General features: G+C 34.9%; 1 pseudogene; it reads right to left on the reverse strand.

The window, feature by feature from the left end:
* Positions 1 to 48,116: 48,116 nt before the first annotated feature.
* On the reverse strand, positions 48,117 to 119,550 carry LOC131036941 (ricin B-like lectin EULS3; annotated as a pseudogene).
* Between the last annotated feature and the right edge of the window lie 24,629 nt (positions 119,551 to 144,179).

Below are 144,179 nucleotides of genomic sequence, written 5' to 3' on the forward strand. Positions count from 1 at the left end.
ATAGTAAGTGTACATAAATGGGGTCTACTCATGCAAAAATGCCAAGCGCCTAGAGCTCACTACTCAAACATAAATGGGAGTCACACTGACTACAATTGGATGGTTAACTCCAATAAGAATGTACTACTCAAAGTAGCATCTTCATATGCTGGATTCAGTACCGGTGTATTTCTGATATGCTTTCACAAAAACCTAGCTTCACCTTCAAATGATGTCTGCATGTATACCTCTTCTTAATCTTGCATATACCTTCACACAATTCCTTCATTCCACATTCGATCTTACAATTAAGACCTTACATTTATACCATAACCTAAGACCAATTTTAGTAGGTCGGCTCTACAAGATATTACAATAAAATAATTTTACAAACAATACAATTTCCAATGCAATAACCAATTGAACATGTCAGCTTAATGCATTTACAATAATAATTAATCATCTCCATAGCGTGTCGTGCTGATCTAGAAAAGATAAACCTGTCGGTGTAACCCTGAACCTATTTGCTGGTAACAACAAATATGAAAATATGAATATGCTAATAAACAATTCTCCAAGATAAGTTGTCCAAACAATGTCTTCGACATTACCAAGTGTTTTCCATGCTATTCCAAGTGTCAGTGATCATTATATCTTGTCGGTGTACCATATACCCGTGACTGTGTAAAAGTCACTTGCTTACCGGTGAATGTTGCTGGATCTCCAAAGTGCTAGAGTTTTAGTAGGTGTTGATATCAATGAAAAAACCATACCAAAATACCAACAATCTCCCCCTTTGGAATTTATGGCAACACAAGATGGAAAAACTATCAATGTGCCAAACTAGAAATGCCAAAACAGAAACCAACAATCTCCCTAAAGTAACAATCTCTCCCCCTGAGAGTAACATGAGTTCCCTTATGTTTTTCTGTACAAATCTCTCCCTGAAAGATAATGTGTTTTTCCATAGATATAACTCCCCCTTTGACATTAAATTCCAAAGTTGCAACAAAACTGAGTTCATATAAAAAATACCAATCAATACCAATATACCAACTACTCCCCCTGTGAAGTAGCTAACTCATCAAAGCCAGAGTAAGAATATTTCTCTGTTTATTCTGTTGGTTGATCGAAGACATCAACTTTCTAAGTATCTACCGGTGGGGGTATGACCCCAAGCTATTCTCTAAGATATTCAAAAGTCTCCTTAGGCAAAGGTTTAGTGAAAATATCTACAAGTTGTTCTTTAGTATTCACATAAACCAGTTTTATTTCTTTTTCCTTCAACATTCTCCCTTAGAAAATTCAATTTGATTGAAAAATGTTTTGTTTTAGAATGTAATATCGGATTCTTAGATATATCAATTGCTACTGTGTTGTCACAATAGATAGTTATAGGTTCCTTGCATTTTACCTTTAAATCTTTCAACATTTGTTTAAGCCATAGTACCTATGTACAGTTAGTTGCTACTGCAACATATTCTGATTCTGTTGTTGATAAAGATGTACAACTCTATTTCCAAGAAAAAATGCTCCACCGGTGGTGCTTTTTCTATCATCAATATATCCTGCCCAATTTGCATCTGTGTATGCACATAGGTCAAAGTTTTCATCTCTAGGATACCATAATCCAAGATTTGTAGTGCCTTGTAAGTATCAGAAAATCCTTTTTACTGCTGATTCATGATTTTCTCTAGGATTACTCTAAAATCTTGAAACAATACATACAACATTCATAATATCAGGTCTTGTTTGTGTCAAATATTGTAAACCTCCTATCATAGATTTGTACCTTGTTAGATTAATAGGTGTAGATTCATCCCTTAAAGATAGTTTGTCATTTGTAGTCATAGGTGTGCTTACCGGTTTAGAGTTCTCCATGCCAAATTTCTTAAGTAAGTCTTTTAAGTATTTTGATTGACTCAAGAATATACCTTTGTCAATCTGTGAAATCTGCAATCCTAAAAAGAATCTTATTCTACCAATCATAGACATTTCAAATTCTTGCTTCATTTTAATAGAAAAGTCTTTACACAATCTATCTTCTCTTCCAAATACTATATCATCAACAAAAAATTCTATAGCCAAGATGTCATCATTAGTCACTTTATAGTATAAGTTGTTGTCAGCATTACCTTTAGAAAAACCAATCTTCAAAAGATGCTTATCTAATCTTCCATACCAAGCTCTTGGAGCTTTCTTCAATCCATACAAAGCTTTTCTTAACCTGCAAACCATATCTTTGGTATCTATCAAGGAAAATCCATCAGGTTGTTCAATGTAAACTTCCTCTTCAAGATCTCCATTTAGAAATGCACATTTAATATCCATCTGATATACATTGTAATTCTTATGTGTTGCAAAAGCCAAAAACAATCTAACTGCCTCAATTCTAACTACCGATGCAAAGGTTTCATTATAGTCAACTCTTTTTTGAGAATATCCCTTACACACTAGTCTTTATTTATTTTTGATAACCTTACCATCTTCATGAAGTTTATTTCAGAATACCCATTTTGTTCCAACTATATTTTTATCTCTAGGTCGGGGAACTAATGTTCAAGTGTTATGTTTCTCAATTTGTTCTAATTCTTCTTCCATAGCTTTAGTCCAATATTTATCTTCGCATGCCTCATTAACTGATGATGGTTCAATTTGAGAAATAAGACATACCTCTTCATTTGCTAATCTTCCTCTTGTCATAACTCCTTTATGCTTGTTTCCAATTATCTGATCTTCAGAATGATTCAATCTTACATACTGGGGTGTCTTTCTTTGTTGTTGTTCCTCAGTCAGAGTGGAATTTTCAGATGGTATCGGTGTAAATGGATCTTCACTCTATATCGGTGGATTTGATGTAGGTTCATTTGTTAGAATTTCTATTGCTGGTTCAGAATCTATATACCTTGAAGTTCCTCTGAATTGTTCATCAATCTTTACATTCATACTCTCAACAATTTTCTACAATCTCTTGTTAAAACATCTATATGCTTTACTCTTAGATGAATAACCAAGAAATATTCCTTCATCACTTCTAGGATCAAATTTCCCAATGTACTCATCTCTTCTAATGTAACATTTTCTTCCAAATATTCTGAAATATTTAAGAGTAGGAGTAATACCAACCCATAATTCATGAGGGGTTTTACCAGTTTCACCTTTGATGTGAACTTTGTTGAATGTATAGACCATTGTACTTACTGCCTCTCTCCAATATACATGTGGTAGATTTGCTTCTTATAACATACTTCTAGCTACATCCAAGATGGTTCTATTTTTTCTTTCAACAACTCCATTCTACTGTGGTGTCCGAGGTGCTAATAGCTATCTTCTAATTCCATTCACTTCATAGAATGCATTAAATTCCTTAGATTTAAATTCACCTCCTTGATCTGATCTTAAACATTTGTTTTTCTTACTGGTTTCATTTTCAACCATTGCTTTGAACAATTTAAACTTTCCAAGTGCTTCTAATTTCTCTTTGAGAAAAGTAACTCAACACATTCTAGAATGGTCATCAATGATTAGCATGAAATATCTATCACCTTATAAGCTTTTAGTTCTAGCTGGACCACATAAATCAGTATGAATTAAATCAAGAGCATTATTGTATTTTTCTGGAATACTTTTGAAACTAGCTCTAACGTCTTTTCCAAATTGACATTCCTTACATACTGTATTGTGAGGTTTGATAATTTTAGGTAAATCTCTAACTGCCTTAGTGGTACTGATTTTTACAATGCAATCAAAGTTTACATGATAGAGTCTCTTATGCCATAACCAACTTTCATCAATGTGTGCAATCAAGCATGCATTTTCACTATTATTCAAATGAAAGATATTACCTCTAGTCTGATTACCAGTTGCAATTTATAAACCAATTCTGTTCATGATTTTGCATTTTCCATTTTTGAAACTAAAATCCTTTCTCAACTAATTGACCAACACTCAAAAGATTATGTTTTAAACCTTCAACATAGTAAGCATTGTCAGTGTTATTCTTACCATCAAGAGATATTGAACCCTTACCTTTGATTTGACAAGCTTTGTCATCTCCAAATCTCACTAAGCCAGCATTATATTCTTGAAAGTTCCAGAATTTACCTTTATCTCCTGTTATATGATGTGAGCATCCAGAATAAATGATCCATTCATCCTTTACTTCAATTTTACCTGCCAAGGGCTGCTCTACCACTTGGACTATTGGTGCCAGTTGATCTTCTGTTATAGCAACAAAAACCCATCCATTGTCTATCGGATCTTCATCAAAATCATCAATCACTCCTTCATCAGCAACATAACAAGATTTGTCTTTATTCTTCTTAAATCTATATCTCTGATATTTAGGATTAGGCTTGTATGTTCTTATAGCTTCTTCTCTTAGTCTGGCATGTCTATCAGGGCATCTTGAAGTCATATGACCAATCTTATTGCAGTTAAAACATTTAAAGGGTGCTTTACCTTCATACTTACTTCCAACTGGACCTTTAGGCATTTTTCTTGCAAATAGTGCTTCAAGCTCTTCAAGTTCTTCATTTTCTTTCCTGCTTTCCTCAAGTTATCTTGCATAAAAGGCTTTCCAATCAGATTTTTCAAATGATGATGCAGATGATGTTGATGCTTTGAAGGCCAAATCTGTCTTTATAGTAGCAATGGGACCAAATTCCTCAATTTCAAAGGTTGAAAGTTTTCCAATCAATGTATCCCTAGTTACTGATATATTAGGCATTGTTCTTAACTCATTTATAACAGTAACCTTCATTTTATATGCCAGTGGCAATATTCTTAAAAATTTTGAAATAATTTCATCTTCACTTAAGATTCCTCCACAACATTTGATACCCAAAACAATTTCATTTACTCTTTCCATAAAAGCATAAATCCTTTCATCTTCTTCCATTTTCAGATTTTCATACCTGACCTGAAAGCTTTCAAGTTTTGCAATTTCGACTATGGAATCTCCTTCATTCAGTGTTTCCAAATAATCCCAAATAGCTTTAGCAGTTGATCTGTCTGATAATCCCATGATTTGTTGATCTATTAATGTGCTCAAAAGTGCTTCTTTTGCTTTGCAATCATTTTCTTCATCTTTTCTCAAGTTAGGTGGATTAGGCTGACTAGAAGTAGCAGCAGTTTAACCATTCTTTCAAACATCCTAGATGTCCTTTCTAATGCAATTCAGATGTGTCTCCATTCTAATCTTCTATATGCCATAGTTGGTTCCATAAAGTTTAGGACTGTCCTTCCGGAAATAGTTAGTAGACATTGGATCTCCTCAAGTTGTTAATCTTCTACAAAAGAGGACTAGGCTCTGATACCAATTGTTAGGTCCCAGAGGCAACTAAGAGGGAGGGGTGAATCAGTTGCCTAATATAAATTTAAACCAAAACAACTTAACCAAATTATTACTTAATACCGGTGAACCAGTTTGTTATACTGGTGGACAATTTTAACAGATAAATGTAATACCGACGAAGAATAATGCATGAAACAAAAAGACCAAGTCATCCACAACACAACACCAATATTTGTACATGGAAATCCTATAAGGGGAAAAACCATGGTGGGAAACCTTACCCACAATCAGATGATACTACTGTAGATAGTAAGTTTACATAAATGGGGTCTACACATGCAGAAAGGCCAAGCGCCTAGAGCTCACTTCTCAAACATAAATGGGAGTCACACTGACTACAATTGGGTGGTTAAATCTAATAAGAATGTACTGCTAAAAGTAGCATCTTCATATGCTGGATTCAGTACCGGTGTAGTTCTGATATGCTTTCACAAAAACCTAGCTTCACCTTCAAATGATGTCTGCATGTATAGCTCTACTTAACCTCAGATATACCTTCACACAAATCCTTTTTTTTGCATTCCACATTCAATCTTACAATTAAGACCTTACATTTATACCGTAACCTAAGACCAATTTTAGTAGGTCGGGGCGACAAGATATTACAATAAAATCATTTTACAAACAATACAATATCTGATGCAATAATCGATTGAACATGTCGGCTTAATGCATTTACAATAGCAATTAATCATCTCGATAGCGTGTCGTGCTAATCTGGAAAAGATTAACCTGCCGATGTAACCCTGGACCTATTTGCCGGTAACAACAAATATGCAAATATGAATATGCTAATAAACAATTCTCCAAGATAAGATGTCCAAATAATATCTTCAACATTACCAAGTATTTTCCATGCTATTCCAACTGCCAATGATCATTATATCCTGCCGGTGTACCATATACCTGTGACTGTGTAAAAGTCACTTGCTTGCCGGTGAATGTTGCTGGATCTCCAAAGTGCTAGAGTTTTATTAGGTGTTGACATCAATGAAAAAACCATACCAAAATACCAACACATGGATGATGTCATATTTTCTCTTTTATGTGATTATTGGTGTTTATGTAATGGCATTAATTTTTGTGTCTCAATTTTTGGGTATCGAGGTCTCTTCGGCTCATTGATTTGTGGTCTTATGTTTTGGTTTTTTTCATGTGTCTTTTGTACTTTTTCTTGTTTTGTTTGTCTCGTTCTTTTTGTTTTGTGTGCTCTTACATATGTTTGAGTGAGTTAAGATCCTAATATTGGGGGCTTTTTCTCCTCAAGATTAGTGATGTCTTATAATCCTTATGGTATTGTTCTGCATCTCTCATCTTCATCTCTCTCTTTCTACTACTTTATCGGTAGTATTCGCATAATCCATAATCCCGCTAAAGTGGGGGATAAATATAGCATCATAAATTGCAACCCTTACAATTTTGACTAAATTTTAGGCTCTCACCTTTGTGACTGCATTCCTCTACTTAATTGGGATGCCTCTCTGCATGAACATTTCAAATATTCTCTTGTTTTGGCCCCTATATCACCTTGAGACCCTGTATAGGCCCCAAAAGAGGGCAAGATAGGGGCATGGTTCCCCTATCTAGTATAGGACAACCCCTATCCTCCCTCTTAGGGTGGCCTTAAGATGGGTCCATCCGACCCTTGAACCTAGTTTGCTTCTCAAGGACTTAAATCCTCCTATGTCAGCCTTCAGTAAGATAAAAATTAATTCTCCTAGGCTAGTATAAGAGGGGATCTATCTCTCTCATTTGTATAAGTGAAAATATACAAGAGTAAGGAGAAGAAGCTAAATTCAAGAGGAAGGTGTCCATTATCATCATCAAGAATTCAAGTGTTCAACTCTTCAAAGATATCCTTCTTCATGTGTGTCTTCATTCATCCATTGTAGAAACATTACAACATTCACTTGCAAGCATGTGTGTGTGTTAGGATTTTTCCATGTCACATGCCATTTCATGCAACACTTGTGATTCTATTCAACAAGCAAAGCAACCATCATCAACAAATTGCAGATCTACAAAGTATACATTTCCATTATTTAATTTAAGCATTTGCAATTACTTCCTTTTAAGATAGATTCCTCAATCAGGCATTGACTAAGGCAAACCCCCATCCACAACCCTTCTTCCCTTCTTTTATGTGTAGGTTGGAGGTGGGCAGCTATAATTGCAAATTTAGGCTTCATTTGCAAAGACAGAAAAACACTTTTCGATTCACGGATTTTTGCGAGGACCAATTACACTTTCAATCTAGTCGAGACAATGTTTCTCCAAAAATTAAGGGCAGATCCGTATCACTCTAAATATCTCAGATGCCAAGTTACAACATGGTCCTGAATCAGTAGCTCCTTATTTCATCCATTGTGTCTCCCTTTTCTACATAGTCAACAAGTCAACTCTTCTATTTACAAAGGAGGGTAAATTACATTCCAACTCTTGCAATTTACTTGGCATTCACATCGTTATTTCCCTTGGATTTGGATCTAGTTGATTCAGCCCCTATTTTGAATGTAAAGTATCTCCCAATTGAAAATCATCCTAGTGATTTCCTTTCTCTCCCCTAGGTGGAGAATCACTAGGGTTCAATTTTCCAATTTACAATATATCTATATATATATATATATACACACAGTGAATACAAAAATTAAGTAAGAAAAACTAAAGAAAAAGGATATTCATTTGAAACGGCTATCTATTTTAAAGTGCAAAAAATAGATATCCATTCCAAACAAATAACTTTTTTTTTCTAATAAATGTTGGTACAAAAGGATTTTCCTTGAGATTGCTTTGGGATTTGTCTTGGGGCTATCAAACCTAAAATTCAATTGTTGTGAAATATGGATCGAAGAACAATGACAGCGATTCTAGAAGACTGATTGCCATAAGTTATTGATCGTCTCCATCATTGAATCCAGTTTTTAAATACAAGAGGAAAGGTTGCCTACATAGGGACATGTCCATACGTGGTAGTTGCCACGTATGGACATGCCCCTATGGACGCAACCGTTCATAACAATTAGTTTGTTTATGTTTAATTTTTGAACTGCATGCTCCATTAATATAATGCAATCGAGAATCACATGGGCATGATATATATAAAATAACTGATTTACCATCAGTTAGATTCACGAGGGCTATATCCTAACACTCCCTCTTAGCAAGAGTGGATCTAAGTAATTTTCTTGGGAGCATATTCTGTCATGACTTCTGACACAATTCGGGACAGCATTTAATATAGTCTTGTCATAAACTCATGATATACGGCTCAGTCCGGGACAATCACTTAAGAAGTCAATCATGAGATGATCACATACTTTAGGATCAAGATATCCAACACAGTCCGGGACAACAACTTAATGTAGTCAATCTTGACACTTGGTCAACTATTGTCAAGATCATCACCTTGAAATAGTAACCTTAAACATAAGAAGATCGTCATCTTCTTGAACATAGTTAGAATATTGCAATATAAATTTTATTTATTTATTCATGAAAAAATTACACATGGTAGGAATTTCATCCTAATAATCTCAATTATAATCTAGTCATACCAAGTTTACTTCTGAAGTATTCTATCTTCAATCTTGCAAGTGGCTTGGTGAAGATATCAGCATTTTGTTCTTCAGTACTGATGTACACTAGTTTAATGACATTTTGATCTACCATATCTCTTATGTAGTGATAAGGGATCTCAATATGTTTGGATCGATTGTGAAAAAATGGATTTACTGAGAGCTTGATACAACTCTGATTATCACAGTGAATTATGGTTGAATTCAGAGTTTTTCCAAATAATCCAAATAATAACTTTCTTAGCCAGACCACTTCACGAGCTCCCATGGAGGCTGCCATTTATTCTACTTCGGTGGAGCTTTGTACAACTACTGACTATTTTCTACTGAACCAAGATATCATAGTAGAACCAAGACTAAAGCAACACCCTATAGTACTTTTACGATCAATGGTACTTCTAGCCCAATCAGAATCAGAATATCCTTCAAGTTGAATCTCAACATTTTCATACTTTAAGCCAAGTCTGATTGTCCCTCGTAAATATCTTAGAATGTGTTTAGCAGCCATTAGATGTATCTTCTTAGGTTCACACATGAAGTGACTTAATACATTTGTAGCATAGCAGATATCAGGATGAGTATTTACCAAATACATGAGTGAACTGACGATTTGTCTATAGAGTGTGGGATCTATAGGTTCTGAATCTTCTGCCTCAAATTTTAGCTTGTGTAAATTAGTTTCCATTGGTGTAGCTAATGGCTTACACTCCATCATCCCAAATCTAGTTAGAATATATGTGGTGTACTTTCTTTGATTTAGGAAGATGTAGTTTTTCTTCTACCATACTTCTAATCCCAGAAAATAATGTAGAAGCCCTAGATCCTCCATATCGAATTCTGCTACCAGATCTTGCTTACATTTCATAATGAGATTACCCTCTCCTATTATCAAAAGATCATCCACATAAAGGACCAATATAATCATATTTCCATTTGAAGCCTTGAAGTAGATGTTGGGATCTACTAGGTTCTTGGAGTACCCTAGTTTGGAGATATAGCTGTCTATCCTTGCATACGAGGCCCTAGGTGCTTGGTTTAGCCCATAGAGAGCTTTCTTTAGTTTACAAAAATAGCAATTTTTATCACATATGGTGAATCCTTTTGGTTGTTCTATATATACTTTTTCTTCAATTAAACCATTTCGGAAGGCAGTCTTTACATCCATTTGGTGAATTTTCCATCCTTTGGATGCTGCAATTGCAATGATTGTTCTTACTAATGAATACTGGGAAACTGGGGCAAATGTCTCTTCATAATCAATTTTTTCTTTCTGAGAGAATCCCCTAGCCAAAAAGCGAGCTTTAAGTTTTTCAATGCTGCCATCAAATGCATATTTGATCTTGAATAACCACTTGGATGAGACAACTGATTTGTCTTTTGGTCTAGGCACTATATCCCAAACATCATTCTTTGGTATCGATTGATATTCTTCAACCATATCATCTTTCAAAGCCTATTTTGATAAAGCTTCTCTGACATTTGTTGGTTCAGAATTTGTAAGTTCAGTTAGAAGTGCACCATAACATTTTAGAGTTCTTGTTCTCTTATTTTCTTTGGAAATTTCATTTGGTTCTACATTATTCTCTTCAATCATTTTCCTTTCCCATAGAGGTCTTTTCTTGTTATTGAGTGTTTTAATATTTTCATCAACAAGAGGTTCAGAAGCTCTTATGAAGTCCTCTCTCTCAGTGTCTGAAGGTTTGAAATTTTCTATGATATTCTCCCTCTCAATATCAGTTATGTGATCTTCTTCTTCTTTAGTAATGTTATCATCCTTAGGTTCTTTGAGTGTAGTGTTTTCTTCAAACTTTACATCTCTACTTATCTCAACAGATTTTTTCCCTGGAATGTAAATGCGACATCCTTTAGTATTTTCACTATAGCCAATGAAGATACCTCTTTTTCTGGATGGTTCTAGTTTTGTCCTCTTTTCTTTAGGAACATGTATATATACAAGACATCCAAATATCATTAAATGACTTAAGTCTGGTTTGTTCCCTATAAAAGCTTCTTCAAGAGTTATGTTTTCTAGAACTGAGTGTGGACATCTGTTTTGAATGTAGACTGTTGTATTTGAAGCTTCTGCCCAGAATGAAGTGTGTAAGTTTTGGTCATGCATCATGGCTTTTGCTACTTCAATTATGGTTCTATTCTTTCTTTTTGCTACTCCATTCTATTGTGGGTTATATGGTACAGTATACTCCCTCTTAATCCCAACAGAATTAAAAAAGTCTTTGAAGTTGTCAGATGTATATTGTCGGATCTTAACACCTTAATTTTCTTCCTTGACTAGTTTTCTACTAGTGCCTTGAATTCTTTGAACTTAGATAGTTCTTCATTTGAGTCTTTGCACTTTAGAAAATATATCCATGTTTTTCGAGAGTTGTCATCAACAAAGATTATGTAGTATAAGGATCTAGTTAGGGATGGTGTTGACATGGGACCGCATAGGTCTGAGTGAATTAGTTCTAAAATAACTTTTGATTTGTGCTCACTTGAGGGAAAAGAAACTTTCACATTGTTTCCCAAGGCACATCCTTTGCAAATGCCTGTGTGTTCAGATTTTAGTTGGGGCAGTCTTGAAGTAATCTTCTTTATGTTGGATAGAGCACTATATCTTAGGTATCATAATCTTTTGTGCCATAATTTATTATTATTTGAAACTTCAAGATTTAGTGTTTCCTTTTGATCAATGCATAGTTTGTATAGGCTACCATCTCTTGAACCTACTGTTATGGCATTTTTGATATTTGTATTTTTAGGCCAGAGTAGAACTTTATCTTCATTGAAGGTAACCCGATATCCTTGATCAGCTAGGCCTAAGATTGAGACTAGATTTCTTTTTATTCCAGGTACAAACAAAACATCCTTTAATTGTAGAGATACTCCATTTCTTAGTTTGATAGTACAGGTCCCAATTTCTTTCACAAGATATGTGGAGTTATCTCCAATAGTAACCTCTTCACTTGAGTGCCCGTCAAGTGTTTCAAACTGATTTATGAATCCAGTTATATGCCTTGATGCTCCAGTGTCTACGATCCAAGTGTTTTTAATTGTATTTATTTCACTTGATAGGGCTAAGAAGAAAAGTGAGTTTTCTCCTTTGACTTCGGCTAGAGTAGCTTGTGTTTTCTTCCTTTCTGGACAATTCCTATGAGTGTGCCCATATTTGTCGCATTTGTAACACTAAATTTTAGACATATCTCTTTTTTGATGGTTTTTATTTCCTCTCTTCCATTTGGAGAACTTTTTCTTTTTGTTGAAGGTATTTGTATTAAGTGCTTGGATTTCTCCTTCTTTATTTGGCCCTAATCCTCTTGAGATTAGTCGAGATTCCTCTTGAATGCACTCATTCTTAAGTTGTTCGAATTTGGGTAAGGGGGGTGTTCTGCTAATACATTGAATGTAGGATTCCCATGAAATTGGTAATCCTCTTAGGGCTATGAGAGAGATTTCTTGATCATCTACCTCATTTCCAATAGTTTATAATTGGTCTTTTACTTCATATATCCTTGAAAAGTATGTAGATATTGTATCATCTTTATTCATCTTTATGTTTAAAAGTTGTTGTTTCAAGGTTAACATTCTACTCACATTGTTAACTTCATATGTATTTTTAATGGTTTTAAATACTTCATATGCTTTAGGCAGTCTGGCTATAGATGGAAGAATATGATCTTTGACTGAGTCAATAATTATTTTCTTTTCTTTATTATTACGCCTTTTCTAGGTAGATTTCTCTGGTTCATCATTTGGCATGTCTAGATTTTCTTCTATGTAAGACTCTAATTCTAGTTCTTCAAGAATGGCAATGATTCATATCTTCCATGAAATGAAGTTGGAGGCTCGTTTGACTCTATCTTCCACTCTCATATTACTTGACATTTTGAATATTTTCTTAGTCGGATATATCCTCTACGTATATAGCCTTTGCATCGATTTGTTATTTACTTCTGATAAATACTTATTAGTAATATGGCTATCTAATTTATTCTCTTAATATGCTGGCTCTGATACCATGTTGTGAAATATGGATCAAAGAATAATGACGGTGATTATGGAAGATTGATTGTCGTAAGTTATTGATCATCTCCATCATTGAATCTGGTTTTTAAATACAAGAGGAAAGGTTGCCTACATAGGGACATGTCCATACGTGGCAGTTGCCACATATGGACATGCCCCTACGGAGGCAACTATTCATAACAATTAGTTTGTTTATGTTTAATTTCTTAACTGCATGCTCTGTTAATATAATGCGATCGAGAATCACATGGGCATGATATATATAAAATAACCGATTTACCATCAGTTAGATTCATGAGGGCTATATCTTAACATTAATTGCCCAAATGTGTTTACAAGTTTTCCTTATTTTTCAGACTTCATCCTTTGTGTTGATGAATGTTTTTAAGCTAAATTTTATGAAATGAATAGTGTTTATTCATGAAATTGTCAACATTCTATGTATATAAGATATACTTTGTTTTGAATTTAATAATTATTACTGATTTTTATACATGAATTATGTCTAAATTCTTAATCAATAAATGGATTGAAAAATATTTATAACTTTCAAATGGTCTCACATTTTTCAAATCTAAAAGATGTTCCATACTCTATGCTTCATATACTAAAGGTTAAAAAAATTGATTTTGTTAAAAATTTTATTGAGTTAGGGTGGTCGAACAAACAATTTTCAATATTTTTAAAATTTCCTAATAAAAAATTCATAACTAATTATTTATTTTTTGGTTGAGACAAATGGGTTTTACAGGGACCCGAAACCCAAATCCAATAGAAAAAAAAAAATAGTAGCAAACCAGACTCTAACCAACAAACAAATGGCTACAAATATAGGGGAAACACCCCACAACACCTAACAAAAAGCAACAAAGCTAGAACAAAACATAAACAGAGAGAACCAAAAAGCTATCTAAGAGCTTTCATGAGCTCATTTTTTTTTTGAATTATATTCCTGTTAATATATTCAAGCTCCTCCATGATAAATCTCGAGTTGCTCCTCTCCTAGTTCTTACTTTTGGTCCTAGTAGAGGGTCCAATAGAAATCTACATCTTGGTCTCTTGTGTGTTTATATTCAAATTCTTCTTGCTGGACTTGGCAATTGAAGATGAAACACTCCTGAGAGGTTGGGCTTTTTGTATGGCAATTTTCTCATTGCTTATTCCTACCAGTCCCATATGGTTGCCTTATAAATCCTTGATAATCCTTTCCACGAGAGAAATTCTTGACTCAGGCTCAGTTTTCATAACCCTAATGTCTTTTATTAATTTTTGAGTCATCTTTAGGAGCTTGTCCATTTTGTCTGGCATGGGGTTTTCAATGAAGGTATTAATTATATCCTTAATACGTTGTTTAAGGAGGGCAATTTCACTATTCACCCAATGAAAAAAAAATTCCTTGTTAATGGTAGAATTAGCAAGGAGCATATCAAAATTTGAATCTTCCTTTGTATAATCTCTTAGGTCCACATTAAGTGGGATATCTAGTTTAATTTCATCATCCCCTTTACTCTTTTGGTCCACTCCTTTCCCAATTTTCTAGTTTTTCAAGCTTTTAGGGCCCAGGTCTTAGGGTTTAGAAAGGGGGATTTTCAACTTTTTGGCTGCAAATCTAGGAGGATTTTTTCTTTTCCTGCTACTATTAGTACCATCAGTTAGTTTCGGAGGGGGGGCCTAATCCTCCAAATGATAATACTCTGAGTCATCAGATAGCTAGAGATCATTCCAACTGATAGCCACTTTAGCCACCTCCTTCTCATCAAACTTGGTATCAGAAACCACATGCACATCTTGACTCACCAAGGACTTAGGGTTTTTAATAACAGGGGAGGGCTTAATCTCATGCACTTTGGCATATTCCATAATGAGAATAATTAACCCCTCATGCAAGATAAGATTCTCATTATTTTTAGTATGTTTTAACAGACTATGCTCACATGAAGACATTAAAGAAAAAGGCAGAGATATTTTCCTATCATGCCTAAAATGGTTTGAAATTGTGAAATTATAGAAAAAGATACTAGCATAGCGGCCATCCAGAGTAATTTACCTCATTATTATTTCCACCATATACACCCAAATCTTCAAAATATATTTCCTATTGTAACCCCCATCAAGCATCTGCCTTACTCTATTTCTTTCACTCAGTTTGTTCTAGAAGAGTGACAAAGCTTCCTCTAAGTTCTTTCTTTCTCTATAATTTTTTTTCCTTCCATAATCAAGCTTGTAATATCTTCTATGAAAGGCTCATCAATCCTAAATTTGGCACCATACACACTGAGAATTCCTTTATGCCAAACCTTCAAAAAATATTTCATTATTTTGTGGTTCTGACCATGTAAAATTGTGAGGTAGGGCTCCAGACTGTCGTCTATAATTTCCATCCAAATCTCCTTGTTTTGTTCTCACTTCTTGCATGAAGACGACTCAATTATATTCTTGTCTCCCCCATAAAAGGAATACCTCTGTAACTTTTAATATTCACAAAAATAATACCAGACCCGAACCAATGGATACAAATCCAGACCACCAGGAACAATCTAGAAAGTTTACTGCACTAATTTCTAGAAATGACTTTACATGTGAGAATCGATGACATAATTAATATCTTGCCATTGAGCAAGATATTTGGCATTCTTTCAAGATAATTCATACAAGTTAATTGGGAAGACATCCCTCTTCATCCACCATTTGATTTCATCATTTAGTACACTGATATTTTCCGTGTAATGCATTGGCTTATTGCCTTTCTTGAAGATATGGGTTATTTGAATTGCACCCAAATCGGTAATCATACCAAGTAACTCCTGGATTAAATGCTTGATTGTATAATTGGAAAGTGTATTTTTTAATTAGGCAGTTAATGATATTTATAGAGTCACTTTCTAACTAGACTTTTTTATACCCTCCACGAATAGCAAGTTGAAGCCCAATATAGGTTATATTTTCCTCAACAAAGTGTTTTTTCTAAGTACCCAATGGGAGTGCCATTGCTGATACAAGCCTACCATTATGGTTAGGAGAAACTCCCCCACAACCTATTGGCCCAAGATTCCCCTTAGCTACCCCATCAACATTAATTTTGATCCACTGTCTGGGAGGTGCAACCCAAACAATGTTGGATTTGGCATGCTTTATCTTTACAATAAGTCTAGAAATATCCCAATCAATGTGCCATCTATTAATAATGTTCCAATCCTGATGAAAATTAGGAATAACATGATCAATCTTATAAGAGGGATAGAAAGATAGAAATTTTTCCTTGGTATTGTTCTGGATATGAGGGGCCGCTATAATGGCAGATAATTTCTTGTCCCTAAACATATAGTTATTCCTTTCCTTTTAGATTCCCCAAGAAATATGAGGGAGCACGAAACTCCATAAAAAATTTGAGAGAAGGATTATCAGAAGGGCATACCAATTGTGATCAACATTGCATCAAACTAAGGGGGGAGCACCATCTAATCCCGCAAAGATCAAGAAAGTGTGCCCAAATATCCTAAGAAAAAGAACAATGAATCAACAAATGGGAAACATATTCAACAGAATCCTTACATAGAAAGCATCGATTAGGCATTGACATACCTCTCCTACAAAGATTCTCAATATAAAGCATCTTGTTTTGCATAAAGAGCCAAAAGAAAATATTAATTTTAGGAATCAAGACCAAAAGAATTGGTGAGCTAAGAAAAAGTTTGAGAAATGGAAAAACCTCTAGATGACAAGCCCCTCCAAACCAGAGAATCCTTTGTTGGCCATTTGATGGAATTTATTATGTGCTGCATTTATGTTTTGTCATTGATGCCAACACTAGCTGTTAGGATGCTTTACCGACGACACCCTTCTGGTCCCAGTAGGTTGAGTGGTTTCTAGTTAACTTGGATGCGACATGATACAGTATAGTTTGGTGATGGAATTGGCTTGTTGATGATACTCATACTCATATTTGGTTAGTTGGTTTTGGTATGGTGATCAGATGCTATCCTACTTGCCTAGAAGCTTGGTTTCACAAGCAGAGCTTTTGGTGGAGATCTTTGATGAATGGAATAAGTGGTTTTGGTGCAACTTTTTGTGGAGTTTTCAGATGTTGTTGGTGATCATGTTCAATAATTGGTGGATGGAGATCATTGTTATAGCGTGTGGACCTATACTGGGTCTCAGTTGATCTAGATTATGGAATGGCTATAATGTAACATGTGGATAGGACCTATTGATGTGTTTCAAGGATGTCTTATGTGTTGAATATTATTTGTTTGGTCTAAGGCGAACATGGTTTGTAATTATGTAATTGGTTTATTTCCTGGTGGTCGACCTGATTGTTTGTGGTTGAGGGTTTGTATAAATAGATGTGAGATCTCATTGTAGATTATCATGGTTGTTGTTAGAGATCATGTTCAAGGAATGCAATATGCAAATACTATAATATCATTTAGGCAAAGGAGTGGGTCGATAATTGGAGATAGAATTGTGTTTATGTAAGAGGATTTAGTCTTCTGGTATTGAGCTTAACCGAAACTGTACTCAAGCATAGGAGATGCTATCTTTTGCAGTTCAACACTTCTCCAGATTGTATTCTGGATTTATATGTAGTTAGTGAGACTCCTTTTGTGATGAGTAGTGTGCTCTAGGCTATTGGCCTTCTTGCAAGTCCATGCCCCTTCATTGTAAATTCATATACTTACTGTAGAAGTATTATCTAACTATGGGTAGGCTTCCCACCATAGTTTTTCTCTTTACCGGGTTTTCCACATACAAATCTTGGTGTTGTGTGGATGGTATTTATTTTGCGATTATTGTTTATGCTTAATTGGTTTATTTGTTATTTCGGTATTAAAGTTTTGGGTTTTGGTATTAAAGTTTAAATTGCTAATAGTTCTGATAATCTATGACAACTAATTCACACCCCCCCCTCTCAGTTGTCTTCTGGATATTTGAACTGTTTAACATCCTCAACAGGGAGGGAAGGAATATGAATACCCAAGATCCAATTTTGAAATGGTTTCAACATAGGATCAATTCTAATAAAGATCAATCCATTGAACATCCCAAATGTAGTTAGCTACCCAGTGCCCAATCTGCTCCACACACATTTCTTTGAACTGAACAACCTAGTGATTTTCAATCAAAGGACAATCACCCGCCCACCAGTCTTCCCAAAAATGAATTTTCTGGCCATTACCAACACTCCATCTTGAACCTTTTAAAATTGAAGAGCTTTTTTTTTACAATGTTCAACCAAAGACTAGAAGCGGCTTGAGGGAATAACTTATTATTTAGATACAAAAAACTTAAAAAGAAAATATGCATCACATTTGAGCATGTTTCCTCCACTAATATTAGAAGTTTCAAAAAGTAATATTATATTTTTCTTGTACTTAGGTTGACTGTAGAAACACATACTTTTTTATTTTCTTCAAAAAATTTAGAAGTACGGAATTGAAATTTCAAATTGTCATAAAATAGATTTACATTTTCCAAAAATTAAAAGCTATTAGCTTAGAGACTACATTCAACTTTCTACAAAAAAATTTCTTATATATTTTTCAAAATATGTTGTTAACCTATCCAAAAAAATTTTGAAATTGTCTAACTCTATTTTTCATTATTTTTATTGCCACCTCAAGGCCTATTTTGGGCCCCCACAATCCTTCATTGACTAGCTGGTGGGGTTGATAATAGTGAAAAAAGAAGAGCTTGAAACATAAAATTCCAAATCCAAGCCAAAATCCAAAATCCACATGGAAAAATGAGCGCTTGTGGGAGAATTTTTGGGAGATAACATGGATGAAGAAAATAGAGTTTTGAGTTTTTCTTGGGACCTTGGCTTTGTTACCTAGAAAAAATGTAAGAATAATTTAGAAGGGGATGTGGGGTATAGAAAGAGACATGAAATTGAAACTTTAGGTTCCAAGTCCTGATTATGTCCTTAAGCTCAAATACATGTGAGGAATGGAGGATAAAGAAAAATGAAGAACAAGATGTGGATGATAGAAAAAGAACCACCGATGGAGCTTTTTTTCTTGCAAGCAGATTAGTTTGTTGGTTGTGTAAGAAACAGAGTTGTACATCTTTATCAACAACATAATGGAGTCGTTGAAAGGAAAAATAGAACCATCTTGGATGGGTTTTTGTTTCTATAATAGAAGATCAACCGACACTTGCAGTCCAACTGCTAGAGCAGTCCTTGGCAGCTAAAATTGAAGTAAAGGATGAATGGATCATTGATTCTAGATGCTCACATCATATGATAGGAGACTTTTGAATATCTTAGAGAATAGCTTGGGGTCATACTCCCACTAGTAGATACTTAGAGAGTTGATGTTTTTCATTAACCGACAGAATTAATAGAGAAATATTTTTACTCTGGCTTTGATGAGGAAACTACTTCTCAGGGGGAGTAGTTGGTATTTTGAAATTTATTGGTATTTTGCATATGAACTTGGTTTTGTTGCAACTTTGGCATTTGATGTCAAAGGGGGAGTGATATCTATGGAAAAACACATTAGCTTTTGGGGAGAGATTGGTATAGAAAACATAAGGAAACTCATATTACTCTCAGGGGGAGAGATTGTTACTTTAGGAAGATTGTTGGTTTTTGTATTTGGCATTTCTGTTTTGACACTTTGATGGTTTTTCCATCTTGTGTTGTCATAAATGCCAAAGGGGGAGATTTTTGGTATTTTGGTATGGTTTTTTCATTGATGTCAACACCTACTAAAACTCTAGCACTTTGGAGATCCAACAACATTCACCGGCAGCAAGTGACTTTTGCACAGTCACCGGTATATGGTACACTGGTAGGATATAATGGTAACCGACACTTGGAATGGCATGGAAAACACTTGGTAATGTTAAAGACATTGTTTGGACATCTTATCTTGGAGAATTGTTTATTGGCATATTCGTATTTGCATATTTGTTGTTACTGGCAAATAGATCCAGGCTATGCACCGAGAGGTTTATCTTTTCCAGATCAACATGGCATGCAAAGGAGATGATTAATTATTGTTGTAAATGCATTAAGCCAACATGTTGAATTGGTTATATTGCATCAGATATTATATTGTTTGTAAAATGATTTTTGTAGAGCCGACCTAGTATAATTGGTCTTAGGTTATGGTATAAATGTAAGGTCTTAATTGTAAGATCGAATGTGGAATGTGAAAAGGATTTGTGTGAAGGTATATGCGAGATTAAGCAGAGCTATACACGCAGACATCATTTGAAGATAAAGCTAGGTTTTTGTGAAAGCATATCAGAAATACACTGGTACTGAATCCAGCATATGAAGATGCTATTTTGAGCAGTACATTCTTATTGGATTTAACCATCCAATTGTAGTTAGTGTGACTCCCATTTGTGTTTGAGCAGTGAGCTCTAGGTGCTTGGCCTTTCTACATGTGCAGACCCCATTTATGTACACTTACTATCTATAGTAGTATCATCTTGTAGTGTCCTAAAATTGTGACACTTGCAATTTCGACTACATTTGGGTCTTCACGATGGCAGCGCAATGTTGAACTTGAATGGAGACCCCGAAACCTATTTGCGACATCAAAAACTGCATATTTCTGCACCTTGGCCTGATCCTTCCTTGCACCCTGCTGTCCCGGGAGGTGGGACCATGGTGCCTAGCGCCCTGGTCCTTCAGGACCATGGCGCTTAGCGCCCTGGTTCCTTAGGACCATGGTGCCCAACGCCCTCGTCCCTGGCCCTATTTTGGGCCCTATCTCTTGTTGGGCATCTGGTCTTTAAGTTTGCAATTCAAAAAATAATTCTCCTAGGTCGGCCTAAGGTCAGAAAAATCAGTCTCCTAACCCTAATTAACAAGTATATAAACTACATTTCCCCTCCCAGAAAAGGGTACGAAAAAAAATATGTGTGCAAGAGGCAGAAGCGATATTCAAACATTCAAACATTCAAGCATTCAAACATTCCTTCAAGCAATTGAGCATTCGAAGTCTCCATTCAAGGCTAAGTGTTGCATTCAAGACAAGGATTCAACCATTGAAGAGGAGATCACCTACAACATACAACATATAACATCATTACACCTTTGCATGTAAGAATACAAACATTCTTACAACAAGGTATCGGTACTTGTTTACATTACAAACATTTACATTTACAGCATTCTCATTTCTTGGTTAATTCCAAAACTGGGGTTTGACCTAAAGGAAAGCCCCTAATCCCTAACCCCCCAATCATCCTCTCTTTTCTATGTGTAGGTTGTAGGTACGCGGCTGTAATTGAAGATCTGGAATCCTTGTGCAGAGACGAACAGATCCCCCTTCGTTTCGTGGATTTTTCGGAGGACTGTGTGCACTCCGGGCGCCATCGTCCCATCAACTTTCGCTCAAATTTGCAGGACAGCATTGTCTCGACATTTTACTGCTAATTTCAGGTCCGTAGCTTCATCCTGTGTCCCTATCTCTGTTTATAAGGGAATCTTTCCTACTTCACATGTACTCCTAGTTCAATCCTTCTATCTACATTCTTTACAAAAGAGGGTATCCTTGATGTCTCAACCCTTGAAACTCATCTAGAATTCAATCTTACATTGTGTGGGATTGGATCTTGTGAGTTTCAACCCCTCTTTTGAATGTAAAGTCTCTCCTAAGTGAAAATTGTCAACCCTAGTGACCTCCTTTCTCTCTCCTTAGAGTGGGGGAACACCTAGGGTTCGATTTTCCGCTTTACATTTTGGTGAACCCGACGTGAACATCCTAATTCTGATTATTCATGGTTAGATCTGAAAAATTTTGCTTCCTTAATTACATTTCCATGTTTGATCTTTTGCAAATTTTAGAGGTTAATGGCATAAAAACCCTAAATTTTCTTTTTAGTAATTGAGCTTGTGAAATGTTTAATTGTTAATGCTTGTTTTAGATCTACCCTTCTATTGCAAATTGTCAATTCATATTTGTGCTTTAATTTTGAAAATTAAGTGGTTAAGTGTTAAAACCCTAATTTTTAAAGCCTTCTTGATTCAACCTTTGACCGATGATTTCACTGATCAAAACACCTCCAAATCGGCTGTAACTTTGGATTCCGCAACAAAATCATAATATCTTTCATCCCTGAAAATTTTGCAAAAAGTTGCGACGACCGTGTGCATCTCGAGCGCCATTGTCCCCGACATTTTTTTCAAAATTTCGGGAGCTAGATCTTAATGTATTTTTTTGCTAAAATCCAAAATCTTGGTTGATTTCATCAATTCTAACACTTTCAGAATTAAAGTCAAAGTTGGTCTAGTGATCGCTTGGATTGAGGCTTCTAATCATTCAAAAATTGTCAAAATTGAAATTTTTGTGTTAAAATTGTGTTTCTTATAGTCCTAAATCTGAAAAGTGTGTTGGCATTCATTCGAAATTTCAGTGCTTTATTCAAATTTTTGCAGTTTGTGACTTTTGAAATTAAATGTTTAATTGCAACAACCTTGATTTCCACTTTTAGAATTGAATTTTGCATGAAATTGAGTCAACTGTTAAATTTCAGAGCCTGCATTGATTTTAGTATTCCCTCTAAAATCATAAAATTCAAAATTTCAGTTTCCCTCTCTTTTTCAAAATTCAAATTTTGCATTTTTCAACAATCTTGGTAGGGTTCAATTTTGAGATTGCAACTTTAATTTGGCCTATCTACAGATTGTAAAATCACTCAATTTTTTTAGATTAGCTTTAAAATCATCATAACTTTCATCCCTGAAAATTTCGAAAAAAGTTGCGAGGACCATGTGCACTCTGTTCGCCACGGTCCCTGACATTTTTTCTGAAATTTCAGGAGATTGTCCTGATTGTATTTAACAGCTTAAATCTAGGAGATTGACTGATCTTATTGAAATTTTCTGCCTCTAAAATTCAAAATCTTCTCTCTCTCTTTAGTGCATGAGTTTTACAACAATAAGCCCTACTTACACTATCCCCGTTAGACGAAGCCTTAGAATTAAGTCTTTCCAAGGTGTAATTACTGAGGAGATGGAACCTAATTTGAATGGCCTTTTTAACGAGGACATAGGTAATTCCTCTAATCCTCTTAATAATGAAGAAGCTCTCCATGAGGTTTCTGTAGAACAACTTTCGAAATTGGATAACCAATTTGATAATTTTCAGCAATGGATGTCTCAAGAATACCCCGGTAGTCAAGCTCTTTCCTTAATTGAGGTTCTAAAACATATGGTTCAAAGTGATAAGAATGGAATTGATATTTTGCATGGTATTGCACACATTGTGGATTTAATTGTGATGCCTATGAAGAGTTGTGCTGAAACTTTAGGTTATACACAACCTCCTACTCAAGTCAATCATTCTATTCCTTTAACAACTTCTATTGCTAGTATACCTACTTTTACATCAAACATAATGACTACTTCAATACAAGACATTCCGCCTATGATCACCAATCATGGGAGCAATCCTTCTTCTTCATTCATTCCTTCAATAAGTGTTCCTACTACATCTCCACAAATGAACATGGCGCAAGGGGGCAATTCATTTAATCATTCCATTCCTCCTTGCAGTGTTCCTTCTTTCCAATCATCTCCTATGACTAACTATCATAGTGTCCCACCACCTTATTCTCAATCAATACCTTCTTTCAATAACATAATACCTCCATCACAATCTAACATGTCTAATATGAACTCTTCGACTGAAGCAACCATTAACAATCTTGCACAAACTGTCTCTTCTTTACAGCAACAAATTGCCTCTATGAATCAATCTAAGTTTAGTGTGCCCACATTTGATGTTGCGAGCCCACTTTCTCTTGACATTGTTTGAGCTATCCCCCCTAAGCATGTTGAAATCCCACAGTTGGGGCTTTATAATGGTAAAGGTGATCCTCTAACACATGTTAAGACCTTTCAAACAATATGTACCGATTTTGCTCATGACCAAAGGTTGCTTGCAAAACTGTTTACTAGAACATTAAGAGATAAGGCTCTACAATGGTATTGCTCGTTGCCTTCCTATTCTATTACTTCTTTCCAACAACTTGCAAATGCTTTTATTCAACAATTTCAAAATAATATAAGTCCTAAAGTTACTTTGATTGATTTAATGCATTGTAAACAAGGTGTTAAAGAAAAAGTGACTGATTTCATTGGTAGATATAAGCATTTGTATGCTCAAATTCCTTTTCCAGTACCTGACAATGATATTCAAAGAATCTATATTTTTAATTTACAAAAAGATATTAGAGAAAAACTTCTATTTTCTGAGTTTACTTCTTTCCAATAGTTGTGCGCAACTCTTCACAATTATCAACTGACTGTGAGTCAAATGGAACAAGCAAATCCTATGGCTCTAAGTGATAAGGGTGATAGTAGTCAACAACCATTTGGGAAGTTTAAACCGAACAGGGAGGGCATTAAATTCAATGAAAACATCATCAAGAACAATGTGAATGCAGCATCAGGTGTGCCTCCTATTTCTAAGTTTTTCAAGAAAGAAAGAAAGTTTACTCCTTTGAATGAATCATTGCATAGTATTATGAATAAGTTATTGGAACAAAATGTGCTTACTCTTCCTCCTATAAAGAAAATTGATCCTGCAAAGATTAATTCACCCTATTTTGCTAACAAATCTTTTTGCCAATTTCATTGTCAACTTGGGCATGATACTGAAAAATGTTTTGCTTTAAAGGGTAAAATTCAGGATTTGATTGATAATAATACTATCTCTATTTCAGGTTTGAATGATAAAGGCAACACATCTGTAGCTCCTCCTAACCAAAATCTTAAGATTTTTACTGATCCATTACCTTCTCATACCTCTAATGTAATTGAGACTAATGATTCCTCTTTCTCACCTGATAGTCTTGTGTCTATGACTCCGAATGTGATTAACTTTATAGAGCAGCAGAAAATCCCTAGAGAACCTTTCATCACATTTCATTCTAGTGAAACTATCAGGGCACCTGATGGCCCTCTATATATAGTTGCAAAAGTCAAGAATACACCTTGTTGTGGAGTGCTTATTGATCCTTCTTGTATGGTTAATATCATTACTGAAGAATTTCTTTTTACTTTGCAATTGAATCAAGTGATCTATGACAAAACAAATGTGGTTGTGAAATTATTTGACGCATTTTCTTCTCCTGCAATTGGTTCTATTACATTACCTATTGAGGTCCATAACAAATCCCTTGATGTGAGCTTTGCTATTATTTCATCGTGCGAACAATTTCGTGTGAAGCTAGGCTATCCTTGGTTATCTTCCATGAAAGCTATTGCTTCTCCTATTCACAAGTGTTTGAAATTTCCCCATAATGGTGAAGTTGTTACTGTCAATCATAGTCTCTTTAAACTAGCTAAAAGAACTTCTAGCGTTCCTATTGATTATTTCTGGCCTAAACAATTCCAATCTCTTCCACCGCGAAGTGATCATCTTTTCAAATCTTATCAAAAGTGGAAAAAAGATATGATCCTATCTCTAAGTGAACCTAGAACACCCAAACTTGATATTCCTATCATTCTTGAGAAGGAAGTTCTTCCTTCAAAAGATAAAACTAATGTCTTTCCTCAAGAAGATTCCCAACCCATCCCTATGGATGTGACTATGTCTATGCCTAATATACTTTCTAAAGGTAGACCTATACCTCCTCGTCATGATGGACTTGGTCTCCTTCCTAAACCAAATATTCCTCCTTTATATGGAGCAGTTCCTCCTCCTTCCTCTTATAGAGACAAGAGACCTTCTTCTTCTCCTACTATCCAACCTAAGAGACCACAACCCAAACACCCAAGTGATAAGGATGAGAACATTCCTCCTCCTCAATCTTCTCAACTTCCTACTAAGACTAGATGAAATCGTTCTGCACGTGAATGCCGACGAAAGCATCATCTTAGAGCTCAGGCAGCTGCTTCTCAAACTTTGCAATCCCCAAAAACACCTTCAGCTAGTATTATTCCATTTTCTCCTCAGCCGAAAATTGAGCCAAAATCTCCTAAAAATAAGATGCATGATGGTCTTGATCCTGTGTGAGTTAAAGATCCTATTTTTATAAATCTTGATGATGATATAGATGGCAATGATGAAAATGTTACTCTTCTTGCTTCTGATAGTGAATATGAATATGTTGGTGTTGATAACCATTTATCTAACGAATTTTCTAATGCACTTATCCTAGCTCCTAGACAAGAACAATGTGGCTTGGAACATGAACACAACCCTTGTTTGGATCTTGTGATAGCTCCATCTGCTGTGTTGGATGCTCCTCCTCTAGCGTGTTTCCTACCTTCCCAAAATATTGATCAGCAAGATCGGGGGGTAGATGACGTGCTAGACTAGTTCATTAGCATAGCAGACTCTCTCCTCCTTTCTTGATCTCTTTTGTTACTTCTTCTATGTGTTATTCTCATTCTTCTATTTGTTGTCCTTAGTATTGTCTACTTGAGGATGATGTAAAGCATTGAGATCTCTCTTGGTCTCTCTCATGTTGACTCAAAAGACACATGTGTTCCCTTCTTCTAGGTGACCTTCCTTGATTGGGGAATGAAGAACAATTATGCATACATACATATGATATACATGAATTATCATACAGCATACTGACCCCAAGGAAAGCGAAGTCACCTCGTGCTTTGTGTTTTGTGTCTATTATCCTTGGGTTTATCTCACACTTGCGGGCTAAATCCTTGTGATAACGTGCTCCTTTCCCTTCTCATTTCCTATATGTATCACTACCTTAAAGCAATCACCCCCGATGAGGCATGTGCGATCGCTTTAATGTAGGGGGGCATATACCCCGTTCATATCTCTTCAAGATACTTGAAAATTTCTTGGCAAATTTAGCTTTGCCTTGAAAATTTTTGATATTTTTCTTGCATGACTCATAGTGAGGGAACCTTACTACTAACAGTCATGGTTCTCCCTCGTGATCTTCCCTTTTACTTTGTCAATCAAAGTTGTAAGATCCTTAGTCCACTGGGGGCTTGGCGTATCTTGCCTCCTTGACGTGGTGAAAGTCTTTCAATGTTGTTCCCTTGTACTTTACCGGAAGTATGGGCATATGCTTATACTCCTGCTAAAGTGGGGGCTAAATGTAGTGTCCTAAAATTGTGACACTTGCAATTTCGACTGCATTTGGGTCTTCACGATGGCGGTGCAACGTTGAACCTGAATGGAGACCCCGAAACCTGTTTGCGACATCAAAAACTGAATATTTCTGCACCTTGGCCTAATCCTTCCTTGCACCCTGCTGTCCCGGGAGGTGGGACCATGGCGCCCAGTGCCCTGGTCCTTCAAGACCATGGCGCCTAGTTCCTTGGTCCCTCAGGAGCATGGTGCCCAACACCCTGGTCCCTGGCCCTATTTTGGGCCCGGTTTCTTGTTGGGCATCGGGTCTTTAAGTTTGTAGTTCAGAAAATAATTCTCCTAGGTCGGCCTAAGGTTGGAAAAATTATCTCCTAACTCTAATTGACAAGTATATAAACTAAATTTCCTCTGCCAGAAAAGGGTAGGAAAAAATATATGTGTGTAAGAGGCAGAAGCGATATTCAAACATTCAAACATTCCTTCAAGCAATTGAGCATTCTAAGTCTCCATTCAAGGCTAAGTGTTGCATTCAAGACAAGGATTCAACCATTGAAGAGGAGATCACCTACAACATACAACATATAACATCATTACACCTTCGCATGTAAGAATACAAACATTCTTACAACAAGGTATCAATACTTGTTTACATTACAAACATTTACATTTACAGCATTCTCATTTCTTGGTTAATTCCAAAACCGGGGTTTGACCTAAAGGCAAACCCCTAATCCCTAACCCCCCAATCATCCTCTCTTTTCTATGTGTAGGTTGCAGGTACGCTGCTGTAATTGAAGATCTGGAATCCTTGTGCAGAGACGAACAGATCCCCCTTCATTTCGTGGATTTTTCGGAGGACCGTGTGCACTCCGGGTGCCATCATCCTGTCAACTGTCGCTCAAATTTGCAGGACAGCATCGTCTTGACATTTTACTACTAATTTCAGGTTCGTAGCTTCATCCTGTGTCCCAATCTCCGTTTATAAGCGAATCTTTCCTACTTCATATGTACTCCTAGTTCAATCCTTCTATCTACATTCTTTACAAAAGAGGGCATCCTTGATGTCTCAACCCTTGAAACTCATCTAGAATTCAATCTTGCATTGTGTGGGATTGGATGTTGTGAGTTTCAACCCCTCTTTTGAATGTAAAGTCTCTCCTAAGTGAAAACCGTCAACGCTAGTGACCTCCTTTCTCTCTCCTTGGAGTGGGGGAACCTAGGGTTCAATTTTCCGCTTTACACATCTGAATGTGGGTGAGGTTTCCTACCATACTTTTTCCCCTTATAGTGTTTCCACATACAAATATTGGTGTTATGTGTTGTGGATGACTTTGTCTTCTTGTTTCATGCATTAATCTTTATCGGTATAGCAATTATATGTTAAATCTATCCACTGGTATAACAGATTGGTTCACCGGTATTAAGCAATAAATTGGTTAAGTTTTTTTTGGTTTAAATTTATTAGACAACTGATTCACCCCCGCCCCCCCCTCTCAGTTGTCTCTGAGACCTAACAGATCCATGAAACACTCAAAAACTTGAAAAACCTCAAAATATCCAAGCAAGAAGCCTAGTAATTGGATCATGAAAACAAGTCACTTTATTATCATATTTTACTAAGGGATTCAAGATAATACCATTGTTTAATAAACACCCTCAAATAAGATTTTCACATAGGTGATCTAAATGGATGCCTCTCAAATAAATTATCAATGGTGGGTGAGATAGCATTAAAATATAACTTTTGGAGTAGACAAAGCACATTAAATTGGAATGCCAATAATAGATCTAGTTTGGGATGTGTGTCTCTTTTAAATGTAGAAATAATATAGATCTCCAAGAGTAGATTAAAAATGTGAAAAAAAAGAGAGACCAAGAAAAATATACTTCATTGTTATCAAATTGGGAGTATGATTGCACAAATATTATAATAGTTATAAATAAAGAAATAATATATACAAGGAAAGTAATAACCTACAACAAATTATATGGGTACATATAAACATTTAAGATATGGTGACACATATAACTTACCATGAAGACCCATGAATACATAGCCATGTTATTTTGTAAGTTGAACCCTACATCAATACCCATGACACGTAGGCATGAACAAGTTGTTACATCTGTAGACGCATAAAAATGACCAAATTCCTAAATGAATATTTAATGTCCATTTTATTCTCATTCCTCTATTTAGTTAAATATAATTTAATTAAATCACTCACATTCCTCTATTTGATTAGATAAATTATTCAATTTATTTAATTAAATTCACCTAAGCCTTTATGTCATTTAATTGAATAAATATTTTTATTTAATTAAATCCATTTGCTCTACTTTTAATTAAATTTACATTTAATTAAATTGTTCACTCCAAATAAATAAATATAATTTATTTAAATCCTCGACTTGCAACCACAATTAAAATAAAGTAATTTATTTTAATTAAATTCTTATTTCCCCACCCACTTGCAAAATCCTACATCTCCCACTTGCCTCCTAAACCCTTTACCAAATTCTTCTAGAACCCATCTAATCCTAATCAATTAGCCTAAACCTTTCAATTATCCCTTTCCCCGAAATTTTACGATGTGACTTCTCACATTTGGAGTAAAGTCTTCCAAAGGCATTAAAGCCTTTATGCCTTCAACAAGCTAACTTGTTGAATACCCCCAAATTTGGAAGGACTCTTACAAATTTTTCCCCAAAGTCTTCCAAACCATTAATGGTTAACTAACCCTTTGTGGCATGGTTAGAAACATTTTTCCTAACTCAACCTTCATCTAACCCAAGGGTCTCATCAAGCATTCATTGCTTTGACCATGGTTATTCCTTTAACTATTGCACAAGAGTTTATCCTTTGGGTAAAAGCTTTATCTAATGGGTAATCATAACCTAACCTTAACCCTTATCTCCTAAGGTAAACATGAGGTCTTCTCAAGCATTTAATGCTTCTCACATCTCCTCTCAAGTAGTCTTATGCTGACAATTATCACCATTTCATTGGTGAGAATTGGAAACATGGATTGATAACTTTCAATCTCAACCCTTGATAAGATCATCCAATCTGGACCATCCATTGCCCTTTTTTTCCTATAAATAGAGCCCTCATTCCCTCATTCCGATCATCCAAGTTTTTAGCATCAGACTTATAATCATTTTTAGCAAGCATTTAATCTCTCTTTGAAATAGAAATAATCTAATAAACATTTTAGAAGCATTTCTATCATCTTAGTTAATCATATAAACTAGTATATCATGTTAGGATAGTCTTGTACTAATCTTTTCATCTTATCATCACTATTTTAGTGCATATTTGTTAAAATCATGCATAGATAGGGTTGCATTCATACTAAGATTGATAAAAAAGAATCCCTCATTCTCATGATTGTCATCCCTAAGTCACTTTTCTCAGTGATCTGAGAGAAAAGGTATTGGCTTGAGGGGTCTTGTGAGATGGAGAACAATGGAACACCCCTTGGGAAGTTGAGCCATTCCATATAGCTCCATAACTTGCACCAAGAGTCCCATTGGTGTGTGGGCAAGTCATTGAATTTTGTAATTTTTGTTTCATTGCACAGCTTTTCCCACATACATCTCTGGCGCCCATCGTGGGGCATAACCCCATTTATTAAATCATTTCTTGTGTAGGACTAACTTTGCAGGTACATGGGAAACTAGAATTGGCGTGTAGCAAGCATGATCTAGCGCATGTGGTCGATACTTCAGCACATCTGATTGACTGTTTAGTGCGTCAAAACCACCTCTAAGTGCGTAGAAACCAAACTTTAGTGCATAACCATTTTACTGTTTCCTGTAGGTTAAATGCCTTAATTAAACAATCTAGCACATCCAGATAACAGTTTAGCACGTTAAGAATTTTTGGTAGCACATCAGTGCCTTTCTGTAGCTCATCAAGTCCATTTTGTAGCACATCATAGGCACAGGCAAAAAACAAATTTGTAACAAAAGCTTAAAATAGACTTGTAGAAGTCCACAAAACAAAAAAATTTGCTAACTTGATTTACTGCAGGTGATTAATGATTTATTTGTAGGGTGGAGAGTTTGTTTCACCAAAAGTTAGGATTGAAGTAATTTAGTTTTATTAACTTAAGTTAGTTAAGTTCAATTTTCTTCATTTTCTTGTTGGATAAAATTGAAATCACATTTCACTTTGGGGTACCTAAAAAGAGAAAAAACTATAAACCATTTATTGATTTCTTAGGAGAAAAACACTTCAGTTTGGAAGCTTTAAAAAGAACAAGCAAACTTTACTTTTGAAAATATTTTTAAAAAGAAAAAGAACCTCACCATCCTTTGGTGTCTATAAGGATCCACTTTACTTTTGCAAGATAAAGAACCTCATTTGTCCAAAGTTTTGGGAAGCCAACCAAAAGTGGGAAGTTCTTCCCCTTTATCGATTTCTTTTTGTTGACCAGGATTTTTTATACTAGCTTAGAAAATCATTGATTTGCGAACTAAAATAAACACCATTCTTTTTGGGGGCAACATCTCCAAGTAGACTTTAGAAAATCATTGCATTGAAAGGATAAAAGGAACCTTTCCTGCCTTGTCTCGAAAGTGGGAGGTATAAGCTCTCCCCTTAATTGGGTGATAAAAAAGCCAAACCACTCTTACGCTTTCAGTATTTGAAGCAATAAAACATTTAGCAGGCCTGCCCTCCCGAGGAGCTAAAAACTCTTAAAACCATTTTTTGGCTGGTGTGAGAGGAATGACCTAAGTGGGGAATGACTTTGATGCCAAGTGTTCCAACCCACTATAATAAAAAATGGAAGGTGATGAAAGTCCCTTTCAACAGTTTCGTGCAGCGATTAGCCTTCCCCTAGTATATTTACAATACATAAAGCCTTTGTTCTAAAGGTTGGGAAGCCTCCTAAGGGATTTTATCACTAACGGTTGAATAGGAAGTCTAATTATGAACCTTAGTAATAGAAACTTTGAGTTGCGCCAGTATCCAAACATTGGCAATATCATAGTGCAAGGGTAGGGAAGAATTCACCCCCAAGATTACACACCATATATCTCCCAAGATAGCTACTCAATTGTAAAGCAATTCACTTTGGGTTAATTTCTTGCAAAAGGCAAAAAACCAGGTGTCCCCTAGTGGGTGACAAGGTTGTTTGAGCTAATGGAGTATCGAGAGTAGTGGGCTATGATGTTGTTGATGACCCTTGAATAAAGAGTCTTATTGAATTGCATTATCTATATCCAAACCTGTTAAAACATTGGGGATTTGAACACATCCTCATAGAATATACACTCTTTGTTTAGAATAGGTGAAAATGGTTATCTTTTTCATGTTGTGTTTGCATTTCATACTTCAGAAAATCATCCATGACAGTTAAGAAAAAGTTAAAAATCACAGAAAAACCAACAAGTCAAAATAAATAGGGAAGTTTAGTGCGTGAAAGCAACATTTTTAGCACATCTGGAGAAAAACTTAGAGCTTCAAAAGCATCTTTTAGTGCGTCCACACTTCAACATAGTGCAACTATTCTGAGAACTAGTGCATAAGCAACTTACACATTTGGCAGATAAAGCTTAGCACTTTGGAGCAACAACTTAGTGCTTTAGAAGCAAACATCAGTGCTTTAAGTTCAAAAGTTAGCATGTAGGAAGGATATATTAGCGCATAACTTTCCAGACCAATTCAAAGCCAAACAATTCAAGTTAGCACGTAAAAAGGGCAGCTTAGCGCATTGAGATCTTTCTATAACGCATTGATAGCATTTGTTAGTGCATTGGGTCTCTCGCTTAGCGCATAGTCGAATCTGAGAAAACAGAGAACAAACATTATTTTTTTTTTTAAATTTAAAAAATAGTTTGGGAAGCGATTCCAATCCTCACTCAACTTCGTTAGGTAGAAATTCAAATCAATGTGTTAGAACTATTCTAAAATAATCAAAACAAGATATTCTTAGAACAAAAGTTGTTAAAGTCCAAAAGTAGCTAAAGGATAAACACATTTTTCTATCAAAATCAGGTAACATCATCACACACATCAAAAGGTCATCTAATCAAATGGATTTCATCCTCAAAACATACTTGTTTCAAACTAAATTTGTCAAATCGATTGTCCCTATTAGGAAAGCTCTTATTCCATAACATTTGATGCACTTTGTCGTGAGGGGGCATCTAAACCTTCATTTGATAAAAGTAGACTTAAATTTCCAAACAGGGTATCTTAATCCAAAAAAATCAAAAGAAACCATTGATCACTTGTGTATGACTAATCCTCATATTCTGAGAAGAAAAAGTTTCATCATAACACTAAGTTAAAGAAACAACAACCTAGTTCCCAGAAACTTGCTAAAAGGAATAGATTTCTATACATCAATCGCCAACTCTTCAAATCTCGTTGCACATTCCTCTGTCACATATGCTTGTATATTCAAAACAAATCAAACAAATTTGACAAGGAACCATTGAGCAGTAGAGCATTCTACCAAAAAGCAGCATTCGGCCAATGCTTAAATCATGGAGGAAAGATCAATCCAACTTTCTTCCTAGAAGTTTGCATCACTTACAACATACCTCGATTTGAACCACCAACCCCCGAGCAAAACATCGAAGAGCAATTCATCCCCTTTGTCACATAAAGTTCCTACTAGATTCCCCGTGTCACTCGCTCTGAATGAAACAAACAAAGTGAACCACAACCCTAGTCCAGTATGGATCGAAGATTATCAAATCCATTTGAGTATCCAAATCTAGAAGACATAGAGATCACTGAAGAGCTCCTCTAAGAATGTCAAGAAAGTGCTTCATTTCAAATACTTATGGAACGCCTCATAGGGGCTGCAAAGAAAAATACTTATTCATGCTTACAAGCAAAGGAGTTAGGATTCCTGAAGACTTTGATACTAACACCTTTAGAACAAGGTCTCAGCATTATACTTATCAGGAACAACAAAGAGAAGAGGGCGCAAGTGACCCTAAGCAAAACATACTTGAGTAAAACATACCTGAGTCACACATACCATAACATGCACCTACCCAAACTAAAAACAATGAGAGGGAAGAACTCTTCCCTCGGTAAGCAAATGCACCCTTGGTTGCTCTCACACAACAAATGCAAATGCTACAAAAGAAAATGCAGGACATGCAACAAGGATCAATAGTACGGTATTCATTAAATGAAATTTCTCCTTACCCTTTTGACAGAAGGTTAAACATGGAACCTTTTCCCCCAAATTTAGACATTCCCAAATTTGACAAATATGATAGGAAAAGTGATCCTCGTGATCATGTTCAGGAATTTTGTATCATCAGCCTAGAATTTTCCCATAATGACACCTATTTGATGAGGTTATTCCCAAGAAGCTTGGGAGGACAAACAATGGAATGGTTATCCAAAATCACACCCCCTGTTAGACCCTTTGATGAATTAGTCAACAAATTTATCACTCAAATACTCCTACAATATTTAACATGCCATCACCATGCTAGATGTCTACAATACCAAACAGAATAACAATGAAATATTCATGGTATTTCTTCAATGTTAATGACGGATGGTTTCATAATATCCTCGAGATGTGCCCAAAAAGGAAAAGATGGAAATTTTCATCAACAATTTGAATAGAAAGATGAGTTACATACTCAAGCTCCAATGCATACCATCTTTTGCCAAATTGATTGAAAATGGCATCCAAGTAGAAGAGGCATGTGTTAAGAAAGGAACCTTGAAATTCTTCAAAGAAGAAACTAATTCACCCAACTCTCATTACAATAACCAAAACAACAACAACAACAACAACTTAGACTAATCTGAGTTCTGGACCAGAAACAAAAATGTGGGAAATGAAGGAGGAAACGAAGCTAATGATATGAAGTCCAAACAACCAATATTGGCCTTATCAGGAAATCCTCAGACTACCAAGAATAAAAAAAGTGCTAACCAAGGCACTAACACTTATACACCAAATACCAATCCAAAACATCCTGAAACAAATAACACCAACAATACCCAAAACAATATTACAAATTGAGGACCAAATACAAATTCATGGGGTAACACCGACAACTTTCCTAAATGCATTTACACACCATCAGGGAAATCATTAGAGTCAACATTCATAGAGCTCCTGACAAACAAAATTATCTCCTTACTAGCAATCAACAACTTTGAACCACAAATCAAACCACATTGGTGGAATGACTCACACTTTTGTGATTTTCATCAAAACAAACGACATCAAACAAATGATTGCATGAGGCTGAAAAACATTGTTCAAGACATGATTGATAGAGGTGATTTAACAGTCGATGGTCTCAAAACAAATGGTGACCATGGGGCCTTTCAGAATTCTCTTCCAAATTATAACAAGGATGGAGCTTCAACATCAAACGATACACACAGAGCTTGTATCAATCACATATACAATAACACCATCAATCATATATCAACAAATGACAATCAAGTAAGTGTCATTACAATCAAGGACAAACGCGAACATGAATCAATCAATGTAACCACTAGAGATCAAAAATATGTCTTGAAAGGGCACACATTAGTAGCAAACACCATACCCAAAATTCAATATGATCCGGTCAGTCAACTGTGCAAAACTCCTGCTCAAATATCTATACTTGAGTTGCTGAAACTTTCACCAAAACACAAGGACATCTTGGAATAGGCACTATTGGAAACAAATGTACCTCAAGACATGGATATTGACAAGTTTCAAGTCATGGTAGCTCACATGACAGGACCTCATAATCTCACCTTTTCTATGCATTATAATATTTCATTGATCCATCCACACAATACTCTACTTCACATTGAAGTCTTGGTCTATAAACATCGACTTAAAAGAGTATTAATCAATGGAGGAGCTGGACTCAATATATGTACCTTAAAACTTATCTTGCAATAGTATTCTCTGGGCAGTATTGATCCATGCAAAAATATCACTATCAAAGCATATAATGATGAAGAAAGATCATCCAAGGGAACTGTGATGTTGCCAATTCAAGTGGAAGCGATAGAAAAAGATACTATGTGCCAAGTCTTAGACATAGACCTCACATATAATATTTTATTGGGTCGACCTTGGATACATGAAATGCAAGCAGTACCCTCAACTTACCACCAGTGTGTTAAGTTCCCATAAAATGGGCAGGAGATTTCTATATCAGATCATAAACCTTTTCAACATTGTAATGCTATGGGGGCGGCTCAAGACACTTTGGTTCCACATAACAGAGAAAAACAAAATTCTTTAGCACCAAATCTTCAGCAAGAAAAGCTTAAATATTTGTCCATGGATTTTTAAAAAAAGATGAAAATCAAAGAACAAGGCATGGGAGAGTACTCTTTGGAACCCTTGTGTCTAATCAACTTACCAACATTACCTAAATCTCATGGGATACCTTCAGCATCAATACATCAAACAACACAACCAATCACCAAGTTTGATGGCAAATTTATTCAACTAGGCACATTAACTCATGAATCAGAAGAAAAGGACATCCTTAGTTGGTTATACAAAGTTGAAGAAGAAGTCAGAGTAGCTATTATGGAAGTAGCTATACCAACACAACTGTATGGAAAAGGCTACTTGATCTTGCAACAAATGGGATACACTGGAAAAGGACCTATCGACAAGCATCAGGAAGGCATCATAGAACCATTGGATCCTCCTTTACAGTTTTCTAAAGACAAAACAGGATTGGGCTATGATCACACTCTACCCCTAAAGAAGACACCAAATAAATATCAAAAACCTCAGTGGAAGGCAAAGAATAAATACAAGGAGGACTCATAGCAAGAGGCACTATTTGAATTAGCAGAAACAATACGAAAGGAACGTGAATACCAGGAAAAAGAGACACAACACAAGGAGTTGGCCATTCAAAGAGAAGAAGCATCTTATATAGAAGTACATCATGTTCAGGAACCTATTTCAAACAAAGAGGAATCACCCCCTGACAACATCATTACTCACCGAGGAGAGGCAGTATATGAGAAAATGCAAAGAGTAGAAGCAGGATCTGATACAGAATCAGAGAAAACTATCAGACTAGTATCAATCATCAGGGACCTATTTTCACCATACAACATACCTGTCCACAACACTGAAAGAATCTAGGATAATACTTTTGATACTGATTCGAATGATTATGAATGGGGCAGTTGTTCAAATATTATTAAAGATATTACTGAAAATGCTAGTCATACACCCCTTTCTCAAGAAGAACAAACTACTTGAATTTGGTCCACAAAATATCTATGATGCCAAGGAAAATGAGCAAAAACATTACAAGCAAGTCTACACGAAAGATGATACCATCGAAGACCTTGACAAAATTATTAACTTATTTAATATCCTAGCTAACCTTGATGATACCTCCATCCTAACACTTACAGTAGCTAAACTTGACCCACCCAATGACTCTTTACCACTTGTCTTTCCTGATCTCATAAACTGGGATGAACCTGAAAATCATGACATACCAATTTTCCCCAGTGATGATTCCATTATCCATTACGTATGTATTATCAACCCTGAAACAGACTCTACCAGTGAACAAAGTAATGACATCTGAAATCAAGGGAGTGCCAAGTCTCTCAGTCGCAAAAATGAAACAAATAAAGGATCTACTACTGAAAACTAGTCAATGGCAGCACTAGATCACAAAAAAGTCAAAATAAAGGACACATCTAAGGGGGAAAGGCTTTTTGAGGCACCTAAGGATGGGAGACTTGACACTCTTCCTAAACACTATCAAGAGCGATCACCCATATTGATTGAGCCCACTCAATCAATCAACATTGGTACAGAAGAAGCAACTAAAAATATACACCTAGAAGAATCTCTAACAGAAGAAGAAAAAATAGAGTTTATCTAATTCTTCAAAGAAAAACAAATCAACTTTGCTTGGTCCTATGCAGATATGCTCTTGATTGATCCAAACTTAATCATGCATCATTTATCTATTGCTCCAGGAGCTAAGCTAGTCAAGCAAAAATTAAGAAAGATGAATCTGCATGTAGCATTAATAGTCAAAGTTGAACTAAAGAAGTTATTAGTCATTTGATTTATTCAAACTATAGACTATTGAATGGATTTCAAACATTGTGCTAGTTTCAAAACCAGATGGCAGCATCAGGATATGCACTGATTTTAGGGATCTCAACAAAGCTTGTCCAAAGGATGACTTTCCTTTGCCCAGTATCAACATAATTGTAGACCTCATAGTAGGCCATGCAATGTTATCATTAATGGACAATTTTTCTAGCTATAATCAAATCAAGATAGCTCCAGAGGATCAAGATAAAATAGTGTTTACTTGTCCTTCGAGAACGTATTGTTGGAATGTCATGCCTTTTGGCTTAAAGAATGTTGGGGCAACTTATCAATGAGCAATGATGATAATCATTCATGGAATGATGCATACCTTCATGGAAGACTAGTGGATGATTTACTAGCTAAGTCATTTACCCAAGAATAACATCTAGGCATATTGGAGAAAATTTTAGAAAGGTTGGAGAAATTTCAAGTCAGGCTCAACCCTAAGAAGTGTGTCTTCAGAGTAACATCAAGCAAGTTATTAGGCTACATCGTGTCAGCAAAAGGCATTGAAGTAGATCCAGCAAAGGTACAAGCCATAATGGAAATACCACCACCTAAAAACATCAGCTAACTTAGATCCTTGCAAGGATGGCTCTAGTCAATCAGGCGGTTCACCGCCCAACTAGAAGATAAAAGTCTACCATTCAATCATTTGCTACACAAGAATGTACCATTTAGATGGGAAGCCAAATGTGCAGAATCATTCTACCAAATCAAGTAATATTTAATGAACCCACCAGTTCTGGTACCCCCAATAGTAGGCAAGCCACTTATTCTCTACATATCAACAACAGACATATCATTGGGGGCACTATTAGCACAAGAAAATCAAGAAGGCAAGGAACAAGAAATCTATTACATCAGTAGAACTTTGAATGGCTATGAGCTCAATTACACATTCATTAAGAAAGCTTGTTGACAGTGGTATTTTTTTCTCAAAAGTTCCGACACTACATGCTAGCTCACACAATCAAGCTAATAACAAAAATTGACCCTCTAAAGTACTTACTCAGCAAAGTAGCTCTTACAGGAAGATTGGATAAATGGGTAATGATTCTCAGTGAATTTGATATCCATTACATAGAGTGTCAAGCTATCAAAGGAGAGGTAATTGCAGATCAATTAGTTGATGCACCACTACCAAATAAACAACCAATGGAGATCGAATTTCCAGATAGGGATGTTCTTACTATCATCACCAAGCAATGGACCCTATACTTTGATAGTTCCTATACTTAACATGGTTCAGGTGCTAACATCTTGTTCATCACTCCTGAAGGACACACCATACCAAGATCATATAGGCTCATGTTCCCATGCACAAATAACATTGCTGAGTATGACACGCTGTTTACAGGGAACAAAATGGTTGTGGAATGGAGAATCACAAAATTGAAAGTCTACAGAGATTCACAACTTGTCATAAATCAGATCAATAATGACTATCAGACAAAAGATGACAAGTTGCTACCATACAAACGAATGGTGGACGATTTCAGACAATATTTTGCACACATTACCTTTGAACAAATACCAAGGTTGGACAATGGCTACTATTTCTTCACTACTAAAAATTCCAGAACAACAAAGTCATTATGATTTTCTAGTAGAGCAACTATTTTCCCCAGCCTATGACAATTCCACATCCCATGTTATCTATGCCTTAACCAGTTCAGACTCTCTGTTATATGGCACAATATATGAATATATCAAAACCAATACCCTACCCATTGACCTATCTCAAAGTAAAAAATGCAACATTATCTGACAACTCACCCATTATACTCTAACTGCTGATACTCTTTACCGTCAAGGTCTAGATGGTACTCTTCTTTGTTTCCTTGATCATAATGAATCTGACTTTTCTTTACAAGAGTTTCACAAAGGTATATGTGGCACACATTTAAGTGGTCCTACTCTTGCTAAAAAACTTCTCAGAATGGGATATTATTGGCTGACAATGGAAAAGGATTCTTATCATTTTGCAAAGAAATGTCCTAAATACTAGATTTGTGGCAATCTTATACATGCACTAGCACAGGAATTGCAACCATTTACAACATCCTGGCCCTTTTGCCAGTGGGGACTGGACTTAGTAGGTAAAATACATCATTCATCTTCAAATGGACACAAGTTCATTATGACTGCAACAAAACATTTTACCAAATGGATTGAAGCGGTCCCCATGACCACAGTAACTGAAAAACAAATTGCCTCTTTTAATCTTAATTATTTGATCTGTGGATATGACATTCCTAGTTCCATCATCACAGACAATGGACAAACTTTCAAAAACTAGGATGTATGAGAACTATGTGAACGATTCAAAATCCAATATCGTTTCTCTACAGCTTACTACCCATAGGGGAATGGTCAAGCAGAAGCATCAAATAAAACAATATTGAAATCCTCAATAAAATAGTAAATGATGTAGGAAAAGATTGGCACGTGCAACTCAATCCATCACTTTGGGCATACAGAACTAGCATCCACACACCTACAGTAGCTACACCATATTCATTGGTGTATGAATCAGAAGCAATTTTGATCAATCTTAGTATGAATGCAATCATATCTATGCATGATTTTAACAAATATGAACTCAACTAGTGATGATAAGATGAAAAGATTAGTACAAGACTATCCTAGCATGATATACTAGTTTATATGATTAACTAAGATGATAAAAATGCTTCTAAAATATTTATTAGATTATTTGTATTTCAAAGAGAGATTAAATGCTTGCTAAAAATGAGTATAAGTGTGATGCTAAAAACTTGGATCATGAGAATGAGGGAATGAGGGCTCTATTTATAGAAAAAATAGGACAATGGATAGTCCAGATTGGATGATCTTATCAAGGGTCAGGATTGAAAGTTATCAATCCATATTTACAATTATCACCAATGAAATGGTGACAATTGTCAGGATAAGACTGCTTGAGAGGAGATGTAAGAAGCATTAAATGCTTGAGAAGATCCCATGGTTACCTTAGGAGGTAAGGGTTAAGGTTAGGTTAAGATTACCCATTGGATAAAGTTTTTACCCAAAGGATAAAATCTTGTGAAAGGGTTAAAGGAATAATCATGGTCAAGGCAATGAATGCTTGATGAGACCCTTTAATGCCTTTGGAAGACTTTACTCCAAATTTGAGAAGTGACATCCTAAAATTTAGTGGAAAGGGATAATTGAAAGGTTTAGGCTAATTGATTAGGATTAGATGGGCTCCATAAGAATTTGGAAAAGGGTTTAGGAGGCAAGTGGGAGATGTAGGATTTTGCAAGTGAGTGGGAAAAATATAATTTAATTAAAATAAATTATTTTATTTTAATTGTGGTTGCAAGTGGAGGATTTAAATAAATTAGATTTATTTATTTGGAGTGAATAATTTAATTAAAAAGAGAGATAAGGGATTTAATTAAATAAAATGATTTATTCAATAAATGACATGAAAGGATTAGGTGAATTTAAATAAATAAATTGAATAATTTATTTAATCAAATAGAGGAATGTGAGTGATTTAATTAAATTAGATTTAACTAAATAGACAAATGAGAATAAAATGAACATTAAATATTCATTTAGGAATGTGGTCATTTTTATGCTTGTACAACATCCACTTTCCTTTGTCAAAGGAAATGATATTCCTAAATTTGAAGCCCTTTTCTTTACACAACTACAAGAAATGGGTCATTTTTCTCTCTTATATTAACTCATGATTAATTATGAAAGGGTAAATACTAACTTCATTATCAACATTTTTATTGTGTGGCAAACAAAAAGATGTGTGTCGTAAAATCACTACATAGTACATCATTTTAATCCAAAGTAGCATGTGACAAAACTTAAAAAAATAGATTAGCCCCAAAAGAAATTATGATATTTTTATACCTACTAACCTCCTTGATTTAATTGATGAAAAAGGAAAGTACCTCCATTTCATATTGGAAAAAAAAAGTATGCATCAACATTGAGTTTATTTCCACAAGGAAGCACATCGTCTAACAACTCAAATAGAAAGTTTTGAAGATATGGCATATAAAATCTCAATTAGTTGGTTGATCATCAACCCAATATATTTTTTCCTATATCCATTTCCAAATATACATTGGGATAAAATAAATACTCAACCTTGTTCATGCCATCATCGCCAAAATTATTTTCATTTTAGGTACAACATAAAATTGGCATACATCACTATTACATATACTATTTCACATTTTACTAGCACAAATATTAGAATCATGAAATACTATAGGTGAAGAACTAAATTATCCTAAATGTCATTTACTTGTAATTTCTTGTTGATAACTCATTATATTATTAATGCACCCAAATCAAATTAGTTGCACACTTCAACTTCCACATGAGAATTACATAAATAATTCTTTTGATAATCCTTTTGGATTTCACTCCTTATGAGAAAGAAAATATGTATTAAATCACATAAATAGGATCCCATATGAACTTACATGATCACCATATTCATATTCTTTAAGGATGATGTTTTCAAATGAAAAATCATGAACTACACTTATATTTACCTCAACAATTTTATTATTAAGTATAGTCACATCTATGTTATCCTCGTGCAAAAAAATATCATTAGTCTTAATATAAAAATAAAGGAAAAATGAGAGAAATATATTAAACAAGAAACTTATTTCTTATTCACCACTTTCAGCAAAAACTTATGTATGCTTTTTATAATCAACCGCATGAGTTGATTCATCCATATTTTCACTTTCATACATATTTATCTCATTTGTCTTTCATCCATATTGACATAATAAACATCAATTTCAATTTTCATTTTAATTGAATTAATATTTTTTATTTATTGCTTCATTGCTATCACCTATGGATAACTAATCTAGGTGAAGGTAGTTGCAAACATTTTCATACTTGTCTATACTAAATCATATAATATACCTACACATTCATCTACATGTATAAAAACACAATCATCACTTGATAGTATTCTTATGTTTGATGCAATATATATGCTCCTTTTTTTACTACCATCAACCTCTACACTTGAGGATAATGATTTTACAACCATATCATTTTTCACTTTCTTAATGGAATCAAATAATAAGTATTCTTGCTAAATATTTACCAAATTAAATTATATTGAACTTAGAATAGCTTTGTATGCCTCAAGTAGCATATCAATATAGGCAAGTATGTTAGGTCTATAAATTTATGGTATGATGAAAATGGCACCCATGAGCCTATGATTAAAGTCCTTGCTAGACTCTCCTTCTTCTCATTTGATTTTTTCAACTTATTTTAGAAGAATAATTGGGTATAAATAAAATAAGAATTCTTCTTTAAATATAGTTACAAGTAAATTCCAAAGAGAAAAGGAATTATTTGGAAAACCTCCTTACCATCTCAGTACCTTTTTATGCAAGGACTTAAATAAACCTCATCAAAATGTCATCATAACTTAAAAATAAGATTATTTTGTCAACTATAAATACTCCAAAATATATACATACATCTCTTCCACTTGTCAACTCATTTTTCTTCCTAATTCATTCTCACACAAGTATTAGAACACCTTGCTCTATTCTCCATGAAAAGTATGTCTCTCACATGCCTCCAACTTGTGATGCTTGTCACAAGGCTAAGCCTTTAACCCATGTCACTCAATCTCATGCAATCGTAGCCCTCTATGCCATTTTAAATCTTTACCCTCCATTCCTCCTCAATAATTCTATAAATTGGAGCCTTTCTTCACCAATCCATCACTTAAATTCATGAAATTGCAATGGACAAATTTCCATCATAATCTTTGTTGTTATGTTGAAATAGAGAAAAATCCATATTCCAACCAAAAAAATAAGAAAATTAAGTGATTTTGGGTCACTTAGGATCAAGTAAAAGGAGAAGGTAGAATGTATTTTATGCTATAATTCTTGGTGTTTTATGTGTTTCTCCATTACATTTTGTCATCTTCACCTATTTTGCTCTCTTTTTAACTCTTGCCTATTTAAGAAAGGATTTTGTACATTGTTTACCATCTCAACTCAATATCATTTCCTAGTGAATATCATTATTCTATTTTTCTATGGAAATTTTTGCGTTCATTGATCCTGGCTTGGGCAAATTGCTCAAACATGGTATCAAAGCATATTGATTGACAACTCTTCCTAGTTGAGATCCTCACTAGCCCCTATTGAGATCCCATCTCTTAATAGTTGTGTAATTATTTTTGTAGAGAAATTTCTCTATTGTTATTATTGATGGTTTTATATTTAAATCTGGAGTCTAATATTTTATTATTAGATGATATTTCTTCTAGCTGGTAGACTTTCTCACCTTGTTGATCAATATTTGTACAACAATTTTATTGGTGACGTATTTATTTACATCATCTATTTGTTGGAGATGATTTTTGTCCCACGAGGTTTTAGATCCCTTTCTCTATTTTTAAGAGATTAGTTGCATAATTAGCTATATATGGGTACCTAGTATGGGCTAGTTTCTAGGACCCATCCTCATATCATTTTGTATTTGTTCTCCCTAACTTGAACTTAAGGAGGGGTGTTTGAGTAAATATTATTTATTCCATCTTAGGTTTCACTTAGGTGGATATTAGTTGTCATTATTGGTCATTTCCTAAGTATGTGTTTAGTAAATTGTGTCAGGTAGTTGTACCTACTCTCATTGGCACTCTCTTTCTAACTCTTGCCTATTTAAGAAAGGATTTTGTACATAGTTTATCATCTAATCTCAGTATCATTTCCTAGTGAATATTATTATTCTCTCTACTATGGAAGTTTATGCAATCATTGATCTTGTCTTCGGAATATTTCTCCAATTTAGATAGAGATATTTATCTAAGAAAGCATGAAAGATATGCCTATACTAAACTAATACAATAAACATGAAAAAACTTGGATATATTATAATTAATTACTATAAAAGTATAAATATAATACCTTATATAGTAACCCTAAGTGAGGATTAAATTAGAGCATGAGACGTATCCTTATCTTATGAATTGAGAAAATGACCTATAATTAGTTTGATCTAAATATAGAAAAGAAATCGTAAGTTTAGTTTAAGCGTAATAAATTAATAAAGAAACTAATTCAATTTGATTAATTAGGTGATTATCCTAATTACTCCAATAGGGAGATCATAATATAATTAATCTTTCAAAATTGGTCATCTTTGAAAATTAATGTATTTCTAGAGTTATATTTTCTTTGTGGGTTTCTAGAGCCTCAAAGGTCTCATTGAACTAAGAACTTGGTCCTAAAGTCCTCATTCCCTCCAATCTCCTTAACCCAATTTCCTTATTTTTCTTCCTAGAATCTAGAACCTTGGAAAGAATTGGATAGTTGTAAATAGGTCCAAATACAAAAATACTTTTAAAAACATGAAAATCAATCAATATCAAAGACCCCTTGTCCCTCCTAACTCCTAAATATCTATCAATTTTCAAGATCCCAAGTCACACGAAACACCCAAAGGCCCATTAGGTTTCAAGATCACACATCCCCCAAAACTCCTAAAACCTTATCAATGTAGAAGATCCCAAGTCCCCCAAACTCTAAAAAATCACATCAATTCCCAAGATCCAAATTCATCCTAAAATATCAAAATCCCAAGGTCCCAAGTCCATCCAACCTCCTAAAACTTCATCAGATTCCAAAGTCATAGTTTAACCTCAAAACTCAACAAAACTTTGTGCAATTAGTTCTACCTACACCCTTGCCATTGTTAGATGCCAATTATTAGTCTTTAAATGATCATGTCTCAAATTGAGATAGATCAACATCTATATATAGGTAGAAATAGATGTGTTAAATGGTAAGTTTTAGGTATCATATCAAAGAAAAATATGACATGATCAGATGCACATCCCTTTCAACTCCCCAAAACGCATAAAATTTTAGGATTTGATTCATGCTTGCATGCCTCCTTTCAATTTTATAAGCAATAAGTATTCCAAACCTCAAAATTTTACCATAATATATGATGAAAAATTAAAGAAGAGAATTATTAGAGAAAGAAAATTAAATAATTTAAAAGAAACCTTAAGATTCCATCTTCTAGATTTGGGTTTAGAAATTTTGCAATCTAATTATCTAGGTTTATCCAAAATTTTGTTATTTTTTTATTATATGTTTAGAATCTAGTTTCCTTATACATTTTGAAGGATTTAGTCTTTTGTGATATCTTTATCAGGGTATATTTTTCCTTCATTATATTTTTTTTAATATAAATTCTATGAATCTGTTGGCTAATTTGATAAAGGCGCCACTTTACCACAAGCTCCACCTTCCCTTCATCCCAAAGCACCCATAAAAATTTTATTTAACCATATTTTTAATTTAACATGATTTAGTGTATTCCCTTGCCATGACTAAATGTGTAAAACAACATTAAGGGCCATTATGAATTAATTATTAGATAATTAGTATGGTAAGATATCTTTGTTGTTAACGTGCTTGATCTTGAATAGTGAAAACTAGCATATAGGTACAAAGATGACAACCAAAGTAGGGGTACACTATGCATTGGGAATGGCTTGTATTAAGGTAAATATTTATTTCTATAATTGTATCTATTGTAGCACCTTACAAAAGCCTCCCTTGGTTAAGTAGATATTTGATTCGATCAATAGTTGCCCAACCTGATCATAGGTATTTGATTCTCTTCCCATGTTTGCCATTCCTGAAACTTGGGAGATAATTTGAGCTTGATGTGAGACACATGACTATTCTCAACCACTTATTCATTAGAGAAAATATAAAAAATAATATTAAAATCTTCCTAAGAGACATCTAAATAATTTTTTAAAAGGCGAAAATTCCATGGATTATTAACTATAGTAAATTGATGAAGTTCATGCTATATATCAACGTTGTTGATGATTGAAGAGTATTTTAAAACACTCTTAAAGGTGGTTGGATAATTAGATTTAAAATGGGACTTAAAATGTAAGATTTTAATATTGGTTGGTCGTTCAATTTATATTTTAGCAAACTTGTTTTAAGAATATATATGCCACAACTTTTTTTTACATATATTGTAAAACTATTTATAATTCATACTAAAGAAGACTATGTTACTATATTTTCTATAATTTTCTAAATTCCATTATTATAGGTTTTAGTATCTTTGCTTGCTTTTATACAATCACTTGTTAAATTTGACATGAAGGTTTCTTTGTTGTACAGCTATTGAACATTATATATTTAAATGAACTAAATTTAATGTCATACACACACATATCAACTATCTTTCAGTAATAATTATGTTTTAGTGTTTGTCAAATTCATGCATTGATTACAAGCAATATCTAGAGAAATATTAGTGGATGTGTAAATGGACTTTGATTACTAGAAAATAGTCATTAAAAGGGGAAATAGAAAATTTCTTTTATTTATTCCTTTAAGCCTAATCTTTGTATTTTTTAAAAAGAAAAATCAATAAAGATCCTTCAAGGTATATGTGAAAGGATGCATGATATGAAAATAAAAAATGAAAAGTTTAAAATATGAATATACAAAAGATGGAATACAATGAATTAATTTGAGTTTGTAAATATAATTGTATAAATTCCTTGTTCAAAGTAAACAAATAATTAATTACTTGAACAATTCAAAATACTATCCTTCACCAGATTAAGATATTTTTTTTAAAAATTATATAACTTTACAATAAAGAATTTACTAGTTATAAATTCACTTTACTAATATGTCAAAATATCTAATATACATTTTTATTTTTTTTCAAGCCTCCAATATAAAATTCCAAGAACTTCTCTTTTTAGATAATTAATTTTTTATAAATATGTTATAAACTTTGCTGTAAGCTTTTCAAAATATTCCTTTTGATCACTTCTAAAAGCAAATCACTCAAATTTGAAGTCTACTTAGATAAGTAAGCATTCTTTTCTATGCAAGCTTTTAACTGATCAGAGAAAATCAAAACATGAATCAAAATCTAACATACCATGCCAGTCAGAAATTAGAACATACAAATAGAAATCGTGTACTATAAACTCTAGAACTTCTTTATTTATATGATCAGGTAGACCCATGCAAACCGCATATACTCCTGATCTCCACGCTTAAAAAGTTACAGACTAAGAATATACATAACATACTTATAGCAAATAGATGTCTCTATACTGTATATATCATGATGATCATTCTAATAGCAGGGGCAAATCTGCCAGAGCTGGTTGTCCTGTTTGTTCCACTTCCACAGCACAACTCTAGTGCCCTCTTCGATGCCCCATGCTTCCTATCACCCTGGAATGCATCCAAGTTAAGGCCAATGTCATTTGCCATCCTTATGGTCGTGTAATCATATCCCATGTCCTCACTCTCACTCCACAGAACACTCTCATCATAGGAACCAGGCTCATACTTGGTCAGCAACACCTGCCATGAAACAACTCAATACTTTATCATCGAAAGCCATATCTACAGTCACTAGGTCAAATTCAACAACATCCTGAAATAAAGAACCTTTACAGTGAAACAATTATAGTCTACTATAAAAGAATAACTCAAAAACAAAATATATGTATATATACCTCCTGAAATACAGCAGGGGCATGACGAAGGGCCTGCCCAGTGGCCTTGTTCACAAACCCAAAGGCTGGATGACCCACTGTGTCCCTCACACGGTTGCTCCATGACTCATCTTTCACCCATTGCTGCATACAATAGACACAATACATATATATGAAAAGTTACCTAAGAAAACAGCTATCACTAAAACAATCAGAGTCAACGCAAAACTTTAGCAAAAAGCATGCTGATGTGGCATCATATTTGATGATGTAGCCCTAAAACTTTAGTTATAAGCAGGGGACTTGCCAAGTAAGCTGCTGTAAAAAAATCGAAATGATTTGAAATTTCCAAGTAAGATTTTAAGAAGCACAAATTTAGGGTGCACAACTACTGGGTCCTTTCCCCTAGTAATTGATTTTGCATTCTTATTTGCTTTAGTGGAATCATCTGTTACCATAAATAAATTGTTGAAATCCATCTCTCTCCTCTATTATGTGTATTGTCTGTAGTCTGTACTTGTTTAATTTTTTGTATGAAATTTAGTCTTCCTAATCTAAGATTCCTTTTTATTGTAACAGTTACCTTTGAAGACTTCATATGCCATCACATTTCTAATGAAAACTTGAACCTCTTACTTTTGATGATATAGTGATTGCATTTGCATTCTTGGTTGTATGTTTATGGGTGATTTCTTTCTGCCAGAAATAAATACGTGAAATTTATTATTAACCTATTATTAACCTTGATCAACAGTATTGTTATTTTTTTTTTAAATTATAGTTTACGATTTCTAGATTCGATTCTGTGAGAGTTTTTGCATCAACATTTATAGTGTTTACCAAACAACTGTGGTTGTTTCATGTAGTTTGCTATTTTTCGTTGGTATTTTTTGCTTGATATTTTAAGCCATGGCAAAAACTGCATCTTCCACTATTCTGTTTTTTTTGCCTGTGACTATGAATTTGATGGTAAGAACTACCAATTTAGGAATGACCAAATGAAGAATGAATTGACGACTTAGATGCTTGCTTTTAAGTTTTATCTGAACTAGCAGATGCTATCTAAGGCAAACACTTTTTAATTGGTTTCGGATGAATCGGGTTCCTTTGTGTGCATGATAGGGTTTTCATCCTTCATATAGGCACCACTGTTGTCATTGATGTGATGATTTAACTGCTGCCATGGTATATTTTACAGCCTTATATTATTTCACGAATTTATTTATGTTAAACATTATAAAAACTTGTCTTGCCATTGGGTAGTCTCGATGTCCCTGAGATGATTGAGGGATGTCTCAGATGTCGCCATCCATCTCAGGGATAGCCAAATGTCCCCATGGCATTCCCAATTACTGAAACACATTTTGGATACGTTTCAAAGATTTGAAAACTTTCGGGGACAGCCAGGGGACATTCCCTATAATCCTGTCATACCCAAAACAATTTTGGGGATAGGGATAGCAGCTTAAGGGCCAAGGGAATGTCCATTCCGAACACAAGTATTTATCTTTAATTGTCTTGTTGAAGACATCTAAGGAATACCCTCCTAGGTTTTGAAGTAGCTAAAGTGTAAGGGAGCTACTGACTTCTGTTAATTGGCCTCTTCTCTACCATGATCCGATAATGAGTTATGCTTCTTAGTCTAGGTTATCATGCATCTCCTGGCCTAGATATTGAGTGTAAGCTCTATGAAAGTGGAGCTACGGCTTTGAGAACCAATAAGTCACAGAGAATAGCTCCTTGATGGGGGTGCCCGGTAGTGGGATGAACTCACCAGGTGGTAAGATGTGTTCTACCACCAAACTACATACATGATAAAAGAAACATGCTAACCATTAAAAACTTGATAGTACATAATGGGAATGTTGATGGATATATTAAGAATATTTATATATAGTATATCAGATACTATAATTTCGCCGAGAGGCGATCTACAATGGCATCGATGTTGTCCGTCAACAAAATTTCACTTCAAGAAAATTTTGACGTTTGCATGCAGGTCTTCCAATCATGAAACGTTTGCATGTTTGGCAGAACGTTGCGATAAATAAAGAATTGCAGAACCATTTACTCTCACACAACCGTTATGACATGTTGCCCTAAATAGAATCTAATGCCAAGAAGGGTAGGGGAAGAGTGGCGACCTGCCAACAATAAATGAGATCAGACATCTAATGGAGGAAACAATAACCTTATATATGGGCATGACATCTCAATTTCAAGAGCTACAATTTGATATTCTCTAGAAAAATCTCCATTTCTTCAGGATAGCAATAGCATGCAAATAATTACCCATTGTCTTCTGGAGCAACAATCTCTTCAATAGCTTGCAACCTGGATGAAAGCAAAGCCAAATACAAGTTCCATGTACAATGGGCATTTGGGTTTACAACCATTCTTCTTCACAACAAACCTATTAAAATGAACAATGCAAAAGGTGAATAAATTAATACATTCTAAATGTAAAAGGAATAATTTAATACATTCTAAATTAATCCTCTTCTTAATTGTTTTAGTGTTTTGATTAAATCTATATAGAAATCTTATTGACAAAAAACTTGCTAAAATAAAGACAATAAAACAGATTTGATTGTTTCCATTAAATCTATATATAATTCTAATTTTAGGATATCAATAGAAAACTTGCTAAAATAAAGACAATAAAACAAATTTGATTGTTTCCATTAAATCTATATATAATTCTAATTTTAGGATATCAATAGAAAACCTGCTAAAATAAACACAATAAAATATACATTGAAATTAGTACATTCTAAAATTAATTCTTTTTTTTTTTTCATTGTTTTGATTAAACCTATATAGAATTCTTATCAACAACAAACTTACTAAAATGAATAATATGTAAAACATAAAAAAAATTAATAGATTCTAGAATTAATCCTCATTTAATTATTTTAATGTTTTCATTAAACCAATATAGAATTCTTATCCACAATAAACTTCTAAATGAACACAATGTAAAATGTGAGGAAATTAATACATTCTAAAATTAATATGGATGTGTTCAACAAAGGAAAATATCAATTTTGAAGGTAATTGAACATTAATGAATTTAGTAACAAACCATAGAAGAAAGGTAAATGAACAACATTCGATGAAGTTAGAATTATGGGTAGGGTTATATTATGCTTAGAGATAAAATTAAAATTAGGCTTAGGGTTAGAATTAAAATTAGATTTAGGATTAGAATTAAAATTAGAGATAGGGTTAAGGATTAAATAATGGTTAAAGTGAGGGTTATAGTTCAATTAGTGTTCAATTTGTTTAGAGTTAATTTGGGGTGCAATTATGATTAGGGTTAAAAATTCATCTGAAATTTGCTTTGGAAAGGTTTGATTAAATCTATCATAACAATACATAATGAAAATGAACATAATGTAAAACATAAAAAAATTAGTACATTCCAAAATTAATTGTGATTTTAATTATTTTAATGTTTCCATTAAACCTATATAAAATTCTTATCCATGATAAACCTTCTAAATGAATACAATGTTAAATGTGAAGAAAGTAATACATTCTAAAATTAATATGGATGTGTTAAACAAAGGGAAATGTCAATTTTGGACGTAATTGAATATTAATAAATATAATTTTAAATCATATAAGAAAGGCAAATGAGAAACATTCAATTAGGATTAGGATTAGGGTTATGGTTAGGGTTATGATTATAGGTAGAATTAGAATTAGTGATAGGGTTTAGGATTAAATTATAGTTGAGATTAGGGTTACAGTTCAATTAGGGTTAAAGTTGAGGTTACTTTGGGTTGAAGTTATGGTTACTAATCTGGGTTAGGGTTAAAGTAGAGTTATAGGAGAAATCTTAGAGTTAGGGTTAAATTATAATTACAATCACATATGGTTAGGGTTAAGGTTAGGATTCAATTAGAGTTATATGATCAATTAGGGTTAAGGTTAAGTTACAATTAAATTAGGGGAAAGTATTGAGCTAGGGTTAAGGTTGGGTTAAGGTTAGTTTGTAATTTGGGTTAGGGTTTAGTAAAGGCTTTAATACTGAGGTTTAATTAAATTTAAGATTAGGGTTCAATTTATGTTAGAATATGAATATTCCATTTAGAGGGTTAGGATTAAATTATGGTTAGAATTCAAATAAGGTAAGGTTCAAGATTAGGTTAGGGTTAGGGTTAAATAAGGGTTAAGGTTATGATTAGGGTTGGAGTTAAAGTAGAGTCAACATTCAATTAGAATTATGATTAGGGTTTAATTATGGTTAGGTCTAAGGTTAATATTATCTATTGAGTTATGATTATGGTTAAAGTTAGAATTGGATTTGGGGCTAGGGTTAGAATAAGAATTAGAGATATGATTAGGATTAGCATTGAATTATGGTTAAGGTTTGGGATAGGGTTTAATTAAATTTAAATTCGAGGTTAAGAGTTGTAGGAGGAATCTTTGGGTTAGGATTAAATTATGATTATAGTTCCATTATCATTAAGGTTAGGGTTTAGTTAGGATTAGGATTTAAGTTCAATTAGGGTTATGATTAAGGTAGGGTTAGAGATCAATTAGGGAAAATTATTAAGTTAGGTTTAGGGTTTAATAAGGTAAGTTTAAGGTTAGTTTTCAATTTGGGTTGGGGTTTACTAAGAGTTAAAATATTAGATTTTAATTATATTTAAGATTATAAATTTAATTACGATTAGGGTCAAGGTCAATGTTAGTTTAAAATATGATTAGAGTGAAATCAAGGTTAGGCTTAGATTTTAACTAGAGATTAATTATAGTTAATCTTAAGGTGATAAATTCTTCTCAATAAGATATATTTCGGCGTATTTTACCTAAATTTTTTAAATAGAGGTATACTAGTTAATATTATGTTTAGCATAGTCATTTGGCATTGATAGGATAAGTGAGTTATTGAGTTTACAGACAGTGTACTCTTTACTGCTTTGAACTGTCCACATTTTGAAGTAGGTACGCATCTATCATCTAGCCATTTTTCCTTCTTGTTTATTTCACTGTTTGCATTTTCAGTAGGATGTACTTTATGCTCCATTGCCTCTTGTGTTATATTTTTCATGAAGGAATACTTAGGAACCCACCTGAAGTGATCATGAAAGTATATTGTTATTGGCCACTCTATTGTGTTTACTAGATCCTTATAAATCTGGGAGAATTTTGTATTTGCAACACATTAAATTGGACATTGAAATACATATTAGGATACACAAATTTCAGTGTGACAAAAACAGAGCGTAAAAGAAATCCCATGGCATCATTTCAAAAAATATAATTCTTATTCTTAATTTTATTTTATTTTTAAAAGAATCAGAGTTCAAACCCCAACCTCTTTATTCCAACTATTCTTTTCCAGAAATTGTGTTTACTTCTTCATTGAAAACTGAATACCCCCTTTTAGACTTCCCTTTTAGACTTCTAAATTTCCAATCAACCGTCGTAAGTTTTGCTAGAAATATCATCACAATCCTCTTGAGATTCAGCATGAAAGAAATCCCATGGCAGCATTTCAAAAAATATAATTCTTATTCTCAATTTTATTTTATTTTTAAAAGAATCAGAGTTCAAACCCCAGCCTCTTTATTCCTACTATTCGTTTCTAGAAATTGTGTTTCCTGCTTCATTGAAAAATTTTACCCCCTTTCAGACTTCTGAATTTCCAATCAACTATGGCAAGTTTTTTCTAGAAATTTCATCACAATCCTCTTGAGATTCACCACCATTTTCATTCCCTTTAGACTCATCATCTCCCTCGCTACTCAAAAACCCAAACAAACCACCCACTTGACCTCCTCCTTTCCATTTCCAAAAAAAATAATGTTTATCCTTTGTTATCGTTTATTTTATCTAATTATGATATTTCTTCTTATTTTGTCACCTGTCATTTTTCTAGGGACAACCAATAAATCATAGGGAGGGACTTATTTATGTCACCAAAAATAGAGACTATGCTCGGTTAACTGGTGAAAGGAAAATATTTCTTAGTATTTTATAAGTATACAGAACATTTACAAATTTAGAGGGGGCAAGAAAAATTAATCATTTTGTTTTCATAACCACCTTCCAGTCTAATATTTTTATTTCCTTTGTTCATTTACAAATCAAAGAAAGTGAAGCTCTTCATTTATTCAAGATAAAAGAAAGTGAAGCTTATTCAGCCACATTTATACATGGATTTTGTAAAATGTATAACATTCCGCTTGATACATAGATGATACAACCCTAAATTGTTACATCATTATCTTTAATAGATGGATAGATCGATTGGGAGGTTGTAAATGAGATGATTTTATGGAAATATGTAATGGGGATAATATTCTTGACTTTTGCTATCTGCGAGCATATCCTTCCCATTGTCCCTTCTGAATGACCGAAATTCGCATTTTTGAATGATTAAATTCATTTAATATTATAAAATTGTAATGTGAATGGTAATTCAGGCATGGTGTTCTTCAGTGTTGTAGTTGCTCAGAAATTTACCTAGTGATGAATCTTAAATTTATCATTGTCTCTGCAAATCTGAAATTATTCAACCACATCATATTCATAAGAAAGACAACCTTGCAATTTTTTCCATGGACTTTAGGCAAACTGTTGGACAAATTTCCAGTAGCAAAAAAGGTGCAAAATATTTGATTCAAGACAAGGTTAGATATTACAATTTGTGGAATCAATCTTACAAATATAGATTTGACATATGTTTGATGGATTTGATCTAGAATCATGGATCCAACTTTTTAAAAAAATTAGTTTGTCTCAATCTCCTTACTTCGTCATTGCATAAAAAATAACGTTTGAAATTTGTTAATTGAAAAAAAAAAAAATGTACATGACATATCTATAATATCAACTATGTACCTTTTAAAGTTTAATTATAATTGTGAATCAAAATACGAATTCTATGCTTTCACTGTTGCTTATTAGTAGTTGCTTTGTGTATGGAATTGAACAAATAGAGTGGGCTATGGCATATTTGAAGGGTTAAAGTTCTCTTTTGAAGTTTAAATATTAAATGCCTAGGGTTTGTTTGGGGTATGTTTTGTTTTACTATTACATTATGTAGTTGTCAAAATGTGAAAGATGAGATTATGCTTGGCTTTTGTACAATAGTAATTTTTTTTTTAAATTTCTCTATAAAATCACAATTTTTCATTTCATTTTGAAAAAGGACTTGAAATGAATAAACATATCATTGGCTTAAAGAATTATGGTTTGGATTGAATTTTTCTAACTAAATTTATCTTAGTCAATTTTAATATAGATTGTTTTAGATATAAGGAATACTATTTTATTATTTATTAATTTTAATGCATATATCTTTGGTGAAACTTATTTGTTAAAAAAATTCTAGTTGATATGTTTCGTAAATGAATCAACTCAAATATGATCCCAGGGACTATAATTAATGGAACATATACATAAAATTAAATCTATGCAAAACATAAAATAATACATAACAAATTGGAATAGTTTTAAAATGCATTGAAAGAAATACAATCACACAAAATACAATTATTATTTAACATAAGAAAAATAGATTTGTTTAGAAAACCTTGGAAGCTTTAAGCTACTCATCTCAAGTAAACGCATAGTCTCATGGAAGAAAGATTTTAAAAATTTGAAGCAAATGTAATTGACAAGTTTAATTTTAATCTCTATATACTTTTATGAATTGCATGGACCATTTTGTGTATATACTACAATCATTATGTTTTGGGGTTACATTTTGCTGATATGTGTATATAGTGGAGTTTGGAAGATTAAACTATTGTAAAACCATAAAAATCCAACCACAACAAACCCGAGTTACACAATTAAGAATCTTCCATACACCAATGAAGAACCTAAAATATAAAAATAACAACAAAATGAAATGATAATACCATTCACATGCTTGGTAGGGTTCGATCTCCATTGTTTCCTATCTCCATTGATCTTGTTTGATATATTTGCTCTCAGATTTTGTATTATACACTAGAGCTCAACAAAGAATGGATTGTATTTGTGAAGTCACGTGATTGATCCTCTTATAGAAAAGACACCTTATAAAATGGAGTGATAGGATTAAAAGGTGAAAAGATAAATGGTCGGCTAAGATTAAAGTGTAGGTATAAAATATGAAAGGGATAATTGGAGGAAAATTAAGAAATAAATGGCAAGTATCATAGAGGGAAAAACATAATGAATTAATTAAATAAATAAAGATCTATTTATTTCATAGAGGAAGTGGGACCAATTAAATAAATAAAATATTTATTTAATTTAGGGAAAGGATAATTAAATAAACAAAATATTTATTTAAATAGGGAAAGGCTAATAAAGGATAAGTGAATTAATTAAATAAATAAAAATATATTTAATTAATAGAAGGCTTAGGATAAAATAATTAAGTAAATTAAAATATTTGTTTAATTATGACAAGAAAATTTTAGGTGTCTACAACATATTTTACGAAAGAAAAAAAGAATTTGTGTTCTATATGTTTTTTGTTGGAGTAAATAATATACATATATATATATGTATTATTCACTTAATTTCATTAATTCACTAAATAATATGTGCCTTAATTAGCAATTAATTATTGGCATTTATTATTTAGTTAATTAATTAATTACGAATAATTAATTGATATTTATCTCCATACATAATGCAAACTAGGAAAAGAAAACTATGTTTAGATTTTGATAGTTTCATGCATTTAATTAGCCTATTATACTTTTTGTGCATACATGATTGATTCATGCATTCTATTTTCACCTTCAATCTATCTTGGAAACTCCACCATTTAGGGTTTATATCTTTAGAGTTAGATTTTTTTATATGGATGCCATATCCTTCATTGTGACTCAAGCAATTCCAAATCAATTCAATCAATTTTTATTGTTATTATCTTCAATTATTTTGGTGTTCAATTATCTCTAACACCATGTTAGAATATAGGACCAAGATAAGCAATGTTGACTTCGCAAGGAAGAGACAGTCATTTGGTAAGCAATCTGCAAAAATGGACCTGTCATACCTCTCCCTTGTCAATATCATGGGGGTTTGTTTGTACATATGTTCTTGAGAGAGTCTCTCAAGACATTGGTTTTGTAATTTATTTTTTGTTTCTCTTTTGGAGAGGAGTTTTGTTCCCACTGGGTTTTCTCCCTTGCTCTATGTCTGTGAAACTTCCATGTTTGTTCATGGGTACCTCATCAGGTTTTATGGCGGGACCCATCTTGCATTCACCTTTGCATGCTTATTACTACATCCTTGTTGCCTCTCTCCCCAGTTGTGCATTTAGGAGGGGTGTTGGACTAAATAATTTATATATTAATTATTCACTTAATTGCATTAATTCACTAAATAATATATTCCTTAACTAGTAATTAATTATTGGTATTTATTATTTATTTAATTAATAAAAAATAATTAATGAATATTTATCTCCATGCATAAAGCAAACTAGGAAAAGAAAACTATGTTTAGATTTTGAGAGTTTCATGCATTTAATTAGTCTATTATACTTTTTGTGCATACATGATTGATTCATGCATTCTATTTCCACTCTTAGTCTATCTTGGAAAATCCACCATTTAGGGTTTCTATCTTTAGAGTTAGATTTCTTTATAAGGATGTCATATCCTTCATTGTAACTCAAGCAATTTCATTGTTATTGTCTTCAATTATTTTGTTGGTCAGTTCTCTCTTTATGTGTGACAAGTATTCTTGGAGAAGATAACTAGGCTTGTGGTATTCGCATTTCACAAATTCTAACACTTTTACATTTCTTAAACATGCCCACCAAGGCACTTGTGACCACCATATTCAACGAAAATAGTTTTGATTATTGTATCATGGATGTTCCTGCCCTATTCCAAATATCAAAGTTTTCCATGCCTTAGGAGGATGTTAAAAAAGGATATGGAGATTGACTTGATGCATAAAAACCTCCTCAAAGACATGAATTTGTGTTAATGTTGTAATTATATACCATGGGAAATAGTTTAAAAAACTAGTCTCATGGCAAAAATGGTAATTGAGTAAATGTTGTAGTTGTTGTATTCCATGTGGATATTTCTACTACCAAGAATCTCTAATATAATGACAATCCACCCATAAATAAAATTTTATTAGAAATCTACACAAAACCTTTGCAAAAGGTCAATTTTTTTTCTATTTTCTAGACAACTATTACTAAACCAACTAAAGACTATAGTAACATTGAGATTGTTGAACACAAAATAGCACTGAGAGGGGGGTGAATCAGTGGTTCCTAACCTTTGTCTTTTCAGATCTAACTTCAGACTATCAATTATTCACTTAACCACTAAACAATCATACCGGTAATACAAGAAAGAAAGTCACAGAGATCATTCACACAAAAGTAACTCACAACACCAGATTTATGAGGAAAACCCAATATGGGAAAAACCTCGGTGAGAAAATTTGTTCGAGACTACTTCTTCGATCGAGCCTCATAGGTAAAACACCAACTTACAAAGATTCTGGGAACCAATCCAAGGAGCACCGACTCCTACACTTTGAGGACCCCAACCCTTGCACCAAGATTCAACTTGTTGATGTATATTGAAATACTATTTGAATAAAATCAAGGCTTCTTGTTGCAAATGAATTTTGCAACTCTTTAATCAAACAACTTTTTGTCGGTTGATAGTCTTTTCTCCTTAACTAAATCTCATATTGTCGGTTGTGAGATTACTCTCTCTGATTCTCAACCTTTGTTATCTTTCTCTCCCTCTCAAATACAGTCTCTCAACATATTGTGTCACACTTGGATGCTACCTGATCTACCACACATTAACGGTTATGCTCAACTGCAAGATTATAGTTCTGCCAGTAGAATCCTCTCACCGATACTCTTGCTCACGCACACCGCAAATTTCTTAGAACTCTCTATGGATCACAATCCTTCTTCTTGCTTACTCCACCTCTTCTCTTCTCTTTATTCACAGCATCAAATCATTTTGTCATTGAGCTCTTATTTATTATACCAGAATTTCCTACCAGAACGCAATCCAAAAACCTGAGTGGTAAGGGTTTCCTCTTTTCAACACAATCTTCATGAGATCCAATCCCACCAATATTGGATTGATCACCTGTCCTTCAAGGATGCACCTGTACACGGTTTCCATTGTCCAACACACATTTTCAGGAAATAGCAAACTCAAATCAGATCTTTTGTCATGAAATCAGTCGACACAAAGTGTTTTTGTAATTTACTTTTCGAGGACTTCTCGAATCAGATTTCCTTTGCACTGATTCAGGTGCCAACTACTCCCTGATCTTCCTCTTTCATTCCTTGTTCCTCGAGCCGCAATCAGTTAGATACAATCCCATGATTTGTGCCTCCTTCAATAATGGCGATTATCTGTTACATCAACCATGTCGTTGAGGCTTTACCAACCACAACATGTTTGTCACCTCTGCTCCACATGAAATCATAATGATCAAGACATGGCCCACCAATACATAGTCGGTCTAACAAACACATATCGGTACATCCCTTTGCCAGTAGAGGTTTCTTCTTTTGTTTAGCTGGTAGAGCACACTATACTGGTAGCACAACTTCCCCTGAGTGATTTATGAGAGCTTTCATATTCTGCCTCTTCATCATAAACAAACAACCATCCTTCAAACCAGTTTGTACTTTACCAGTAGACCTTCAATCTTTATGCTCACCCTTTTGTGAATATCCATCATGTCAATTGATATCAATGACAACTTAGTGCCAAAATGCCAACAATCTCCCCCTTTGGCATTGATGTCAACTTCTCCAAATTCACTCAATACCGGTACATTTCTCTCCCTTTGTCATAATGATAAAGGGTATTGTGCACTCCCCCTTTGATCCATACCAAGCTCCCCCTGAGCGACATAAATCCTACCTAAACATATGACACAACTCCCAAATTTTGTCGGAGATACTCAAAAGTGCTTACCGATAATGGTTTGGTGAAGATGTCTACTACTTGTTCGCCAGTAGGAACATAAACCATCCTTACCTCCTGTCCTTCAACCTTTTCTCCAAGAAATTGATACTTGATAGCAATGTGCTTTGTTCTAGAATGCATGACTAGATTCTTTGCTATGTTGATTTTACTCAAATTGTTACACTGGATGAGAATAGGGTGACTGATGTCCACCTGTATGTCTTTGAGAGTCTGCTTCATCCAAAGCACCTAAGAGTAGCATGTAGTAGCAGCAATGTACTCAACTTCAACAATAGATAAAGAGACTGAGTCCTGCTTCTTGTTATGACAAGAGACCAATTGGTCACCTAGAAAGAATGCACCACCACTTGTGCTCTTTCTATCATCAATGCATCTTGCCCAATCAGCGTCAGTATATGCTTCTCCCTGTTTAGGATACCACAAGCCATAGCTGAGCGTTCCTTGTAGATATCTAAAAAATTTGCTAACAACATTCATATTTGACTGCTTTGGTGCAGCTTGAAATATGGCCACCATGCACACTGCTTGAACTATATCCAGTCTCAAACCAGTTATATACATTATACTACCAATCATGGATATGTACAAAATCTGATCCACCACCGTTGATTCACCATTCTTGCTCAATTTTTTGCCAGTCACCATGGGGGTACTTACCGGTTTGCAATCTTCCATTTGGAATTTCTTCAGCATCTCCTTTGCATACTTGACTTGTAAGATAAAGATTCCTTTATCTTGTTGTAATATTTGCAGACCAAGGAAGTATGTCAATTCACCAAGCATTGACATCTCAAATTCTGACTTCATTTGATCAGCAAATTCTTTGCAAAGAGTTTCTTTGTTGTCTCCAAAGATAATATTATCTACATACACAACCACAATGATCATGTGGTTCCCATCTTTCTTTATGTACAAATTGCTATCTACACTCCCCTTTTTGAATCTCTGCTCCTTTAGGTATTGATATAATCTTGAATACCATGCTCTAGGAGATTGCTTTAGACTGTACAAGGCATTCTTCAACCTGCACACAAATGTCTCACCATCATGGAGTAGAAACCCTTCCGATTGCTCAATGTACACTTCTTCCAAATTTCCATTTATAAAGGAAGATTTTACATCCATTTGGTATACTTTATAACCTTTGTAGGCAGAGAAGGCTAGAAATATTCTAATTGCTTCTAATCTAGCTATCGGTGCAAATGTTTCTTCAAAGTCAATTCCCTCTACCTATGAGTATTCCTTGCACACTAGTCCAGTTTTATGCCAAAAAATCTTACCTTATTCATTAATCTTATTCCGATGTACCCATTTTGTGCCAATGATGTTGTTGTCTTCCGGTCTAGTGACTAATTCCCATGTCTTGTTCTTCTCAATCTGGTGCAGTTCTTCTTCCATGCAATCCATCCATTCTTGTCTTTTATTGGCTTCATTGAATGTTTTGGGTTCAACTTCTATTATGAGGCATAGGTTGACTTTTTCATCATTTCGAGCAAGTCTCCTTCTAGTCTGTACACCATCACTCATATTTTCCAAAATTTGCTCTTCTGGGTGATTCAGCTGTACATACCGGTTGGGGACTTTCTTGGATGCTACCTCTGGTTTAGTATCTGACTGAGCTTCATCATGTTCATCACCAGAGTCATCATACTGGTTAACCTATTGTTGACATCCTTTGTGCATATCTTCATCAACTTTTACATGCACTCTCAGCTACTCTTCTTAATCTTTTATTGTACCATTTGTAGGCTTTTCTATTAGATGAGTAACCAAGGAAGATTCCTTCATCACTCCTAGATTCAAAACTTCCTAGACCATCCATATCTTTCTTGATAAAGAACTTTCTTCCAAAGACTTTGAAGTATTTGACTGATGGCTTCTGGTCATACCACAACTCATAAGGTATCATTTTGTTGCTTGTTCTTAATTGAACCCGATTAAAAGTGTATACAATAGTATGAACAACTTCATTCTAATATGTGTCTGCTAGACTGGCCTCATTTAACATGGTTCTAGCTATCTCTTTGACTGTCATGTTCTTTCTTTCCACCACACCATTTTGTTGTTGTGTCCTAGGAGTAGAGTATTGCCTTCTAATTCCATGTTTTTCACAATAATCTTCAAATTCATTTGATGTGAACTCTCCACCCCTGTCTGATCTAAGGCATTTTAATCTGTACCCACTTTCCTTTTCCACCATCTTTTAAAAGATCTTGATTCTTTCAAATGCTTGTGATTTATCTTCCAGAAAGGTGACCCATATCATTCTTGAGTAGTCATCAATGAAGAGCATAAAGTATCTTTCACCTGCAAGTGCTCTTGTCTGAGTTGGACCACACAGATCTGTATGCACAATTTTAAGTGGTGTTGAGGTGTTGTGCTCCTTTGTCCTAAAACTCACTTTAGTTTGCTTACCTTTTACACATTCATCACAAAATGCCTATATCGGCTTGATGATAAGTAGAATATTCCTCACACACTCCTTTCTCATTGCAACTAAGCTATCAAAATTTATGTGGCCTAATCTTATGTTCCACAGGAAACTTTCATCTACTTGTCCTAACATACATTGGGATTCATAGCATTTCTTCAGATTATAAATGTTTTCATCTGTTCTCTTTCCTTCTGCCACAACTTCACCGACCTATCTTTCTTTATCTAGCAACTGGTTGACTCAAAGGTGAATTTATAACCTTTATCACACATCTGACTCACACTCAATAGATTATGCTTTAGGCCTTCCACATAATATAAATCATGTACCTTCAGTTTTCCATAAATGCTTAGAGTTCCTTTTCCCTTTATTTTGATGGAGGAATTGTCTCCAAATCTTAGTGATCCACCATTCCAATCTTCAACTTTAATGAATTTCTTTTTGTCACCAGTCATATGGTTTGAACAACCACTATCTACCACCCATATATTTTTCCTTTCAGCATGCAAGGCAGTCTGTACTATGAGACTTGATTTTTCCTTTTCCTTTTCTTTCTCAACCCAAACTGGTTTGATATCCTTCTTCTTGTCAGCTGCCATATTGAGCTCAGGTTCAGTTATCAACTCTTGATTTGGATTTGCCTTCATTTGCTTGATCTTCCTATTTTTGCATAACTTTTCTATGTTTCCAAAATCTTGACAGTTATAGCATTTTACCTTTTTATTTAAGGGGACGTCCTTAAAATTATTGTAAGGTACTGGTTTATTCTTCCTATAATAAAAAATCTTATGACCATATCCATTGCACTAATAGAAGACAAGATTCATATCACAGAGTGCATTAAAAGGATTTCTACTTTCATAACTCATAGAGGGCTTATTGATTAATCTACAGTTAGCTATTTTGTGCCCAAATTTGTTACACTGGTAATAGTAACCATGAAAGTTTGAAACATATTGGTTAGGTTGTCTTGGTCCTAAATGGAATTTCGTTATTGGGGGTCTTCCCTTCATGTTGTTGAGTCTGGTGAATCCTTCATAGTCAAATCTTGCATTTCTCCTTGGGTCTATATTTTTGTACAAGAAGTGTGGCCTCGGGTTCATTACTCTATACCAATTTGAGTGGCAATTTCCAATAGCATCTCATATGTCTTTTTCCCAGTATCCTTGCCTACAGTGAATGCCTTCTTTTGTTCACCTTTAATTGAAGAGGTGAACATTATTTCTTTGCCGGATTTATCTTTGTGGGTTGAAATTTGACCTTCTTCAAAGCCTAAGCCATCTGTGTCTTTAAATTTCTTTTGTTTGCTCAACATCTTATCTAAGGCCTCAATGTTGCCTTCGTACTTGCTCCTTATTTTTATTTCTTCCTTTCTCTTCAAGCTCCTTTCTGAGGTTTACTATTTATTCTTCCATCTTTTGATGCTCTTTATCTTTCTTTGTCAAATCAGAGGCTGTAGCTTCACAAATCCTCTTAGTTTCTTCCAACTGCAGTTTCAAGTCAGATATAAATTGACTGAACTCAGCCAAAGAGTGCTTCAAGAGATCATGTTCATCTACTACAACAAGCTTAACCCTCTTGAGTTCTCTTCTTGTTTTACTCAATTCTTCTAGTACACTAATAAGTTCGCTCTCCAAATCCACTTCAACTTCAATATCCTCTTCTTCCTCATCTTCATCAACTGGTCTATCAAGTGCCATGAAGAGATTGACTTTTTTGTCATTCTCATGTAATCATCTTCTGATGTATTTTTGTCATCTGTTGTGTCATCCTCAATGGTATATAGGTTGTTCTGGTTCTAGTAGCCTCTCCTTCCCTATCGGTAGTCATTCCTTTCTTTGTATTTTCTAGCAAATCTTCTAAACTCTCTTGACTCACCTCCACCAGTTTCTTTGTGACGACAAGTTGCAATGAAGTATCCTACCTTCCCATAGTTGAAGCATTTAAGTGGTAGCTTTCCTTTTTACCAGTCGGATCCTCTTTCAAGCTTCTTGACAAAGTTTGCTACTTCTATATCAGAGTCTTCACTAGATTCTTTATGAGTAGCAGCTTGTTTCCCCTTTTCTGTGATGTTGAATGCTGCTTCTTTCCTTGAGGAAGTATCACCAGTTGTTCTCATCTCATAGGCTGTTAGAGAGCAAAATAACTCATCCATTGTAAAATTCTTCAAATCCTTGGCTTCTTCTATGGCTGACACCTTAGTGTCATATTTGGGAGTGAGAGATCTAAGTATCTTTTTGACAAGAATCTCATCTGCAATCTCTTCTCCAAGTCCTCTAATATTATTCACAGTTTTATCAAATCTATGAAGATAGTCTGCAATCTTTTCATCATCTTTCATTTTGATGCTTGAACAAGTTGTTCCCTTAGTGTTTGCAGCTTGGCTTCTTTGAATTTTGTGTCTCTTTCAAACAACCTCTGCAATTTGTCTCATGTCTCCTTTGTTGAAATACAGTGCATGACTTTGACAAATTCATTATCGGACAGTCCACTCAAGATAGCATGTTTTGCCTTTGTATTATTCTCATACTCCCTTTTTACATCCAGATCAGTGGGAGGAGCATTAGGAATAATATACCCATTCTTGACTGACATCCACACATCAAAACCAAGAGAGTAAATATAGGTCTCCATTATTCTGCTCCAAAAGGCATAGTTGGATCCATCAAACATGGGGGCTTTTGAGGAAGAAGACTCACTTCTTTCCATTGTGTTCAAATTATAGAATCTACCCAAGGTTTAAAGATAACTACGAACCTAGGCTCTGATACCAATTGTTAAACAAGAATACCACTGAGAGGGGGGTGAATCAATGGTTACTAACCTTTGTCTTTTTTTATCTAACTTTAGACTATCAGTTATTCACTTAACCACTAAACAATCATACTAGTAATACAAGAAAGAAAGCCACAGAGATCATTCACACAAAAGTAACTCATAACACCAGATTTACGAGGAAAACTCAATATGGGAAAAACCTTGGTGAGAAAAGTTGTTGGAGACTACTGCTCCAAGCTAGCCTCACAGGTAAAACATTGACTTACAAAGATTCTGGGCACCAACCCAAGGCGCATCGGTTCCTGCACTTTTAGGGAACCAACCCAAGGAGCACCAACCCCTGCACCAAGATTAAACTTGGTGATGTATATTGAAAAAACATTTGAATACAATCAAGGCTTCTTGTTGTAAATGAATTCTGCAACTCTTTAATCAAACAACTCTTTGCTGGTTGATAGTCTTTTCTCCTTCACTGAATCTCACACTACCAGTTGTGAGATTACTCTCTCTGATTCTAGACCTCTATTATCTTTCTCTCCCCGTCACATACAGTATCTCAACATACTGTGTCACACTTGGATGTTTCCTGATCTACCACACCTTGTCGGTTATGCTCAACTATAAGATTATAGTTCTATTAGTAGAATCCTCTCACCAGTAGTCTTGCTCACGCACACTACAACTTTCTTAGAAATATCTTTATGGCTCACAATCCTTCTCCTTGATCACTCTCTCTCTTCTCTTCTCCTTCTTTGCAGCATAAAATCGTTCTATCTTGAGCTCTTATTTCTTATACCATGATTTCTCACAAGAACACAATTCAAAAACCTAAGTGGTAAGGGTTTCCTCTTTCTGACACAATCTTCACAAGATCCAATCCCACCAATATTGGATTGATCACCTATCCTTCAAGGATGCACCTGTACACGGTTTCCATTATCCAACACACATTTTCAAGAAATGGCAATCTCGAATCAAATCTTTTGTCATGAAATCACTCGACACATAAATTGTTTTTGTAGTTTCCTTTTACAGGACTTCCTGAATTAGATTTCCTTTGCATTGATTTAGGTGCCAACTACTCCCTGATCTTCCTCTGTCATTCCTTCTTCCTCGAGCCACAATCAATCAAATACAATCCCATGATTTGTGACTCCTTCATTAATGGTGATTATCTATTACATCAACCATGTTGATGAATCTTTACCAACCACAACACGTTTGCCACCTTTGCTCCACATGAAATCAAAATGATCAAGACATGGCCCACAAATACACAGTCGGTCCGGAAAAAATACCGATACATCCCTTTGTCGGTAGAGCTTTTTTCTTTTGTTTAGCCAGTAGAGCACACTATACCGATAGCACAACTTCCCTTTAGTGGTTTATGACAACTTTCATATTCTACCTCTTCATCATAAACAAATATCCATCCTTTACACCATTTTGTACTTTACCGGTAGGCCTTCAATATTTATGCTCACCCTTTTGTGAATATCCATCATCTTGGTTGACATAAATGACAACTTAGTGCCAAAATGCCAACAAAAATTTTTAAAAGTAGAAACTACTTTAGCGACTAGCCTAACTTATGTTAATTTGTAAAAGGAAAAGGGATAGAAGGAGGATGCATTTTGGGAAAAAATAGGGTTAGAGTAACAAACAAAGAGAGTGATAAAAGTAGTATGAAAGAGAGGTGACTGATAAAATTTATTTATAACACATAATCATACATAACTAACTCTCCTATATGAATCAACATTTATGGCCAAGGGGAATCTAAATGCTTACAAATAATCCACTTCAATTTAAAATTTATAAGTATACAAATACATACACATTCACAATATCAAACTAGGAGAAATTTTGGAAGATGACGATCATATGATAACAATTAGAAGAAACCTTTCAAAGCCTAAGATAAAAAAAAAAAAGAGGAAGGTGGGACTGTTTATGACCTTAATGATCTTAACGAGAAACCAACAATGTTGTTGGTTATAATAACAAATGACTCATGATAAAAAAAAATCTTAGTCAACAACTAGGTTAGAAGATGGTGAGATGAATTGAAAGAGAGAAGCAAGGCACGTGTGAGTTCAAGATTCACAAAAAAATAAGGTTCTAAAATCACTAAATACAAAAGTAAATATTTTTAGAGAAGAATCTAAAAGGAGCCAAAACCACAAATAAAGGATCAATAATGGCACCATGTTATCAAGATTCAAATGAACCAATTTCAGATTATGAATTTAGACTATAAATCTAATAAATTTAATTATGTAAGCTCATTGTGAGTACATAGATATTTAGTGACATGAGAAACTCATAATGTTATCCTTGAACAAATGAAATTGAGGCTTAGAAATAATTTCTTGTTCTTTTACAATAAAGAGTTTGCTAGTTGTATGTTCATTTTATTAACATATCAAAATGCACATTACAATAGATTTTATAATCAAACCTTCCAATAGAAAAATTTGAGAGACAAAGATTAGAAGACCAACCCCAATCATCATCTACATCTTCATCCACCTTCTACTCATCACAACAACCAAAACCCTAGTCCCATCACATCGACCTCCTACTCTTCGTGCTCTCACTATTTTCACCTCCCCCTCTTATTTAGTATCAAACAAAGGTACTAAGAATGTTTTTAATTAAGAATGGGACTTCTTTTTAATTCATTTATTTGTTTTTAAAATTATTTCATTGGAATAATTTTTTATTAATTTTAGATTAAGTCAAAAAAACTCTTTTAATAAGTTTTCATTAATGACAATGTGTAAATATAGGATGACCTATTAAAATGGCTCTTTGTGTAGCTGAATGTGGCCATCACAAAGATCAATTGGCTGGAGGTGATGGCTAAGGTAGAAGCCATGATTAACACTTGGGTGGATGATTTGGATGTGGACAAAGTTTGGAAAATTGTCAATGACCTTGTTTGCATATTGGGGCAGTGGGATAAGGTGCGAGGGGAGATTGATGATATGGACTAAAAGAAAAAGATGGTAGGGACCAAGATCATGCTGGAGGAGGTTGAAAAATCCCAGGATCCTTCAAGAAGAAAATTATGGAGGTTAAACTTTCTTGTATGAACGCGGCTAGTAAGCACAATGCCTCCCTCCAGGCTATGCAGGTTGAAATGGAAAAGAAAAAGGAAAAGAAAAAAAAAATTCATGGAGTCCCTGGCTATAGGTTTTTGGCCCACTACATCTTTGGTTAAAGCCACCCCAAATTCCACATCGGTCTCTTCTAGCTTTGGGATTGGGTTGAGCAAAAATGTGTACTTTTCTGATAAAGTTCTTAGTTTGTGCCAGCATTGGCAACCAAAAGGTACCCCCATGTATTATACCATCTCCTTGTGTTTGTGTTGGGTGGTTTTCTTGTTTTTTGTGGTTATTTTGGTTCTTCTTTGTTTTGGAGGTCTTTTAGATTACTTGTTGGCTCTTTGTTTGCTCTATTGGGTTTTTGTCATGTTTTGGTGGGGTTTTTTTTGCTAGTTGTGCATCCCTCATGCACTCTTGTTGTCACTCTACGGATATGTAATGATACAAGCCTATCCCACTTTTATTAATCAAATCAAAACTCTTTTAATTTTGTTTGAGAGAGAAGCACAACATTTCAAGGTGAATGGGCATGCATTTATGAAATGGTGGAAATAATAAGGGAAATAACTTAAGGACAAGAAGTGCATGAAGTTTAAAGGAGATTGAATTCTTTGAAAGAATATTAGAAAATATATATAATTTTTTTTTAAGAATAATTATTTAAAGTGATAAATAGTTGTAAATTATAAAAATGATTTGAATTTTAATTAAAAAATATATCTATTTTTAAAAAATTTATCTTTTCAATTTTATAATTTGATAAAAATTGTTAATAATTTAGAAATTAATTTATAGGAAGGAAGATAAATGATTAAATTGGTTACAAATCTTAATATAATTGATTTTCTTACAAGAAATCTCATAATTGTAGGTTAGAAAAAGGAAAATTTTGATATTTAAGGAGCAAAAAAAAATTAGAGAGTTTGAAGAGATTGAATGGTATTTTTTATTTTTGAGGATTATAAAATAATTTTTATTTAATTTTGATGTATAATATTAAATATAATCATCTTAAGGGGAATGTTATTTCTTTTTCTAATTTAGATATTGCATCTAGATGGAACATCGAGTTGAATTATCCTAAGGACCCTAGAATGGATAAATCTCCAAGAGATTATGCCCATTGGACACTTCCCTCATCTGGATGGTTCAAAGTCAATTTTGATGGGGCATCCAAAGGAAATTCAGGGTCAATTGGGTGTGGGGGAGTGATTAGAGATGAAAATGGTAGGTTGTTAGCAGCGGTGGCACTCCCCTTAAGATGTCAAACTAACAAACTTGTTGAAGTTGTAGCTACCTATCAAGGGTTATTGTTGGCCAAAACAAATTATTGCTAAGTAAGTATGGCTAGAACGAGACTCTAATAATATCATCAAATGTCTATTGGGTAATCATAAACCCTCATGGAATATAAAATGTTGGATTGAGAAAGACAGGGATTTATTAAAACTTTTCAAAACATTACATTCCTCATGCCTACTGAGAAGCCAATGGTTTGGCTGACCACTATGCTAACCTTGGAGCTAATAGAAATGACAAAAAAGGATGGGGGCTAAGGTATAATTTATGAACCAAAATAAAGGCCTTAATTTTATATGATTTGTCCCAGGCGAGACAAGTTTTAAATAATCACATAATGCCTTATTCTGATGGCTCACATTTTAATTATTAATTGTGTCATCTTTGTGCTACTTTTGGTTGGGTCATATGTTTTCTGGGTATTTTGTAGCCTACTTTGGAATTACCCAACCCTAATCAATACTGCCATTGTTTATTCCATAGGAGGAGAAAGGAAGAGGGTTAAGCCCTTGAATTGTGAAGACCTCAAGAAGAACAAAATAATTTGGTGCACCCTAGATCAGAGAGGGATCACTCCCTTCATTGAAAGATTACATTTCACCCATACAAATGTCATGAATAAATTTTCTAAGGGTTTGAATGATGAAAAAATTAAAATTGAGGGGGAAGAATGGTGAAAATTGATGAGAAACTTATTGTTGAAGTCACGAGCCTATCTATAGAAGGAGAAAAGTTATAGAGGGATAGTAAAATGGCTAATGATGTAGTTAAGAAATTTCATAGAACTTAGAAGGAGAGGGCAAAGCTCGTGAAAGTCGACAAAAGTAGCTATGACACCGGTAACATTAAATCTATCTAGTGCTCTGCTCTTATGGTTTTGATGAAGTATGTTACCCTTGATGGCAGATTTACTAGGGCCTACAAACATCATTTTGTTTTTCTAAATCTTTTTAGGCATAAAGAAAAAATATATTTCCTCTTCTTCTTGATGGAATCCATTAATGCTAGTATTAAGGACCATAGAAAAAATAATTCCCCTATACCACATGGTGGATTTCACTTCCTCATTCATAAACACATCAAAACCCTACCATCTCCCTTGACTAGGGTTCATAAGGCTTTTATCAATTTTGAGGAAGGGGACCATGTTATTCTTTCCTTAGATGATGAAGATTAGAAAATTGATTTGGAAGACTCTAATTCCTATTCTAGGTCTTCCTTGAAGAGTGGCCACCAAGATGAACATGGTAGAACATTGCCTATTTCCACTATGAATTCTGATTCACAACCTTCTCATCAGACACTTTTGGATAAGTTTGTCCAAGCCCCAAACCAAAGTGATAGATCCCCCTTCCCAAAGGAGCTCAATCCTAATTCCCCTTTCCTCAACATACAAAGGGAGAATTATTATGATGTTTTTTCCTTAGTTCATGATGTTATTGTTGACAACTTTAGGATGTTTAAATGGACATTTCATGAAATTAAAGATATCAATGTGAAAATTCAAGCAATTAGCAGTAAACAAGATTATCAAGCTACAAAACATTGGATGGTTGATAAGAGAAAGGCAACTGTGGATTCAATGTAGAAGACTATGGGAATGGTTAGTGATATGAAGAAAGACTATGACTATAGGATTGATCAGCTAGAGGAAAAACTTGAGAACGACTTTGAATTAGGTAGACTGAGTAATATGGAAATAAATAATAGAAAATCAATGAAAATATGATATCTTTGGTAACCTTAACTCACAAAGTGGTTAAGAACTCGACTAAGAGTTTAAATACCATGGTTGGAAAGCTATAAGCCATCCATGAGAAGGATCTATAGTGGACATGGAGGCGCTAGATAAAAATATTGAGGATACGCTGGGACCTTACAAGAGAACTAGAGATAATATGAAGAAGAAAATTGCTAATTAGGATATTCAGGAGCTGAAGAAGATTGCTTTAAATATGCTTGAGTTGAAAACTGAGGCCATTGAGGCCCTTAAAAACTTGCATTAGTTTCTTCCTTTTTGTTTTGTCTTTCCTTATTTTTGGCTTAGTTCGACTTTTCTTCTTTCTTTGGGCTATGTGGAATTGGCATATCTTTATGCATATTTTTGATATAGTTATTTGTTAAACCATTTCAGGTCCCTTCAAAACTTGTTTGTTCCACAAAAAAAAATCAAACAATAGAAATCACAATATTATGCTATATAAATATGCTAAGACAAATAAGTATGAAAGTTCTCTTAAATATTACCTATAATAGATCATAATCAACCCTAACTTAGCTTGATGAATTCATTTGAAATAATTTAAGAGACATAATTTAAGATGCATTACAAAAATGGCCTTGCAATGTATTGATTTAGTATAAAGAGGTTCCCATAAAGTTATACATATCCTTAAATATAACTTATAAAAATGATTGATATAGCCTAACACACTTTGATACAATGTTAGAAATTAGGATCTTAGGGTACTAATCATTATAACAAGATAAAAAATTAAAAAATTAAGAATCATACAAACATAATGTTAACACATTACACAAGATATACATGGGAAAAATCCTTTTGGGTAAAAGACCCCATAAAGCATCATTTTATCAAAATACTTACAAAATTTAGTCTCTATCAAAATATACTTGAACCTAGGGATACTTCTCCTTACTTCCACATGGCTAGTAATACCTCTTGTGCATAGCCATGCAACTCACCATCGATCTCCCAATTACCATTCCTCTCAAACAAGAGAGAACCTCCTTAAATATAGGAGGAAGGATGGCTTCAATAGTCACATCTTTTAAATAACCCCCATTGATAAATAATTAATAATCTGATAGTTATGATTATAATTATTTCAAATGGGATATGCTTAATAAAACATATAATACCAAGATTTAATAACCTTATATTAGAAAAATATATAAATTTCATGAGGGTTTTACCCCTAATAACATTATGTTCTAACAATAACTAACTACATATTACAAGATAATAAATCAAGAACTCAAATAAATACGAAACAAAATAATTAAATTTATAACATAGTGTTTACATGGGAAACCATTTTAGGAAAAAAAATCAACTCCACCAAGGATAGAGGCCAAGATCTATATTATCTTCATATTTGAAATTACATACAATCCTTCATTTCTCTTCCTCTATCTTTAATCCTTAAATAGCTACACATGGAGTTTTTTCACACCTTCCAATTAGACACACATACTACATGTTGCCTACTTATATAGTACTTTAGATTTTTAAATGGTGCAACTAAGTTTATTATGAAATAATAACACCATGTTTCCATAAATCCAATAATTTAGTGCAAAGGATAATGTAGGTTTCAACAATTTTATTCATGTACTTGATTTGAACACCTAGTTGTTATTATTTTCTAACCAACCCAATGGTTATTATTTATAACCATGATTTTTTAATACATTTAATAATAGCCAAACAATATTGAAAAAAAACCTCACAATTTTTTATTTTCTCTTAGACATGGATTTTCCTTATTCTTTTCATTAAATTTTCTTAGGTTAATACATTGAGTTTTGAAAGGAAGTTAAGGTGGAAAAATAACTAAGTACTCTAACCTTGAGAGAAGGGTTATGAAGTCACACACATTTCTTTGTTGAATAGGGAGAAGCCTTTTTTTAGTAATAGGTAGCTCATTCTGGCTAGAAAGTCTAAGGGAGATCCCATTATCCCAAGGGAAAAAATATTCATTCTTCTAAAATTCTATGACTAGTGGTAGAAGAACCTCATGAACTACATCTTGAAGTAAAAAATAATTGGGATCTCCTAGTGAGAATAAGCTCTTCTACTTCAATATTTTTTGAAATCTTTATTTTCAGGAGACATATTTAAGATATGGTTGTTGCACTTTTTTTTTTTAAAAGAAAGATATGTCTCATGCACATGCATATGATTTAAAAGTGATTGGAGAAATGGACTTACCAAACGAATACATGCTTCGTTGAAAGGATAAGATTTTTCAATCTTCACAAATACCAAAATAATATTTATTGAAATCATACTTGCAAAACCTACAAAAATAATACATAAAATGTAGAACAAATAGGAAGATTGAGTTGAATCTCATATCATGCATACCAATAAAAATTGGGAGATTGTTCTCATAGAGAGTATATTGTTCCTTTTTCCCATAGATAAGAATGGAAACTAAATATCCTATATGTGTGAACCTTAAGGTCTCAATTATTTATTTATTTTTAATAAAAGTGGATAACCACTAAATTATATTAATATTTTAAATTTTTACAACTTGGTTCAAAGAGCACCAATAGGAAAGAACTAGGTAAAGAAAACCTCTGGTCTTTCTCATACATAATAAAGCTAGATAAGAAGCCAACCTGAGAATTCCTCAATAGCCATATTGGGCAACAAAAAACCCCACCCCCTAGAGACTATGAGTACAAAATTTCTCTAAATGAGAGAATATACATCAAGAATACAGGAAGCAAGAACTAGTGCTTTCCAGCGAAGGTGAGGAAGGGTGGATATTATCATCATTGTGAGATGCAAGAGGCACAATTTGAATAGGCAAAACTAAAGTTTGAGAAGATATCACTGCTTTCAACGAATCCAGAAGAAAGTGAATTCCTGAAAATACATTAACAGCTGCTGCCAAGATATCTGGAGAAACATGATCTAACAGAGGTACCAGAGCAAACATAGTATCATCATAAAGGTTAGAAATCAAGCCTCCTCTCATAATTGAAATAAGTTCACCATGCTAGCCAAAAGATAGTAATTGAGAATGAGATAGGAAACCACCATAAGAAAAAATGCCAAACTCAAAATAATAGAGAAAGAAAGAATTATCCAAATAGCAGTAGAATAAAAATAGGTATGGAAGTATGCATCAAAAAGTTCCCTAACCATAGAATAATCCAAGAGAAATTCCTTACAGATAGTGATAAAATGAGATGCAACCTCAACAAGGAAACAATCTGCATTTTCCACCAGCCATCGTCTGCCCAGTAATTTGTGGAAAGCTAGAGAGAAATCTGGAGATTTTTTTATAAACAAACGGCCAAGCTTTTCATCATCATAACCATGAGAGTCCTGGAAGTCATGCTACTTAATAGGCATCAATACTCTATAACCCACAAACTCCATGAAAATATAATGTGATACAAAAAGAGAAGGAATATAAAGAAAACAAAGGCCATCATAAAAGAGTGAGCTCAAGCACAAAAGGACGGGACAGATATATCAACACAAGATAGCCCACGACAAATCGTGCAAACAAACACTCATAGACCACCACCTCAAAAAAATAATAATGAGAACTTCCTTTCAAAAATCATGATCATAAACTCAAGATCATAACATATGATAATACAAGATTGTCACACGAATGTGATCCCCAAAGCGGCAAAGAAAAAATCATAGCCTGCCACTGCAAATGAAATAATATACCAATCATAAATAAACCTTCAAATGAGCCACCATTTGAAAATGAAGATATAAATATGCTCATTAACTCCAAACAGGCAATACAAAAACCAAAGTAAACATAATTAAACCCACGTATGAGCTACACAGGAGATATCATATTATGGGCAACCACAAAACCTAAAACAGTAGGCACAAAGTACTGAGTAAAACATGATTATAAGGTACCCACCTTTCCAAAAACCCAACCCATAGACAATAACCACAACCAATACCATGGCTGGAATTACAAGACAAAATGCAGACATAATGGGGAGATATGAAAGACCAAGAAGGTTACCAACACCTCCACACTAAACTGCATACCTGGTTATAATTACCAACAAGATACTAGGTCGAGACTAAGCCAATAAGTTATATTCAACTAAACAGGATGAGGGGGTAACAAGCTGGTATCCACATCAACCAAAGACTATATATCTTCATCTAATGCTTTATTTTCCAATAAGTCTGCCACCCTATTGGCTTCTCTGTAGCAATGGGCTATAGAGAAGGAATTAAAAAATTCAAGTTGTGCAAATATCTTATGCAACCAATAGTTGAGATACCAAGAATTTGAGGAATGATTTGTGACCATATAAAAAACAACTTGAGAGTCACCTTCTATAATGACATCTAAAAAGTGCAAAGAAAGGAGCAAATCGAGACCAACAGAAAAAGTGTGTAACTCAGCCACATTATTAGTCCCACTAGAAATGCATTGACATTGTACTTTAATAATACAAGCTCTATTATCAGAAACCACTACACCAATGGAAGACTTCCCAAGGTTACCACGGAATGCTCCATCAAAATTTAACTTGTACTTAGAAGAAGGAGGGGCAACCATACTACCTCTTTCCTATTAATTAAAGAAGACCTTGTTTTAGAAATGGCCCCAATAATAGGGAGCATCTGTAAAGCCGGCCAATGCCGAGTAATCCAATTATTCCATGGTGTAAAAGTATTTTGCAGACTAATGCCTTTGTAAATAAAGGCCAAGGTCATCTCGGAGATGGATTTTTCAATACAGAAGAGCACATCTAGCAAAGAGGAAGAGTGTTTCCTAAAAATCATGTTATTCCTCTCAAGCCAAATCTTCCAAATCATAACAAAAGGAGTAATAACCCAAATATAAGCATAGAATGAAGATGGATATAACAGAGGCCAACTCATGAATTGAGACCTAAGGTCACCACATAAAGAAGAACACAAGTTTAACTTATTAGACAATCAATACCAACATTGAGAAGCAAAGGGGCAACGAAGAAAAAGATAGTCTACTGATTCAAGAGACCCCCTACACATAACACATGAAAAAATAGCAGTTATACCAAACCTATCCAATCTCATACCAGTTATAATTCTATCTTGAATGGCTAACCAAGCAAAAGCTCCAGCTTTTGGAAGACATGCAACATGCTAAAATAACTTAAAGGGCAAATCCTCACCCCTACAACCTATAGAGAAACAATTGTATCCATCCTTAACTAAATATTCCCCAGATTTTGAATAGATCCAAATAAGCTCATCTTCATTCTCAGAAAAAAGCAATGGATGTTTCTTTAACTCATTAACAAAAGAACATTTAATATCTTGGTTCACCAGAAGAAAGTCAATAGATTTCCATCTAGCCATAGGTAAAAGACCTGAGGAATCCACACAAAAATAATTAGCCACAAATATACCCTAAGAATATTTGAGAAGGGACATAAGAGGCATTCAATCCCTAAGGCTAGAAAGTGATGGGAAACCATTCCAGACTTCCTCCTAAAATGTAGCCTTTCGACCATTATTAATAAGCTAGGACAACCCTAGAATAATAACAGATCTACACTCATCCATGAAATTCTAGATTATAGACCCTTTAGGAAGTGAAGAAGCAGTAAAAATGGCCTCCCTAGAACGGTTTCTCAAATATTTTGTAGAAAATATAGATGTCCACTTGGAAGAGGGTTTTTTATACAGTTTCCAAACTAACTTAGCACCAAGAGACAAATTTTGTTTACCAAGATCCTTAATCCCTACACCCGACTTATCTTTCGGAGAACAAACCCTATCCCATGCTAATAGAGGGATCATATCTTTCTTATTAACGTTATCATTCCATAAAAAAGACCTTAAATTTGATTGCAGAGCGACCACATCTTTTTTATGAGCCTGCAAAATAGAAAATAAATAGATTGGAACCACATTTAGAACAACTTTAATAAGCATAATTTTCCCAAAAAAGAGAGCTACTTATGAGACTGGGAAAGTATTCTCAAACAAATGGACCCCAATTTCCATTCCCAAAAATTATGCTTCTCTAAACCAATAAAAAATGGGATACCTAAATACTTACAAGAGAACTGGCCAACAAAGAAACCCCAAAAATGAGTCAACCTTTCCTGCACCAAAGGGGAAACATTAAGAAAGAAAATCTTAGACTTAGCCTGATTGACCTTCTGACCAGAAAATAAGAAAGAAAATCTTAGACTTAGCCCAATTGACCTTCTGACCAGAAAATGAGGAGTAATCCAAAATGATCCTATTAATGACCTTAGTTTCTCTCATAGTAGCTTTACTAGACAATAACGTGTCATCTGCAAATAAATAATAAGAATGACTAACAACCATATGAGAAATAGAAATCCCCTTCCATAGGCCACTATCCCTAGCACCCAAGATAGCTCTACTAAGGGCTTTAGTCAAAATAATAAACAAAAAAGGAGACAATGAATCTCCTTGCCTGAGACCTCTAGATGAAGCAAAAAAGCCACATGGAGAACCATTCAAAATCACCGAGAACCTGGTCGTGCTAATACATGCCTGTATCCATTTAACCTATTTTACCCCAAACCCAAAATTATTAAGCACACACAAGAGCGCCTGCCAACTTACCCTATCATAAGCCTTCATCATATCCAACTTTAGAATCATAGCCGGAAAAGACAGCTGAGAGATAGAATTCAAAATCTCATGGGCCACAATAGCCCTTTCTGTCATTTCCCTACCAGGGACAAAACCCCCTGCTCCCTCATAACAATCTTTGGGATGAGCTTAGCAAGCTGTAAAGAAATAGTTTTAGTGATAATTTTATGTAAGGTCTCAATTATATCATCAATTTTAGGAAAATAATGAATTGTGCTTGTAGATCTTTCTAGTACCAAGTGTTGAGATATGGACCAGCTAGGACTCAAACCTAGCAATTTCTATACACTATTGGAGTACTCTACCACTGAGCTATTGGCCCCTCTTCGACTATTCCATCATCAGTCTGGGTGTGGCTTATTTCCAACACCAACACACCCCCTGAAGCCACACCTCTCATGTGTTTGGGGCTCTTAGCCTAGACCTGGCTCTGATACCACATTAAATTTATTTAAATTGTGTGATCAAGAAGATAGGAGAGATGGAGATCTAACCTTAAAGTTGTATTTGATTTGTTGTAGTGTGAATTGAAGGATGCACAACACTTATTTATTTTAGTATTGTCCTCCTCCCCATTGTATGCATGTTATATATCTAAGTGAATGTGAGGGTACGCAGGTAAGAGATATGTCTTCCCACGTGTGAAGACACATCTCTCCCTATGTACCACTCAACACATTAACAAACATATTGAGATTTTTTTAACCCATCTCGTTTAACATGAAGGGGTTTAACCGATGCCATAAATAATACTCACCATAACTCATAGTTATCAAGTAAGGTATGTGCACTGGCATCAAGTCACATGATGCCTACCATACTGATAATGATTCATGGCATGTCCATGAATATTATGTTCATTATATTCGCCATGAAGATCTCTATCGTAATTATGGTTTATTTAACGATATTGACCAACTGATATCTACCGTAATGTCTTAGAGATATATATGCTATCATGACATGTCCACAGATATCAAGTCACATGATATCCATCAAGATAGTTAAATTGATAATTGTAAAATCATCGCCTTACAATATCAATTTGAAAGAAGTGTTCATTATTGAAAATTTGTCACCCTTCAATAATGTTCATAGAGGGCCCATGAAGTCATGGAGTCACACACATGATAAATAAAAGAGTTTACACATTAAACATATTTAAATATATTAGTATATAAGAATAAATGAGACTCTATCTCAAAATTAAATAACATTTTCAACAATACCAAGTTTATCTCTAAAGTGTCTAATCTTGATCCTGGAGAGAGGATTGATAAGAATGTCTACAATTTGATCACCCATACTAATATAATTCAGTCAGATCACATTCCTTTCTACCATATCTCGAACATAGTGATAAGAAATCTCAATGTGTTTAGACCTGTCATTAAATACTAGATTCATTGAAAGCTTGATGCAACTCTGATTGTCACAATAGATGACAATAGGATTTAAGGTCTGACCAAACAATCCTACAAGCAATTTGTGGAGCTATATTGCTTTTCTTGCTCTCATGGAGGCTGCAATGTATTCAAATTTTGTATAACTCTGAGCAATTAAAGACTATTTTCTACATATCCATGAGATCATTCTTGATCCTAAACAGAAACAACATCCTGATGTTCTTTTCCTGTCAACTACGCTTCCAACCCAATAAGAATCAGTGAATCCATGTAGGTCAAAGTCTACATGTTTATATTTCAAACCAAAACCAATAGTTCCTTGAAGATATCTCAGGAACATGTTTTGCAGCAACAAGATGTATCTCCCTAGGTTCACACATGAACTGACTTAGTGCATTAACAATATAACATATATCAGGTCTTCTATTTACCAAATACATCAAAGATCCAATAATCTGTCTATGAGGGTAGGATCTGCAAACTTTGATTTTGCAGTTGCTTCTTGGGTATGTGCAAGATCATGGGGGGCCAAAAAGTGGCAATGGAAAAAAAATGTGTTTTCAACCTTCCTGAACATGCCAAAATCCGCTTTGACTTTTTGTTTGGGTCGGGTGAAATTTGAATTTGGTTTGGTAATACCAAACCAAATCGGATATCTGATAATATCGGATATTTGATATTATTGGATATCCAATTTGTGATGTCACCATTGTGATGTCACTATTGTGATATCATACTTCTCAAATCAGATATCCAATTTTCTCAACATAAAAAAATATAGTTTAGTAAAATGGGCATAACTTTTGTGTTTCTTATCGAAGTTTTGATTTTTTATAGGTGTTGGAAAGGTAATTCATAGACCAATAAAATCGATGAGTTATTGTGATGATATTATAGACCAAAAATTAATTACAATCATTTGAATTTATTCCTTCAATTTTAAAACTTTAAATACTCACAAATTTTGCATACAAAGTCTCATATTTTTTTCCTATCACCTCTTTTATCTATCACTTGTCTATCTATACTTATATAATATATTTTATATATCTCTTTCTTCTCTACTTATGTCACTTATTTTCTCATTCCATGTGAAGAGGTAAAAATAGATTTGAAAGGTAAACTGATCAAAACATAATGAAATAAACATGCAGAATGCTAAAATATCATAAAAAGACCATTTCACCTTGCTATTTTACCTTCTCCTTCGGATTGAGCTTGATGAAGTGAAGGCGCCCCTTGATAATTCTCCACTTGATGTGCTCCTTTGATTGCTGGATGTGGATGGCTCTCCAATATTGTGCACAAATGATAAAGATGAATGATAAGGATGAGATGATCAAGTTGCCAAGATGATTTCTTGGGCTCAAAAGGGCAGCATAAGCTTACTGAATTTCAAGATGTTTTGAATGAAGGGATGGAACCCTATTTTATAGGAAGAGGAGAGGAAAATGGATGGCTAGGATGAATTCAAGATGAAGGGCTAAGATTTACTTGTGAGGTCACACAAGGTCCAAGAGAGGGTGTGGAGACCAAGAAATATGCCTTAAAGGCATTTCGTATCTCCACACTCTATAAGATGCATTGGAGGAATTAAAAATTCTCCAAAAATAGATATTATGGGGATTAGAAGAATAAAAAGGAATTAAAAATTCCTTGGGAGAGGGAAATGCCTAGAGGAATGTAAGATTTCAAAAATCTTACATTCATCTAGAAAAAGAGCATTTAAAGCTAGTGGCTAGATGAAAGGACAAAAAGTTGACTTTGTGGCTAATCATGATGATTAGCCATTAACGACTCATTAAGAGGGGAATTAGAGGAAATGTTAGGTGGGATTTATATTTGTAGGAGAATTTGACTAAAAGAATAATGTTAAGTGAGTTTAGGGAGTTTCTAGAAGAATTTATTAGGTTAATGATGAATTAAGAAGATGATTTGTAGGAATCATGTAGGTTAACTAATTAATTAAAATTAATTAGCTAAGAGGAAGATTTGTGAGGATTTGATTTTTTAGAAGAATAAAGAAAGGGATTGATTTATTAAATAAATCAATCATATGCTATAGTGACAATATTAATTATATTTAATTAATATTGAAAAGAATTTTAATTAACATAATTAATTAATTAATTATGTGAGGAATTAAAAAATAATTAAAATAATTATTTTTAAGTGTCTACATTTTGCCCCTCTTTGAAGCGAGGTGTGATGACACATTGATTCAAAGAATAATCTTGTTTTGATGTTGATATTGGTTTGATAGGATGCCCCGACTCTTGATTTATAAATTACGATATGGTGATGCCCCCTCGGGAGATTAATTGAGGTATTTGATCTTTGGAGTTTTGTGAAATTGATATCCCGAGAGATTTGATTTGATTCGATTGATAAGATCTAGATTCAGTCTGGTTTCAAGAAGAATTCATCCTGTATAAGACAAAGATGATCAAAGTGTCTGGTTTCAGGAAGGATTCATCTTGTATAAGACATGATTGATCACAACGTCTGGTTTCAGAAAGGATTCATCCTATATAAGACATGAAAAGAGCATCTAGTTTCAGGAAGGATTCATCTTGTATAAGACATGATCGATCACAACGTCTGGTTTCAGGAAGGATTCATCCTGTATAAGACATGATCGATCACAACGAATGTCTGGTTTCAGGAAGGATTCATCCTATATAAGACATGATCAGAGCATCTGGTTTCAAGAAGGATTCATCCTGTATAAGACATGATCAGCTCATCTGGTTTCAGGAAGGATTCATCCTGTATAAGACATGATCAGATCACAACGTCTGGTTTCAGGAAGGATTCATCCTATATAAGACATGATCAGATCACAACGTCTGGTTTCAGGAAGGATTCATCCTGTATAAGACATGATCAGATCACAACGTCTGGTTTCAGGAAGGATTCATCCTGTATAAGACATGATCAGATCACAACGTCTGGTTTCAGGAAGGATTCATCCTATATAAGACATGATTAGAATCAGAATTGATTATGTGAGGAAAAAAAAAGAGGAAGAAAAGTTAGGGTGGAAGGGATAAATGAGGAAGATATATGAAGTAGCCATGAGGTATTTGGAAAGAAGAATAAGAGATGCGAGACCGCGGAGGAAAATGGGGGCAATTGAGAACTCCATGAGATTATTGAGTTTAGGATTTGATGGAATGATGGTGAGATTTTGTGCACAACAAATGTGGAGAGCCAACCTAGTTTGATGTTGCCCTGAGTGACTTGCACCACTGCTTATAGAAATCAGGATGCCATGAGAAACCCAAGGCGTGGACTGACTTTGTAGACAAACGGGAATTTCTTGCACACAACGATGCAAGTGTTAAGAAACACTAATACAAAGTTGTAGGTTTGTGCAAGGAAACCCTCAAACACACCGATACCTCTTGTATACGAGAAGGTAAGTGTTGATAAACACTAGTACCAGGTCATTGGTTTATACAAGAAGGATCCGAAACATGCCATACTATGAAATATGCCCCAGTATGCACCTATCAGAACATACCTGGATATGGAAGAACCCAGGCAGTCATAAATAGTGGCATTTGTAGGGCAAAAGATGTAAGCCTATATGAAAAAAATCTAACAAAATCTAACAAGTCTCTTCCTTGCGACCAAATGATACCTCTTGCCAAGAGTAGAACTAGGATGGACTTGGGATTATTTCTCAAGACTTCTTGAAGCTTATACAGAGGCATGAAAGCTCAGTTTCACTGGGACATTTCTTGTTCATGACTTAGGCGAAGACTCATCATCATACGCATGTTTTATTGGGAGGCGGAAAAGAAGGAATGTTGTGCATGGGTGGGCTAGATGGCAAATGATTTGTAGTATCGACCTGATAGACAGTGGATCCGATTATTTACCTTGGCACCCGCACAGAGGTTTTCACCAAGATACTTGCCCATAGCGCCACGAATTGTTTTTCTTTCTTTTTTTCTGATTTTTTTTTTTTTTATTTAATTTTTTTTTTTTTGTATCATAAGGTGCCTGTTTGCCAGGTTTGCACCAAAGTGACAATTTTTTCAGGATCTTTTTTTTTCATTTTTTGTTTTTTTTTTTGACAATTTAAGACTTTCTGAGGACTAAGCATAAAACCTTTTGAGGTGCATGATATTCATCGGATCATCCAAAGGATCGCCTTCAGGAGTAGCCAACTGATAAACTCCTGATCCATATTTCGCTGTGATTACATATGGTCCAAGCTAGTTAGGCTCGAACTTGCCTTTCTTTTCTCGTTCTTGTAGATTTTTCTGATTCTCCATGAGGACAAGATCACCAACTTGAAATTCTCGGGTTCTGACTTTTTTATGATAACTCATGTGCAGACGGTTTTGATATACCCGGAGATGATTCAAGACCTTGAGGCGCCTTTCATCTAACAATTCTAGCTCTTGTAAGTGGGCAATTCTATATTCTTCCTCTGGTAGGATGTTTTGTAGTGATACCCTTAGAGAGGGGATCTCGATCTCAAGGGGAAGGATAGCTTCAGAACCAAATACTAGGGAATAAGGAGTGGCGCCTGTAGGGGTGCGGATAGAGGTGCGGTAGGCCCACAATGTAGGATGGATTTGGAGGTGCCAACCACAGCCTGCTTCATTGACTATCTTTTTGAGGATTTTTATTAAGGTTTTATTAGAAGCCTCAGCTTGGCCATTGCCTTGGGGATAATATGGAGTGGAGAAGCAGTGTTGGATGTTGGATTTTTTGCAGAGTTCTTTGACATCCTGGTTTTTAAATTGTTTACCATTATCTGTGATGATAACTTTTAGGATGCCATATCGGCAGATTAGGTAATTCAAGATGAATTTGGATATTTTCTTGCCGGTGGTGAAAGTAAGAGGGATAGCCTCTACCCACTTGGTGAAGTATTCGGTGGCGGTGATAATGAATTTATGTCCGTTGGAAGATGAAGGGTGGATTTTCCCAATGAGATCGAGCCCCCACTACGAGAAGGGCCATGGTGTAATGAATGGCTATAATTCTTGTGATGGTGCATGAATCTTGTCACCATGTTACTGGCAAGGGATGCATTTCTTCACATAGTTGTATGCATCTTCTTCCATTTTAGGCCAATAGTATCCTGTTCTCAAAAGTTTTTTACCCAATGTGAGTCCACTTGAGTGTGTCCCACAGATGCCCTCATGTACTTCGCGTAATGCCCATTCGGCTTCTTGTTTATCTAAACACCTTAGGAGGGAACCATCAAAATGTCTTCTGAACAAGGTGTCTGCAAGGATGGTGTAACGGGCACATCGACGGATGAATGTTTGTTGTTGGGTTTTGGTGAGATATGGGGGAATGGTGTTGTCTTTGAGGAAAGCGAAGGTTTCTTGGTACCAAGGGGACTCTGGACCAACAAGAACACACACCATTTCAGATTCTAGTAGGTCATATGCTGGTATAAACAATTGCTCGACCAAAAACTCGCACTTCTGACTATGTGCTGGCATTTGAAGGAGGGAGCCAATGGTGGCCATTGCATCTGCAGCCCTATTATTTGTTCATGGGATTTGATCAAACTTGATTGCCGTGAAATGTTGCTTAAGATCTTCAACCATGGTATGGTAGGGAAGGAGTTTATCACCTTTTGTCTGGTATTCATCATTGACTTGTTTTATGATGAGCTGGGAATCGCCATAGACTTGTAATTCCTTTATTTTCCAATGGATAGCCAAGTGTAAACCTGTGATGAGGGCCTCGTATTCTACTATGTTATTAGTACATGCAAAGGCTATCTTGTATGATTTGGGGATGCCATCTCCTTGAGGTGTGACCAATAATATTCCTGCCCCCGATCCATTTTGAGTGTAGGAGCCATCAAAATACAATTTCCATGTGGAGGATGTGGTAACAGTCATAATGAACTCATCTGGTAATTCTGTGAGAAGAGGATGGTCGCCTAGAAGTGGAGCTTCAGCCAGTTGATCTGCAATGACTTGTCCCTTGATTGCCTTTCTGTCCACATATTCAATGTCAAACTCGCTTAAGAGCATGACCCATTTAGTCGTTCTGCCAATGAGAGCAGCTTTTGACAGGAGATATTTAAGTGGATCAATTTTAGCAATTAATTTTGTCTTATTGTTTAGCATATAGTGTCGTAGTTTCTGTGTGCTGAATACTAATGCCAAACATGCTCTTTCAATGGGGGTGTAGTTGAATTCATATCCTACTAATGTTCAACTGATGTAGTAAATGGCGTGTTCCTTCCCTTGATCATCTGTTTGCACCAGCAATGCCCCCAATGCCACTGTAGTAGCACATATGTACAAAATGAGGGGTTTTCCAGGGGTAGGTGGCATCAAAACTGGAGGTGATGCTAGATATTCTTTTAATTTTTCAAAGGCCTTTTGACAGAGGCAATCCCATTTGAATTTTGTGTCTTTTCGTAACAAATGTGCAAATGGATGGCACTTGTTAGCTAGCTGTGAAATGAAACGCCTGACAGACTGGAGTTTTCCCTGGAGACTACGTAGTTGTCTGAGAGTTTTTGGCGGAGGCATTTCCATAATAGCTTTTACTTTTGCGGGATCAACCTCAATGCCTCTGTGAGAAACAATGAATCCTAGTAGTTTTCCCGATGTGACGCCAAACACACACTTTTTAGGATTTAGGCGCAGCTTGTATTTTTCCAATCTTTCGAAGATCTGTTTTAGAATAGGGATGTGCTCTTGTCTTGTCTTGGATTTTCCTAGCAGATCATCCACATAGTCCTCCATAATTTTGTGCAAGAGGTCATGAAAAATTGTTGTCATTGCCCATTGATATGTAGCTCTAGCATTTTTAAGGCCAAAAGGCATGACCCGGTAACAGAAAGTACCCCATGGTGTTGTGAATGTGGTTTTATGCTGATCCTCATCTGCTATCCTGATTTGGTTGTATCCAGAAAACCCATCCATTAGCGATAGCATTTCATGTCCTACTGTAAGATCCACAATCATATCTATGTTTGGGAGTGGGAAATTGTCTTTAGGACAAGCTATATTTAGATCTCGGAAATCTATTCAAATGCGGATGCCCCCAGCAGGTTTGCCGATAGGCACAATGTTGGAGACCCATTCAACGTAGTCTGTGGGTTTGATAAATTCTACATCTAACAACTTTTGAAGTTCTGCCTTGCCCAAGAGAGCAATATGTGGGTGCATTTTGCGGAGTTTTTGTTTTATAGGTTTGCATCTGGGCGGATGGCGAGATTGTGAACCACCAAGGCAGGATCCAACCCTGGCATATCAGAATAGGACCATGCAAAATTGATTTTAACCTCTATAAGGAAGTTGATGAAGTCTTGTTTCTCAATTTCGATGAGGGATTTGGCAATGAGCACATTTTTTGGAATGACTTGAGTGCCCATGTTGATGCTATCTATTTCTTCTATCAACAAATTTGATTTGTCCTATGGAAGGTAACCAATGGTAGGGAGGTCAAATCCCTCATCATCAAGTGCCTTTTCCAGGTTTTCACTTTCAGATATGCCATTTGTTTTTATTTCTTGTTCATCCAAAGGCACCTCAGGAAGGTTTTCATCTAGGAAATCATATCTTTTTCTTTTATTATCTTTTTTGTGGATAACGGCATTGACTTGACTACCAAAGTATCCCTTTTCGTGTAGTTGAATACCCTCAATTCTATTACCATCTTCCATATTTTGCGTTGTTAGGAGAGCAATGAGAGCATTATCGTCGACGCAAATATCTAAATTGGGTTTGTCTCGTTGGCCCCAGTCAATGAGTTCAGGATGGACAAGATGTAGCTCATGTGAAGTGGGAGGGGTTACGGGGGTGATGGTATTGATGTAAGCATTGAAGAAGGTATCTTTCTCATATTCATAAGGCATTTCATGGAATTCCTCTTCGTCAGTGCCTTCGATATCCAAAGAAGGACTAGAAGGGGCACCAGTGATAGTAATCTTAGGCACCGGGGTGTACCCTAAGCCTCTATTATATCTGTAGGAGATAGGATTTATGGGTGCTTTTCTTCCTTTTTCCTTTGGTCCCAGACCATGTCCTTTGTAACCCATTTTTTCAACTATGGCAAATGCTTTTGGATACATTTCTTTGGATATTCTTGTTGGATCATCGTCCTCTTCCCGGTACAGCCATGAAGAGATATCTACTTCAAGGTTCTCATTATCAAGTGGGCCCCATTGCTGGAAGGTAGTGCTTTGGCATTGCATGACTGGTTTTGGGTCCTTTTTTAGCTCTTTTGGTTTTCCAAATGACTTAGGAGAGAGAGGGAGGTTTCCTATTAATAAGACGTCCTCCAATTTGTATTCTCCACAGCCATTATCCAAGATCTTGATTTGATTATTTGGTTGGGATGATGTGGAGGCAACATTTGATGTGTCAGATGGAAGTGTTGGCGAAGGTCTATTTAGTGGGCAATGATACAGATGCTTCCCCTCTAATAGTTTACAATATTGAAAAGGTTGGGGATCACCTTTGATAGTGATCACTCTTCCATTATAGGGGAATTTGATGCATTGGTGATAGGTGGAGGGTACGGCCTACAAAGAATGAATCCATGGCCTCCCGAGGAGAATGTTGTAGGGGAGATCAAGATCTAGTACTTGGCAAGGGGTTTCAATTGTAATGGGGCCCACTTGAAGAGGTAAGGTGATCACGCCCTTTGAAATTCTTTTTGCATCATCATATGCCTTTATTGTGATCCTTCCTAATGTGTCTATCAGATCCTCAGAAAGTCCCAATTGTTTTATCAATTTGTATGTACACAGATTAAGCCCGGATCCACTGTCTATCAGGATTCGTTTGACCTTGTGCTTGTGGATGAGAGCTTCGATGTGCAAAGGTTTGTTATGGTCCTCATCTGCGGGAGCATCTTTGGAGTTAAATACAATGTGTTGCTGGGCAACAAGGTTTCCAATGAGGGTTTGAAATTGGGTGGCATTAATGTTATCAGGAACGTGTGATTAGAGAAGGGCTTGTTCCAAAATTTCTTTATGGACTAGAGAAGTCTTGAGAAGTTCCAAAATGGAGATCTGCGCGAGTGTCTTCCCAAGTTGATCAAGGAGGTCATATCGGCGGGTGGAAGACATGGGTGGAGGGTTTGGTGGGGGAGGAACTCCTTGGATGGTGACTCTTCCTTGGCGTGTAGTTGCATTACAGTCATTCTGGAAATAGGAGGTGGAAGGCGTGGCACCTTGAATGACTATTCTAGCCGGGTTTGGTCTACTTTGGGAAGGAGGAGGATTAACTCCTTGGATGGTTATGACATTGACATGATTGTCTGCAGGTTCAATGTGACTTACTAAAAAATCAAAACTAGTTACGTGATTAGCGTAGTCATAATCCATTATGTTAGATGATGAGCCTTTTCCTTTATCATGCTTTGGGAAGGGTTCTTGGTACATTTTGAGTTTGTCATTGTTATGACCAGGTTTTGCATTTGCTACCTCAATCTCACCTCTATCAATGAGATCTTGTATGTAGATCTTCAGTTTCATACACTTTCGTGTATCATGTCCCTTGATACGATGGTATTCACAATACTCATTTTCATTATACCATCTTGGTTTAGGTTGATTAGGATCAAACAGGCGAGTGATTGGAAAAACCACTATACCTGCTTGGACAAGTTTTTGAAACACCACTTCAATAGGCTCAGCAAGAGGAGTGAAATCTCTTGGAGTCATGTTATTCGATCAGGGTGGTCGTCCTTGGATTGAGACATTATTGTGAGGTTTTTGAGATTGATTTGAATTATTTTGATTGTTGAATTGATGAATATTGGTGGTGGATTTTGGGGGAGTGGCCATGGTTTGGACCCGCTTCACATCAATTACACCATCATTGACCATGTTTTTATTTTTAGCCCAGAATTTTGGCTTGTCATTATGATAAGAGGAAGAACTTTGTGATGACTTCTGGTAATGTTTCAAGGTTCCTTCCTCCAACAAGACACATTCGAGGGCGAGGCCCTTATCGGTCAATTTTTGGAAGGATTTGATACATTGAGATATTAAAGGTCTTGAAAGTTCAGGCACCAAGTTCTTTTGAAATAGTTCAATTTGATGTTGTTCTGGCATGTCCCACTGGAATTTTTTGATAAGATGTCGCCATCTTTGTAGAAAATTGGTGAAGGTCTCTCCAAGCCTTGTTTTGTATTACATAGGTCCATCATAGAAACATCATTACCCATGTTGTATGCATAGTGGGCCACAAATTTTTTTGCCAAGTCTAGAAAAGAGACAATGGAACCTCATGGTAAAGATGAGAACCATGCCAGGGCGTCTCCCGTGAGACTCTTAGGAAAGAGTCTGCGAAGATAAAGGTCACTATAGGAGACTTCTTGGCATAAGATGTGGAATTCGCGGACATGGTCGCGGGGGTCTCCTTTGCCTTCATACTTGGTGAATTTAGGGATCTCAAATCCCGGGGGATACGGTGCAACTGATATAGATGGGTCATAAGGACAAGGGCAAAACTCTTTGAATGAGTAAGCTTTCCTTTTATTAGTCTTTTCTTTCATGTTTTTGATGATATTCTTCATGTCTTGAATTTCCTTGATGAGGTCTTGTTGTGGACTTTGATATTGATGAATTGTATCTGCCCCAAGCATTGGATGAACTAAAGAAGGTGCACCACCACCAATATATTGATATGATGAGGAAGTGGGAACATGGGATGTGATGACCGATGTTGCTGGAGTTCATGTGATAGTTGGTTGTGCTCCGCCAACTATTGTGACGAGATTGAATGCAGTCTGGATAAAATTTGCGACATTGTTGGGAGAAAGGGAAGTTTGTGGAATAGAAATATGTGGTTGAATAGAAGGAGGTGGTATAGAAGTTTGTTGGAGAATGGATGAGATTGGATTTGATAGTGGTATGGATGGTAAGGAGGAAGAAGGTGGGATGGAGATCGTGGTGGGAGGTGTCGCGGGTGGCATTGATTAGGCTTGGATGATTGATGGGGCTGCAATTGATTGAGTTTGAATAGTAGGTGCAACACTTTGTGTGGGAGCGAGGTCTCCTTGTGGTTGTTGGACAAGAGCGGATCTATTAAATTCAGGTGGAAGTTGAGCTCCATGTTCAAGAAGAGTTTTCAGAAGTGCAGTAGGATTGTGTTTAATAAACTTTTCTATCATCTCTTGGTTATAAGAATCCGCTAGGAAAGTTTGCACTTCCGGACAAAGTTCATCTTGGTTAACCATGTCAAGATTTTGGCTTTGATCTTGATCGCTTGGTTGCCCACTTTGTGTATGATCTTGCATGGGATCTTCATATAGGACACCAATGTTTGGCATGCCATATTGTTGATCAGCCATCTTTTTCTTTTGGGATCGAGTTGCGACCATACACGATATTTGTGATGAAAAGACTTAGGAAAAATGTGATGAAATGACTTAGAAAATTTTGTGATGGAAGGATTTTAGAAACTTGTGATGAAAGGACTTAAGAAATTTGAGAATGAAAGGACTTAAAAAATTTGCGATGAAAGGACTTAAGAAATTTGAGGATGAAAGGAATTAAGAAATTTGTGATGAAAGGACTTAAGAAATTTGAGGATGAAAAGAATTAAGAAATTTGTGATGAAAGGACTTAAGAATTTTGAGGATGAAAGGACTTAAGAAATTTCTGAATGAAAGAACTTAAGAAATTTGAGGATGAAAAGAATTAAGAAATTTGTGATGAAAAGACTTAAGAAATTTGAGGATGAAAAGACTTAAGAAATTTGTGATGAAAAGACTTAAGAAATTTGAGGATGAAAGGACTTAAGAAATTTGTGATGAAAGGACTTAAGAAATTTGTGGATGAAAGAACTTAAGAAATTTGAGATGAAAGGACTTAAGAAATTTGTGGATGAAAGAACTTAAGAAATTTGTGATGAAAGGACTTAAGAAATTTGAGGATGAAAAGAATTAAGAAATTTGAGGATGAAAGGACTTAAGAAATTTGAGGATGAAAGGACTTAAGAAATTTGTGGATGAAAGGACTTAAGAAATTTGAGGATGATTGATGAAGAAGGTATGGTAGTGATGGTTTAGAAGAAAACTTGATGACTAGGTTGTCTTTGGTATGAACATGAAGGATCTATTTAAATGACAAGTTGTATGAAGGGATATGACCACCCTGATTTGGATGATAGTAGGTGTTTCAAGGGACAAACTTGAATGTTGACGTAGAGGATAAACTCTTAGCTTCTCTCTTAGGCTTATGAAAAATGGGACAGACGAAGTTTTGATGCAATTTTGAACTTGGTGTGGGTAATAACTTGGACAATTTGTTTGTGTCTTGACCAATATTTTTGCAAAGTTTTTTGGGGATAGTGATGTGTTTTTAGTTTACTCTTGGCAAGTATGTATCACACAAAGTAGACACAATGATTAAATGCATATTATCTCAAAGACACTCATGCTCATATGCAACATTCTTAAGGCTAGCAAGGACAATAGTCATTGAATCCCAATTGGTTTCCCATCTACGCTTACCTAGAGCGGACACTTAGATGCTTGACCCCACTGACTCCCCTCCACGACACTCACTTCTCAGGGCAGCCAAGCATCAATTCCCATGAAAACTCCTGATGGTGAACTTTGTGTCTCTACTAAGGGTCGTAAGAATATGGGCCGCTTCAGAGGTCCGACCTCCTGCACCAATGACTAGAGGGTTTTTGGCCACTATGAACAAGGTGTTTAGTAAGTCTTCCCATTAGGAGCTACCCTTTGAAGTTGCGCAAGTGCAATTGAGGCCTATAGCCCAACGAAGCACCAAGAACTTAGTAGTCACGCAAGCATGATTGAGATCTCTAGGATCCTACTAAGCACCCAATGTGAGAGTGAACTCTTATATAGCTCCAATCATTAACCCTTTCGTAGTCAATGGCCTATTTATTATAGTGAGTTGGGAACCCTAGGTCCGGGTGTACTCACTTGGGTCGTTCCCCTCTTACCTTCTCAAAGAGCAAGTTGGGAGGGCAAGCCCACTAGAGATAAACACACAATCAAACAAGAAAAGGTTGGAGGGTCTAGATTTCTGATAGTCTAATAAGACGAGAGCATACTTTCCTACCTTTACGCTTTTCTTAAAGACACATAAGACAATGGTTCATTCCATTTTAATTAATATCTAGGTACCCAATTTAAATAAATGCACAATATTTGGTTGAATCAGCTAGGCAACCTGCAAAACCACTTGATTAGTAGTTTGAAAAATGGAGTCTTCAAAAAGCGTCCTGCAAAACAACTTGATTAGTAGTTTGGAAAAATAGCCTTCAACAAGCGTCCTGTAAAAAATCAACAAAATGACAAAAATATTAATTTTTTTAATTTTTTGGGAATAAATAGAAAAACATGAATAAAAACTTTTTTACGAATGACAAATGTGGATTTGAAGAAAGCTTTACTGGGTAAATGGGGTTTGACTAGGTTTTTACCACTTTCTAAGGGATATGCAAGTGAAAAAAATGGGGATTTTGGAGGAGAGATGAAGGAATGGGAAAATTTGTCCAAGAGGGACAAAGAAGCAAAAGTTGAAGATGGTTAATATGGGAAAAATTTGGAGGTGATTGGATGAAAAGGGAAGACGTTATGGCAAACCCTAAAAATAGAGAAATATGGGATTTTGGGCTTCAAAAAGTGGATTTTTGAGATAAGGCTTCCAAGGAAGAAAATGTGAAAAATGGCAATGTAGAGAATATGGTGAAGTTTGAAGGCAAATGGAGTCAAGATAAAGAAGATATGGCAAAAAAAAAGAAAAAAATTTACTTTTTTCTTTTTTGTTTCTTTTTTTTTTTTTTTTTTTAACCCTAGATTTAACGGAACAGAAACCCTAAATTTAACAGAACAGAAACCCTAAATTTAACAAAATAGAAACCCTAGATTTAACAGAGCAGACAGAAACCCTAGATTTAATAGAGCAGAAACCTTAAATTTAACAAAACAGAAACCCTAGATTTAACAAAACAGACAGAAACCCTAGATTTAATAGAGCAGAAACCCTAAATTTAACAAAACAAAAACCCTAGATTTAACAGAGCAGACAGAAACTCTAGATTTAATAGAGCAAATTGTCGCACTAAATAGAATAGAATAAAAATGTCAAAGGTCCGGATTTCTGATTGTCCAGATAGACAAGAGCATACTCTCCTACTTTCACACTTTCCTGCGGGTGGACAGATTATATTTAAATAGAGTAGATAATAGCAAATAAATAAATAAAATGCAGACTACAGTTAGCGCCTACAATTTTCAAACAGATTAACAAAGCAGACAGTAGCACTACACAGATAGAAAAGTGTCAAAGGTCTAGATTTTTGATTGTCTAGATGGACAAGAGCATACTCTCATATTTTCACACTTTCTTGTGGTCAGAGCATACAGTCGTGCTAAACAGAATAGAAAAGTGAAAAGTCTAGATTTTTGATTGTCTATATAGACAAGAGCATACTCTCCTACTTTCGCACAGATTATACTAAAATAAAACAGACAACAAATCAAATAACAAATCAGATAACAGAGCTGTCATGCTGCAACAGAAACAGAAAAAAAAAAAGAAAAAAAAGAAAGAAACAGAACAGAATAAGGAAGAGCTATCGCGTAGAAATGCAGAGCCACGATTTTGGAACCTGCAAAAAAGATATATATATATATTTTTATTTTATTTTTTCTGCAGTCGCGCTATTCTAGAACCTGCATCTCACAACTCACAAAAACCTTAAAAAAAATGAAATAAATATGCAGAATGTTAAAATATCATAAAAAAAACATTTCACCTTGCTATTTTACCTTCTCCTTCGGATTGAGCTTGATGAAGTGAAGGCGCCCCTTGATAATGCTCCACTTGATGTGCTTCTTTGATTGCTGGATGTGGATGGCTCTCCAATATTGTGCACAAATGATAAGGATGAATGATAAGGATGAGATGATCAAGTTGCCAAGATGATTTCCTGGGCTCAAAAGGGCAGCATAAACTTACTGAATTTCAAGATGTTTTGAATGAAGGGATGGAACCCTATTTTATAGGAAGAGGAGAGGAAAATGGATGGCTAGGATCAATTCGAGATGAAGGGCTAAGATTTACTTGTGAGTTCACACAAGGTCCAAGAGAGGGTGTGGAGACCAAGAAATATGCCTTAAAGGCATTTCGTATCTCCACACTCTACAAGATGCATTGGAGGAATTAAAAATTCTCCAAAAATGGATATTATCGGGATTAGAAGAGTAAAAAGGAATTAAAAATTCCTTGGGAGAGGGAAATGCCTAGAGGAATGTAAGATTTCGAAAGTCTTACATTCATCTAGAAAAAGAGCATTTAAAGCTAGTGGCTAGATGAAAGGACAAAGAGTTGACTTTGTAGCTAATCATGATGATTAGCCATTAATGACTCATTAAGAGGGGAATTAGAGGAAATGTTAGGTGGAATTTATATTTGTAGGAGAATTTGACTAAAAGAATAATGTTAAGTGAGTTTAGGGAGTTTCTAGAAGAATTTATTAGGTTAATGATGAATTAAGAAGATGATTTGTAGGAATCATGTAGGTTAACTAATTAATTGAAATTAATTAGCTAAGAGGAAGATTTGTGAGGATTTGATTTTTTAGAAGAATAAAGAAAGGGATTGATTTATTAAATAAATCAATCATATGCTATAGTGACAATATTAATTATATTTAATTAATATTGAGAAGAATTTTAATTAACATAATTAATTAATTAATTATATGAGGAATTAAAAAATAATTAAAATAATTATTTTTAAGTGTCTACACCATGTAGATAAATAAATTCCCAAGTTACATGCATCTCTGCATATATCTCCATCTTTCTATTCATATCTCTCCCTCTCCCACTCCATCATTGTCACTCCTTATTTCTATATTTCTCTCTAATAATCTCTCTTCTCTCTATTTATCTCCCTCCTTTACCTTATCCTACCTATACTTATATATTACTTATCTCTATCACCTCCTTTCTCTCCCTATCTTGTCCCCTCTCTCTTTATATCCCTATAGATCTATCTTCATGTATATTTATATCTCATTATCTCTAAATCTCATGTATTCAGTCCATCTCTCCCTCCATTTTTCTTACTCTCTCTATCATGCTATATCCATATATATCTCTATCTCCATCATCATGTCTCCATATCTTTCCCTATCAATCTCTCTTTTTATATGTTCCTCTATCTTTATATATATTCCTCTATACATGATTAATCTACTTCTTTGTCTCTTCCTCTATCGCCCTCTTGAAGTATCTTTCCTTTTCTCTACTTTTATCTCTTTATTTACTCCATCTTTATATATCTTTTTCTCTCTCCCCACATCCTTCTCTATAATGCCTTTATATATCTCTATATCTTCCTCTTTCTCTCTCTCCCTTTCTATCTATCCCTATCTATAATCTCTATGTCTCTTTCTCACTCTCTTTCACTATCTATATATCTCTATCTATCAATATTTCTCTTCTTTCATATCTCTCTATCTCTTCCTTTTTTAATCTCTCTCTTTACCCCTCTCTATCTATTTTTCTCCATCTCTTCATATATTTATCTTTGTCTTTGCCTCTCTCTTTCTCTATATCTATTCACCTCCCTCTCCCTTTATCTTCATTTTTTTATCTCTATCTTCCTCTCTCCTTTTCAATATCTAGATATGTCAACCTCTTTCTATCCATCCTTGTCCTTTAGTTTTTTTCCCTCTCACTTCATACTCTTTAATATCGATATCTCTATTTATGTCCTTGTCCTTTAGTTCTTTTCCCTCTCTTTAGTTCTTCATCTCTCTTCACCCTTATATCTCTCGTTATTTGAAAATTAGTATATATGGTCTCCTAAGGGGTTATATCATGTCCTAAGGGGTCATAGAACATCATATGACCCCTTATATGACCCCTTAGGACAGAATATGACCCCTAACGACACCATATGGTCTCCTAAGGGGTCATATGGTGTCATAAGGGGTCATAAAACACCATATGACCCCTTAAGACACAATAAGACCCCTAATGACACCATATGGTGTCTTAAGGGGTCATAAGACACCAAATGACCCCTTAGGACACCATACAACCCCTAATGACACAATGTGGCATCCTAAAGGATCATATGGTGTCCTAAGGGGTCATAGGACACCATATGACCCCTTAGGACACCATACGACCCATAGCTACATATAGTGTCCCAAGGAGTCATATGGTGTCTTAAGGGGCAAAGAACATCATATGACCAATTAGGACACAATAAGACCCATGATGACACCTAAGGGGTCATATAGTGTCATAAGGGGTCATAGGACACCATATGACCCCTTATAACACCATACGATCCCTTATGACACCATATGATGTCTTAAGGGGTCATATAACACCATATGACCCCTTATAACACAAGAAGACCCATAACGACACAATATGGTGTCCTTAGGGATCATATGGTCTCAGGAGACACCATATGACCCCTTAGGACACAATATGACCTCTAACGATACCTAAGGGGTCATATGGTATCCTTAGGGGTTATATGATATCCTAGGAACCTTTAGGACATAATATGACCCCTTAGCACACCATACAACCCCTAATGACACCATATGGTGTAATAACAGGTCGTAGGACACCATATGAGCCGTTAGGACACAATCTGATGCCTAACAACACCTAAGGGGTCATAGTGTGTCCTAAGGGGTCATAGGACACCATATGACCCCCAATGACACTATATGGTGTCTTAAGGGGTCATATTGTGTCCTAAGGGTTCATAGGAGACCATATGACCTATAACGACACAAAATGACACCTAATGATACCTAAGGGTCATATGGTGTTCTAAGGGGTCATAGGACACCATATGACCCCTTAGCACACCATACGACCCCTAATGACACCATATGGTGTCCTAAGGGGTCATAGAACACCATATGACCCCTTAAAACACCATACGATGCATACTGATACTATATTGTGTCCTAAGGGGTCATAGGACACCATATGACCCATAACAACATAATATGGTGTCCTAGAGGGTCATAGAAAACCATATGACCCCTTAAATTACCATACAACCCATAACAACACCATCTAGTGTCTTAAGGAATCATAAGACACAATACTACCCCTTAGGACATAATATGACCCCTAATGATGTCATATAGTATCTCAATGGGTCATAGGACACCATATGACCTCTTAGGACACCATATGATATCATACCACCCTTTTTGACATGATATGGTGTCCTAAGGGGTCATATAACACCATATGACCCCTTAGAAGACAAGAAGACCCATAACGACACGATATGGTGTCCTAAGGGGTCATATGGTGTCCTAAGGGGTTATACGATGTCCTGGGAACCTTTAGGACACAATATGACCCCTTAGCACACCATACAATCCCTAATGACACCATATGGTGTCTTAAGGGATTGACAAGCACCACATAATCTGTTAGGACACAATATGACCCCTAACAACACCTAAGCGGTCATATCGTATCCTAAGGGGTCATATAACACAATATGACCCCTTATAACACAAGAAGACCCATAACAGCATGATATGGTGTCCTAAGGGGTCATATGGTGTCAGGAGACACCATACAACCTCTTAGGACACAATATGACCTTAACGATACCTAAGGGGTCATATGGTGTCCTAAAGGGTTATATGATGTCTTAGGAACCTTTAAGACATAATATGACCCCTTAGCACACCATACAACCCCTAACGACACCATATGGTGTCTTAAAGGGTTGTAGGACACTATATGACCTATTAGGGCACAATATAATCCCTAACAACACCTAAGGGGTCATATTATGTTGTAAGGGGTCATAGGACACCATATGACCCCTAACGACACTATATGGTGTCTTAAGGGGTCATATTGTGTCCTAAGGGGTCATAGGACACCATATGATCCCTAACGACACAAAATGACACCTAACGATACCTAAGGCACCATATGGTGTTCTAAGGGGTCATAGGACACCATTTGACCCCTTAGCACACCATATGACCCCTAATGACACCATATGTTGTCCTAAGGAGTCATATGGTGTCCTAAGAGGTCATAGAACACCATATGACCCCTTAGGACACCATATGACACCTTAGGACACCATACGACCCCTTGCAACACCATACCACCCTATACGACACCATATGGTTTCCTAAGGGGTCATATGGTATCCTAACAGGTCATATAATACCATATGACCCCTTAGAACACAATAAGACCCATAACCACACGATATGGTATCCTAAGGGGTCATATGGTGTCATGAGACACCATATGACTCCTTAGGACACAATATGACCCCTAACGATACCTAAGGGGTCATATGGTGTCCTAAGGGGTTGTAGGACACCATATAACCCGTTTGGACATAATATGACCCCTAACAACACCTAAGGGGTCATAGGACACCATATGACCCCTTAGCACTCCATACGACCCCTAACGACACCATATGGTGTCCTAAGGGATCATATGGTGTCCTAAGGGGTCATATAACACCATATGACCCCTTAGGATACCATACGAGACATAATGACACCATATGGTCTCCTAAGGGGTCATATGGTGTCCTAAGGGATCATAAGACACTATATGACCCCTTTTGAGACCATACAACCCATAAAAACATAATATGATGTCCTAGAGGGTCATAGAACACCATATGACCCCTTAGAACACCATATGACCCATAAAGATACCATGTAGTGTCCTAAGGGGTCATAAGACACAATATGACCCCTTAGGACATAATATGACCCCTAACGATGTTATATAGTGTCCTAAGGGGTCATACAAAACCATATGACACCTTAGAACATCATACGGCCCTTTACGACACCATATGGTGTCCTAAGGTGTTATATGGTATCCTAAGGGGTCATATAAAACCATGTGACCCCTTAGAACACCATATGACCCCTTAGAACACAAGAAGACCCATAACGACATGATATGGTATCCTAAGGGGTCATATGGTGTCATGAGACACCATATGACCCCTTGGGATACAATATGACCCCTAACGATATCTAAGGGGTCATATGGTGTCCTGAGAGGTTATATGATGTACTAGGAATCTTTACGACACAATATGACCCCTTAGCACACCATACAATCCCAAACGACACCATATGGTGTCCTAAGGGGTCGTAGGACACTATATGACCCCTAACAACACTTAAGGGGTCATATTGTATCCTAAGGGGTCATAGGACATCATATGACCCCTAACGACACAAAATGACACCTAATGATACCCAAGGGGTCATATGGTGTTATAAAGGATCATAGAACATCATATGACCCCTTAGCACACTGTACCACCCTTAATGACACCATATGGTGTTCTAAGGGTTCATAGAACATCATATGACCCCTCAGGAAACCATACGACACATAATGAAACCATATGGTGTCCTAAGGGGTCATAGGACACCATATGACCCCTTAGGAGATCATACGACCCATAACAACATAAAAATGGTGTCCTAAGGTGTCATAGAATAACATATGGCCCCTTAGAACACCATACGACCCATAATGATACCATGTGGTGTCCTAAGGGGTCATAAGACATAATATAACCTCTTAGGACATAATATGACCCCTAACGACGTCATATAGTGTCCTAAAGGGTCATAGGACACTGTATGACCCCTTAGGACACAATACGATCCCTTACGACATAAAATAAACCCTAATGACACCTAAGGGGTCATAGGACACCATACGACACATGAAAACACCAAATGGTATCCTAAGGGGTCATATGGTGTCCTAAGGTGTTATAGGACACCATACGACCCATAGCACCATATAGTCTCCCAAGCATATGGTGTCCTAAGGGGTCATATGGCACCATATGACCCATTAGGACACAATAAGACCTCTGATAACACCTAATCGATCATATAGTATCCTAAAGGTTCATAGGACACCATATGACCCCTTAGGAGACCATATGACTCCTTGTGACATCATATGGTTTCCCAAGGTATCGTGTGGTATCCTAAGGGGTCATATAATATCCTAAGGGGTCATATGGTGTCCTAAGGGGTTATAGATTGCCATATGACCCCTTAGGACACCATAAGACCCATAACGACACCATATGATGTCCTAAGGGGTCATATGGTGTCCTAAAGGATCATGGGACACCATATGACCTCTTAGTACATAGTATGAACCCTAACAAAACCTAATGGATCATATGGTGTCTAAGGGGTCATACGATGTCTTGTGACCCCTTAGGACACAATATGACCCCTTAGCATACCATACAACCCCCAATGACACCATATGACCAGTTCAGACACAATATGACCCCTAAAAATACCTAATGGGTCATATGGTATCCTAAGGGGTCATAGGATACCATATGACCCCTCAACACACCATAGACCCCTAATGACACCATATGGTGTCCTAAAGGCTCATAGAACACCATATGAACCCTTAGAACACCATAAGACTTATAACAACATCATATGGTGTCCTAAGGTGTCATATGGTGTCCTAAAGGTTCATGAGACAACATATGACCCTTCAGGACACCATATTCTCTCTCACATTATTTATTTTCATCAATTACCCATGATCACCTCTCTCCTCATATGGGTTTATAGATACTTCCCTCTCCCCCTCTACCCACCCCCTAATTACTCTATATGTCTCTCTTCACCTCTGTCCCCATCTCTCTTCTCTCTTTGTTGATACTTTCCCCTCTCCCCCTCTCCTCCTATCCCCCAATAATCTCAAACTCTCCCTCTCATTCTCTCTTCACCCCAATCACCCCTCCCTCTCTCTCTTCGCCTTCCACCTAATTACCTATAGCTCTCTCTCTCACACTCTTCCCCCCAATTAATCTCTCCTTCTCACCTCTCTCCCCCTTTCCTTTTTTGATACTTCCCTACGTCTCTCCTTGTCCCCTCTGAATTTTGTTGCTAGAGATGAGAAGGAAACACAGAGAGACTAGTCTAGATCTTAAGGAAGAGAGAGTGACATAGAGGAGGAAATTATGAAGAGGTAGAAATATAAGAACCTTGTAGAGTCTGAGAGATTTAATGAGGTATTCATTGATAGTTAGAGATATACCTGTAGAGAGAGATGTATAAATATGGAGAAAAGAGAGGGAGGAAGAAACAAATAGGTGGAGTGATAGGTTTAAGAGAGAGAGGTGGAGAAAGGAACAAACATAGATAACATGTTTTATCAAAATTTATCGAACTCAATAAAATTCATAAATTTTATATTATTAATTAATTACTTATTTAGTTTCTTTTGAGATGATTGTTACAAAAATTCATGCAATAGGGAAATCATATGAAAAAGTGATGTTTTTTTATGTTTTAAAAATGAAGGATAAATTTAAATGAATTATAATTATTTTTTTAAATAAATAATTAAAAATATACCTATTCCATATCATTGAGCTCTTAATTACCTTTCCAACACCTGTAAAAAATCAAAATTTCGATATAAAACTCAAAAGTTATGCTCAATTTACTAAAATATTTTTTTTTATTTTTTCAAAAATTGGATATCTGATTTAATTGTATATCTGATTTTAAAACATAAATTTTTCCCTCCACATTCTGGTTTGGGTTTTCTTTGGGATTTGGCTTGGAAGTGACAAGCCTAGAAAGTCAACTGAAAAAACGTGTTTTTCAGTATTCCTTGATTTTCCAGACTTTACACTGGTGGCTGATGACTTTTTTTATAGCCAAAATTGATAAAATGAAAAGGGTTTTTTAAGGACATTCTTATATTTCCAACAATATAAGGCTTTCCTTATTTTGACTTTAATAAATAATTATTATTTATTTTCTAATTGAATTCTGACAAAAGTCCTGATTGATAGACTGATTGAAAAATACTCATAGCTTTCAAACCGCATAACATTTTTTGAATCTGAAACATGCATCACATCCTATGCTTCATCTACTATAGGGAAAAAAATTTTAAAAATGAATTTCATAAGGTTTTGACCAGTTAAGGTGGTCAGACCTAGGAGTTTCTGAATTCCTGAAAATCTGTAGTAAAAAAATCATAAATAATTATTTACTTTATTAAAAATTAAAAAAAAATATGTGTCACATCCAGACATGAGTCTAATACTTATATTATAAATCTAATAAAAAAATATTATGATTTGATTGTGATTAGGGTGGTTAGACATACACCTACTTCTTATCTTTTTCTTGAAATTTTTGTACCACTGCTTAGAAATTTGAAATTTTCATCAAATAGGATTTTTTTTTTCAAAAAATAGCTAATAGCTTAGAAACAACATTCACTTTTCTATAGATTCTCTTCTTACATATTTTAAAAATAATGTTCATGACTTATTCAATTTTTCATGTCAAGTTGCATAACTCTGATTTTTTGAAATTTCATTGCCACGTAAGGGCCTGTCTACACATACCCTCCTTTAGCTTATGCAGATTTATCTCCATAGGTGTGGTCATTGATCTACAATCCATCATTCCAAATCTCTTGAGTACATCAATGGTGTATTTTCCTTGATTAAGGATTATGCCATCTGCCTACTATCAAACTTCCAATCTAAGGAAGTAGTGAAGAATTCCTAAATCTTTCATATCAAACTCAAAGGCTAATTCTTTCTTACATCAAGAAATAAAATTATCCTCTCTTGTGATTAGTAGATAATCAACATAAAGAATAAGAATTAATAATTCACCATTGGTTTCCTTGTAGTAGAGATTTGGATCTTCTTCATTCTTGGAAAAATCTCATTCCAAGAGATAGTGATCAATTCTTTCATACCATGCTCTGGGGGCCTGCTTCAATCCATATAGAGATTTCTTTAATCTGCAAACATGTGATTCAGCCTTATGAATCACAAAATCTTCAGCTTACTCCAAATAAACTTCTTCTTCAATATTACCATTCAAAAAAGCAATCTTAACATCCATCTGATGGACTTTCCATCCATTAGATGTTGCAATAGCCAAAACTGCTTGGATGGAAGTGTATCTGGTGACAAGAGAAAATGTCTCTTCATAGTGAATACCTTCTTTCTGTGTGAAACCTCTGGTTAAAAACCTTTCTTTATGCTTCTCAATGATGCCATTTTCTACATGTTTGATTTTGAAGAGCCATTTAGAAGATACCATAGATTTGCCTTTAGGCCTAGGCACAATATCCCAAACATCATTTTTCAAAATTGGCCGATACTCTTCTAACATAGAATCTTTCCAAACTTGATGCTTGAGAGCATCTCCAACATAGGAATTTTCAACATCAATGATCTTACTAATCAAGGTAGTATAACTGGAAAACAGGTTAGGTCTCTTACTTTCTCTAAAGGTCCCCTTTGGAGCAGCATAACTTTCAACTTGTTGAAGCATCTTTTTAGCCCAAAGTGGTCTCTTCCTAGTTTTGGGATAATGTTCTTCTAAAGGTAAGTCTTGAACTTCATGCTCAGCGTTTTCAAGGGTCTCCCTCTGAATCTCAGCAGTGGAGTCCTCATCCATGCTTGTAGGACGATCTTGGTGTTATAATTCATTAGAGATTTTGGACCTCCTGAATGCTATGTCTTCCTCAAAGATGACATCTCTACGTAGTTCAATTTGCCTTTGACCAAGTATGTATACTATGTAAGCCTTAGAGGTTTTACTATACCCTACAAATACCCCTTTCTTTCTAGAAGGTTCTAACTTTGATCTCTTTTCTTTGGGGACATGAATATAAACTGGACACCCAAAGATCCAAAGATGACTTATGTTAGGTTTTTTACTAGTAAAGGCTTCTTCAGGGGTGTTATTATCAAGAAGAGAATGAGGACATCTATTTTAAATATATACAGTTGTCCTAGATCCTTCAGCCCAAAATAAGATTTCTATATTTTTGTCAAACAACATAGCCCTAGAAGCTTATACTATAGTCCTATTCTTTCTTTCAGCTACCCCATTTTGTTGTGGGTTATAAGGTATAGTTAAATCCCTCTTAATCCCAGCATTTATATAATAATCTTTAAACATATTAGAAGTGTATTCCCCCCCATTGTCTATTCTTAAGGTTATGATTTTCTTACCTGTCATGTTTTCTACAAGAGTTTTGAATTCCTTAAATTTAGAAGGGATTTCTTCAGACTTTTTGTACCTTAGAAAATATATCTAGGTCTTCCTAGAATAATCATCTACAAATATTAAATAATATAAAAATACCCCTGAGGAGGGTACAAACACGGGTCCACATAAATCAGAATGAACTAATTCTAATACATTTTTGGATTTACTGTTGCTATAATTGAAAGACCCTTAGTATTCTTTCCCAGGGTTCACCCAGTGCAGGCTCCTTCAGAATTTTGACTTAGCTTGGGTAAGCCAATCACCATCTTCTCTATCTCAGGTAGGGCATGGAAATGAAGGTGCCCTAATCTACTGTGCCAAAGTTCATTCGAATTTGGAGTCTCATGAATCGAGGCTTGAGGTGGAGTAGTGCAAAGTCTGTAGAGGCTCCCTTGTCTTACTCCAATGGTGTGGGCTTTCTTGATGGTGGAGTTATTAGGCCAAGAAAGTATCTTTCCTTCCATAAAGGTTAATTTATAACCCTTAGCTTCAAGTATAGATACTGAGACAAGGTTTCTCTTTATACTAGGTACAAATAGAACTCTAGTCAGGTGTAGGGATATGAATAACTTTAGGTTGATATTGGAAGTTCCTATTCCCATAACTGGATAATTTGAGTCATCACCAATTTTCACTTCTTCATTTGAATTTTCCACAAGTGTATCTAGGTTCTCACGAAATCTAGTGATGTGTCGAGATGCTCCACTATCAATCACCCTTGTGTTGGAATGGGAGGTGACTTGACTAGAGAGGGTTGAGTAGAAGACTAGTTTCTTGAAATCACTCCCTTTCTTAATTTCTACCATTGAAGCCCGTTGCTTGATCCTCTCTGGACAATTCATTGCATAGTGCCCATATTGGTCACATCTGAAGCATTGTACTTCATAAATGTCTCTCTTCTTCTTTGAAGACCTCTTTCCATTTGAGTCGCTGTCCCTCTTTCTCTTAAAGTTCTTCATCTTTCCTTTCTTGTGCGAATTAGAGTTTAGAACTTGAATTTCTTCATTACCATTATTTTGTTTTATTCCTCTTGTGACAAGGCAAGATTCCTCTTGAATGAAATTGGTTTCAATCTATCAAACTTAGAAAATTTAGAATGAGCACTGATTCCTTGAATGAATGATTCCCATGAGGGAGGAAGTCCATTTAGGGCCATAATAGCAAGTTCTTTTTTGTCTAGTAGATGTAAAATATTGAATAGTTGATCCATAAGCTCAGTGATCATCAAGAAAAAGGATGTAACTATCTCTCCTTTATTCATCTTTATATGGTGTAGTTGATTCTTTAAGGTGAGAACCCTGCTAGTGTTGTTGATTTCATTAATGTCATCTAAGGATTTGAACATATGAAAACTCATCTCATATTTAGAAATAACTGGCACAATGTGGTCGCTACATGAATCCACAATTATCTTAAGAGCCTTCTCATTGTCCTTGCTCCATAGAATTTTCTCTGTATCATTAGAGGGTTCAGGAATTTCACTTTTGACATGTGAGTCAATTTTATTTTCTTTTAAAACAAGCATGATCCTGAATTTCCAAGATACAAAATTTGATGCTCCATCTAATCAATCTTCAAACCTAACTCTGATTGCCATTAGGATTATAGGAATTTGATCTACTAAGGGCCGGGTGAACATCTATAAGATCGTTACAAAATTTAGTTTGATCTTCCTTAACTTCGCTCTCATACCATGTTGAGACATGAACCAACTAGGACTCGAACCTAGGACCTTCCATATGTTGTTGTAGTGCTCTACCATTGAGCTATTGGCCCCTCTTTGACCATTCCATCATCAGTATGGGTGTGGCTTATTTCCAACACCAACACCAACACCAAGAAGCTCTAATATAATGACAATTCATCCATAAATAAAATTTTCTAAAAAAATATACACAAAACCTCTAGAAAAGGTCAATTTTTTCTAGTTTCTAGACAACTATTACTAAACAAACTAAGACTATAGTAACTATATGGGATAGTGAAAAGTAGAAACTACTTTAGCAACTAGCCTACCTTATGCTAACTTGTAAAAGAATAGAGATAGAATAAGGATACATTTAGGAAAAAAAGATAGGGTTAGAGTAATGAACAAAGAGGGTGAGAAAAGTTGTGTGAAATAAGTGTGATTAATAAAATTTGATTATAACGCATAACTTTACATAACTAACTCTTCTATATGAATGAGAATTTATGGCTAGGTCTAAGTGTATACAAATAATCCACATCAATTTTAAACTCATGATGCTAAGGTGACTATTAGAAGAAACCTTTTGAAGGATAAAAAGAAAAAGGGAAGGTGGAATTGTTTTTGACCTCAATGATCCTAAGGAGAACCACCAACATTGTTGGATATAATAACAAATGACTCGTGATAAACAACAAAAATAAAAATCTTAGTCACCAAATGGGTTAGAAGATTGTGAGTTGAATTTAAAGAGAGAGTTGAGCCACATGTGAGTTCAAGTTTCACAAAACAAATAAGGTTCTAAGACTAATTAATACAAAACTAAAGATTTTTGGAGGGGAAACTACAAACAGCCAAAACCATGCAAATAAAGGACCAATAATGGCACCATGTTATCAAGATCCAAATGAACCAATTTAAGATTGTGAATTTAGATTATTAATCTAATAAAGTTAATTATGTAAGTTCATTGTGAATACATAGATATTTAGTCACATGAGCAAATCATAATACTATCCTTAGACCATATGAAAATGAGCCTTGAAAAAATTTCTTATTCTTTTACAATAAAGAGTTTGCTAGTTGTATGTTCATTTTAACATATCAAAATATATTACAATAATTTTTTTCACAAACATTCTAATATAAAATTATAGCTAACTTCAATCTAAAAAGAATTTAAGTTTTGTATTCCAAATATTAATTTGTAAACTTTATTTCACACATTACAAAATTTGTTATTTTGTTAAACTTTTCAAAATATTTTGAAGAATTTTGGGAACAGTTGATAAGGAAGCATTCTATCCTAATATGATATTCATTAATGCAAGTTTTTAATTGATCACCAGAAATCATAACATGAATGAAAATGTGTAATTTTTATATAATATACCATACCACATATGAATAGAAACCATGTACTATAAACTAGAGAACTTATTTGTATATAATTGAAACCATGTAATATAAACTAGAGAACTTTATATATGATAGAAACCATGTACTATAAACTAGAGAACTTCTTTATATATAAGATCAGATACATAGATGCCAACCGTATATACTCCTGATCTCCACACTAACAAAGTTACAGACTACAAATATCCATAACCTTAAGATAACATATTTATAGCAAACATATATCTCTATAGTTCATATATCATGATGATCCTTCTAGTAGGAGGGAGGGATCTTCTAGAGCTGGTTGTCCTACTTGTTCCACTTCCACATCATAACTTTAGTACCCTCTTCGATGCCTCCATGGTTCCTATCATCTTGGAATGCATCCAAGTTGAGGCCAATATCATTTGCCATCCTTATGGTCCTGTACCCATATCCCATGTCCTCACTCTCACTCCATAGCACACTCTCATCATAGGAACCAACCTCATACTTGGTCAATAGGTACATATCCCATGTCCTCACTCTCACTCCATAGCACACTCTCATAATAGGAACCAGCCTCATACTTGGTCAGCAATACCTGTCATGAAACAACTCCAATACTTTATCATCACCATATATACAATACTTTATTATCACCATATATACAGTCACTAGATCAAATTTAAAAACCTTACAATAAAGAACTTCTACAGTGAAAGAATTATAGACTACTAGAAAAGAGTCCCTCAAAACCAAATGTATATATACCTCCTGGCATGTAGCAGGGGCATGATGAAGGGCCTGATGAGCTTAAAATATGCTCATAATTTGGATGTTATGGTAAACTTTTAAATGCCTTTAATTTTGTTATTTCATGGATGTTCAGACTTTGTTGAAACCTTTTTGGGATATCCTATAGCAAGATACTTTTATATTCCTGCGGCTCATTGTGTTGACTTGATTGCATTTATTGCCCCGTTGACTCCCTAAAATGATTGGTATATCGTATACAGTTTTTGAATGATGAAGTAGATTTAAATGTGTGATTAATGAATAGATATCGTGTATGTGCCATACGCCTTTTTCTGTTGCCTATTACCTTTTGTTTCGCAGGTTGTTGAAGAACGATCGAGTCAAGCACAGCCGATCTCGGCCTTGCAGTAAAGTCCATTTCCTACACGACTTCGAGGGAGCTCCGGCAAGGACTCTTTGACCGAACCATGGGAAATAATTTTAATGGTAGTTAATCTGGAAAGAGTGGAGTGCTAGATTCTCTCTGGATCGGGTGGAACGCATAAATTCATGTATGGAGTTTGTTCCTTGATTCAGGGATATATTTTACTTCCACGTCTTTCCTTGATGGAGTTAGTTAGTTAGTTACTCTCCTATTTTTAAATAAAGTTCTCCTCCTGTGCGAAGGAAAGAAGAGAGTTAGAATAAGATAGAATCAAAGCAGTAGATATCATGTAAGAATCAATATGATAATAAAAGACAGAATTTGTTGTTAGTTTCCATATCAACAAAACAATATATATCATTCTGTTTTTATGAATAAAGTTCAATGAAGTTCTGAGTTTAGCATCTGCGTAATCAGGAGATGCTTGCTAAGGGGGCCCACTTAGTAGGTATCTGTAGCTAGCTAGTTAGTTGTTCTTTCCTGTTAAGCTTTAGTTTGCTTTCATCTTTAAAGTTTTTATACAAACTCAGCTTTACATTGCTCCTGCAGCACAAGGAATCCATCACTGTGCCTGTTCTTGCAGCATAAGGCCAGTTCATAGTTTGTGTTTCAGTTGTAGTTATCATGATTTTTGTTTTAATCAAATCATAGTTGAGTTGAAGAGCTTTGCATTACCTTCCTGTAGCGTAGGTAGAATTTCTTTGCAGTATGTATTTCTGCTAAGATTTGACCAAAATGAGTTCCTAGTGCATATACTTTGCTGCGCCATTTAAAGTATATGTCCCCTGGTTTGACAAGTAAATGAACGTCTACAGAGAGAGATATTGGTCACTTGTTGGAATGCCCAATTCCCAGGGAAGGTTTTACTGTGATTTTCATATCCTTTTGTGGGTGCAACCATTTTTGGCACCGCTGCCGGGGATGGCATCTAGCTAGGAGTTTATCAGAAGTCATTTTTAGTATTAGTTTAGCTTGTTAGTAAAATTTTCTAGATCCGTCAAGCCACTATTCATAATATTGCATGCATAGAAGAAGAAGAGATGCCCTAGGAAGGTTCCTCCCTGAAAATCTATTTATTGAACTACCATTTGACCCAGCTGACAACGAACCTGAGGAAAATCCATTCGCTCTGTTATTCCAGCAACTAAACATGGCAAATAATTCACCTCATAATCCACCTCCTGCATTTGAGTTTCCCATTGTCCCCCAGGGAGATACTGACAATCTTAAAAATATTCCCTCTTCTTTACTTCCAAAGTTTTATGGCCTGGTCACAGAGGACCCAGAAACCTTTCTATTTGAATTTGATGTCCTCTGTCGCAGTTATGACTACAACACAGACGCTCATAAACTGAAGTTATTTCCTTCCACCTTGAAGGAAGGAGCTCTCAGATGGTTCATGAGTCTAGGAAGAGGTGTCATCGATAGTTGGGAGGTCATGCAGATGACATTCCTTGACAAGTATAAGGAATATTGTAAGAGCACCAACAAAAGTGATGACATATTCCGAATTCAGCAGAAGGATGATGAAAATCTGGAAGATTATATTTTTAGATTCTTGTTTTCACTAAAGAGGAACTCAAACCATACTCTCAATGAGGACTCTTAGAAATTACTATTTCTAAGAGGAATCAGTGATGCCTGTATAGATGCCCTGGACCTGATAGGAGGAGGTGATATAACCCAGTTGCCTTGGGATGATATAAAGAAAATATGTCTTAACTACTCTCGAGCAATAGTTAAGAAAGGTCGAGGTCATCATGCTACAATAGGGAAGTCTTCTTCTGCTGAAGTTTCCCAAATGGAGATAACAAATTTACTATCTGACTTCAAGCAGGACATCATTAATAATATGGCTACGCAACTGGACACTATGCAAGCTCAAAAGAAACATGAGGAGGCTGACGTAGTTTTGGTTGAGTTTTGTCCATACTGCAAACAAAAGAAGTGTGACTACAGATGCAAGATGGTGGCTAATTTGGAAGCCAAATAGATACCTACTGACTTCAAACCAGTAGAAGGAGATGATGATCAAGTGTTCTTTGTTGCACAAAGGAGACCATGGGCCCAAAGACAAAGTATGTTTCAAGACCCTTTAACTTTTGGTAATTCTTATTCTGGATATAATAACCAATGGCAACATGCATATGGACCACCACCACCCTGGAATCTACCTCAACCAAATTGGCCTAATTATCAGAACTAGTAATGGCAATCCCCTTAAGGAGGATGGCAGCAGCCACAAGGGCAATGGACCCCACCTTCAAGAAATTGGCAGCAAAATTCTCAATGGTGAGGCCCTCAACAATGGCAAAACCAGTCCTATGGATTCTTGCAGCTTCCATAGCCACAACCACAAGCCCTTATGCCGCCTCCTGCAGTAACTGCCACAAATCCTGGACCTCCAAAACAAACACCTATGCCTGCCCAGCCATTGCCCAATCCCAATAATAAGCAACAGCAGCAGCCTGTGTATCTTGCTGAAGCCAACCAATATCAAGCTTATGCCTTAAATGTTAATGACATCCATTTGAGATCCGGAACTACTTTACCTACTCCAAAACTGCCTCTGATTACTGAAATATCAGACTCTCCCCATGAAGAATCTATTGCACCTATTGTTCCTACTGAGCACATGCCCATAACTGATATAGTTCCTAAAGAGCCTGTTCTGAAAAATCAAGACAACCCACCTTTTCCTTAGAGGTTGTAAAGTACTACATATAAACCCATGGAAGAACCCACTTTTGACATTATGGATCAGTTCAAAAATGTGTAGATTCAAATTCCTTTATTTCAGGCTATTAAAAATATTCCTATTTTTGGAAAAGCTATTAAAGAAGCTTGTTTGAAGAAGCCTGGACGAAAGAAAAAAGATCCTCAAACAATTCATGTACTAGAAAAATTGGCTGATATAATGTTGGGAAATGTAGTTATTCCAAAGTATATTGACCCTGGAAGTTTTGTAATGCAGATAAATGTAAATGGCCAAGTTGTAAAAAATGTTTTGATTGATTTAGGTGCTACCATTAATGTCATGACAAAGCATACTATGGACTCCTTGAACATTTTAAACATTAGATCTACACCCACAGTTCTGCAGCTTGCAGACAGCTCCACAGTTAAACCTGACGGGATAGTAGAAGATGTAATTGTCATTCTTGAATCTTGGGAGTATCCTGCTGATTTCACAATATTATCAGTTAAGACAACTTTAGGAGGATATCCAGTTATTCTTGGTAGACTATGGTTAACAACTGCTGATGCTTTTATAGGATGTTGTTCTAGAGATATGACCATTTCTGATGGGCAGTCCACAAAGAAATTGGCTCTGTATCCGCCTGCTAGACCTCAGCCAGATTTGTCCCAACCTGTTTGGCCAGATGTGGGGGAGGAAATTGAAGAAGCCAATTCTTTGGCTCAATTAATGATGATTCAAAATGACCCATTCTCACAACTTCAGAGTGAAGATGCCTTGTTGTTTCAAATTCTATAGTACAACTCTGATACGGGTAGTTCATCTGATCCAAATGGTACTCATTTACAATGTTTCCTGCAGCAACCAGATTCTGAAAGTTCACTGCCTAAACTTCTAGCATTTTTTCATAATTTGCTTCCACAAGAGATACAAACATTACTAGTAGACTCTATGAGTAATCTCACAGAGCAGATAGAATTGTCTCAAGGTCATTGTTTGAATATCAATAACAAACTGTCACAGTCTCAACAGGCTGACCTATTAAAAATGCTACAAGAATAGCATAAAGCTTTTGCATGGGAATATGGGGACATGCAAGGAATAGATCCTCAAGTTTGTACTCATAGGATATATATCAAAAAATATTGTTCACCAATTAGACAACCTCAAAGAAGAGTAAATACAGCACTTAGAGAAATAGTTAAAAGTGAACTTCAAAAGTTGCTTGATGCTGGTTTTATTTATCCAATCTCTGACAGTCAATGGATTTCTCCATTAGTCATTGTCCCCAAGAAAGGTGGAAAATGGAGAGTATGTGTAGATTACAGAGAATTGAACAATGCCACTAAAAAAGATCACTTTCCACTACCTTTTGTAGATCAAGTACTAGACTCACTGTCTGACAAAAGATATTTTTCCTTTTTGGATGGTTACAGTGGGTAAAATCAGATAAAAATTGCCCCTGAAGATCAAGATAAGACCACTTTTACCTATCCATGGGGAACATTTGCTTATTCGGTCTTGCCTTTTGGCCTATGCAATGCGCCAGCAACATTTTAGAGAGCAGTAATTAGTATCTTTGCTGATATATCTCATGAATGTATGGAGATTTACATGGATGATTTCACTGCCTATGGAGTCACATTTGAAGAAGCATTGGTAAATTTAGAAAAAGTATTGAAAATGTGTAGAGAGCAAAATTTGTCTCTAAATAGTGAGAAATGTTTTCTAATGATGGAAGAAGGTATTGTTCTAGGTCATCATGTTTCAAAGAATGGAATTCAGGTCGACCCTGCTAAAATTGAAGTAATTCAGAATTTACAAACTCCTGCAAAATAGAAAGATGTCAGAAGTTTTTTTGGTCATGCAGGGTATTTTAGAAGGTTTATAAAAGACTTTAGTAAAGTTGCTAGTCCACTTTATGCTTTGTTAACAAAGGATTCCCAATTTGAGTGGATAGAGGCCTGTGAAAAATCCTTCCTACAACTAAAGGACTTGCTTACTAAAGCCCCTGTTCTTCAAGGTTCAAAATGAAATTTGCCTTTTCACATACATGCTGATGCCTCTAAATTTGACATAGGAGCAGTTCTGAATCAAAAAGAAAATTCAGTTGAACATGTTATTTACTTTATCAGCAAGAACCTTCAAGGTCCTGAGCTCAACTATACTGTCACAGAAAAGGAGTTGCTTGCAGTAGTGTATGCTTTGAATAAATTTAGGCATTATGTCACAGGTTATCAGATATTCGTCCATACTGACCATGCAGCAATCAAGTATCTGATGAACAAACTTGCCATCTTTGGTAGGTTGGCACGTTGGCTCTTGTTGTTACAATAATTTGACATTTCCATAATTGACAAACCAGGGAGAGCCAATGTTGTAGCTGACTTTTTATCAAGACTTCAATCAGCTGCACCTGTTGAACATGAGATCATTAATGATAGGTTCCCAGATGAACACTTATTTTTCATCGCTGCACATATACCCTGGTATGCAGACATTGCCAATTATCTAGCAGCAAACAGAATACCAGACCACTTTTCTCCAAAAGAAAAGAAATTGTTAATAGAGAAAAGTTTTAACTTTTCCTGAATTGCAAATAGTTTGTTTTATATTGGACCTAATCAAGTAATGCGAAGATGTGTAAGAGAAGATGAAACTTATGACATATTGCATGCTTGCCATGACGAATCATGTGGAGGACATTTTGCAGCAAAAAGAACATCAATGAAAGTTCTTACAACAGGGTACTACTGGCCAACATTACATAAGGATGTTGTGGCTTATACAAGAAAATGTGATAGATGCCAGCGTATGGGAAGACCGACTAAGTCCGATGAAATGCCACTATATCCGCAGATAATAGTCACCCCTTTTGATAAATGGGGGATGGATTTTGTAGGGCCAATTGATCCACCATCAAATGGAAAGTCATACATTCTAGTTTGCATGGACTATGTAACAAAATGGGTCGAGGTAATAGCTATGACTCATGCTCGAGATAACAAAGTTGCTGAGTTTCTGTATGAACAAATTTTTGCAAGATTTGGAGTTCGCAGAGAGCTTGTAACCGATCAAGGAGCTCAATTTACATCAAATCTGATCACTGCACTGATGAATGACTATAAAATCAAACATAGGAAATCCAGCCCTTATCACCCTCAAGCCAATGGTCAAGCAGAGGTAACAAACAGAGAAATTGAGGCGATCCTCACAAAGACAATACAGATCCATAGAAAATATTGGAGCAATAGACTTCTTGAAGCAGTTTGGGCTTACAGAACTACATGGAAAACAACAACTGGGTTTGCACCTTTTGAGCTGCTTTATGGGAAAACAGCCATGTTACCCATAGAATTTGAACATAAAACTTTGAAGACAGCTCTTGAACTCAATATAGACATATCTGAAGCACAAAAGGACCATCTCCTGCAGCTAAATGCTTTGGACGAAATGAAAAAGCCCGCCCTGCAGCATACAGAAACAATCCAATAGCAAAGGAAGAAATGGCATGATCAACACATCAAAACCAGGAAATTTTCTGCTGGAGATTGGGCTCTGTTATATGATTCCAGATATCAAGAAAACCAAGGTAAGCTCACAACACGCTGGCTTGGCCCCTATGAAGTTGAAAATGTGTTTGGCAATGGAGCTATGCAGCTGATAACAATAGACCCAGTCCACTTTAAATTGCTAGTGAATGGCCACCGACTCCGGTTGTATCACAAACTAGTCTCCAAGGAAGAATTCATGCAGCAATTCATTTAGGGTCCTCCCGCTACTCTTCCTGCAGCTGAAAGCTTTAGCCTTTCTCCTGCAGCGTTATCATAATTTTCAAAAAAGAATGCTCATAATAAAGTTTTTTTTTTAATAAAAGGAAACCCCTTTTTCTCCATTCTCATTTATCGCCCCCATTTCACTTCTTTATCTTCCACCCATCTCACCCATCCACGTCATCCATCTGCATCAACCTTAATTAAGATATCTTTCCCACTTGTCAATTCATGCAGATGTCATCATCTTTCTTCACACGTACGTGCAATTATCAAAGGTACGCCATATCTTTTCTTATTGCATATTTGATTTGTTTCATCCTATTCATTTACTGCTATGCATGTACCAGTCATTATTACCCGACTCTCTACCTGTTCTTTACGACATATAAGGACACATGTCATACTTTAAGAAGGGGGCGGGGTAATCCATCTTTTAAAATCTGTCTTTTCGCCGCTGCCATAACTGCAAAATAATCTCTCTTTAATACTTTTCTGGTACTTTCCAAATATGATCGCATGTCCTTCTTTATTGCATAATTACGATTAAGACTGCTTGTTCAAAAAGTTCATTTTTGGAAAAAGAAAGAAATGTGACAGCACGAAAGAAGAAAAACCAGAGCAGAAAGGGAAACAGAGAATTTGAATCTTCAGCAAGGAATTGAGTTCAGCTAAAGGAAAACTACAAACATAGGTGGTCAATTGGTGTGACATGAGCCTGTAGCTCATGAAATGTTATTGCAAAATCCGCAAACAATCCACGCATTCAGCCTCTGTGGGTGGTTAAATTATTTCTTGAGCTTAAATGATTTTGATGAAGAGACTGCTGGAGAATTTTTTAGAACCCTTTATGAAGGGAAAGCCATCGTATGGAGTCTAATGGTTGTTGCAACCGAAAATAGAATTTCTGAAGTAACTGGGCTTCCAGCCGTTGGAGAAAACTTTTCTTCAGACGCTGCAGCTGCAAGGGCTGAGTTTTCAATGCCTACTGATGGACCTCTGGAAGTTTCCAAGCAGGGATGCAAGCGCGTATCGTTGCCTCCTCCTTATTCAGAGTATGCTACTTACATAATCAGATATTTGACCTATGAAATCTGTTTTTCCTATCTGCATTCTCATCATTTTAAATTATTGAGTCATATGAGGCATGGGTTAGTTATAAATGTTCCGAATTTCTTGTTAAAATTTTTAGAAAAAAGTGCCCACGGAACTCAATAGGGGAAAGCTAATTCTGTCGCTTATCATGGCCTTATTAAATTACTGATTGAGCACTCTTTGAGGAATGTTTCACATCTCTCCTGGCAACAATTTGTTGCCCAAAAGAGTTTGCAAATCCTACAACCCCCTAGGGTACTTACCCCAAGGCCTCAGAAAAAGAAGAAAGAAATTGCATCTACCAGTAAAACAGGGCAAGGGTCACCTACTCCTGTAGCACCTGGTCCTGCAGCTTTCGCACCTGAATCCTCTACTAGGGTACAAACTAGGTCTGCCACTAGGAGAGAGAAGGGAAAAACAAAGGCAGAAGAGTCCCCAAAATCTGACCCTCGTTCTCAGAAAAGGCAATGCCCTTCTCCTGCAGCGCCTTCCCTTGTAGCTGTTTCTCCTACAGCAACACCTATTGCTATTACTAGTTCACCGTCATCCTCTAGTAGGGCAAAAGCCTCTGAACAAACAAGGAAGAGGAAAGCTACCGGAACACCTCCTACAGCTGCATCAGTGCCAATAAGGGTTTTCGCAAGGAAACAATCTAAGACCTCCCCTGCTTCACTGCAACCAGAGGTGATTGTAATTTCAGAAGGATCTATTGAGTTTGAATTTATTGTTTCTCGGGATGTGTCCAAGAATGCTGCCCAGAGTTCATTCGTTCCTGAAGAGGAACAAGTTGAAACAAGGCATAATGAGCAAGGGTTACCAAATCTTGATGATTTGGCTACTACTGCTATGCAATTTTTGGAGGAAGCACAGACTTCTCCACTGTAGCAACAAGAAGAATGTATCTTGCAACAAGAGCAAGAATAGACTAAAGAATTGAATGTGCCTAGTGAAGTTGTTATTTCATGGATGTTCAGACTTTGTTGAAACCTTTTAAATGCCTTTACTTTTGTTATTTCATGGATGTTCAGACTTTGTTGAAACCTTTTTGGGATATCCTGTAGCAAGATACTTTTATATTCCTGCGGCTCATTGTGTTGACTTGATTGCATTTATTGCCCCGTTGACTCCCTAAAATGACTGGTATATCGTATATAGTTTTTGAATGATGAAGTAGATTTAAATGTGTGATTAATGAATAGATATCGTGTATGTGCCATACACCTTTTTCTATTGTCTATTACCTTTTGTTTCACAGGTTGTTGATGAACGATCGAGTCAAGCGCAACCGATCTCGGCCTTACAATAAAGTCCATTTCCTACACGACTTCGAGGGAGCTCCGGCAAGGACTCTTTGACCGAACCATGGGAAAGAATTTTAATGGCAGTTAATCTGGAAAGAGTGGAGTGCTAGATTCTCTATGGATTGGGTGGAACGCATAAATTCATTTATGGAGTTTGTTCCTTGATTCAGGGATATATTTTACTTCCGCATCTTTCCTTGATGGAGTTAGTTAGTTAGTTACTCTCCTGTTTTTAAATAAAGTTCTCCTCCTGTGTGAAGGAAAGAGGAGAGTTAGAATAAGATAGAATCAGAGCAGTAGATATCATGTAAGAATCAATATGATAATAAAAGACAGAATTTGTTGTTAGTTTCCATATCAACAAAACAATATATATCATTCTGTTTTTATGAATAAAGTTCAATGAAGTTCTGAGTTTAGCATCTGCGTAATCAGGAGATGCTTGCTAAGGGGGCCCACTTAGTAGGTATCTGTAGCTAGCTAGTTAGTTGTTCTTTCCTATTAAGCTTCAGTTTGCTTTCATCTTTAAAGTTTTTATACAAACTCAGCTTTATATTGCTCCTGCAGCACAAGGAATCCATCACTGTGCCTATTCTTGCAGCATAAGGCCAGTTCATAGTTTGTGTTTCAGTTGTAGTTATCATGATTTCTGTTTTAATCAAATCATAGTTGAGTTAAAGAGCTTTTCATTACCTTCCTGTAGCTTAGGTAGAATTTCTTTCCAGTATGTATTTCTACTAAGATTTGACCAAAATGAGTTCCTAGTGCATATACTTTGCTGCGCCATTTAAAGTATACGTCCCCTGGTTTGACAAGTAAATGAACGTCTACAGAGAGAGATATTGGTCAGCTTTTGGAAAGCCCAATTCCCAGGGAAGGTTTTACTGTGATTTTCATATCCTTTTGTGGGCATGACCAGGGCCTACCCTTTGGCCTTGTTCACGAGGCCAAAGGCTGGATGACCCACTATTTCTCTCACATAGTTGTTCCATGACTCATCTTTCACCCATTGCTGCATACATATACACAATATATCTATAACAAAAGTGACCCAAGAAAACAGTTATCACTAAAACAATTAAGAGCCAAAGTAAAACCTTTAAATACATATTAGCTTATAGAAATAAATTTCAATACAAAACAAATGTAGTATAGGAAATTCATATATACCTGAGTTGGGTCACTGGGATTATAGTAAAGAAGCGGTGTCCTGCCATCCCTGATACCTAGAGCATAATCAGGATTGGCCTTAGAGTAGACCTTCACGATCTGCCCCTATGGAAGGTTGTGGTGCCTCTGTTGCTAACTGTAATTGTACCTAGATTGAAATCCACACTTTTTCTTCCTATCACCGCATCTTTGGCTCTCATACTGTTGATAATATGCCATGCTTATAGCATAGGAAATAAAACACAGAAAGCAATGAACAATACAAATGAGTGATTGTCTTGTCTTTGTGTTTTGAGGTTTAATGATGTTTATATAGGGCAAGAAAAGGAATATTAGTTCATAAATATGTGTGAGTGGAAGGGAATGGAATGCAACTTTTCTTTCAGCTTTAAATTGGAATTAGTTCTTTGAAGTGATAATAGAGAAAAGGATACAATTCATTAGTTACACACTTATGTGGTTTTCTTTTATCTTTTACATCTGTATGATTGAACCTTTTAGGGTAAGCATGCGGAGAAGAGTTGTCATCCAGAAATAGGTGTCATATACAGATGATTTGTTCCCTGATCTTTATTGTCACCTTTTCGTATTGTAAGTTCTGGATGTAAGTTTTGGCTCATTGTGTAAGGGTTGATGTTTTCGTATTGTCATTTCTTATATTTGTGTTCATTGAAAAAAGTATGAAGTAAAATATTTTTAGATTGTTTTGCAAACATTTTAAAAAATTATGCAGTTTAGAAAGAGAAAGGTGTTTTCTAATGTTGTATTTATTATATTTTGTTATGGATGGCCTATGTTTTGCTCAGAGTGTTCTGATTTATTATGGTATTTGTGAGTCAAAGACAAGATTATGTGAAAAAATAAATCCAATCTTCTAATATTTTTTAATAGAAACATTGTATGGAACTGATCAAATAGAGTGGGGTGTGATATATTTGTAGAGTTTAATTCGATTGTACAATATGTATGGATGTAGGTAGTCATTCTTTAGGGTTTGTGTGGAGTATGTGTTGTTCGTTGTTGCATTGTGTAGTTCTCAAGATACGGCTATGTTTGTCTTTTTAAATTATTCAATATTTTTTTTCAAATAAGCATTCTAGAAAGTATAAAGAGTTGTAAGTAATCAAGGGTTGAAATGAATAAATATATCTATGGCATGATAAATTATGGTTTGGGTTTAATTTTTTAATTTAATTGATCATAGTCGAATTTTATGCAAATCTTGTAAGAGGGATTGGGATTGAATATTATTTATAATGTATATTATTTTAGTTTTTTTCATTTAAGTTTTGTCAAAATATGTTCTTTAAGAATTTTTTAATAGATATCTTTTATAAATGAATCAAATCCAATGTGACCCCATAGAATATAATGATTACATCATATGCATTATATTATTTATGCAAAATCTAAAAGCATACATAACACATTTGAACTATTTTATAATGGTACGTGAAAGTAATTCACTTTCATAGAATGCAATTGTTGTTGAACATGAAAGAAATAGATTTATTGAGAAAACATTTGAACAAAATCGATTTATTGAGAAAACTTAGGAATCTTTAAGCTACCTGCGCCCTAAAGCAAGTGAAGTAGTCTCATGGAAGAAAGATTTTGTAACTTTGAAGGAAAAATAATGACTTATGTAAATTCAATCTCAAACCTCTATGTGTACTTTTAATGTTTGCATGAACCATTTTGTGCATATACTACAATAATTGTAGTTAATTGGATTATATTTCTTTGAATAATTTAATTAAATAATTTGCATATGTTAAACATGCTTTTACATTTCTAAAACATGCCCATTAAGGCAATTGTGCATACCATGTATAATAAAAATCTAGTTTTAATTATTCTATGATGGATGTTAATTCTCTATTCCAAATTTGTAGTTTTTTCATGCCCTAGGAGGATGTTAGAAAAGGTTATAGAGATTGAGTATAAATGCATCAAAACCTCTTCAAAAGCATAAATTTTTGCATGTGTTATAATAAATGGACTCTACGGGACCTAACATTAAAATGTTTTCTCATGTATAAAACAATGTACTAAATGAGACTTTTTAATAAAATGTCTCAAAGAAATATAATCCCATAGAATGCAATATAACGTGATATGCACCAAAAAGGTTTGTCAAAAAAGATATCAAAAATTTCAATTAAATACACATGCTTGTACATTTCACAAACATGTCCACCAAGACACTTGTAATCATAATATCTAATTAAAATCTACTTTTGATTATGGTATGATGGATGTCCACACCCAATTCTTAAGCTTTATCTTTATCATAACCTAGAATAATGCTGACAAATTTTGTGGAGATTTACCTTACATCTAAATCTCCTCAAAACCATGATTTTCTACATATGCTATAGTGATTTCAATTTATTGGGCAATAAATTTTTTAAATATAGTCTAATGACCAATTATCTAGTGTCCCTTAAGGAGGCCTTCTTCAATTTTGACAGTGGATTATTGTCATCTGAACATGGTATCATGAACCAGGAAGCTCTTGAGAAATGCTTAATGTTAATTCCTAAGAATGTTTCTTGTGAGGAGTCCAATCCTCTAGGTTGAAAGATCTCACTTGAGGAGATTAAAGATTCTATTAGTTCACTCACCAATGGTAAGTCCCCAGGGATGGATGGGTTACCTATCAAATTCTATAAGCTGAACTCAGACTGGATATGCTTGGAATTGCTTTCCTTGTATGAAGATGTGTTTGAGCAAGGATCACTTGGAGAAAACATAAATAGAGGTGTCATTAAACTTCTACCTAAGGCCGGGGATAAGACTTTGGTTAAAAACTAGAGGCCTATTACCTTACTGAATATCTCTTACAAGATTGTTGCAAAAGTATTAGCAAGAAGGATTGTTGGATTATTAAATAACTCCATTTCTATCACTCATACTAAGTTCATTAAAGGTAGATATATCCTATAAAATTTGACTATTGGTTGGGAGGCCATGCATTGGGCCAAATCTAACAAGAAGAATGTTACAATGATTCTTCTGGACTTTGAGAAAGCATATGAAGAATTGAGTGGCCCTTCATTAGAGGGATGTTGCCATCTTTTGGATTTCCTTCATATTTCTGTAGATGGATTGATATTCTCTTTAAGGAATCTTCCAGAGTCCTTGAGGTTAATGGTGAAATCTTAGAACCTATCCTCGTTAAGAGGTCTATTGGGCAAGGTTGTTCCATTGCCCTGGCCTTGTTTGTCATTGCTACTTATGCACATTTTTACATTCTAAGAACTCATGTCCTCGCTCCTCCTATCATAGGTCTAACCCTACCTAATTCTAAGGATCTAATCAATGCCCAAATCACTAATGATATTGCTTTAGTTTTGGTTTTAAATGAGGAGAACTTTGATAATGCTGTGAATAGGTTGCATTTTTTCTATTTGGCTTCTGGTGCAAAGGTTGCTCCTCACAAATATACAGTTCTTGGTTGGTCTAATTTTCCTCCAAGTTGGGTTACTTGCAAAGGTTGGCACTGGAGCAAATTGAATTCTATTGTTAGATATATTGGTATTCCTTTTTCTATTAACCCTTCTATTAAATATATGTGGCTTTGGTTATATTCTAAAATTGAGAGGAAGAACTTAAAATGGTAGAATCATCTTCTCACCTTGGCCGGGAGAGTGCAAATTGTGCCAAAGGTTCTTTCCTCTCATCACATTTACTATTCCTCTGCATGGTTGTTTTCTAATTATCAAACCAACAAACTTGAGAAGATCATGAGGGACTTTTTATGGTCTAATGGGCTTGGACATAACAAGAGACATTGTATGATTTGGGATTGGTGTTGTGGGCCAAGGAGTATGGGTGGTTTGGCTATCAATGACCTTAGGGCCCATGACATTTCTCTATCCTCTAAATGGATTATCAAAGCTCTAGATGAAATGAACCATGGAAACTATTGATCAGAAATAATATTGAAAGGTTATTATTAAAAAAGATAAAAAATGGAAGACTATCCCTTTATGTGATACTGTTTTGGGGGACTTTAATATGGAGGTGTTTGGTTCTAATGTTTTTTCTTCACTATGGAAGACATGATCATAGGTAAGGAGATTACTTCCTTCTAAGGGTGTTATAGGTAATTATCCTTCATATGTTGTTATGCACAAATCTATCTGGTGGGGGTGAGTTTAAATAATAAACCTCTTGCTCTAACTCAAAGATGCTCTGCTAAAATTTGGAATGATTTAAGTTATTTCTCTAATTATAAATTTATTGTTTGATAACTGGCTAGGGTCTTGGGCTAAGCTCATTTCTAACTATGGGATTCCTCTTTCATAGAAGAAAATATATTCTCTTATTGTTAAAGCTACTAGTTGTTATTTTCCTAGCAAGGTTTTGGATACTGATTCTTTTTTAAGAAACTAAAATGGTTGGATGGCTCTCCTTTTTTGGATATATCTACTAAGAAGAGATCTACATGATGTTGAAAGATAATTACTCTATCTTCACTTGAGTCAATCAATGTTAGGGTCTTGACTGGCCTAAGTCTAGGTGGCAATTTGTTTTTGAATTTGTTTGGCATTCCCCTCTTGAACCTAATAAATCTTGTTTCAAATGGATTTTACTTCTTACAAAGTTAGCAATAGGTTCTTTTATATCTGTTGTGGGTCGTGAACCTATTAGGTGTGGACTGTACAATGTTTAGGAGTCTTTTGAACACTTTTTTTTAATGTGAGTTTTCCCAAGGTGTGTGGTCCATTTTCCTTGGTTCTTCCATTGTCTAGAACTGTCGGCTTGGTCCTTCTTGGAGTGAAATCCTTACAGGCTTTGGGGAATCCTTTGATCTTAGTTTGAACTGATTCTGGTATCTCTTGTCTTGTGAAATCCTTTGGTTTCTCTGGAAAGAAATAAATAGAGAAGTATTTTGAAACAAGAGGAGGAGGCTTACTAGTTTTAATATTAAACTCATACACTTTGATATTATGTCTCATGTTACTGTTGTTTTGGATATCTCAAAAGATAGGTTCACGATCTTGGTTTGGGTGGGTGTTCTTCAGATTTGCAAGGCGGATATCCAGTCTGTTCAATATTTTAAGAAGCAAATGGACATGTTACACCCAAAGGGAATTGATGCATTGGTATAGTATATTCAGAGACTCAAGATTGAAGATACAGATGTTCCTTCTCATAAGACTAGGGAGAATGTTGTTGGTGCTTGGTGATTAGTATATTGGACTATATGTATATTGACACAGGAGGAAATGTGCTCTAAGATTTGGAAATGGTTTAGGATTCTTTTTTGTATAAAAAATCTTCTATATTGTATATGATGTAAAGCTAAGCAATCTGACATAGGGAATTTTGGAATTACGTGTAATGATAGTCTAGTGATAGGGAGACAAATGGACCAAACTCAAACTTAACAATACAATGAGGAGGGATGATAGAAGGTTAGTCTTCTTTGAGGTTGGTGGGATTTTGTTCTCAATGTTCTTCCCAAATCAATCCCTAGGCACAAATGGGATTCTTCTAAACCTTTCTCCTATCTCCTCCTCTCTATTCAACACTGCTTGCACCCTATTGTATTGGACATCACTCCTCCTTACCTTCCATGCTAAGGCATTCAAGTCTGAAATGAGGTCCTCTTGAGTGTCACCAAAAATGAACAAGTTTGGTTGCCCAACTGGCTGAATCTCCTCTCTTCCCGGAATGGGCAACTGTTGGAGAACCATGGTTTACCTAATCTTATTTGCTCCTTTAAGGATTTCAATCATATTAATATGTTGATTGAGCATCTGGACAGGTCTATAAGGTATGATGATTGTCCTTCACTTCTCAAGAATGGAAATTTCTCAATTGGATGCAAAGAATGTAGGGTTACTCAAAGCAACTTTCTAGGTGCAAAAGCTCAATTTTACACTTTTTGACCATTACATTGCATTTCACTACATTTTATGGCTCACATGACCATGTTACATCATTTAAAGACCTTATAGGTCTTGTTTGTCTTCATTTTTCATCAAATCCTCCATAGGGCCTATCAGTGACCCTGCTCCACCTTGTCTTCCTGGGTGCTCCTGCACCATCTAGATAGTGATTGTATGATACTAGACTGAATACATCCTTGGACTGGATGTGATGTGTATGATTATGAACAATCTTAATATAAAAAATATAGTCTAATAAAAAAAATAGTACACTTAATGAGGTTTTGATGTTTTCTAATAAAATGCCTCATAGAAATGTAGTTTCATGGAATGAAATGGTCATAGGATATGCACAAAATGGGGCTATCCAAAAGACTTTGAAATATTTGAAAGAAATATAATTAGCAAGTGTGAAGTTAATTTTCGCACTCCTTTCTAGCATCATTCCAAACTATAACAAACCTAGAGCTTTATAACAAGGCATGGACATCCATCTATATTTCTATCACACATTGTGGTTGCAAGTTCTCTGGGAAAATTTATATAAAAAGTAATAGCATACACAAGGAATTCAAACTATTTGATAAATTCCAAAAAAAGAGACAATAATTCTATCAATTTATCCTTTATAGCATTGGTGATGAAATAGGGCAGACAACTAAGAGAGGGGGGTTGAATCAATTGTCACCAAATTTTTTAGTAACCTACTTTAATCTAAGATCTGATAATCAATAGTGAAAGCATAAATCAACAAAACAACATGAAAACACATAACACCGAGATTTTTGATGTGGAAAACCTGGTCAAGGGAAAAACCATAGTGGGAACCTACCCACAATATGATGATACCCTATTATAAGTATATAAAATATTAAAATGGGGAATGCACATGCATTTAGGCACACTACCTAGAGCTCACATCTCAAAAAGAAAAAAGGGCAAAAACCCTGGGAAGACTCACTTTCTTACAAACATATTTGGATCACTTTTATAAAATCATAAACTCAGAAATAGCATCCTTAAAACTTGGTTATAGTTCTGGTTAAGCACATAACATCTCTAACACTTCTCCACACTTCAGCTCTACTTCCAAATGACTAAAACATTATTCGCAAACCACACACATTCTCGGCACCATAATTACATAAATATTACATTTATTTTTACATGACTTCAACCTATGATCAATATCATCAAGGTCGGCTCAACACATATCTACTAATTACAAAAATGTAACCATAAACACTACAATATCACATGCGGACCAAAACAATGTCGGTTAAGACATAGCATAAACCTAAATCACCACCTCAAATATGAAACACCTCCAAGAATTATGCATTAAACATCTACAACACACTACAATCACCATGTAGACCAAGAACATGAGGAAAACCATCGGACCAAGAAAAATCATCAATAACATGCTCCTCGATCAATACAGACAACCAACATGAATAGCACACGATCTAGAAACATCCACAAGCATCATGAATTACCAGAACAACATCCGCACCAACTCAAATTACTAGAATTATTATCATAGAAAACTTCATGAACAATAACCGAACTGATTGTTAACCTATAAAAATAACATGTGAAGCTCCAAACCACAAACCACTTGAGTTAAGGACACACACCATCATCCCAAACATAATTCCAAATCTACAAACCAAGATATTACAATGTAGAGCAATGGAAATCAAAATAATGAACACTGGCAATATTGAACAATAGAAAAAATGGCCAGAACATATATACTCAGAACTCACTCAAATCTTCATGCAGAACTTTTGACACTTTCACTGAATCAACTAGAGATATCATTCTACAAACCCTTTAATCCAAAGATATTGATCATTAATATACAACATAAACCAACTAACTAAATTCCACTGCATCACTGCACTAGATAGATAAAATATGTTGACATCAATGACAACACATTTCTCAAAGATCATTAGAGCACATATTTGCAACATACCAACAACAATATCCAACAATCTCCCCCTTTGGCATTGATGGCAACATATGATATGAAAAATAATCAATTTCAAAGAAATTAACAACTCTCTTAGATAATTCTCTTCCACTATACAAATATTCTCTCCCCCTGAAATTGTTGCACATTTTTTCACATGAATCTCTCCCCCTTTGAAATTAATGACAAAGACACACATTTACTAATGCAGAATCTCACAAATTTGAACATCTGACTACTCCCCCTGAGTAGCAACCACCTCATCAATTTGGAACACAAAATATGACTATGAAATGCACCGGACTTATGCATACCAATGCACCTTATTTTTTATCAAGAGGGGCAATCACCCCTAGCTTCTCTCTAAGATACTGAAAAGTATCCTTAGGCAAAGGCTTCATGAAAATATTTGCAATTTGTTCCTTTGTGGATACATAATCCAACCTGGTTTCTTTCTCATTTACTTTCTCTCTCAAAAAACAAAATCTGATAGATATATTGTTAGTCTTTGAATACAACATGATATTCTTAGAAATGTTAATAACACTTGAATTATTAAAATAAATGCCAATAGGCTCATCATACACTACTATGATATCCTTTACTATCTTCTTCATCCACGCAACCTCAGTACAATTGTCACTAGAAACAATATATTTGTCCTTTGTAGTAGATAAAGAAATGGAATTATGTTTTTTACTCAACCATGAAACCAATCTCTTACCCAAGAAAAATGCACCACCACTAGTACTCTTTCAGTCATCAACATCTTCTTCCTAATCAACATCAATAAAGGCACTAAAAGTACAATAATTATCTTTAGGATACCATAAACCAAAATTGTCAATTCCTTTCAGATATCTAAAGATTCTTTTACTAGAAACAACATGAGTTTCCTTGAGATTGGCATGAAATCTAGCAACAAGACAAACAACATTCATGATATTCGGTCTAGTTTGAGTCAAATAAAACAATCCACCAATCATACATCTGTACCTGGTTTGATTTACTTTAGGGGAATCATCATCCTTAGTCAACTTACATCTGGGCATCATAGGGGTACCAAATAGCTTGGAATCATCTAATCCAAACTTCTTCAACAATTCCTTCACACACTTTGATTGAGATATGAAGATACCTTTTTTAGATTGAGTAATTTGTAATCCCAAAAATAATTTCATCCCACCAATCATATACATCTCAAATTCATTATGCATTTAATCAGCAAACTTCTTGGATAAACTATCATTCCCTCCAAAAACAATGTCATCAATAAAAACTTCAAAAATCAAAATTTTATCATTATTAATCCCAAAATATAGATTACTATCAATAGTACTCTCTATTTAATCCAAAATTCAACTGACACTTATCCAATCTTGCATACCAAGCTCTGGGGGATTTCTTCAATCCATACAATGCTTTCTTCAATCAACAAACCATATCTTTTTCATCAATCAACTGAAATCCATCCGGTTGCTCAATGTACACTTCCTCTTCCAACTCACCATTTAGAAATGTTGACTTGATATCCATCTGATATACCTTGAAATCCCTATAAGCAGCATAAGCAAGAAATATTCTTACAGCTTCAATTCTTGCCACCGGAGCAAAAGTCTCCTCAAAGTCAATTCCTTCCATTTGTGAATATCCTTTCCAAAAAAGTCTTGCTTTATTCCTAACAACTTCACCTTCCTCATTCAATTTATTTTATAAAACCCATTTAGTTCCAATTACATTTTTGTCTTTCAGTCTGGGTACCAAAATCCATTTATTATTCTTTTCAGTTTGATTCAATTCTTCTTCCATTGCTTTTATACAATGCTCATCTTTACATTCTTCACTCATATTCATAGATTTAATCTTAGAAATCAAACAATACTCAACTTTATCTTCTGCAATTCTTCCCCTAGTCTAAACGTCTTTATTTTTATCTCCTATAATCTAATTTTCTAAATAATTCAATCTAACATATCTGGGAATCTTAGGATTTTCTTGAATTTTAAACTCTTGTGTTCTTTCTTCTACACTTGCACTATTACCTTCTCCTTGAGTTACTAGATTCACCAAAGCAATTTGAACTTGGTTCAGGATCTAAACTTTCTATCCTTTATCATAACTATCATCCTAATGATCAGAATCATATCCAGAGCATCTGGGCTGATAATCAATACCTTAATCAACTTTGACATTATCACTCTAAACTATCTTCCTCAATCTCTTATTATAGCACCGATAGGACTTTCTTTTAGTAGAATAACCAAGAAATATTCTTTCATCACATCTAGCATCTAACTTTCCTAAATCTTCATCCCTTTTGATATAGCATTCAGTTCCAAAAATTCTGAAATATCTAATAGTAGGAGTATTACTAAACTATAATTCATAAGGATTCTTAAAGGTATCACCTTTTATATGCACCCAGTTAAGAGTGTAAACATCAATACTCATAGCTTCTCTCCAATAGATATGTGAGACATTTCCTTCAATCATCATTGTCCTAGCAGCTTCCTAAATGGTTTTGTTCTTCCTTTCCACAACTCCATTTTTTTAAGGGTTTCTTAGAGCAGATAACTATCTCTTTATCCCATGCTCTTCATAGAATGTATTGAACTCACCAGAGACAAATTCACCACCTCTGTCAGATCTCAAACACTCCAGCTTCAATCTTATCTTTGTCTCAACCATAGCTTTCAAAATCTTTAATTTTTCTAAAGCTTTAGACTTTTCCCTTAAGAGAGTAACCCACATCATCCTTGAATAATCATAAATCAGGAACATGAAATATATATCTCCTTGCAATCTGCTGACTCTAGAGGGACCACATAAATTAGTATGCATAAGATCAAGCAATACCTTAGAAAAATGCTTTTTATTTTTCAAAGAACCTCTGGTTTGCTTCCCCAATTAACATTCTTTGAATATAGAGTTGGTAGGGTTCATCAATTTAGGAAGATCTCTTACTTCCTGAGTAGAACTTATCTTAATCATGTTGTCAAAATTTACATGACACATCCTTCTATACCACAACCAACTTTCATCAATCTGAGCAATCAAACAACTTTTACCAGCAACATTCAAGTGAAAGATATTACCTTTTGTCTTTGTACCTGATGCAATCTCATTTCTGGAACTGCTCAAGATTCTACACTTCCCATTCTTCAATTGAAGATCATATCCCTTGTCAACCATCTGTCCAATACTTAGGATGTTATGCTTTAAGACTTTTGGGTAAAAGAACAAGGTTGTGTCACACTTTGTTAAAGGAACCGACCAACACAACAAAAACTATTTAACTTCAACTGCATAAAAGTGGCATTTCTAAATTGAATTTTGAAATGATATAAACTGATCAAATGTAGAAATATGAATGAAATTTATCTGTATTATTTTTTTTTTAAATTAAGAAAAATTTGATATTTATTTTATAAATTCAAATAAAGATTTATCATTGCTAAAAAATGTTAAAAATCAGGGGTTCTAGTCGATGTCACCAAAAGAAAAGAAAATGGACTTATTTTTTTCTAATTCTTTTTTCCAAATAGAGAACATATATATGCAGTGTTAAAAATAAAATTAAATTGATGTATATTTTTCTCAGTGTAATATTTTGAAGTCCAACATAGCTAAATTTGACAGTTTTCATTTGATGTCTTCTTTTGACTACTAAATTTATCATTAATCAAAAAATAAAATACCCTTTTCGAGAAAATTCTCTCATCTAGTGAAAAATATATTTTTTTAATTTTTTTTAATATCGTTTAATTTTTATTTATTTTCTAATCAACCTTTTTTTTTACTTTAAAAAGATACTCGCAATGTTTAATTAATAAAAAATATTAAAATTAATCAAAATACTAAAAAAATTATATGTCTAGATTCATGACTTCAAGCTCTACAAAAGGGTATTTTTTAATTTTTGTAAAAAAATATTTTCTTAAAGAAAAATTGAGCAAAAGTGAAAAGTTTCAAAATACAGAGTTTTTCACCTTTTTTGTGCCACATCACATGACACATAGGCTAGTCCGGTTAGACTGTGTTCAGTTGCACTGAGTCCGACCAAACTTAGCCTAGCTAAACTACCCTTATTTCAAACTATAAAAAAAGATTTGAATTTTTTTTAATGGACTCATTTAAACTAAGGACGTCCGAACTGAGTTCGGTCAGACTCCCAATGCCATTTTGGTGCCACACGGCCTGGGCGTAGCCTTGTCAAACTACCCTCATTTGGCTCAAAATGTGACACATCTCCATGCTTATACCCTTCTACATACAATACATCATTAGTATTGTGCTTACCATCAAGAGAAATAGAACCTCTAGCATGGATTATACCAGCTTTGTCATCACCAAACCTAACAACAACACCATCATACTTTTCAAGCACAAATTTTTCTCATCACTTGTCATATGATGAGAGCATCCACTATCAATCACCCATTCATCTTTTTCTTCATCTTGTGTAGCCAAAGATCTTTCCTCATTAAAATGCAGCTACTAGAATTACTAGTTTTTTACAACAAACTACATTTTTTAAGAGTGGTGTGCCTCCCAAAATGCATAACTTTTTTCTATTAGTGATAAAAACTAAATTCTTTCAAATTTTGGTTTGGTTTGATAATATCTAGGGCTTACATTTGGTTTGATAGTGATATGTTCAATATTTTGTATTTTATAAAGTTTTGAAGTCCGACCAATCGTAATTCAAACATAGGTTTCAGTTTGAACACATAACTTGTTCTATATATATCAAAATTCAATTTTATTTTTTTTGTTAGAAAGAATACATCAATACCTGGGGCTTAGATATTTTTCAAAAAAAATTTCAATTAGTTTCTTATTTTTCCAATGCATTGAACAGAGAAGTTCATGTTTGGTGAAAAAACAATTTTCCATAAAATTAAAAAACAAGAACATAATAAATTTAAAATATAACAAAATTATACTTGTTAGAAAGCTTTCTCTAAGTACTACCATCTAATATTTTTGGGTTATCAAGATTATTTCATTCATGCTTTGAACTAGAGCTCTGAAGTCATAAATTCTTCAAAACTCTGAAAATTTTTCGGAGAAACCTCTAACATCACGGTTCGAATGAACAGTACTTCGATCGAATTGGGTTCGCTCAAACTATAAAGGGTTCGAGTGAACCCCCATTCACTTGAACCCATAGGCTTAATTTTGGCCCGTACGAGTATTTTGGCGGGTTCTCTTGAACCAAAAAATAACCTGTGGTTCGAGCAAACCCACAACCGCAAGCCGGTTCACTTGAACTCGGAGGGGTAGTTCAATCGAACAGGCCTATTTCACTCAAACCCCTCAAAAAATAAACTCCCCACTTTCACCAAATTCCTTCGTTGGCGAAAGTGGGAACCGGCTTTGTGAGTTCACCCCAAGCCTAGAGCTTTATAACAAGGCATGGACATCCATCTATATTTTTGTCACACATTGTGGTTGCAAGTTCCCTAGAAAAATTTATACTAAAAGTAATAGTATACACAAGGAGTTCAAACTATTTGATAAATTCCTAAAAAAGAGACACAATAATGGTGTCAATTTATCCTTTATAACATTGGTGATGAAAATAGGGTAGACAACTAATAGAGGGAGGGGTGAATCAGTTGTCACCAAATTTTTATACAACTTATTTTAATCCCAGATCTGATAATCAACAGTGAAAGCATAAATCAATATCACAACATGAAAACACATAACACCAATATTTTTGACGTGGAAAAACTGGTCAAGGGAAAAACCACGGTGGGAACCTACCCACAATATGATGATACCCTATTAGAAGTATTTGAAATTTACAATGGGGAATGCACATGCATTCAGGAACACTTCCTAGAGCTCACAGCTCAAAACAAACAAAGGGCAACAACCTTGGGCAGAATCGCTTCACTTCCTTACAAACATATTCGGATCACTTCCAGAAAATCATGAACTAAGAAATAGCATCCTCAATGCCTGGTTATAGTTCTGGTTAAGCACATAACATCTCTTACACTTCTCCACACTTCTACTATGCTTCCAAATGATTAAAAAATTATTTGCAAAACTTATTTGCAAAACATACAAATCCTTGGCACCATAATTGCATAGATATTACATTTATTTATAGATGACTTCAACCTTGGATCAATATCATTAAGGTTAGCTCAACACATATCTACTAATTACAAAAATATAACCATACATGCTACAATATCACATGCAGACCAAAAAAATGTTGGTGAGGACATAACATGGACCTAAATCACCACCTCAAATATGAAACAGCTCCAAGAATTATGCATCGAACATATGCAACACAATACAATCACCATGTCGACCAAGAACATGAAGAACACCACCAGACCAAGAAAAATAATCAATAACATGCTCACCAATCAATGTGAACCACCAAGACGAATAGCGCATGATCTAGAAACATCCACAAGCATCATGAATTACCAGAGCAACATCCGTACCAACACAAATTACTAGAATCATTGTTATACCAAACTTCATGAACAATAACTGAACTAACTGTCAACCTGGAAAAATCACACGTGGAGCTCCAAACCACAAACCACTTGATTTAAGGACACACACCATTATCCCAAACATTACCCCAAACAATATATTACAATGCAGAGCAATGCAAATTAAAATACTGAACACTGGCAATACTGAACAACAGAAAAACTGGCCAAAACATAAATACTCATAACTCATGCTCAAATCTTCATGTAGACCTTTGACACTTCCACTGAATCAACTAGAGATATCATTCTACAAACCCTTTAATCCAGAGACATTGATCATCAATATACAACATAAACCAACTAACTAAACTCCACTGCATCACTGCACTAGGCAGAGAAAATATGTTGACATCAATGACAACACATTTCTCAGATATCATTAGAGCACATATTTGCATCATACCAACAATAATATCCAACAATTTCCCCCTTTGGAATTAATGGCAACATATGAAGTGAAAAACAATCAGTGTCAAATAAATCAACAACTCTCTTAGATAACCCTCTTCCACTATACAAATATTCTCTCCCCCTGAAATCATAACACAATTTTTTACATGAATCTCTCCCCCATTGACATCAATGATAAAGACACATATTTGCAAACACAAAATCTCACAAATTTGAACATCTGACTACTCCCCCTGAGTAGCAGCCACCTCATCAATCTGGATCACAAAATATGACTGTGAAATGCATCGGACTTATGCATACCAATACACCTTAGTTTTGATCAGCAAGGGCAATCACCCCTAGCTTGATAGTTCTAATACTAAATGTAAGTACATATCCAATAGCCAACAACATGAGAGGGAGGGGGGGGGGGAGTCATATAAACTTAATCTTCTATAAAAACATTAGATTCAACCTCAGTAACATATACTTCAGTAATATAACCAAAACTGCTAAACATACAAACTCAAAAGTATATAAACATCATAAACCTCATAACACTAGATTTAATGTGGAAACCCAAATAGGGAAAAACCACTATGAGATTTTGGACCCACTAAGAAATATACTCTTCTATAGTATGCTCGGTTAAAAGCAAATCATGTTAAAGATTACAAATGCATTGCTAGATGTGACCCGGTTAAGGGATTTCCCTCAGATCTGTTAGGATCTTCACCTTGTTAGAAGTGACCTTGTTAAAGGATTTCAAACACTCAATCAGAATGTCACCTTGCTAGAAGGTTTTACAAATAAGATTGTTAAGTCCACCCGATTAAGATATTTTCTATCACTTTCACAAAATAATAGTAATAAAAATCTATTTGCAACTTCACATCTAAAACGCAAAGCAGATTCTTATTTGTTCAATACAATCTAGACATAGAACTAATCTTGTCCATCTGTTGGGCTTCTATACTCTATTATTCAAATAGGTCTTCAAGCTTCTATGCTCGGTAATCACTATGTAGCATCCCTATGCATACACTTGCCTGCATACATTGTTTATCAACATTTCCCTATTTATAAACAATTAGCTAACCGCTTAGTCTCCTTGATCACATTTTCCATGATCAATCATAGCCATCAAATCATCAATCTTGTCCAGGTTCAATGCATCTTTCGATCTGAAAACGTTTTACCCCACCTAGGAACTTGCACATATTTCTTGGAACTTGTGCCAGGGTATTGTGGTTCAATCTGCGTTGTAGATCTTCATGCTGACTTTCCTTTGCCATAGATTCATTAACAAACTATATTTATGACATACCAATCATTTAATCAGTTCCAGCTCATCAGCTTCCTTCATTAAATAATGCATGTAACCATTTAATGCATTCTGTTATAGCTCGGTTATGACTCAATTATAACTCGTTAAATACTAAACTTCACTCGGTAGACATGCTGCCTTCATTAACCAATAGCGATAACCTTAGGGTTTACCAACTAGGTTCCTTAGGGTTTACTGACTAGGTTCTTTGCTTGGTAACTTAGTATAGTATTAACCTTACAATTTACAACATATGTATGATGTTAAAACAATCTAAACATCATGATCTCATCATTGTCTGACTCAGTAATAGTTGCCCATTGAATACCTTATTCATCCTCTTATTCATCATAATCTTTCCTGTGTCTTTTACCAACATCTTTATATTCTTCAAATCATACTTCTCAAGATATGGCAACATCATACTAAATTAGAAAATCAATTTCTTGACATCAATGACAAAATAATAATATCAAGATAGTAAACATCCTTAATCACTTATATCCATAATCATCAACAACCTTCTCAATACCCTTATTGAAATGCCAACAATCTTTCATTGTCTGTTATGACGCTATATTGCCAACAATCTACCCCTTTGGCATTGATGGCAAAACCAATTGATTTGACCTTAAAAGATTCAGATTGCTGTGATTCTGAAATGCTGAAATGCTCTCCCCCATACATTAGACTTCTCCTCTTTTCTTCAGTCTTCTCAATCTGTCATCTCTGTTTTCTCCCCCTTATATTAGTCTTCTCCCCCTTTGACAACAATGCCAAAAAGTAAAGGACTAAAACATAATTTCTTCCCATATGAAGTGAATTCCTACTGTAATGTGTCAATTTAGTCTCGATCAGAGCATTTTGTCTTCAATTCTTGTTCCCTATAATGTTTCCTGTAATATTTCCTGTACACCTTTAGAAAACATCCTAAAGTGTGTAAATCAGCATCAACTCCTATAAGATATTCAATAGAGTCATCGGATTGATGCTTTCACCGAACTCGGTCAATGAGTAGAAGATAGGGGTAGGACCCCTAACTTACTTCTGAGATATTCAAAAGTGTCCCTTGGTAGTGGCTTGGTGAAGATATTTTCTATTTGTTCCTTTGTGCTAACATACTCCAACACCACTTTCTTCTCTTGAGCTTCTTCTCTATGATAATGATATTTGATAGAGATGTTCTTTGTCTTAGAGTGCATAACATGATTCTTTGAAATATTAATGGCACTAGTATTGTCACAGAATATGGCTACTGGCTCAATAACTTTCTCATTTATACCTTCCAACAGTTGTTTGATCCATGCAATGTTGGTACAATTCAATGCTGCAGCAACGTATTCAGCTTCTACTATTGACTGTGAAACACATCCTTGTTTCTTTGTAAGCCAACTCACTAGTCTTTCTCCTAAAAAGAAAGCTCCTCCACTTGTGCTTTTTCTGTCATCAATGTTGCCTGCCCAATCAGCATCAGTATAAACTTTTAAATCAAAATCATTTCCTTTCTGATATACTAAGCCATAATCCTTTGTGCATTTCAAGTATCTAAAAATTCTTTTGATTGATGTCATGTGTGTTTCCTTAGGATCTGCAGAGAATCTTGCAACTATACCTACTCCATGTACTATGTCTGGTCTATTGTGAACAACATATTGTAGCTTTCCAATCATGGATCGGTAAAGTGTCTCATCAACAGATGCAGATTCATCATTCTTTGATAATTTACAGTTGGTAGTCATAGGAGTACTTACTAGTTTTGAATCCTCCATTCCAAATTTCTTCAAGATTTCCTTTATGTACTTGGATTGAGTAATGAAAATCTCATTTTTCATTTGCAGTATCTGTAAACCTATAAAATACTTTATCTCACCGATTAATGACATCTCAAATTCTTTTCTCATCTCATTTCCAAAGTTCTTGCATAAAGAGTCATTTCCACAAAATATAATATCATCAACAAATATGGCTGAGATCAGTATTCCATTTTCATCATTCTTCATGTACATATTGTTGTTCTCCCTTGTCCTTATAAAATCAATCTTAATCAAATAAGAGTGCAATCTTTCATACCATGCTCTAGGTGCTTGTTTCAAACCATATAAAGCTTTGTTCAATTTACATACCTGATCTTTATTATTGTCTTCAACAAATCCTTTAGGTTGTTCAATAAAAACTTCTTCTTCTAATATTCCATTGAGAAATGCAGATTTGACATCCGTTTGATATACCTTGAAATTTTTGAAAGCAGCATATGCCAACAATGTTCTTACTCCTTCAAGTCTAGCAACAGGTGCAAAAGTTTCACCATAATCAATTCCTTCTTCTTGAGCATAACCTTTGCAAACTAGTTTTTCTTTTTTTTGAATGACCTCTCCTTTTTCATTTAGCTTGTTTCTGAAAATCCACTTTGTACCGATTACATTTTTGTCCTTTGGTCTTGGGATTAGTGTCCATGCGTCATTCTTCTTGATTTTATCAATCTCTTCTGTCATAGCATTTATCCAATCTTCACTGTTAAATGCCTCTTTCACTATTCTCGGTTCAAATTCAGATATCAAATATGTGTTCTATCTTAGTTTGTTCCTTGTCATCACTGGATCATCCTTATCTCCTATAATCTGACATACTTAACTAATACAGGCTCGGTGGGCTCTGTATGATCTTCTTCATCACTCGATAACTGGATATTCTCTTCATTTTCTTCAATAGTATTCTCGGTAAGACTTCTTGGTTGAACATAGACAAATTCATCATAGTCTTCTGGTTCCTTGGAATTTCCTTCATCCTTTCTTTCTGCAAATCTAGCAATTTTCACATTTGCACTTTCTACTATTTTGTTAGATGATTTGATTAGACATTTAAATGCTTTGCTTCTAGAAGAATAACCTAGAAATGTTTCTTCTTCACTTTTCTGATCAAACTTACCATTTCTATCATCTTTGTGAACATAGAATCTACTTCCAAAGATTTTAAAATAACTTACATTGGGTTTCTTATCATACCAGATTTCATATGGTGTCTTCAAAGTACCTTTCTTCAATTGTACTTGGTTCAAGTTGTAAACTGCTATGCTTATTGCTTCTCTCCAAAATGTTTGTGGCACCTTCTTTTCAATCATCAGTGTTCTAGCACAACCCACAATAGATCTGTTTCTTCTCTCAGCTATTCCATTCTTCTATGGATTTCTTAGTGCAGAGACTTGTCTTTTAAAACCATGATCATTGCAGAATAAGTTGAATTCATCAGATGTGAACTCTCCTCCTCTATCTGATCTAAGACATTTCAATTGTCTTCCTGTTTCATTTTCAACTCTTGCCTTGTACCATTTAAACATTTGAAAAGCTTCTGATTTATCTTTTAAAAACATTACTGACATCATCCTTGAATAGTCATCCACAAATAATATGAAATATTTATCACCATAATAACTTTGAACTTTCATAGGACCACAAAGATCAATGTGCACTAGATCTAAAATTCCCTTAGAAGTGTAAGACTTACTTGTAAAGCTTGATCTTGTCATCTTACCCATCTGGCATCCTCAGCACATATCATTATCAGGTTTTTCAAGACTCAGTAGACGTCTTACTTGGTGCTTCTTGCTTATTTTGATCAGATTATCAAAATTTACATGACAAAACCTTTTATGCCATAACCAGGTATCATCTATCTTTGCATACAAACACTTGTTACGAGTTGAGTCAAGGTGAAATGTGTTACCTTTTGTTTGTGTCTAGGTAGCAGCTAACTTTCCATTCTTGTCATGAACTTTGACAATTCCTTTTTGAAATTCTATTTGGTAACCTGTGTTGTTTAGCTGTGCTACACTCAACAAATTGTATTTCAAACTTTCAACCCAATAAACATCATTGCATCTTGCATTTTCAAGAAGTGTTATAGATCCTTTACCTTTCACCGGACATGGTGCATCATTACCAAATCTAACATAGCCTCCATCATAATCTTCTAATATAAAAAACTTGTGTTTATCTCCTGTCATATGATGTGAACATCCACTATCTATGATCCAAGAATCATTAGTGTTTATGTGAGATATTAGGGCTTTTTCTTCATACCTTTCTTCATCCGATCCATCTTTGATAGCCACATAAACTACTTCCTTTGTATCTATTTCATCTGATTTATCATCATTGAATTCCTCATCAGCTATTAAGCATGTCTTTCTATCTCTTCTTCAGAAGTCTCAGTGTCTTCTGTAATGATTATCTTTTTTTTTGTCATCTCGGTAATCTCTTTTTAGTAGAATCTTCATCAGGATATTTAGAAGCTATATGTCCTATCTTATCACAATTGAAATATTTCAAAGGTAGTTTTCCTTTATACTTACATTTGCCTCACGGTAACCTTTTGGCTAATAGTGCTTCAAACTCTTCATGCTTTCTGATTTCCTCATACAGTTTGTGTACTTCTTCCATGTTCTTACGAAATCTTTAACTTGCTCCACTGTGATCACCTTCAGAGTACTTATACTTTCTTTCATTGAAATCATTAGATTCATCAAGATGAAAATAACTAAATGCAGATTCAACTTTATTTACCGAAGATCCACTATTATCAAAGTTAGTTAATTCAAATGCATTTAGCTTACCAATAGTAGCATCTAAAGAAATTGACATATTAGGTACAGACCTCAATTCATTGATTGCAGAGACTCGGATTGCATAAGCCGGTAGAAGGGTTCTTAACAACTTACTTGTTATATCCTTTTCTTCAATAGTTCCACCTGCTCCTTTGATTTCATTGACAATCTCCTTTAGTCTTGTACTATACTGAGTTATGTTCTCACCTTCATTCATCCTCATAGATTCAAGTTGTCCTCTTAGACTATCTACTTTTGCTCTTTGAACATGTTGATCTCCTCCATATATTGATATGAGCTTATCCCACATTGTCTTTGCATCATTATAGCCTTCTAGATTATTAAACTCTGAATCGGTCAATGCAGATGTTATTTAAATCATTGCTTGGATATGTTCTTGCTTTGCCTTTATCTCTTCCATAGTTAATGGATAGGTTCTTGGTGTAACAAAATCATTCTGTAGATAGTATACAACATTTTCTCCAACTCCTGATAGATGCAGCTTCATCCTTTTTTGCCATGTAGAGAAACTTGACTTGTTCAACTTCAGTGCATCCCTCTTAAACATCTTTGGATCTTTAACTCAAGTGCCTTTAAACTTTTCTTCTAGAGTCCAATGCTCTGATACCAATTGATAGTTCTGATACTAAATGTAAGTACAGATCCAATAGCCAACAAGATGAGAGGGGGGGGTGAATCATATAAACTTAATTTTCTATAAAAACATCAGATTCAACCTCGGTAACATGTACTTCAGTAATATAACCAAAACTATTAAACATACAAACTCAAAAGCATATAAACATCATAAACCTCATAACACCAGATTTAACGTGGAAACCCAAATAGGGAAAAACCATTGTGGGATTTCAGACCCACTAAGAAATATACTTTTCTAGAGTATGCTCGATTAAAAGCAAATCCTGTTAAAGATTACAAACACATTGCTAGATGTGACCCGGTTAAGGGATTTCCCTCAGATCTGTTAGGATCTTCACCTTGTTAGAAGTGACCTTGTTAAAGGATTTCAAACACTCAATCAGAATGTCACCTTGCTAGAGGGTTTTACAAATAAGATTGTTAAGTCCACTCGGTTAAGAGATTTTCTATCACTTTCACAAAATAATAGTAATAAAAATCTATCTACAACTTCACATCTAAAATGCTAAAGCAGATTCTTATTTTTTCAATACAATCTAGACATAGAACTAATCTTGTCCATCTGCTGGGCTTCTATACTCTATTATTCAAACAAGTCTTCAAGATTTTGTGCTCAGTAATCACTATGTAGCATCCCTGTGCATACGCTTGCCCACATACATTTTTTATCAACAGTTCCCTATTTATAAACAATTAGCTAACCGCTTAGTCTCCTTGATCACATTTCCCATGATCAATCATAGCCATCAGATCATCAATCTTGTCCAGGTTCAATGCATCTTTCAATCTGAAAATGTTTCACCCTGCCTAGGAACTTGCACATATTTCTTGGAACTTGTGCCAGGGTATTGCAGTTCAATCTACGTTGTAGATCTTCATGCCAACTTTCCTTTTCCATAGATTCATTAACAAACTATATTTACGGCATACCAATCATTTAATCAGTTCCGGCTCATCAGCTTCCTTCATTAAATAACGCATGTAACCATTTAATGCATTCTATTATAGCTCGGTTACAACTCGATTATAACTCGATAAATACTAAAATTCACTTGGTAGACATTCCACCTTCATTAACGGATAGAGATAACCTTAGGGTTTACCACTAGGTTCCTTAGGGTTTACCGACTAGGTTCTTTGCTTGGTAACATAGTATAGTATTAACCTTACAATTTACAACATATGTATGATGTTAAAACAATCTAAACATCATGATCTCATCATTGTCTGGCTCGGTAATAGTTTCCCATTGAATACCTTATTCATCCTCGTATTCATCATAATCTTTCCTGTGTCTTTTACCGACATCTTATATTCTTCAAATCATACTTCTCAAGATATGGCAACATCATACTGAATTAGAAAATCAATTTCTTGACATCAATGATAAAATAATAATATCAAGATAGTAAACATCCTTAATCAGTTATATCCATAATCATCAACAACCTTCTCAATATCCTTATTGAAATGCCAACAATCTTTCATTGTCTGTTATAATGCTATATTGCCAACATAGCTTCTCTCTAAGATACTCAAAAGTATCCTTAAGCAAAGGCTTCATGAAAATATTTTCAATTTTTTCCTTAGTGGATACATATTCCAACTCAGTTTCTTTCTCATTTACCTTCTCTCTCAAAAAATGGAATTTGATAGATATATGATTAGTCTTTGAATACAACACTAGATTCTTAGAAATGTTAATAGCACTTGAATTATAACAATAAATGGCAATAGACTCATCATACACTACTATGATATCCTTCGCTATCTGCTTCATCCACACAACCTAAGTACAATTATCAGTAGCAACAATATATTCTGCCTTTGCAGTAGATAAATAAATGAAATTATGATTTTTACTCAACCTTGAAACCAATCTCTTACCCAAGAAAAATACACCACCACTAGTACTCTTCTGATCATCAACATCTCCTGCCTAATCAGCATTGATAAAGGTACTCAAAGTAAAATCATTATCTTTAGGATACCATAAAATAAAATCAATAGTTCCTTTCAGATATCTAAAGATTCTTTTAACAACAACAACTTGAGTTTCCTTAGGATTAGCATGAAATTTAGCAATAAGAAAAACAACATTCATGATATCCAGTCTAGTTTGAGTCAAATATAACAATCCACCAATCATAGATTTGTACCTGGTTTGATTGCTTTAGGGGAATCCTCATCCTTACTCAACTTACATCCGGTCACCATAGGGGTACCAATGGCTTTGAATCATCTAAACCAAACTTCTTCAACAATTCCTTCACATACTTTGACTGAGATATGAAGATACCTTTTTCAAATTGAGTAATTTGCAATCCCAAAAAGAATTTCATCTCACCAATCATAGACATCTCAAATTCATTCTATATTTCATCGGCAAACTTCTTGCACACACTATCATTCCCTCCAAAAATAATGTCCTCAAAAAAACTTCAACAATCGAAATGTTATTATTATTAATTTTGAAATACATATTACTATCAATAGTACCTTTATTGAATCCATGCTTTACCAAATACTTATCTAATCTGGCATACCAAGCTTTATGGGCTTTGTTTAATCCATACAATGCTTTCTTCAATTGGCAAACCATATCTTTTTCATCAGTCAACTGAAGCCCATCCTGTTTCTCAGTGTACACTTCCTCTTCCAACTCACCATTTAGAAATGTTGACTTGATATCCATCTGATATACCTTGAAATACATGTAAGTAGAATAAGAAAGAAATAATCTTACAGGTTCAATTCTTGCCACTAGAGAAAAGTCATCTCAAAATCAATTCCTTCCATCTGTGAATATCCTTTACAAAAAAGTATTGCTTTATTCCTAACAACTTTACCTTCCTCATTCAATTTATTTCGAAAAACCCATTTAGTTCCAATTACATTTTTGTCTTTCAGTATGGGTACCGAAATCCATGTATTATTCTTTTCATTTTAATTCAATTCTTCTTCCATCACTTTTATACAATACTCATCTTCACATGCTTCACTCATATCCATAGGTTTAATCTTACAAATCAAATAATACTCAACTTGATGTTTTGCAATTCTTCTCCTAGTCTGAACACCTTTATTTTGAACTCCTATAATCTAATTTTTTGAATAATTCAATATTACCTTCCCCTTAAGTTACTAGATTCATCGGAGCAATTTGAACTTGGTTTAGGATCTAAACTTGCTTTCCTTTACCAAAACTATCATTTCAATCATTAGAATCATATACAGAGCATTTGGGATGATACTAAATACCTTCATCAACTTTGACATTAGCACTCTCAACTATCTTCCTCAATATCTTATTATAGCACTGGTAGGCCTTGCTTTTAGTAGAATAACCAAGAAATAATCTTTCATCACATCTAGCATCAAACTTCCCAAGATCTTGATCCCTTTTGATATAGCACTTACTTCCAAAAATTCTGA

Source organism: Cryptomeria japonica, chromosome 11, assembly GCF_030272615.1.
Source record: "Cryptomeria japonica chromosome 11, Sugi_1.0, whole genome shotgun sequence".
NCBI classification, from domain to species: domain Eukaryota; kingdom Viridiplantae; phylum Streptophyta; class Pinopsida; order Cupressales; family Cupressaceae; genus Cryptomeria; species Cryptomeria japonica.